General features: G+C 39.3%; 2 protein-coding genes and 1 long non-coding RNA gene across 5 annotated transcripts; 2 read left to right on the forward strand and 1 right to left on the reverse strand.

Moving 5' to 3' along the window:
• Window positions 1-11350: 11350 nt before the first annotated feature.
• Window positions 11351-74135, forward strand: LOC147576682 (interferon-induced very large GTPase 1-like). Of its 3 annotated transcripts, none has more exons than XR_015241035.1 (3): window positions 11351-11413; window positions 27660-27756; window positions 73842-74135. XR_015241035.1 is itself a non-coding variant. In XM_086678085.1 (3 exons), exon 3 carries the CDS (start codon window positions 60742-60744, stop codon window positions 68035-68037), a length of 7296 nt encoding a protein of 2431 aa, XP_086534211.1. In that variant the 5' UTR covers window positions 11351-11413; window positions 27660-27756; window positions 60740-60741; the 3' UTR covers window positions 68038-69816. The 3 variants fall into 3 exon arrangements, 2 of the variants coding, with proteins under 2 accessions (XP_086534211.1, XP_086534212.1); XM_086678085.1 differs by lacking the exon at window positions 73842-74135 and adding an exon at window positions 60740-69816; XM_086678086.1 differs by lacking the exons at window positions 27660-27756; window positions 73842-74135 and adding an exon at window positions 60740-69816 and having other exon boundaries at window positions 11364-11413.
• A 34816-nt stretch (window positions 74136-108951) lies between these two features.
• On the reverse strand, window positions 108952-110117 carry LOC147576683 (uncharacterized). Its single transcript, XR_015241036.1, has 2 exons — window positions 109846-110117; window positions 108952-109706 (listed from the first exon to the last, which is right to left on the reverse strand). It is a non-coding gene; the product is annotated as an uncharacterized LOC147576683 (long non-coding RNA).
• A 6-nt stretch (window positions 110118-110123) lies between these two features.
• Window positions 110124-111543, forward strand: LOC112865972 (large ribosomal subunit protein bL17m). Its single transcript, XM_086678087.1, has 3 exons — window positions 110124-110382; window positions 110682-110750; window positions 111102-111543. The coding sequence occupies exons 1-3, from the start codon at window positions 110209-110211 to the stop codon at window positions 111375-111377; spliced, it is 519 nt and encodes a 172-aa protein (XP_086534213.1). The 5' UTR covers window positions 110124-110208; the 3' UTR covers window positions 111378-111543.
• The last annotated feature ends 32636 nt before the right edge of the window (window positions 111544-144179 follow it).

Here is a 144179-nt window from a genome sequence, read left to right on the forward strand (position 1 = left end):
TTAAAAATACCTTTGATGGAATTAATAGCAGAAAATATGAAGAAAGGGAATGAATTAATGACTTGGAAGACAGAATAATGGAAAGTAACCAGGCTAAACAAAGGAGATGAAAGAGAAGTAAGCAAATTCAGAATAGTCTTAAGGAACTCAGTGACTCCATCAAGTATAATAACATTCGGATTATAGGGATATCAGAAGAGGGAGAAAAGGGGGCCGAAAATTTGTTTGAGGAAATAATAGCTGAAAACTTCCTGAATCTGTGAAAGGAAACAAATATTCAGATGTAGGAGGCAGAGATCCCCCTCCCAAATTCAACCCAAGGAGGTCCACACCAAGACACATAGTAATTAAAATGGCAGAAAGTAGTGGTTAAAAAATTTTTAAAGCAGCAAGAGAAAAGAAAGGAAATCCCATCAGACTATCAGTGGATTTTCCAGCAGAAACTTGATGACCAGAAGGGAGTGGCATGATATATTCAAAGTGCTGAATGGAAAAAATCTGCAGTCAAGAATACTTTATCCAACAAGGCTATCATACAGAATAGAAAGACAGATAAAGATTTTCTCAGAAAAACAAAATCTAAGAGTTCTTGACCACAAAATCAAAAAATGCTACGTGAAATAAGGCAGTCAGAGAAAGACAAATACCATATGATCTCACTCATATGTAGAATTTAAGCAACAAAAACAAACAATCAAAGAGAGAGAGAGAGAGAAATCCAGAAACAGACCTTAACTGTAAGGAAAAAACTGATGGTTACCAGAGGAAGGGTAATTGGGAAGATGGCTGAAATAAGTTATAAAGATTAAAGAGTACACTTATCATGATAAAAATAAATAAAATAAACATTAAAATTATATTCTTCATTATTGTAGTTTTATAGTGAGTCTTAAATTCAAATAATTAAATTTCTCTAATTTTATTTTCCTTTTTCAAATCATCTTTCCTATTCTAAGTCCTTTGCATTTCCATATAAATTTTAAAATCTTCTTGCCAATTTCTTTTAAAAAAAAAAAACCTTTTAGGGTTTCTCCCATTAACGAAAAGTACACTTCATGGGAAGACATTGGAGTAGGAGGATCCTAAACTCAACTCCTCCCACAGATAAAACTAGATAACACCCACATCAGTGTGAATGAGCCAGAACACAATCCATACACTGGTAGGCCAGACTTGCCACGTTTAAATGTACAGAATAATTCACACTGAAGAGGGTAGGAAGGGCAAAGACACAGTACAGAGCTAAATCAGACTGTCCACAAGATGGAGGGACAGCACGGCCATGGAGAAGGAAAAAACCAAACCCTCACTCCAAGCACTCGGGCACAGGCAAACTGGATGAGGATGAACCCACATAACATCTGACTTTGAAAACCAGAGAGGCATAATTTTATGAATTCCTACAATGAGTTGGACTTAACACCTGAAACTCGTTTCTCTTTTTCCCCCCAAATTTTTATTTAAATTCCACCTAGTTAACAAACAGTGCAATATTAGTTTCAAGTGTAAAAATTAGTGATTCATCACTTACATACAACACGCAGTGCTTTTCTAAAGTGCACTTAATACTCATAACTGGTTTAACCCATCCTCCCACCCAAATCCCCTCCAGAAACCATCTGTTTGTTCTCTATAGTTAAGACTCTGTTTCCTGGTTTGCTTCCCTTTTTTTCCATGTTCATCTCTTTTGTTTCTTAAAGTCAACATATCATTGAAATCATAGGGTTTTTGTCTTTCTCTGACTGACCTAGTTTCCTTAGCATAACACTTTCTAGCTCCATTCACATTATTTCAAATGGCAAGATTTCATTCTTTTTCATGGCTGAGTAATATTCCATGATATATATTCAATTTTGGATGTTGAGTTTATATATATACACACACTCCATCTTCGTTATCTACTCATTAGTCAATGGATATTTGGGCTCTTTCCATATTTGGCTATTGTTGATAATGTAGCTATAAACATCGAGGTGTGTGTATCCCTTTGAATCAGTATTTTTTTATCCTTGGGTAAATACCTAGTAGTGCAATTGCTAGGGTGTAGGGTAATTCTATTTTTAATATCTTGAGGAACCTCAATACTGTTCTCTAGAGTAGCTGCACCAGTTTGCATTCCCACCAACATTACAAAAATATTCCCCTTTCACCACATCCTTGCCAACACCTGTTGTTTCCTGTGTTGTTGATTTTAGCCACTATGACAGACGTGAGGTGATATTGTAATTTGGATTTGTAATTCCCTGATGATGAGTGATGTTGAGCACCTTTCCATGTGTCTGTTGGTCATCTGTGTGCCTTCTTTGGAAAAACGCCAATTCATGTCTTCTGCCCATTTTTTAATTGGATTATTCAATATTGGGTGTGAATTTGATAAACTCTATAGATTTTGGATATTAATCCTTTATCAGATACGTCATTTGTAAATATCTTCTTCCATTCTGTAGGTTGAGTGTTTTCTTCACTATGCAGAAGAGGCTTTTTATTTTATGTAGTCCCAACAGTTTATTTGATATTTTGTTCCGTTTGTCTCAGGAGAAACATCTAGAAAGAATTTGCTACTGATGATGTCAAAAAGATTACTGCCTATGTTCTCTTCTAGAACTTTTATTGTTTCAGATCTCACATTTAGGTCTTCAATCAATTTGAAATTGATTTTTGCGTATGGTGTAAGAAAGCGGTCTAGTTCTTTCTTTTGCATGTTGCTGTCCAGTTTTCCCAATACCATTTGTTGAAGAGACTATCCTTTTCCCATTGCATATTCTTTCCTGCTTAATCAAAGATTAGTTGACCATATGGTTGTGGGTTCATTTCTGGGGTTTCTATTCCGTTCTGTTGATTTATGTGTCTATTTTGTGCCAGTACCACACTATTTTGATTACTACAGATTTGTAATATAACTTAAAGTCTATAATTGTGATGCTCCCAGCTTTGCTTTTATTTTTCAAGGTTTCTTTGGCTATTTTCAGTACCATACCAATTTTACGATTGTTTGTTCTACCTCTGTGAAAAATGCCGGTGGTATTTTGATAAGGATTGCATTAAATGTGTAGATTGCTTTGGGTAGTATAGACATTTTAACAACATTTGTTCTTTCAGTACATGAGCATAAAATATCTTTCCATTTCTTTGTGTCCACTTCAATTTCTGTCATCAGTATTTTATAGTTTTCAGAGTACAGGCCTTTCACCTCTTTGGTTAGGTTTATTCCTAACTATCTTATGGATTTTAGTGCCACTGTAAAATGGGATTGATTCCTTGATTTCTCTTTCTGCTTCATCATTATTGGTGTATAGAAATGCAACAGATTTATGTACACTGACTTTGTATCCTGTGACTTTACTAAATTCGTGTATCAGTTCTAGCAATTTTTTGGTGGAATCTCTGGGGTTTTCTATATAGAGTGTCATGTCATCTGCAAATAGTGAAAGTTTGACTTCTACCTTGCTTGTTTGGATGTCTTTCACTTCTTTATGTTTCCTTATTTCTGTGATTAGAATGTCTAATACTATGTTGAATAAAAGGGTAAGAGTGGACACCCTGTCTTGTTCCTGATGGTAGAGGAAAATTCTCAGTTTTTGTCAATTAAGGATGATATTCGCTGTGGGTTTTTCACATATGGCCTTTATTATGTTGAGGTATGCTCCCCCTAAACCTACTTTATTGAGGGTTTTTATCATGAATGGATGTTCCACTTTGTCAAATGCTTTTTTAGCATCTACTGAAATGATTACATGGTTCTTATCCTTTCTCTTAATTCTTTTATTGATTGATTTGAGAATATTAAACCACCCTGACAACCCAGGAATAAATCCCAGTTGATCATGGTGAATGGTTTTTTTTAACATATTTTTGGATTTGGTTTGCTAGTATTTTATTGAGACTGCATCTATGTTCATCAGGAGTATTAACCTGTAGTTCTCTCTTTTAGTGAGGTCTTTATCTGCTTTTGGTATCAGGGTAATGCTGGCCTCATAGAATGAATCTGGAAATTTTCCCTCATTTTCTATTTTTTGGAATAGTTTCAGAAGAATGGGTATTACCTCTTTCTTAAGCTTTGGTAGAATTCCCCTGTAAAGCCATCTGGTTCTGGAGTCTTGTTTGTTGGGATATATTTGGTTTGGTTACTGTTTCAGTTTCTTTCCTATTATCAGTCTGGTCAAGTCTTCTTCTTCCTGTTTCAATTTTGGTAGTTTATCTGTTCCTAGGAATTTATCCATTTCTTCTAGTTTTTCATAATATGCTCTTATAATTATTTGTTATTTCTGTGGTGTTGATTGTTATTTCTCCTCTCTCATTTGTGATTTGTTTATTTGAGTCCTTTCTCTTTTCTTTTTGATAAGACTGGCTAGACATTTGTCAATTTTATTAATTTTTTTAATTTTCTCAAAGAACCATCTCCTGGTTTCATTAATTTGTTCTATTGTTTGTTTAGTTTCTATATCATTTATTTCTCTCTAATCTTTATTATTTCTTTCCTTTTGCTGGAAAGAATTCCTTCTTTTCTTTTTCTAGCTCCATTAAGTGTAAGGTTATGCTGTTTATTTGGGATTTTACTTGCATCTTGAGATAGGACTGTATTGTTATGTACTTCCTTCTTAGACCGCTTTTGCTGCTTCCCAAAAGTTTTGGCCTGTTGTGTTTTCATTTTGATTTCTGTCCATGTAATTTTTCATATCTTATTCAATTTCCTGGTTGACCCATTCATTGTTTAGTAGCATGTTGTTTCACCCCCATGTATGTGTGATCTTTCCAGATTTCTTCTTATAGCTGACTTCTAGCTTCATAGTGCTGTAGTCAGAAAACATGCATGGTATGACTTTAAAATTTTGTATTTGTTGAGGCCTGTTTTATGACCCAATATGTGATCTATTCTGGAGAGTGACCTATTCTCACTTGAAAAAATTGTGTATTCTGCTGTTTTGGGATGGAATGTTCTGAATATATCTGTTAAGTCCATCTGGTCCAGTGTGGCATTCAAAGCCATTATTTCCTTATTGATTTTCTGTTTAGATGATATGTCCAGTGATATAAGTGAGATGTTAAAGTCCCTTACTATTATGGCATTATTGTGGATTAATTACTTTATGTTTATTATTATTTTATATATTTGGGTGCTTCCATGTTGGAGGCATAAATACAATTGTATATAATATAATATAATATAATATAATATAATATAATATAATATAATACAATTATTATATCTTCTTGTTGGATTGTCCCCTTAATTATAATATAGTGTCTTTCTCTGTCTCTTATAATGGGCTTTGTTTTAAAGTTTAGTTTGTCCAATATAAGTATTGCTGCTCCAGCTTACTTTCGACACCCATTTGCAAGTTAAATGGTTCTGCATCCCCCTCACCTTCAGTCTGCAGGTGACTTTAGCTATAAATGAGTTTCTTCTAGATAGCATATAGATGGTTCTTGCTTTTTTTATCCATTGTGACACCCTATGTCTTTTTATTGGAGCATTTAGTCCAATTACATTCAGAGTAATTATTGATATATATATATATATTTATTTCCATTTTATTACTTCTTTGGTGGTGGTGTCTGGAGATTTTCTCTGAACCTTACAGTCTTTCATGTTTTGCTGATTTTCTTTAGTGATATATTTGGATTTCTTTCTCTATTCTTTGTAAGTTTATTTTTGGTTTTTACCACATAGTTACCATTAGGTCTATATAAAACCTCCTTTGCAAATTAACAGTCTATATTAAGTTGATGGTCACTGAAGTTTGAGTCCATTCTTTTCTCCTCTCCCTCTCCATGGCCCCACATTTTAGGTACACATTCTATTTTATATCTCTTTTTGTGTGTGAGTTCCTTGACTCATTTTTACAGAAAGATTCATTTTTACTGCTTTTGTGTTTCCTGCCTTTACATTGTCCCTTTTGGTCTCTCTTTTTGACTCAAAGAGTATCCTCTAATATTTCTTACAGAGCCGATTTGTGGTCACAACTCCTTTAGTTTTTGTTTCATTCTGAATGATAGCGTTCCTGGATGCAATATTCTGGCTGCAGAATTTTCTTATTCAGCACTTTGAATATACCATACCACTGCCTTCTGGCTTGCCACATTTCTGTTGAGAAATCTCCAGCTAGCTTTATTGGCCTTCCCTTCTAAGTCAATGACTTCTTCTGTGTTGCTGCCTTTAAGATACATTTTTGTACTCTTTTTTGAAAATTTAATTATAATATGCCTTGGTGTTGCTCTTCACTTGTTGATTTTGATGGGAGTCTCTGTGCCTCCTGGATCTGGATGTCTGTTTCCTTCCCCAGATTAGGGAAGTTTTCAGCTATTATTTTTTCAAATAAATTTTCTGCCCTTTTTCCTCTCTCTTCTTCTGCTGTATAACACTAATGTTATTACATTTCATGCAGTCACTGAGTTCCATAGGTCTATTCTCACTCTGCATAATTCTTCTTTCTCTCTTTTTTTCACCTTCCTTGCTTTCTATTGCTTTGTGTTCTAGGTCATTAATTCATTTCTCTGTTTCTGCTGTTGATTGCATCAAACACGCTTCCAATCTTGTTTATTGCACTCTTCATCTCTGATTATTTCTTTTTCAATCCTTTATCTCTGTGGTAAGGGTCTCACTGATGTCTTCCATTCTTTTTTCAGGTCCAGTGAGTATCCTTATGATCATTGCTTTAAATTCTCCATCAGGTATGATACTTATATCTGTTTAGCTTAGATCTCTGGCCATGGCCTTATCTTTTTCTTTCATTTGGAATAGATTCCTGTGTCTTCTCATATGCCTAAGTATCTGGCTGCTTCTGTTATTAGAAAAGCCAGTTGTGTCTTTTGCTCCTGAAAGTAATGGCCTTATGAAGAAGAGATCATGGAATGCCTAGGGCCTGGCAGTTCAGGGACTGTCTTCAGTGTGTGCTCCATGCACTGTGCTTTTCTTTTCTGGCTGTTCTATCTTTCAGGCCAGTCCTCTGCAGAGGTTCTCCTATCCTGCTGTTGGCAGTGTTTCATCCCTAGTCTGAAAGTGGTGAATTTTAACTAGGCGTGCTGCTTATAAAATGAGACCTGTCACCACCTCTTCTAGAACTGGGGCCCTGCAGAACTCTCTGGTCAGGAAATGGACTGTGGGCAGGGGCCTGTGCTGGTCTTCTGGGGAGGCACTCACACACACACACTGGGACTGAGGCAAGCATGACTAGGTAGTGGGGTTCTACCAGAGCACATGGGGGTGGGACTTGGTATATGCAAGTTAGGCAGCCATTGTCCTCCTACTGTGTGCTCCTTCCTGCAGGTGGCTCTGTGTTTGTGCTGAGGGGAAGGAGAGGAGAATGGTGCAGGCCACCTCCTTTTTTCTCAGAGAAGTGTCTCCATAAACACTGCCTCTCAGGGACAAGCTCCAAGAAGAGCAAATATTCTCCTCACTGTGTGTCCAGGTGCTATTCATCACACTGTTCCCATGCTATCCACTGATGGGTTGTTTGCCTGCCTTCTCTCCAGAAGCAGGGCAGTACCCTCCAGGCTCTATCCCAGCCAAACCCTCTGACCCTTAAAACTCCAGGCTTTAAGTCTCGCTGGTTGCAAGAACTCAGGAAATTCGGCGTCTTCTCCTTTCCAAGTCAATGGCTATGGGGAAATGTTCCTCTTGTGCCTTCCACCCCACCCCACCACCCCCAACACACACCATGTTCTCCTCTCTCTCTCACCCTCAGCTGTATCTAAGGCTCCCTCACCTCCAAGCTGCCATAATTTATTTCTGCCCTAAACCTCATCTCCACACTTCCTACCTTGTTTGATGGGGTCTCTTCTCTCCCTTCAGTTATGGAGTTTGTTCCATCAGTCTTCATGTTATTTCTGGAGTATTTAGGATGATTTGACAGTCATCTAGTTATATTCATGGGACAAGGTGAACCTAGGGCCCTCCTACTCCTCCCCCATCTTCCCAATCAATGAACATTTTATATGTCTTCATTTATTCTTCAATTTCTTTGGAATTTTTTTTATCATAGAAGAGAGAGTTCATAAATAGACTAACACTTACATAATTAGTTTTTTTTATAGCTACTCACTGAACTAATATGGAAAAGATGTCTTCAAGAAATCGTGCCAGAACAACTAGATATTTGTATAGTGGGGGCAATGAACCTTCATCCTTGTTTCCCACCATTAACAAATGTTAACAGAAAATGGGTCACAGAAGTCAATATAAGAGCTAAAACAATTAATTTTGGGGAAGGAAACAAGAAAATCTTCATAACATTGGGTTAGGCTAGGCAAGACTTCCTTAAACAGGACACACAAAACACAACACAAGAAAAATAGATAAAAGAGCATTCATTGAGGTTAAAATAGTTTTACCCTCTGAAAGACATAGTTAACAAAAGAAAATATCAGAGGCACATGGGTAGCTCAGTCAGTTAAGTATCCAACTCTTGATATCAGTTCAGGTCGTGATCTCACAGTGGTGAAATCAAGCCCCACATCAGGTTTTGTGCTGAGTGTAGAGTCAAATTAGGATTCTCTCTCTCCCTCTCCCTGCCCTCCCCCACTCTTGCTTTCTCTCTCTCCCTCTCTCAAAATAAATATATAAACATTGAAAACAATATCAAGCCACAGAATGGGAGAAAACTTTGCAAGATATATTGGACAAAAATCTTGTATCCAGAATATATAAAGAACATTTAAGAGTCAAAAAGAAAAAAAAAAGACAAAACTGGGAGAATATTTGAACAGACATTTCACAAAAGAAGATATACAAATGATCAATAAGTACATAAAAATGTTCAAAATAATTCATTACTAGTGAAATGCAAATTAAAGCCATAATGAGATAGCACTGCACACCACACTCAAATGACTAACAATACTAGTGTTGACAAAAATATGGCCAACTGGAATTCACAAACACTGCTGGTAAGAATGCAAATGTAAAATTATACAGTCACTTTAGAAAATGTAGTTAACCAGGGGCACCTGGGTGGCTCACTCATTAAGGGTCTGACTTTGGCTGGGGTCTTGATCTCACAGTTTGTGTGTTCGAGCCCCGCTTCGGGCTCTGTGGTGACACCTAGGAGAATGAAGCCTGCTTCAGATTCTGTGTCTCCCTCTATCTCTGTCCCTCCACTGTTTTTGCTCTGTCTCTCTCTCTCTCAAATATAAATAAACATTAAAAATTTTTAAAAAAAGAAAGAAAATGTAGCTAACTGGAACAAATTTGTTTTCCAATTCTCCATCCCTGAAAGACTCCAGACTCATTTTTACAGCACAACTATATACTCAGAAACAAATGCCTATCTCATAAAATAGTTTGGAGAAGGGAGAAAAGAGAGAGCAATCAATTTCCTTTATAAGGGTATTTCATCGAGCCACCAAGTTGGACAAGGACCCTGCAAGGAAAGAAAAGTATAACCCAAACTTATTCATGAAGATGCAAAAATTCTTTATGATAATGTTTGCAAATCACATCCAACTATGCCTAAAATGGAACGGACACAGCTCTTGTTCACAAGCAGCTCACAATCCAGGAGGGAGCAACAATACAATGAGTTAAGTGACACTGAAGATATGAAATGTGACAGTTGGTCAACTGGTCAAATAGAGAATGCAACTAGTTGTTCATCCAAGAACTCTTTACAAGGAGGTAGCCTTTCAACTAGCCTTGGAAGAACAAGTTAGGCAAAGTTAGAAGCTCTTTTCTCAGTGTAAGACTTGGGGTGACATTCCTCATCTCTTGTGATTAGCATCTTTTAACTTCATTATTTACTTGCATATCTGTTTCCTACCCCTGCCTCATAAAACATGTTCACACATATTTCTGTAATATTAGCATAAGACCTCACACTTAGTATATGTTCAGTAAAGATTTACTGAAGTCTTAGGAAAAAGAATTATTAATCTTATTATTCCCTATCTGTGTATGGAAGAGTCTTTTGAAGAGAAAGCAGGAAGGAAGAAGCCAGAAGACCTTGGAGCAAGGAAGATTAGAATACATCAGTTATCTCCCCATTGTAGGCCTGAAAATCCAGAGACAAACAAGATGCTGAGATGGAATGAATGTCCAGACAGTGGTAAGAAAAAAATACAGAGGGAATTACTTTAAGGGAAGAGAAAGTTTGTTTCCACAAGCCTGACCTCCATTCATGCCTCTAAAGAGAGCATGGCTAAAGTATTCCTTTGTCCTTTCTCTTTCTTCTAGATGACTAGATTAGAGGCTGGAGGAAAGACATAGTGGGGGGATGTAGAAGAAATGTCCCAAGGAAAGACAATCTTGTCACTGAACTCTAAGACTTAAGTGATTCCCATTTCTTAACTCCATCCCAAACTCATCATCATCCAATCTCCTAGTCAGTTTCACAGAAAAAATCCAAAGGTAGTTATTTCAGGCAGAGGTTAACCATAGCCCATCTTGCCCATAGGACTATATATAAACCAAACATATAAAACAAACATAAAAGGAAAAAATCCTAGGACCTGTAATGCAAATGCAAGTGAGGTGATGTTGATTTATTTATAGTACAGATGTCAGGAAAATATCATAGATTATAGTGTAGCAAATTGTTCAGATATCTGAACCTAGATTGTGTGGTTTGCTGAGCCCCAGAATTACTGTTTTTCCATTATCAGGAAGTTGTTTCAGGGAGTGGATGGGTCAAAGGTTGCTGAGTGCCATAGATAAACTTTACACCGTTTCTTGGGTACAATTTATACCTGGTGAATTCCTCACCTGACCACCAGTCATCCTTACCACATTGAACACATTTCCTATAAGAAACCTAAGGGGAATGTCAAGCAGCCTAATAAACTCAAATATATCTATTATCTCTGCAATTCTCTTAGTCATCCTTTGAATGATTTATAAATCCTATGAGTAACGTGTTGGGATGAGCACTGGGTGTTGTATGGAAACCAAGTTGACAATAAATTATATTTCATATAAAAATAAAGTAAATAAATAAAGAAATAAATAAACAATAAATCCTGTGAGTAGAGCTGACTGTGAGCTTCATTTTTGCCAGTTCTCATAGATGTACTCCTTAAGACATGATTTCTAAAGTTTCAGATAGGAAAGCCTGTGCTCTTTCTACTATGCTGCACTAACTCTAGGCTGGAAAGGAAAAACGACATTGGAATAAAGCACTATAATGAGGAGTACAACTCCTTTTTTGGGTGGTTGATATTTGACTGCTAACAACTTTTTAAACTCCTCTTTCACTCTTCCCCTTGCATCCACATCTGGGTAAACTAATGAGAAAGCCCTGATGTTCCCATATTTAGCATCAGCACAAATGCAAACCACACACACCCTTCCCAAAGTACATGAAGTTTTACCCAGCCCCACCCCTCACCACAATAAAAACCCAGGCCACTTCTTTTCCTTGCTCTTCAGACATTTCAGACGTCCTCGAAGGTCTTCCCTATTCTCCACAGAGACCTCAATTATGTAAGTAATGAACCTTTTCATTCAATGTGTGTGTGTGTGTGTGAGAGAGAGAGAGAGAGAGAGAGAGAGAGAGAGAGAGAGAGATGGAGAGGGAGGGAGGGAAGGAGAGAGGGAGAAACATGTTATCAGTCATAACATCCAAACCAAATTTTGGAGGGGAAGTTCATCTGTGTGTGCTGATAGCCATACCAAGCATCCTAGGAAAATCTATTTATTCTAGCCTCTAGGACTCATAGAAGCATCCTTACCTCTTTCCAAACTTCCTTCTTTGTCATTTGGGGGGAAAAGATCACAGAATCTTAATTGTGCCGATTTATTCCACAAACATTGACAGACTTCACATTACAGGAGAGTAGTTAACAGCACAGGTGGGGGTCTAGGATTTCCTAAGCTGAATCTTGGCTATGTGGTCAGGACAAGTCACTTAACTTCTCTGTGTCTGATCTTTTCTTCCATTTCCAAAATAACACTATCTAGGAGTGGTGTTCAAAATGGTAAATGAAAAGGCAGAAGCACTGAACATTCTGGGTGGAGTCTGGCTCTCTATAGCACCCAGAATTAGCCTTTTAGCTGCTGTTGGATTGTGGGGAAGGGTATGCAGTCTGGATGACCAGGACATCAAAGACACCCTGAAGCAGCAGCTGTTTACCACTCAGTATGGAAGTATTTCAACATTTTCATAACCAGCAAGCTGAATGTGCACCAGTTTAGTTGATGATAATAACAACAATAACAGCAACAGCAGCACTTACTTCAAAGGATTGTTGTAGAAATTACAATTAAGAACATTAATCCCAATGCTTAGTATCCCACAGTTAGCAAGGGATTAAAAATATATGAACTATTATTACTATATTACTGGGCTCTCCTCTAGGTATAACACAGCACACACAGACAGAAATAAACCTCTGTAAGGGAGAATATGATTTAAAAAAATCTGATTTAGCTAGTTTTGTCAATGATTGAGAACAAAGTCATATTTCTCATAATCAAGTAAGGTCTGCCATAACCAGCTATTTTTATTTAATAACAGATCAAATATCCATGAAAGTTTTCATAGATATCCAAATTCTTTGACATTCTTCACATCAAGAAGTAGGGTCTCTGTCCTCTCCTCCTGAAACTGAGCAGGTTTTGTGATTACCTCAACCAAAGAGCACTGCAGAAGTGACACTATACAGTCCATTGCTAGGTCATAAAAATGCCATATGTTTTCCACCTTGTTTGCTAGGAACACTATCTTATGGGGTCTTTAACCACCATATAAGAAGCCCAACTACAATGAAGTTACCATCTAGGAGACAACATGAAGAGATCACACAGAGAAAGGGGGCAAAAAGAAATAGAACAAAGTCTATATTACACAACTATTTATATAAATTAATAATATATACTCATGTAAAAAAAAGATTATACGTTTTACCAGTATACTTACATGGCCACGCACATTACCATACATATCAAACCCATTAAAGTGGGTGTCTATGAAGGAAATGAGAATAAAAGTGGAGATGGAAATAAAAGGGAATAAACAAATAAGAGGATGTGGTAAAACTGAAATCTCCACTACATGGCTGGTAAAAATGTAAAACAGTGCAATGGCTGTGAAAAACAGGAAGCTCTTCAAAAACTTAAACACAGAATTACCATATGACCCAGCATTTCCACTTCTAGATTTCAATTCCAAGAGACGTTCACATAAAAACTTGTAAACAAATTGATAATGGCAGCATTATTCATAATAGCCAAAAAGCAAAAATAACCCAAATGCCCATCAACTGATGAATGGATAAACAAATGTGGTAGACCCATACAATAGAATGTCATTCAGCCATAAAACAGAATGAAGTACTGATGCATGCTACAACATGGATGAACCCTGGAAAAAACATGCTAAATGAAAGAAGGTAGACACAAAAGGCCACATACCGTATGATTCTACTTATATGAAATGTTCAGAATGGGCAAATTCATAGAGATAGAAAGTATATTAGTGATATCTACAATAGTGAGGAGGGGAAATGAGGAGGTACTGTTGAATGGGGATGAAGTTTCTTTGGGGTGATAAAAATGTTCTGGATTTAGATAGATGATTGACAGATAGATAATAGATAGATGGGTAGATAGACAAAAGAAAGGAAGAAAGAAAGAAAGAAAGAAAGAAAGAAAGAAAGAAAGAAAGAAAGAAAGAAAGGAAGGAAGGAAGAAAGAAAAAATTGTCTCCTATTCATTGGATTGTGTCTTCACTCTTCTGGTAGTGTCCTTTGATGTACAACATTGTGAACATAGTAAAAACCTTTGAATTATACACTTTAAAATAGATAAAAAATGGTGAATGTTATGTTATGTGAATTTATCTCAATACATTTATTAGGATTTATCAGTACATATACTAAAATTGTAATGATACAGAGATTAGTGTGGCCTCTGGGCAAATTCATGAAGTGTTTTACATTTTTCTGTTTCTGGTCAAGAGCCATATTCACTAGTTGGCCCAATATTGTAAAATCATATGAGTCCTCCTCTCCAACTAGAAATATGAGTCATCCACAGCTTCTGCCCTGATTACATACATTTGTCTAAGTTCTCAAGCAACAAAATCATTGTTTAACTAAAAAAAAAATTCAGCACAGATTCATAATAAAGTTAGCACACTGACAATACAATGAAAGTTGTTTAATCGGGAACATCTCCCACAAATATATAGGAAACATCATATTTAATGGTGAAATGTTAAAAATATTCTCTTTAAAGTCAAGAACATTAAAATATATCCTGTATCAAAGTTCTTGTTCCACATTTAATTACAGCTCCACTGATCACAGTCAGATAACAATTACAACACTAAGGATTAAAAGATAAGAAATAAAATGTCTAGGGGCACCTGGGTGGCTCAGTCAGTTAAGCGTCTGACTCTGGCTCAGGTCATGATCTCACAGTTCGTGGGTTCGAGCCTCATGTCAGGCTCTGTGCTGATAGCTCAGAGCCTAGAACCTGCTTCAGATTCTGGGTTTCCCTCTCTCTCTGCCCCTCCCCCACTCATTCATTTTCTCTCTCTCAAAAATAAATAAACATTAAAAAAATAAAGTTTTTAAAAGAACTAAAATGTCTATTATTTGCGGATAGTATGACTACCTGTCTAAAGAATTCCATAACATCTATAACCACATTGTTATGATTAACAGAAGGGTCAACAAGTTTGTTAGGAGAAAATCCTGATGAAAAAGTATAAACCTAGCCTTAGAAATTGGTGTTAACAGAATGACATGGAAGACACTTGTCACAAATACTCATAATTAAATTCACAGGGTTTTCAGAGAATCCATAAATCATTTTGAAGATTCCAGCCAGTCTGCTCAAGGTCAGGCTGTCTAGATTTACCTCTTTGCTGGCTAAAAGTTAATTTGCTTATCAATGAAAAAAAGAGCAAGACTTAAGTGATCCCAGACTTTTACAAATCTGTTTTTGCAGTTTGTTCACTGACAACAGTCTACTCGTTGTAGCTATCCCATGAGTACATTTGCATGTGAATATATAACTGTCACCTATATTATTCTTTCATGTCTGTATAGAAGCTAAATTTACAAAATTGTATGCCTGCAAGAAACCATACAGAACGTAATTTTTATTTTTATTTTTAATATGAAATTTATTGTCAAATTGGTTTCCATACAACACCCAGTGCTCATCCCAACAGGTGCCCTCCTCAATGCCCATCACCCACTTTCCCCTCCCCCCTAACACCCCCCCCCCCATCAACCTTCAGTTTGTTGTCAGTATTTAAGAGTCACTTATGGTTTGCCTCCTTCCCTGTCTATAACTTTTTCCTCCCTTCCCCTCCCCCCTGGTCTTCTGTTGAGTTTCTCATGATCCACATATGAGTGAAAACATACGGTATCTGTCTTTCTCTGCCTGACTTATCTCACTTAGCATAACACTCTCCAGTTCCATCCACGTTGCTACAAATGGCCAGATTTCAAGAATGTAGTTTTTTAAAAAAGAGAAGCAAACCAAGAAACAGACTCTTAACTATAGAGAACAAACTGATATTACTGGAGGGGAGGTAGGTGGGGTGGATGAGTTAAATAGGGGATGGGGTTAAGGAGGGCACTTGTGGTGGTGGGCACTGGGTGTTTCATGTAAATAATGAATCACTAAATTCTACACCTGAAACTAATATTACACTATATGTTAACTAATTGGAATTTACATAAAAATTTGCAGAAAAAATAAATATATATGTAGAAGCATTAAAAAAAGAATGTAATTTTAAAACCATGTCATTAACACTAACAATAGAATAATAAAGAATCTAAGTAAATCTACTGAAAGTGTATAAGAACTTTACGAAAGAAAGTTATGGAACTTTATTGAAGCACATAAAAAAACACCTAAATAATAGAGAAACAAACCATATTTGTAAAGACAAGTCTCAATAATGATGGCATTTCCCCCCCCAAAAAAATTCTCAAACTCAATGTAATTATAGACAAAAGCTTAACAAGGTTAAAAGTTTACATTAAAATAATATGAGAATCTATTTAAAAGTCAAAAGTAACCAACACTACTAGAAGAAAAAAAATAAAGGGGAGGTACTTGCCGAAGCAGATAATAAAGTATTTTACAAGTCAATACCATTTAGAATAATCTCTAATAATGACAGAGGATAAACAAATATGGCAAAGGCAGAGAATAAGAGCCTAGAAAACAAAAACCTTCCATACACAAGCTCTGTTTGTTAGAGAGACGGTGATACAAATCAGAAGAGGAACATTATTAGATTAATGAGGGTAGGAAAATCATCTATCTGTATGGAAAATATTTAAGATTCCTACTCACATAGATTAATGATTTCTTTTTTTTTTTTTAACGTTTATTTACTTTTGAGACAGAGAGAGACAGAGCATGAACGGGGGAGGGTCAGAGAGAGAGAGAGACACAGAATCTGAAACAGGCTCCAGGCTCTGAGCTGTCAGCACAGAGCCCGATGCGCGGCTCGAACTCATGAACCGTGAGATCATGACCTGAGCCTAAGTCGGACGCTTAAGCGACTGAGCCACCCAGGCGCCCCTAATGATTTCTGATAATAAGGGAATTCCACTCATATGAGTACATCTCTTAGAAAAATTTCAAACATCTTCAAATAGGAACTTGCACAAAAATTGACCAGTCTTTATGTTGCAGTATGCTCCCCCTAAACATACTTTATTCAGGGTTTTTATCATGAATAGATGTTGTACTTTGTCATATCTTTTTTCAGCATCTATTCAAATGATATGTTAAAAATATCATCTATGGAAAGGATCATTCTTATCCTTTCTTCTATTAATGTCACGTATCACATTGATTGATTTGTGAATATTAAACCACCCTTGCAACCCAGGAATAAATCCCCCTTGTCCATGGTGACTTTTTGAATGTATTGTTGGATTTGGTTTGCTAGTTTTTATTGAGAAGTTTTGCATCTACATTCATCAGAAATACTGGCCCACAGTTCTCTTTTTAGTGCAATTCTTATCTGGTTTCCTATCAGGGTAATCCTGGCCTCATAAAATGAATTTGTAAGTTTCCCTCTCTTTTCTATTTTTTGGAATAGTTTGAAAAGAATAGGTACTAATTCTTTAAACATTTGGTAGAATTCCCCTGTGAAGCCATCTGGTCCTGGACTTTTGTTTGTTGGGAGATATTTGATTACCGATTCAATTTCTTTGCTGACTACCGGTCTGTTCAAGTTTTCTGCTTCTTCCTGTTTCAGTTTGGGTAATTTATATGTTTCTAGGGATTTATCCATTTCTTCTAGGTTGTCCAATTTGTTGGCATATGATTTTTCATAATATGCTCTTATAATTGTTTGTATTTCTGTGGTGTTGGCTCTTATGTCTCCACTCTCATTTGCAATGTTGTTTATTCTGGTCCTTTCTCTTCTATAAATTTTGATAAGTCTGGCTAAAGATTTATCCATTTTATTAATGTTTTCAAAGAACCACCTCCTGGTTTCATTGATCTGCTCTACTGGGTTTTTTAGTCTCTGTATCATTTATTTCTGCTCTAATGATTCTTATTTCCTTCCTTTTGCTGGCATTAGGCTTCATTGGTTGGTCTTTTTCTAACTTCTTTAAGTATAAGGTTAGATTGTTTATTTGAGGTTTTTCTTGTAGACCTACACTGCTATATACTTCCCTCTTAGGACTACTTTTATAGTATCTCAAAGGGTTTGGAGCAAGTGTTTTCATTTTCACTTGTTTCCATGTAGTATTTTTTAAATTTTTCTTTGATTTCCTGCTTTATCCATTCATTGTTTAGTAGCATGTTGTTTAGCCTCCACGTATTTCTGGGATTCCCAAATTCTTTCTTGTGGTTGACTTCTAGCTACATAGTGCTATAAAAAGGTGCATGGTATGACTTCAATCTTCTTGTGTTTGCTGATACCTGTTGTGTGACCTAATATGTCATCTATTCTGCAGAATATTCCATGTGCACTTGAAAAGAATGTGTTTTCAGGATGTCTTAGGATGGAGTGTTCTGAATATATCTGTTAGGTCCATCTGGCCCACTTTGTCATTAAAGGCCATTATTTCCTTGTTTATTTTCTGTTTAGATAATCTGTCCATCGATGTAAGTTAGGCGTTAAAATCTCCTACTATTATTGCATTGTTATCAATTAATTCCTTTATGTTTGTAATTATTTTATGTATTTAGATGCTCTCATGTTGTGTACATAAATATTTACAATTGTCTAACTTCTTGTTGGACTGTCCTATTACTTATAACATAGTGCCCTTTTTTGTCTCTTATCACAATCTTTAAAGTCTAGTTTGTCTGATACAAGTATTGCTACTCCACCTTTCATTTGACATCCATTGGCATCATAAATGTTTCTCCATCCCCTCACTTTCAATCTGCAGGTGTTTTTAGGTCTAAAATGAGTCTCTGTTAGGTAGGATATAGATGAGTCTTGAGGGTTTTTTTTTAATCCATTCTGATACCCTATGTCTTTGATTGGAGCATTTAGTCCATTTACATTCAGAGTAATTATTGATAGATATGTATTTATTGCCATTTTATTACATGTTTTGTGGTTGTTTCTAGAGATTTTCTCTGTTCCTTTCTGTCTTTCTCTCTTTTATATTTGCTGATTTTCTTTGGTGATATATTTGGATTTATTTCCCCTTATTCTTTGCAAGTTTATTTTTGGGGTTTGATATATGGTTACCATTAGGTTTGTTTATAAACTGTTCTCCAATTACCTATATCAGATTAGTCTATAGTAAGTTGAGGGTTGTTCCAGTTTGAACCCATTCTTTTCTCCTTTCCATCCTCCATGCTCACATTTTAGGTATATGTTATTGTATTTTATATCCTTTTTATGTATGTGAGTTCCTTGACTGATTTTTAAAGAAATATTCATTTTTATTGCTATTGTGTTTCCTGCCTTTACACTGTCGCTTTTGGTCTCTCTTTTACACTCAAAGATTCTTCTTTAATATTTATTGCAGGGCTGGTTTAGGGGTAACGAACTTTAGTTTTTGTTTGTCTGTAAAACTCTTTATCTCTCCTTCTTCTGAATGACAGCCTTACTGGAAGAGTATTCTTAGGTATAGATTTTTCCCACTCAGCACTCTGAATATATCATGCCACTCCCTTCTGGCTTGACATGGTTTCTGCTGAGATATCTCCAGTCAGCCTTATGGGTTTTCTGCTGTAAATTAAGGACTTCTTTTGCCTTGCTGCTTTTAAGGTTTTTCTTTGGCACTTCTTTTTTTCAAACTTAATTACAATATATCTTAGTGTGGGCCTGCTTTTGTTGATTTTGATGGGAGTTCACCGGGCCTCCTAGATCTAGATATCTATTTCCTTCTCCAAATTAGGGAAATTTTCAGCTATTATTTTTTCAAATAAACTCGGTGTCTCCTTTACTCTCTCTTTTTTTGTGGGACTCCTATAATACAAATGTTATCATGTTTGATGGAGTCACTGAGTTCCCTAAGTCTATTCTTGTTTTGCACAATTCCTCCTTCTCTCTTTTGTTCAGCTTCATTTTTCTCCATTGCTTTGTCTTCTAGGTCATCAATTCAATCTCTGCTTATTCCAGTCTGCTATTCATTATTGCATCTAGCATGTTTCTAATCCATCAATGCACTCTTCATATCTGATTGATTCTTTTTTAACTCTTTTATCTCTGTGGTAAGGTTTCACCGATGTCTTCCATTCTTTTCTCAAGTCCAGTGAGATTACTGCTTCAAATTCTCCATCAGATATGTTACTCACATTTGTTTCACTTAGCTCTCTGTCTGTGACCTTATCTTGGTCTTTCATTTGTGATAAAACCCTTTGTTGTTTTTGTGTTTTATCTAAGCTAGTTATATCTCCTGCTCCTGAAAGTAACGGCTTTATGAAGAAGAGGTCATGCAGTGCCCAGGACCTGATGCTTTAGGGAGTGTCTCCAGTATGTGCTGCATGCTCTGTGCTGCTGTGTTTCTCTGCTCTATCCTTCAGGCCAGTCCTCTGCAGAGGCTCTGCTTGTCTGCTGTGGGCAATGTTTCACCTCTGGTCTGAAAGTGGTGAGTTTTAACTAGGTGTCTGGTCTGCTTATGAAATGAGACCTGTCACCACCTCTTCTGGAACTGAACTCCTGCAAAACTCTGGTTGAGAGATGTAGTCTGCACAGGGGTCTGTGCTGCTCTTCTAGTGGAAGGGCTAATCATGCTGCGATTGAGGCAACATGAATGAGAAGGGCAGTTCTACTGGAGCACAGAGGATGGGGCTTGGTGTATAGAGTTAGGCAGCCAGTGTCCATGCTCTGTGTACTGCTTCCTGTAGGTGGCTCTGTATTTATGCTGATGGACAGGGGAGGGAAATGATGCCAGGCAGCTCCTTTTTTCTTAGAGAAATGTCTCCATGAAAGCTGTCTTTCAGGAAAATACTTCAAGTAGAGTAAATAATCTCCCCACCGTGTGCTCCAGGTGCTGTTCACGTCACTCCTTCCTCTCTATCTGTCCCTGGGTAGTTTGCCTGCCTTCTCTCCAGGAGCAGCACAATGCCCTTCACACTCTACCCCAGCCAAGCCCCCTGACTTTTAAAACTCCAGGCTTTAAGCCTTACTTGTTGCAAGAACTCACAAAATCCAGCCCCTCTCACTTTCCAAGCCAATGGCCATGGGGAAATGTTCTCCTTGTGCATTCCCCACTGCGTGCTCCTCTCTCTCTCTCTCTCTCTCTCTCTCTCTCTCTCTCTCTCTCCACCCCCTCCACCCCCACCTTCTCTGTGACCATGTCTCCCTCCACTCTGCAACAGCCAGGGCCCATTTCTCCTCTAAACCACATCTCCATACTTCCTACCTTCTTCAGTGTGGTCTTTTCTCTTCCTTTCATTGTGGAGTTTATTCTGTCAGTCTTCGTGTCAATTTCTGGGGTATTTAGGATAACTTGATAGTCATCTAGTTGTGTTCATGGGCAAGGCAAGCCTAGAGTCCTTCTATTCTGCCATCTTGTTTCCCCTAGCTGGTACTTTCTTATACTTTTTATCTCCTTGTTGAAGTTCTCACTGTGTTCATCCATTTTTCTCCTCAGTCTGATGAGCATATGTATGACCATTACTTTGAACTTTTTACCAGGTAAATTATGTATCTGTCTCAGTAAAGTTTTTTCCAGAGGTTTTATCTTATTCCTTCTTTGAACTTATTCATTTATTTCTTCATTTTTCTTGATTCTCTATGTTGGTTTCTATATAGTAGATGAATCAACTCTCTCTCCCAGTTTTGAAGGAATGGCCTCAGGTTAGAGGTGAGCCTTGTTGTTCAACCCTTCCTCAGGCCTTTGGTGTCTCTCAACCTTTGTGCTTGTCCAAGTAACCCATTATATTTTTAATAGTTTCCAGTAGTTGAAGATGTGCCAAGACCTGTCACTGTTCCTAAAGGGATGATCTAAACACCTAAATTCAGGCTTTTTAGAAGCCAAACCTTCATACAGCAGATTTTAAAAGAATGCAAATATATACAGTTCTGTAGAATCACAAATATAAGCCCCACTTGCCAGATAATCTAGTGGTGTCCCCAGGTGCCAGTCTGAACAATTGGGGCTCCAGGGGAGTATGTAACATTTTTTCTTGGAAATACCAGCAAGCTGGAGCAAGGCAGAGGGAGAGCCCCAATATGGCATCCACAACCTATATTCCTTGAGAGAAGCTCCACAGTTCACTAAATGTGTGCCAAACCTGAAGCCTGCCCCTCAGGCCAAACTTAAGGACAAGTAAAAAGCCTCCTTCACAGAAATATTGGGGAGTGGGTGGAGTACACCTCAGGCTGCTATCTGAATACAGTACTGGGGTGGTAGCCTATCAAGAATCACCTTTCTGATTGCCACAGTCCCAGGGATATCCTGGCCACCAGAGCAAGGTAATCAAGGGGCCCTGTGGAGCATGGCAGGAGAGCACAGCATAGCTCCTGACCTCCATGTTTTTTGGAAAGGATTACAGCCAGCTCTTAGGTGCATGTTTAATTAGAAGTCTGATCCTCAGGCTACAGCCATGATGTTAGCTAATAGGCCTCCTTCACAGAAAGACTGAGCTCCTAGGTCTGTGGCCTCTTGCTGTGCCCTAGGGGTAACAGGGGTCTAAAAACTCTTTCTCCTTTGATTATAGTCTTTTGGGACCAATAAGCATAAGCCCCACTGGCTTCCAGAGCCAGGTGATGTAAAGCTGTCCTCCGGCAACAGCCACAAAAATCAGGGTGCTGGCTAGGGGTATGAGCTCCCTTCTGGGTGACATTGATTACTACAATCCCATGAGACCAGGGCCTGAAGCTCCCCTTGACTCCAGACACAGGTAGTCAAGAGGCAACCCCTGAGAAAAACTGCCACAAAGATTGGGGGACCAGAAATATATAAAATCCCCCTTTCAGGAGATACTGGTGCTCTGGAACACAGTAAAGGGAGAGTGTAAAGATGGTGCCCACCAGTCTCCATCCCCTGAAGGTGTTCCAGCAGGTTCCCAACTATGTGTGTTAAACTAGATGCCCACCCCTTAAGCCAATGCTTTAATATGAGCAGGTGAGTCTCCTTCACTTTAAGCCTGGACATGGTCAGCTACTTCTGAGCAGGACCCTAGGGCAGGTAACTCTGAGTGTGTGGGCCTTTTATTAGTTGTGTCCCAGATCACTACAATTTTGTGGGTCTCAGCTCACAAGTCTAATTGGTTTTCAAAGTTAGATATATTTAGGGGTTCATTTCTCAAGGGCAGGTCTAAAAGTTGAGGTGCCTGTGATGGGTTCAACCACTTCACTCTTCAAGGGAAGCTCTGGTTTTGAGGTTTTTCTTTTCCCATTTCTGGTTTCTCACAAAAGGGGTAGAGATTATGGCAAAACTGTGTCCCAGCCTTTCCTCCACACTTCAATGTGGTTTTCCTCTTCTTTGCCCATTGTGTAGTCATCACTCAGCCAACCTTGGTTTTTTTAAGAGGAAGTTATTCCATATGTAGCCATAAAACTCAGTGTGTCCATGGAAGGAGGTAAGTTCAGGCTCTTCCTATGCTGTCATCTTGAAGTGGAGATGAGTGTATAAGCTCTTTTCTGGGAGATACCAGTGAGCTGGAACAAGGCAGAGGGAGAGTGCCAAGATGGTGTCCACAGCCTACATTCCACAAAAGCAGCTCCATAGTCCACTAGATATATGCCAAACCTAAAGGGTGACCCTCAGCCTTGCTCAAGACAAACAGACTGGTATCCTTCAACTGAGAGTTGACATGAGGTTGAGAAATGAAACCCAGTCCTTTCTCAGTATTGGGGGTTGACCTATGTAACAGGAGCCAGCTGTATGGTGGAATGAATTTGCTTGTAAATCTGATTTTGAGGTCATGGGATTTCTTCACCCTCTTCACTAGTTTATACAACATTTACTGAGATCTCACCATATACAGAAAATGTGCTCATACCATGAAAGAATCTGAAGTGGATCAAACACACTCTGTCATCCATCTATATACTCATAGCATAGCAAGAGAGAAGACATGAGCACTGAAACAAGACTCAGCAGAAGAGTGCAAAAAAAATCCGCTAAGAACTGTAACATGGTAGCACTCATATAGAAATTCTCAGAGATTCAAATTAAACACAAGGGAACACTGCACCTAGAGACATTTCCCTTGATGCCCCTTGTTCTCATAGAGTTGATCTTAAAACCAATTATGTGCTGGGGATAAAATAACTCCTATTTGAATGTTTCTTCAGGCCAAGAAACTTATAATATAACCTATATCATTCTATTGTCATTAATGTAATGTGAGCTAGTACTACCAGAACAACTTCTTTCCATTACTCAGCTCCTTCTCACTGCTTAGGTCACCCTCCTCTCACCCAAGACTTGAGTAAATGTACCTAGTTACTGTTGGTTCTTGGACCCAAATTTGTCTGTAACTGATATCAAAACTCTTGCTTGTTAGAAAACAAAACATTTTCCATGGGATTTACATTTGAGGGAAAACTGTCAGCAATAATGTTACTAAAAAGTTCTAATATAAAAGATAGAGAACAGTGAAATTCTCTCCTTCTCACCATAAACACACAATATGCGTTTAACAGTTTACTTTAGTGTTGAATCATCCAAATGAGCCAACACAATGTTGGGAATGTTGTTAATTTTCAACTGAACAACTGTAGAAAAACAACTTTAGCAAAAAAAAAAGTCTTTTACAGGAAATAAAAACTAAATCTAACATAAAGGTCTTTCACAGAAAATGAAAGCTAACAAGTTTTATTACAACTGCTTCTCTCTCTGTCCTTGAGTGACTTGTGAACTGGAACAGTAAAGCAGTTAAAGCACTTTTCCTGAGGAAGAAACTCTAATGTGCCCATGTCTTTTCTCCCTAATTCTTTACCTATCCTGTTTCTGCTATGTTTATTATCATGCGTTCACCGCCCCCCACCACTGGTACACATACACATACACATCAACTTTAGTCTTCTATTTACAGTAATTTTAAATTCTTTTAATGTTTATTTATTTTTGAGAGAGACAGAGTCTGAATGGGAGAGGGGCAAAGAGAAAGGGAGACAAAAATCTGAAGCAGACTCCAGGTTCCCAGCTGTCATCAAAGATCCTGACACAGGGCTCAAACTCACAAACCGCAAGATCATGACCCTAGCCAAAGTCGGATACTTAACCAACTGAGCCACCCAGGTGCCCCTATTTGCAGTAATTTTTAAACCCAGGATCTCTTTCTCTCTGTCTCTCTGTCTCTGTCTCTGTCTCTCTCTCTCTCTCTCTCTCTCACACACACACACACACACACACACACACACACAGACACCAGGCATCACAATATAAACAAATAAATAAACAGGATTCCTTTTAATCAGCTGGATTTTTTATTTTATAAACTTGATATGTTACATTTTGTAAATTTAAGGTGTACAGTGTATTACTTGATTCATTTATATATTGTAATATGATTGCCATTCAATATGATGTATAAATACATTTATACATCATTGTATCACAATATTATTATCTATATTCATTATACTATGCATTAGATCTCTATGGCTTATTTATCAGTCATTACAAGTTTGTATTCTTAAATAGCATCAGTTTTATTCCCCCATGCCAGCTATCACCAGATAACCATTTTACTCTGTTTTTTTGGTAGGTTTGACTTTTTTTGATTCAACATATAAGCGATATCATAAATACTAGTCTTTCTCTGACTTATCTCACTTAGCATAATGTGCTCAAGGTCCATTCATGTTGTTGCAAATGGCAGGATAACCTCCTTTCTTGTGACTTAATAATATTCCGTTACAAATACACACCACAGCTTTTGTATCTATCATTCATTGATGGACATTTGAGCTGTTTGCATATCTTGACCAGTGGGAATAATGTTGCGATAAACATGAGTGTGCCTATATCTCATCAAATCTTGTTTTCATTTCCTTTGGGTACATACCCAAAAGTGGAATTGCTGGATCGTATAGGTCTATTTACAGTTTTTTGAAAAACCTCCATATTGTTTTCCACAATAGTAAGACTAATTCCCAGCAGTAGTGTATAGGGATTCCCTTTTAACCCTATCCTTGCTAGCAATTATCATGCCTTCTTGAAGATAGCCATTCCAATAACTGGAAGTGATATTTCACGATGGCTTTTATTTGCATCTCCTTCATGATCAGTGTTGCTGAACATCTTTTCATGTGCCCATTTGCCATTTTGATGTTCTCTTTGAAAAAATATCTAGTTCTTCTGCCCATTTTTTATCTGGATTGTTTGTTCTTTTGTTGTGTTAGTTCTTTACACATTTTGGATATTAACCCCTTATCCAACCTATGGTTTGCAAAATTTCTCTCATTCTGCAAGCTGCGATTTCATTTTGTTAATTGTTTCTTTCATTGCATAGAATTTTTGCTATTGTTGGTGCTTTTGGCCTCATTGCCACAAAAACCATTCCCAAGACCAATTTCAATGAGTTTCTTCTCTATACTTTCTTCTAGGGGGTTTAAGGTATCAGAGCTTATGTTTAAGTAATCCATTTCAAGTTAATTTTTGTCAGTGGTGTGAGATAGGAGACCAATTCCATCATTCTACATGCGTTTCTCCAGTTTTCTCAGGAGCATTTGTTGAAGAAACTATCCTTCCCACCACTGAATGTTCTTGGCTCCATTGCCAAATATTATTTGAGTATATATGCCATGATATAATTCTAGGATCTCTATTCTGTTCCTTTGGTCTATTTATTTTAACACTAGAGCTACACTGTTTTTTATTGCTATGACTTTGTAGTATAGTTAAAATCACGAAGTGTGATACCTCAAGATTTGTTCTTTTTTTTCTTGAGGATTTCTTGAGCTATTCAGGGTCTTTTGTGGTTCCACCACAAATTTTAGGATTATTTCCTCTTATTCTGTAAAGAATACCTTTGGCATTTTGATAAGGATTACATTAAATCTGTAGGTAGCTTTGAATAGATTGGCCATTTTAACCATATTTATTCTTAGGATTCATGAGCATGAGATGTCTTTCCATTTGTTTTATGTCTCTTTCAGTTTCTTTCAGCCAAGCCTTCTAGTTTCCATTATACAGATCTTTCACATCCTTAATTTATGCCTAAGTATTGTATTGTTTTTGAAGTTATTGTGATTGGGATAATTTTCTTTATTTCTTTTTTGAAGTTTTTATTTAAATTCCAGTTAGTTAACATACAAGTGTAGAATTTAGTGATTCATCACTTACATACAACACCCAGTGCTCATTACAACTGCCCTCAAAACCTATCCCCCACCTACCTCCCTACAGTAACCCTCAGTTTGTTCTCTACAAATAGTTAAGAATCAGTTTCCTGGTTTGCCTCTTTTTCCCCTATGTTCACTTGTTATGTTCCTTAAATTCCACATATGAGTAAAATCATATGGTATTAGCTTTAATTGACTTACTTATTTTGCTTAGCATAATATTCCCTAGCTCTACCCATGTCGTTGCAAATGGCAAGATCTCATTCTTTTTTACAGCTAATTGGCTAATATCGTGTGTGTGGTGTGTGTGTGTGTGTGTGTGTGTGTGTGTGTGTGGTGTGTGTGTACTCACCACATCTTCCTTATTCATCCATCAGTCAATGGACATTTGAACTGTTTCCATAATTTGGCTAGTGTTGACAATGCTGCTATAAACATCGAGGTGCATGTATCTGTTCAAATCAGTATTTTTGTATCCTGTGGGTAAATATCTAGTAGTGCGATTGCTAGATCATAGGGTAGTTCTATTTTTAACTTTTTGAGGAATTTCCATGCTGTTTTCCAGAGTGGCTGCACCAGTTTGGGTTCCCACCAACAGTGTAAGAGGGTTCCCTTTTCTCCCCATCTTCACCAACACCTGTTGTATCCCATGCTGTTAATTTTAGCCATTGTGACAGGTGTGAGGTGATAGCTTACTGTAGTTTTGATCTGCATTTCCCTGATAATGAATGATGTTGGGCATCTTCTCACGTGTCTGTTGGCCATCTGTTTGTCTTCTTTGGAAAAATGTCTATTCGTGTCTTCTGCCCATTTTTTAAACTGGATTATTTGGTTTATGGGTGTTGAGTTTTATAACTTCTTTATATATTTTGGATACCAACCCTTTATCAGATATGTCATTTGCAAATATCTTACCCCAGTCCATAGGTTGCCTTTTAGTGTTGTTGCTTGTTTCCCTCATTGTGAAGAAGCTCTTTATCTAGATGAAGTTCCAATAGTTCATTTTTGCTTTTTTTTCCTTGGCCTCAGGAGACATATCCAGAAAGAAGTTGCTATGGCCGATGTCAAAGAGATTGCTGCCTGTGTTCTCCTCTAGGAATTTGATGGCTTTCTGTCTCACATTTAGGTATTTAATCCATTTTGAATTTATTTTTATGTATTGTGTAACAAGTGGTCCAGTTTCATTCTTTTGCATGTTGTTTTCTAGTTTTCCCAACACCATTTGTTGAAGATTTTCCCCTTGTATATTTATTCCTCCTTTGTTAAAGATAATTTTCGGTTTACATCTGGGTTTCCTATTCTCTTGCATTGATGTATGTGTCTTTTTTTGTGCCAGCACCATACTATCTTGATCACTGTAGCTTTGTAATATGAATTGAAGTCCAGAATTGTGATGCTACCAGCTTTGCTTTTCTCTTTCAAGACTGCTTTGACTGTTTGGGGTTTTTTGTTGCTTCATACAAATTTTAGGATAGTTTGTTCTACCTCTGTGAAATATGCTTGTGGTATATTGATAAGGATTGCATTAAATGTGTAGATTGTTTTGGGTAGTACAGACAATTTACCAGTATTTGTTCTTCCAATCCATGAGCTTGGAATGTTTTTCCATTTCTTTCTGTCTTCTTCAATTTCTTTTTTGTTTGTTTGATGTTTGCTGTTGTTTGTTGTTTTTTAAGTAGGCTCCATGCTCAGCATGGAGTCCGAAGTGAGGCTTGAGCTCATGACCCTGAGATCAAGACCTGAGCTAAGATCAAGAGCCACACACTTAACTAACTGAGCCACCCAGGAGGCCCCTCTTCAATTTCTTTCATCAGTGTTTTATAATTTTCAGAGTATAGATCTTTTACCACTTTGGTTAGGTTTATTTGTAGGTATCTTACAGGTTTTGGTGCAATTGTAAGTGGAAATGATTCCTTGATTTCTCTTCCTGCTGCTTCATTATTGGTGTATAGAAATGCAACCGATTTCTGTACGTTGATTTTGTACCCTGAAACTTTACTGAATTTGTGTGGGTATTTTTTGGTGGAGTCTTAAGAGTTTTCTATATCATATCATCTATAAATATCATATCATCTATAAATACTGAAAGTTTTACTTTTTCCTTGTCAATTTAGATACAATATTATTACTTCTTGTTGTCTAATTGCTGAGGCTGGGACCTCTAGTACTATGTTTAACAACAGTGGTGAGAGTGAACAACCCTGTCTTATTCATAACCATAAGGAAAAGCTCCACTTTTTCCTCACTGAGGATAATAATAGCTGTGAGTTTTTCACAAGGCCTTTATTATGTTGAGGTATGTTCCCTCCACCACTACTTTGTTGAAGGTTTTTATCATGAATGGATGTTGTACTTTCTGAAATGCTTTTTCTGCATCTATTGAGAGGATCATATGGTTCTTATTAATGTACTGTATCACGTTAATTGATTTGTAAATATTAAACAACCTTGGAGCCCAGGAATAAATCCCACTTGATCGTGGTGAATGATTCTTTTAATATACTATTGAATTTGATTTGCTAGTACTTGTTGACAATTTTTGCATCCATGTTCATCAGGAATATTGGCCTGTAATTCTCTTTTATACTGGAGTCCTTGTCAACATAATCCTGGCTTCCTAGAATGAGTTTGATAGTTTTCCTCCCATTCTCTTTTTTCGAACAGCTTAAGAAGAATAGATATTAACTCTTGTTTAAATGGTTGGGACAATTTCCCTGTGAGGCCATCTGGCCCTGGAATTCTGTTCCTTGGGAGATTTTTAATTACTGATTTAATTTCTTTGGTGGTTATCAGTCTGTTCAAGTCTTCTATATCTTCCTGTTTCAGTTTTGGTAGTTAATATGTGTCTGGAAATTAATCCATTCCTTCCAGATTGTCCAATATGAGGGCATATGATTTTTAATACATTCTCTTATAATTGTTTATATTTCTGTGGTATTGTTTGTTATTTCTCCTCTCTCATTTGTGATTTTATTTGTTTGGTTCCTTTCTCTTTTCTTTTGCATAAGTCTGATAGACGTTCATCAATTTTATTATTTCTTTTTTTCTTGTATTTATTTTTGAGAGAGAGAGAGAGAGAGTGTGCGAGTGAGTGCAAGCGGGGAAGGGGCAGAGAGAGGGAGACACAATATGAAGCAGGCTCCAGGCTCTGAGCTGTCAGCACAGAGCCTGATGCAGGGCTCGAACTCACAAACCACGAGATCATGACCTGAGCTGAAGTCGAAGGCTTAACTGACTGAGCCACCCAGGCACCCCCAACTGCATCCTCATTAGTTGGTTAGTTGGTTAGTTAGTTCGTTCATTAGTTAGACTTTTTGGCAATTTGACACTCCTCTTTATCACAACTCTTCTCCATTTGATTCTTTTAAGTCTAATTTCCTGAACCTAAAGTCAGTTAATATTTGATTTTGTCTCACCTATATGCCAGTCACTAGGTTAAACTACAGAATAATCACAACAAATGCAAAAGTTTCTTATTACAGCCAGTGTTTCCACAAACCTTGGCACCCTTCTTTACTATTTCCTTGTGTCTTTCCAATACCCCTTCCATAGCTGGGGGAACAGAATTCTTTCCTAGTCCCCACCCTAACCCAACCGGTTCCATCTCATCACTCTCAGGACTCTGTCTTTTTTGACCATATCACAGAGAAATTAAAAGCCTCAACGTAAATAAATTAAACCACTCACCTCTCTGACCACACATACCTACAAACCTGTAGCAATCCATCCTTTCCTCACAGGGAAGAGTTGTCTTTAAAAAAAAAATTGCCTTAGCTACAATAAGGGTATTCCCTGTGCTCAAAACTTCACATACTTCTTCTCTGGCTATTTCTCTAACAATTACAACCTCTTTTCTCCCTTTATCTTCCCTATCTCCTATGCTATTGGTTTTCCTTCTAATAAAAGAATAAATATATTTATCATCTTACCCTTCACTCTAAGCTTCTCCATGTAGTGTGCTTTTCATCTCTTCGATGAATCTGTTCTGCACAATTCAAAGACACCTTTCAATGGCCAAACATACTGATTTTGCTTTTGGTTATCTTGCTTGATCTCTCAGTCATAATTAAAACTATGGATACTCTTGAAGACGCATTCTCCCTTGCTTTCTCTTATTCCTTTTTTTCTCTAGTGACATCCTTTCCTTTATCATCTTTTTCCTTCTGCTCATCATTTAATATTGACATTTCCTTCATTTCTTACTTTCTGAGTCTACACTCTCTGAATGACCTCATTTCTTCTGACTTTGGCTATCATTTAATTGTTAATGACTTCTAAATCTCCATAAGCAACTGAGGCTTTTTTTTTTCAGAGTTCTGATTTACACATCAAACATCTTACAGGACCTCACTGACAATTTCCTTACATATATAATAGAAATAATGATGATGATGGTAGTATAAGTTTTCAGAACAACTTGGTTTGAATCTGAGTTCTATGAATTAATATATAGATCATCTTGAGTAAGTAATCTCAGTTACACAAACCTCAGTTTCCACATCTATAAAATGAGGATATTAGTATCTAATTTCTCCATTTGCTGTAAGAATTAAATGTAATAAATTATATAAACAGTTATTATTTGGTATATGACAAGTATTAATTATCTGTCATAATAACAAATATATATTACTTAATGCACAAATATGAACCAGTCACTCTACACACATTTTCTCATTTAACTTTCAATTTAGGACAACAAAAATTGAAACTATTATACTCCTCTATTTTTTCCATAATTTATTTTCTACATAAATACTCCCTTTCTTTCTTATATGGACACAAATACTGAGACAGTCTCTCAGGCTGAAAAGGGGAGACATTTCTCTCCCTTCCTTTCCTTTCTACCTACTAGACAGGTGAAATAGTCACTAGATTGTATCTCATATCTCAAATTTCTCTCCCCCTCTCTATTCCCAGTTATCATCAACCTATTTTCTGACCCTATACTTTCTATCTGTTATACTTCTATGATCTCTCTGCCTCCTGTATTGCTCTTTCAAAAAATAGAATAGAAGAGGGGTGCCTGCGTGGCTCTGTTGGTTAAGTGCCCAACTCTTGATTTTGTCTCAGGTCATGATCTCACAGTTCATTAGTTTGGGTTCTGTGCTGGCAGTGCAGAGGCTGTTTGGGATTCTCTCTCTCTTCCTCTTTCTCTGCCCCTCCCCTGCGCATGCTCTCTCTCTCATTCTCTCTTATTCTCTCTCTCTCTCTCAAGATAAATTTTTAAAAAGAGAATAGAATAATCTTTAGAAAGTGACAATTGTATCATTTTCAATTCCCCCATTAAATCAATTCAGTGATTCTCCATTGCTTATAGACTGAAGTCCAAATGCCTGATCAAATCCTACAGCATCTCTACCTGACTGCGGCTGTCTGAAAGGCCATCCTTCCATCCTTCCCCACTTCCTAACTGCTAATTCATGTCCCTGCTATACCCAAAGGTACAGGAATCTGGGTCTTTGCCTGTGCCATTTCCTCTATCGAAGTTCACTTCTGCCTTATCAACTAGATGAACTGCTAGTCATCCTTCAGTATTCTCCTCTGACACTTCTTCACCCAATCTTTCTAGAAGTCTACTAAGCTGAGCTGTTATTTTCCATCTCTCTGTTTCTCTAGGTTTTATACTTACCACTATTAACACATATTTTCTGTCATACAATATATATTTACTTTCAAGTCGCTGTTTTTTTCTAGTTTATGAATTCTTAAGACAAAGATTCTCAGTGACTTTATCCCCATCTCTTGACACAGATAACTTTTTCAATAAAAATCTATGTAACAAATCAATAAGTGTATATCCCATGCACATGTTACCACACATTTTATACATATTTTTATTTATATTCCCAAACACAAACACTTATACAACCAGGAACCATAAAGCATGAAAGTAGGAAAAATAAGGCATGTTCACCTGGGCTTAGAGTAGGTAAGGTTGCACAAATAATGGGTTTTTTTCTTCCTACCTTGAACTCAAGAAGAAAATTACAAATTGGCCACTTTACCTTCTGCATGAGATCAGGGTAAAGTATGTACACTGTGACAGAGATGATAGAGCAAAGTATTGGGTCTTTTGGTAACAAAAGTCCTCAAAAGCTGTCATATTCATCTCAGTTTCTAGATCCAGAGATTTTCAAAATCAAAATACCAGGTTTCCATGTAGGCTTCTGCCTGTGGCAATGGGAAAAGTACAAGGGGATGGAAGCAGAGTCAGCAAAGGGCAGAGAAGTATCGGCCAGGGTCCAGTTGTTACAAAATGAGGTCAATGTAGAAGGTTATTACCCTAGAGATTTTAGTGTAAAAGCCCTATTTTTTTCTACTGTACAGAATCTGATCCCTGCACGTGCATGCTTTATACCTCACATCAGTCATTTCTAAGAGGCTTACCTTGCTTGCAATGGGCAGTGTTTGGACCTTAGCCAGAGTGTGGTGAGTTTTAACTAGGCATGCTCTGGTTAGATTATTAAATGAGATCTGATGCCACTTCCACTATAACTGAAGCCTTGCAGAACGGGGTGCAGGCGGGGGTTTCTGCTGACTCTGCAGAAGGGGCCCATTGCACCGGTGTTAGGCACACTTGCCCAAGAAAGGCAGAACCAGCAGGGTGCAGGGCGGTGGGACATGTTGTAAGCAAGTTAGGCAGTCAGTGGTGGCTGTGCTGTTATTGAAGCTTATTTATGCTGGGGGTGGGGAGGGACATGGTGCCAGCCAGCTCCTTTGTCCCCAAAGAGGGGTCTCTGTGCTATCTTCTCTCAAAGAACTTCCAGAAGAGTGAAAAATTTCCCCTCATGTGTCCCCTAATGTTTTTCAAATCATGTTTCATGCTGTCTGTCTCCAGGTTTCTTGACTGCCTGGACCAGCACAGTGTACTTTGGGCTCTATCCTAAGCCAAGCCTTCTGACTTTTAAAACTCTAAACTTTAGGAATGTGCTGTGGTGGGGGCCTGCCTTGGTCTTCTGGGGGAGTGTCTCTCTGTGCTGGGACATAGGCAGTTTTGACCAAGAACAACAGATGCACCTGAGCGCAAAGGTGTAGGATTTGTAATAAAACCTTCTAAGGAGCCAGTGTCTGGGTTAACCACCCTCAGCAGGCATCTCTGCTTCTATGCTGAAGGTAGGGAAGGGAAATGGTGCTCACTGGCTCTGTTTTCCCTAAAGAGGCATCTCTGCAAATGCCACCTCTCACAGATGCGCTCCAAGAAGATCCAACAGTCTCTCCTGGTGTGCCTTAGGTGATCCTCAGATTGCATCATCTACCCCCAAGGTTGCTTGCCTGCCTTCTCTCCCGGAGTAGGGCAATGCCCTCAGGTCTCTCTTCCAGTCACGCATGCCAACCTCTAAAGCTCCAGTCTTTGAGCCCCACTGGTTGCAAAAGTACAAAAATCAGCTCCTCTCTTTTTCCCAGCCAATGGCTTTGGGGAAGTTTTCTCGGGCATATCTCTGTGCACCCCACTCTCTCTGGTCTCTCTGCAATCAGGGCTCTTTCCCCTCTGCAGTACCCACAATCCATTTCTCCCCCAAGTCACATCTCTGCACTTCCTACCTTCCTCAGTGTTGCCTCTTCTCTCCCTCTAGTTATGGAGTTTGTTCTGTCAATCCTCAGGTTGATTTCTTGGATATTCAGAATGATTTGATAGTTATCTAGCTGTGTTCAAGGGACAAGACAAGCCAAGGATCCTCCTACTACACTGCCATCTTAACTCCCCTGAAACTATTTCTTTTTCTAATGCTTAATCATTAGTGCAAAGGAATACCACTGATTTCTGTAAACTGATTTTGTAACCTGCCACTTTACTAAAATCAATCATTAGTTCCAATACTTTTTTGACTGACTCATTGGGATTTCTACATACAAGATCATATTACCAGCAAACAGCAACTATGTCACTTCCTCCTTCTTGATTTGGATGCCTTTTATTTCTTGTTTTGCCCAACTGCTGTAGCTAGGACTTCCAGTACTATATTGAATAGGAGTACTGAGAGTAGGCAATCTTGTCTCCAGAGCTGAAAAAAACATTGCAATTTTTTTCCATTGATTATGTTAACAGTGGATTTATTGTATATGGCTTTTATTATGTTGAGGTATGTTACTTTGATACCATATCTGTTAAGGATTTTCACTATGAAAAGATATTGTATTTTATCAAATGCTTTTCTGCATCTATTGAGATAAATGTGAGTCACATAAATGTGAGATTTTTACTTCTCATTTTATTGATGTGATTCATGTGATTAGTTATTGATGTGATTAATTATTTACATATGTTGGACCATCCTCACATCCCAGGGATAAGTCCCACTTGTTCATGGTGTATAATCCTTTAATGTGTTAAGTTTCGTTCGCTAATATTGAATTGAGAATTTTTTCATCTATATCAGAAATACTGGTCTATAGTTTTCTTGTGATATGCTCATCTGGTTTTGGTATCAAGGTAATGTTGGTTTTGTAGAATAAGTTTAGAAGTGTTCCCTCTTCCTCAATATTTGAAAGAGTTTGAGAATTGGTGTCAATTCTATAAATGTTCAGAATGCTCTAGGGAAACTGGTCCAGGAGTTTTAGTGTGGGGAGGGTTTTTTTGATTACTATCTCAATCTCTTGACTGGTATGGATGGGTCTTTTCAAATTTTACATTTCTGGGGTGCCTAGTGGCTCAGTCAGTTAGGTGTCTGACTTTGGCTCAGGTCAGGATCTCAGGGTTCATGGGTTCGAACCCCACATCAGGCTCTGTGCTGACAGCTCAGAGCCTGGAGCTTGCTTCAGATTCTGTGTCACCCTCTCTCTCTGCCCCTCCCCAACTCGTGTTCAGAGATGAATAAACATTAAATTTTTTTTAAATTTTCTATTTCTTCCTGATTCAGTCTTGGAAGGTTGTGTGTTTCTAGAAATGTATTCATGTTTTCTAGGTTATGTAATTTGTTGGTATGTAATTTTCACAGTAGTCTAATTATTCTCTATATTTCTATAGTATCAATTGTAATGTCTCCTCTTTCATTTCTAACTTTATTTATTTGGGTCTTCTTTTGTTCTTAGTCTAGTTGAAGGTTTGCCAATTTTATCTTTTTGAAGAACCAGTTTTTAGTTTCATTCATCTTTTCTATTATTTTCTGGTATCTATTTCATGTACTTCCACTGATTTTTATTATTTCCTTCCTTCTGCTAAATTTGGGCTTAATTTGCTTCTCTTTTTCTAGTTCCTTGAGGTGTAATGTTAGGTGTTTATTTGAGATCTTTATAATAATGTCTTAATATATTCATTTATTACTGTAAACTTGCCTTTCATAACTACTTTTGTTGCATTCCACTGATTTTTTTTAAGTAAAACAACCAACAAAAAGAGAAGTGAAACAGTTTTTCATAAATTCAGGCCCCCTGACACAGAGGGAGACAGAGTCTGGGCTGGAGGTTAATCACCATCCTACCAGACTCAAGGAAGGGACCTACTAAGAACATACTAATACGTACTAAGAACACAAATATGAAGATGGCATTGTCACTGTTCTGATAAGCAGCTACAGAGGCAGAATATTATCTAAACAAACAAGTAACTTAGGTTAAAAAAATACTTTGTTTGAAAGTATTATTGCTATAAGGAGAAGGAGACCTGCAATAAGGAAAACAATCTAACCACAGAGGTGCAAGCATCTCAAAGGTCAGGCAGAAAGGAATTTTCTCTATGGGGAAATGTCAACAAGGCTAGAAAGAACAGGCTATAGAGGGAGTGGAATAATCCAGTAATGTTTTTCCCTGATTAAGTAGCTGTGTGCTGAGTCAAGTTAAGAGTTGATCAAAGTTCAGAGCCCTGGAGAAAGGAGAGAAGCTTAACTAATGTTTAGTTAAATTACAAACACTTTACTTAGATTGATCAGTGTGGACAAACAGCTCAGCGAATCTTTTATGAGACAAAAATGGGAATTTAAAGGGTCCATGTCTGTCCTCATTATTAGTAAGTTAAAAAGGGAGACCTCCATCCATGAGTCTTAACTAAGTCATACAGAGAAGAGTGGTTTTTTGCAGCAAGCCTTTACCAGAACACATTTCCAGAAGGACTCAGAAAAAATTTAATATTGTTATTATGATTCATGTAAGCATCAGATGCTATTGTAAACTCAGCCTAGGTATTAACTCAACCTAGAAGTATAATGGAAGTCTTCACAAATAAGGAGAACCTTGAACTGGGTCAGGAGTATAGAGTCCTGGGCAGAGAAGATGGGGAAGGGTTCATGTAAATGATGATGTAGGGGAGGGAAAATTTTCTCTTCTTTCCTTCCAGTTTTAGATTTGTTGGCTGGTCTAATCATTAAATTGGCACAAGACAGATTAACAGAGGAAAACCAAATTTAATTATGTATATACAGGAGTTCCACAAAGACATGAAGACTCAAAGCAATCAGGAAATTAAAGCTATTGAGCTAATGAGAAGGAATTAGGGGCCTAGGGTTTCAAAGGGAAGGAAGACAACTCAAGGGAATATGACAACAAATGTTTGGTAAACAAATGTTTGCCATGCAATGCAGATAAGTCTTTCTGATATAAAAAGTTATTTCTGATAATAGCTCTCTTTCTGGGACAAATCCCCTATTTAAATTCTCTAAGCAATTAAGAAACAGGTAAAAAGCTTTTTCTGAAATCTACTGGTTCTTAATTGCCTTCAGCTCAAAACAATCCACATGCCAAAGTGGCACATTTTGGGGTGGCATATTCTACTCCCCTTCAGTCCTGCCTTTGAAACTTCCCCAAGAAGTCTCACAGTCCAGAAATTGAATTGGTAGGTTGCTCCATTTCCCTGAACCAGTCTCTTAGTTCTGACAATGGATCACTTTCATTAAACCCATTTCAGGAGACAGTAGCCTCCCAAAATTAGGCTTATATTGCATAAGCAATCCAATATTTAATGAGGCATTTCTGTGGAAACAAAATGGAAACAATGGTTGATTCGAATCGACTATAATTCCAGTTTCTGAGGTGTGAAGGTAGCCAGTGAAGAACATTTCTAGATGTCAGGCTCAAAACATCTTCAAATGGAGTGAGGGCAGGCTGTGGCAGTCTGCCAGGTTTTCCTGGTTTACAATTTGAATGTCTCTGATGGTCTTTCTGAATGGCCCACACAGCAACCAGAATGGAATTACCTATACATGAGTCATTGGGGTGATTTCTTAGAAGTTTATATCAAGTTGTCCGACTTAACCTTGCAGAGCCTCTAGAAAAGGGTAGTTTCTCAATGATTCCAAGGCAGGAAGGTGAGAGAAAATTGGAAATGTTAGTTTAGACTGCTGTAGCCAAATATTGAAGGAAACTAGAAGAATTCAGACTCCAGTCCAGTTTATACGTAGAAAACAGAACCTCAAAGACAACTAACAGAACTAGAATCTGATACCCACCAGGGTGCACTATGGTTTTTGCTAAAACATAATTTCTCTCTCTCCAGGCACCCCTGTTTCTATCAGAAATAACCAAACTAAAACTAATTTGTTTGCACAATAAGTCTAGTCTCATTAAGTTAACCTGACTACTTACGTAAATGCAGCAAGAATACTAATTAACCATATAGGCTCTTCTAAGTCTGCTTTGCTAGAAATTTTCATAAAGAATCTCAGACTAGACTTTTAAAAACCTCTCAAGGCTAGGAAGCCAAGCCAAGTGCTAGCCATTAGACTTTACCTGTAATACCTATAGATTTGGGTGAATTCCTCTCTTGTCAAACTATCTTAAATAACCTGAGGTTCCTGGGACTGCCAGCAAGTGAATTTCCTTACTCACCTGCTAAAGCTTCTGGGACCATGTAAGCAGGTACTAGACCAATGTTTATTGGTTCCATAAAGTCAACCTTAGTTCCTTAAAGCTGTGTGGTCATATCTGGGTCTATTACATATCTGAGTATTACATCTCTCCCAAAGATGACATTCCAATCAAAGCCTTGGTAATATAACTAATGTTTCCAATTGTGTCCTGTTATAAGAAGAACAGATTCTTTTTTTTTTAAGTTTTAGATTTTAATTCCAGTGTAGTTTACACACAGTGTTATATTAGCTTCAAGTGTACGATATAGTGATTCAACAGTTCTATATATTACTCAGTGCTCATCATGTTCAGTGTATTCTTTAATCCCCATCACCTCTTTTACTCATCCTCCTACCCACTTCCCCTCTGATAAACATCAGTTTCAAGGACAATAGATTCTTATTAAACTTGAGCATAACTATATTGTCATGAAATAAGAATACTTAAGAGTATACCTAACACCATATTGAAAGCTTCTAAATTCTGAAGGTATCAGAAAGAGAGAAAAAGATAAATGTTTCACCTTTGTTCACAAAGGTGTATTTTACCAAACTGCTGGTAGCTTGGGAGAAAAGAGAAAACGGTGTCCTTAAATCTGGGAAAACAAAACACAAAGAACCAATGTTTCCAACCAAAAAAAAAAAAATCATATAAAGTTATAACTATCCTCATCAGTTCTTCAGTTCCATGTAATTATTTCTTATTGATCTTGATCTTTTGTTAGCAGTTTCATAAGTCATTAGTTTCTGCATTAGAGCTCTACAAATTCACACCCAATTTACTGGTATGATCTGAAAGGTTTCAGAGACCTGTACTTGTTAGAGTCGTTTCCATTAGTCTCCTTGAAGATGAACCACTTTTACAGGAACATGTTGCAAAGCATTAGAATAAAACAATAAGTGTCTGTAAATGACAAAAGATTAAGAATGGCTAAGGTTAGGGATGCCTGGGTGGCTCAGTCAGATGAGTGTCCAACAGTTCGTGGGTTCAAGCCCTGCAGTGCAGAGCCTGCTTGGGATTCTCACTCTCCCTCTCTCTCCACCCCTACTGCGCTCTCTCTCTCTCTCTCTCAAAATAAATAAATAAACTTAAAAAGAAAAAAAAATAATGGCTATGGTTAAAGATCTGATGAGAGTTCATTATAATGCAATTGAAAAGGAAACCTGGTTATTTCTGTGGCATACACCTTAAGATGATAACTGGGAAAGGAAGACAGAAAAGATAGCCAACTAGGAGAATCCTGGGTTCACTCCTCCTAAAGACACAACAAGGCAACAACTATAGTATTGCAACTCACTCTGAAAATGATCTGAAGACTGGCGAACAGATCTTCCATAGCTAGGCATAGAGAGAAGGCCCCTTTGGCCTTCTTTGGGATAGAGATGCAATCAGGAACCAAACTCTGAGTGGGACTACCTGCAAACAGGAGCAGTATCATAAGCATGGAGGAGCAAGGTGATAAAATCCCATACCGGGCACCCCAGCCCTGGAGACCCTCACTTGGCAGGTGTGTCCCCATAACAACTGACTTTGAAAAATAGTGGGGATCAACTCCAGGAGGGCCAGGGGGTGAAAGAAAATTGAAGAGGAGGCTCCTGGGTTGCCCAGTCAAACATCTGACCCTTGATTTCAGCTCAGGTTTGTTTTTTTTTTTTTTAGTGTTTATTTATTTTTGAAGAAAAGAGAGACAGAGCGTGAGTGGGGGAGGGGTAGAGAGAGAGGGAGATACAGAATCTAAAATGGGCTCCAGGGTCGGAGCGGTCAGCGCAGAGCCCGATGTCGGGCTGGAACTCACAAGACGCAAGATCATGACCTGAGCTGAAGTTGGTCACTCAACCAACTGAGCTACCCAGGCACCCCAATCTCAGCTCAGGTCTTGATCTCAAGGTCATGAGTTCAAGCCCTGGATTGGGCTCCATGCTGGATGTGAAGCCTACTTTTAAAAAAATTACTTTAAATATAAATGGACTAAATGCTCCCATTAAAATATATAGGGTAGCAAATGGATAAAAAAATAAGATGCATCTAATGTTGCTTAAAGACTCATTTCAGACCTAAAGATACATACAGGGATGGAAAAAGGCATTCCATGCAAATGGAAATGAAAAAGGTGGGGTGGCAATAGTCAGATTACATACACATTAAAACAAAGACCATAACAAGAGACAAAAAAAGGTAACTACATGTGATAAAGGGATACAACAATTATAAATATCTATACACCCAACATAGGAGTACCTAAATATATAAAGCAAATGTTAACAATCATAAAGAGAGAAATTTACAATAACACAGTAATAGTAGGGGCCTTTAACAACCACTTACATTAAAGGGGATAGATCATCCAGATACAAAATCAGTAAAAAAAAAAAAAAAAAAAAATTGTGGCCTTGAACAACACCTTAGACCAGATGGACTTAACAGATACATAGAGAACATTCCACCCAAAAATAGCAGAATGCACATTCTTTTCAAGTGCACATGGAATGTTCTCCAAAATAGATCACATGATATGTCACAAGACAAGTCTCAATAAATTTAAAATTAAAATCATATCAAACATCTGTTCTCAACACAGTGGTTTGAAACTAAAAATCAAGTACAAGGAAAAAACCTAGAAGAAACATAAAGTGGAGGCTAAATAACCTGTTACTACACAATCAATGGATTAATGAAGAAATCAAAGAGAAAATTTATAAAATCGTTGGAGATAAATGAAAATGAAAACACTATCATTCAAAATCTTTGGGATACAGCAAAAGCAGTTCTAAGAGGAAAGTTTATAGCAATAAAGGCCCACTTCAAGAAATGAAGAAAACTCAATCTATCCATTCACATAGAGGAACTAAAAAAGAATGACAAACAAGCCTAAATTTAGTAGAAGGAAGGAAATAACAAAGGTTAGAAAGGAAATAAATGAGAATTTTTTTAAAAAATTAGAAAAGATCAAAAGCTGATTTTTCAAAAGAGTTAATTCTTTGAAAAGATAAACCAAGAGCTGATTCTTTGAAAGATAAACAACATGTATAAACCTTTAGCCAGACTAATCAAGAAATAAAGAGAACTCAAATAAACAGTATCAGAAATAAAAAAGGAGACGTTACAACGAACACCATACAAATACAAAAAATTGTAAGAGATTACCATGAAAAAGTATATAACAACAAATTGGATAATCTAGAAAAAATAAATTCAGGGAAACATACATCTTCCAAGACTGAACCAGGAAGAAACAGAAAATATGAACAGACCCATTACTAGTAGCAAATTTGAACTGATAATAAACAAATAAAACAAACAAACAAACAGATGTCAGCACAAACTAAAGTCAGGATCAGATGGTTTCACAGGTGAATTCTACCAAACATGTAAAGAAGAGTTAATACAAACAAAAAAAACAAAAAAAAAAAAGAAGAGTTAATACATAACCTTTCTCAAAACTATTCTAAAATAGAAGAGAAAGGAATGCTACAAAATTCATTCTATGAGGCCACCATGATCTTGATACCAAGAGAAACAAAAGCATTATGGAAGGAAGGAAGGAAGGAAGGAAGGAAGGAAGGAAGGAAGGAAGGAAGGAAGGAAAAATGAAAAAGAAAGAAAAGAAAAGAAAAGAAAAGAAAAGAAAAGAAAAGAAAGAAAGAAAAAGAAAATTACAGACCATTATCCCTGATGAACATGGATGCAAAAATCCTCAACAAAATATTAGCAAACCGGGGCGCCTGGGTGGCTTAGTCAGTTAAGTGTCTGACTTCAGTTTAGGTCTCGATCTCACAGCTCGTGGGTTCAAGCCCCACGTTGGGCTCTGTGCTGACAGCTTAGAGCCTGGAGCCTGCTTTGGATTCTGTGTCTCCCTCTCTCTCTCTACTCCTTCCCCATTCACGTTTTGTCTGTCTGTCTGTCTCTCTCTCAAAAACAAATAAACATTTAAAAAAAATTTTTGTAATATTAGCAAACCAAATTCAACAATCATTAAAGAAATAGTTCACCACAATCAAGTGGGATTTATTCCAGAAATGCAAGCATGGCTCAATATACACAAATCAATCAGTGTGATACTCCACATTAACAAAATGAAGAATAAAAATCATATGATCTTCTCAATAGATGCAGAAAAAGCACTTGGTAAAATTCAGCATCTATTCATGAGAAAAATTCTGAACAAAGTGGGTATAGAGAGAACATATCTCAAAAACACAATAAAGGCCATATATAAGAAAACACAGCTTAACATCATACTCAATGATGAAAAGCTGGAAGTTCTTTCTCCTTAGATCAGGAACAAGACAAGGATGTCCACTCACCACGTTTATTCATTATAGTACTGGAAGGCCTAGCCGTAGCAATCAGAAGAAAAAATGAAAGGCATCCAAATTAGTAAGGAAAAAGTAATACTGTCACTACTTGCAGATGACATGATACTATATGTAGAAAATCCTAAAGGCTCCGCCAAAAAACTATTAGAACTAATAAATGAATTCAATGAAGTTGTAGAAAACAAAATCAACATAGAGAAATCTGCTGTAATACAACTACCGAAAGAGCAGAGAGGGAAATTAAGAAAACAATCCCATTTACAATTGTATCAAAAAGAATAAAATACAGTACTTAGAAATAAATTATCCAAAGAGGTAAAATACCTACTCTGAAAAATATAAGACATTGATTAAAGAAATCAAAGACAACACAAATGGAAATACATACCATGCTCACAGATTGAAAGAGTTAATATTGTTAAAATGTTCATACCACCCAAAGCAACCTACAGATTCAATGACATCTCTTTCAAAATACCACAAGTATCTTTCACAGAACTAGAACCAAAAAAAATCCTAAAATTTGTATGGAACCACAAACAGACGCCAAGTAATCAAAGCAATATTAAGGGAAAAAAAAAAAAACAAAGCTAAAAGTATCACACTCCCAGATTTAAAAAATTGAGATATAATTGACATATAACATTATATTCGTATCAGTTGCATATGATTCAATATATGTATGTATTAAAACATGATCACAACCATAAGTCTAGTTTACATTGCATCACCATATATAGTTATAATTTTTTTCTTGCAATGAAAACTTTTAAGGTATACTCTCTTAACAACTTTCAAATAAATAATACAGCATTATCAACTATAATCACCATATTATACATACTTTGCATACCCAGGACTCATTCATTTTATAACTGGAAGATTGTACCTCTTGGCCCCCTTCACCCTTTTGTCCATCCCCCACCCCACCCCCACCTTTGGCAACCACCAATCTGTTCTTTGTATCTATGAGTTCAGTTCTTTGTTTTTTAATTTCCACATATAAGTGAGATCATAAATACCTGTCTTTCTCTATCTTAATTCATTTAACCTAATGCCCTCAGGGTCCATCCATGTTGCTGCATATGGCAGGATTTCCTTCTTTTTTATAGCTGAATAATATTCTATTATGTATATACCAGACATTCTTTATCCACCCATCCATCACTGGATACTTGGTCATTTCCATATTTTGGCTACTATATTGCTGCAATGAACATAATGGCATAGATCTTTTGGAGTTAGTATTTTCCCTTGGATAAACACACAGAAGCGGGATTGCTGGATCATTAAATTTTATAGAACCTGGAATAGGATGGACACTGCAAAAAGAGCCTAAAGCAACTCATAATGAGCACTAGGGACACAATTCCTGAAATACATATTCTCTAACCACATGATTGAATGTAGCCTCAAGTTACTTTCCCTCCTATTACCTGCTTATTTCTTTCTTAGGACTTAAAATCTGAAGTTATTTTGCCTATTCAAGCATTTACAAATTTGTGGTCTGCTTCCTTCACCTAGAATGTAAACTCCACAAAGGAGTCTTATTCATCCATCAACCCACAGCACCAGAACATTTCCAGGCATACTGAAAAACCTCAATAAATATTTGTGGAATAGATGCTGGGATTTTAAACATATCTTTGCTAAGCCTCTGATCCATGGTACTTATATGATCTAGTTCACTTAAAGGCACATTATCATGATGGGTAGGAGAGGAGAGATAGTCAACAAAGAGAAGGTCCCTAGACAGGACTGAGCAGGATGAATACACTGGAGATACACCCTAGACTGGGTAATTGGAATGTATCAATACGGCTTAAGAAGAATTTTTCCATAAAATTGTGAGGGCAGAAGTGAGACTAAATAATAAGTGCATGGGATGCACTCATCAGTTTATGTCATCAACAAATATTTATTGAGCCAGAAGTGCTAAATTTCAAGTTTCCTTCCTATTTTTCTTTAAGAAATCTATCATTAAAAAGAAAATGAGGAAGCTAAAAGCTTGTGGAAGAGGCAGGATCCAATTTTCATTTAAATGGAATGGGAAGAATGGTTTTCTTGTCCAAAGCAAAGCAACCATGAATGTAAGATACTCAAGATATTGTACACTCCAGATATAAAAATCAAGACCGAAACAGAGATAAGTATGAGCAGGATTTAGAGGACAGAAATTTTTTATGTCAACTTTATTGAGAAATAATTTGTGCACAATAAAATGCATCCTTCCATATTGTGATGAATTTTACCAGCTTGAAACCACTGAAACCTTGAAACCATTCCTACAATCAATGCACAAAACATTTTCATCCTCCTAAAAGATTCTCAGTGCTCCTTTGCAGTCCATCCCTCCCTCTGTCCCACCCCTAGGAAACCACTGATTTTAGTTACTATAAATTATTTCGATATATATATATATATTATATATTTTTATATTTATGTATAATACATTATGTATTATATATATATACGGAATAATACATTATGTATTATTTTGTTGATGGCTTCTTTTGCCCAGCCTGACTTTTTTTTTTACGTTTTCAAGTTTATTTATTTATTTATGTTTAAGGTGTTTTTTTTCTGAGAGAGAGAGAGAAAGAGAGACAGAGCACACAAGCAGGGCAGGGACAGAGAGACAGAGAGAGAGAGAGAATCCCAAGCAGGCTCTATGATACCAGTATAGAGCCCGATGTGGGGCTTGAACCCACTAACCATAAGATCATGACCTGAGCCAAAGTCGAGAGCTGGATACTTAATCAACTGAGCCACTCAGGCAACCCTATTTATTTATCTTGAGAGAGAGAGAGAAAACAAACGAGTGGGGGAGGGGCAGAAAAAGAGGGAGAGAGAAATTTAAGTAGGCTCTGCACTGACTGAATGGAGCACAACACAGGGCTTGATCTTATGAACTATGAGATCAGGACATGAGCCAGAATCAAGAGTCAGGCACGTAACAGACTGAGCAACCCAGGCACCCCCCCACCAGCATAATTTTTAAATTCAATCATGTTGTTGCAAGTGTAAGTAATTATTCAATTGTATTGTTGAGTAGCATTTCATTGCATATCACATTGTGTTTCTCTATTTACCTACTGACTGACATTTTAGGGTATTTCCAGTTTGGGGCTATTATGAAAAAAGCTGCTATGAACTCTATACAAAAATCTTTGTATGAACATAGATTTTTACTTCTCTTAAATGCATACCTATGAAATTTCATTGTTGTGTGGCAGGTGCATATGTAACCTCTTATGAAATTTCCAAACAATTTTCTAAAATAGTTACCACCAACAGTAATGAGGATTCTAGTTGCTCTATATTCTCCTTGACACTTGATATTGTCAGTCTTTTTAATTTTAACCATTCTAATGCGGAGTACTCTTATTGCGGTTTTAGTTTGCCTTTCCTTGATGACTGATGTTGAGCAATTTTTCATTTACTTATTGAACATTAAATATATTATTTTGTTAACTGTTCAAGCTTTTTGCCCATCTTAATTACATTCTCTTACATACTGTTGAGCTAAAAGAGTCTTTATATAATCTGGATACCAGTCCATTGTCATACATATACATTGCAAACATTTTCTTCCATTCTTTGGTTTGCTTTTTTTCCATTTTTAAATTGAGGTATAATTGACATGACATTATAGCCTTTTAATTTTCTTTTAATCTTTAATTTTTCTTGATCCTTTTAATGTGTTCTGAAATTCAGTTTGCTAATATCTTGTTGAGAATTTTTGCATCTATATTCATCAAAGATATTGGTCTATAGTATTCTTGTAGTGCCTTTATCTGGCTTTGGTATCAGAATAATGCTGACCTGATAAAATCAGTTTGAGAGTATTCCTTCCTTTTCATTTTTTTTGGAAGAGTCTGAAAAGGTGTTAATTCTTCTTTAAATGTATGGTAGAATTTACCAGTCAAGACATTTGGTCCTGGGGTGTACTGTGTCTAGAGAGTTTGGTTATCAATACAATCTCTGTACTCATTATTTGTGTGTTCAGAATTTTCTATTTCTCATTTATTTAGTCTTGGTGGTTGGTATGTTTTTAAGAATATATTCATTTCTTCTCAAGTATCCAATTCATTGGCATATAAGTGTTCATCATAATCTCTTATGGTTCTTTGCATTACTGTGGTGTTAGGTTTAATGACTCCTTTTTTATTTCTGATTTTATTTACTTGAGTCTTTTTTTTCTTAGTTTAACTAAAGGCTTGTCGATTTTGTCTTTTTCATAAAACCAGCTGTTCATTTGATTGATTCTTCTACTATTTTTCTGCTATTTCATTTATTTCCACTCTGATCTTGTTATTTCCCTGCTTCTACTAATTTGGGGCTTTGTTTATTCTTTTTCTAGTCCTTGAGGGGTAAAGGCAGGGTTTTTATTTGAGATTTTTATATTTCCTTAATATACCTATTTATAGCTATAAACCTTCCTCTCATAACTACTTTTGAAGCATTCCATAGGTTATGGTATGTTGTGTTCCTCTTCGATTCATTTTTGAGATACTTCTCTGTTTCCCTTTCAATTTTTCTTTGACTCATCAGTTGTTCAGGAGTGGGTTGGTTGATTTCCATATATGGAAATTTCCAACTCTCGTCTTATTGATTTCTAGTACCATACCATTGTGGTCAGAAAAGATACTGGATATAATTTTAATCTTAAATTTCCCAAGACTTGTTTTGTGTCCTATCATATGATGTATCCTGTTCCATGTGCTCGTGAAAGGAATATGTTCTGCTGCTGTTGCATAGAATGTTCTGTAAATGTTTGTTTGGTCCATTTGGTCTAATGTGTATTTCAAACCCACTGTTTCCTGGTGGATTTTCTGTCTGGATAATCTACCCATTGCTGAAAGTGGGGTACTGATGTCCCATTATTATTGCATTATTGTCTATTTCTGCCTTCAGATATGTTAGTATTGGCTTAATATATTTAGGTGCTCTGAGGTTGGGTGCTTATCTTTTTATGACTGTTATATATTCTTGATGAACAGACACTTTTATCATTATATATTGACCTTCTTTGTCTCTTGTTACCATTTTTTGTTTAAAGTCTATTTTGTCTGATATTAGTAAAGCTACCCCCACGTTCTTTTGGTTTCCACTTGCATGGAGTATCTTTTTCCATCTCTTCACTTTGAACCTATGTGTCTCCTTAAAGCTGAAGTGAATCTCTTGTAGGCATCATATAGTTGGGTCTTGTTTTTTAATCCATCTAGCCAATCTGTGCCTTTTGATTGGTGAGTTCAATGCATTTACATTAGGAATGTTACTGATATGTAAGGATCTACTAATGCCATCTTATTAATTGCTTTTTGTTTGCCTTATATTTCTATTGTTTCTTTTTCCTTCTGTTTCCGAGTACTTTGTAAATTTGTTGTTTTCTGTTGTTTCCCCTTTAATCTTTTGCGAATCTACCCTATGTTTCTGATTTGTGGTTATCATGAGGCTTATACATCTCATAAATAAAAGTCTTTTATGTTGGTTGCAATTTAGTTTTCATTGCCTACAAAGGGTCCCCCCTTTTGCTTCCTCCTTTTACATTTTTAATACCATAATTTACCTCTGTTTATATTATATATTATTATAATAGCTATAGTTATTTTTAATATTCTTTTAACTCTTATAGCATTCAGAGGTAAACACATTATGTTAGAGAATTAGAGTTTTCTAAATATTTATCTTTACCAGTATGTTGTATTTTTTATAAGTTTTCATGCCACTAATTAACATTTTGTTTCAGCTTGAGGAACTCCTTTCAGTATTTCTTGCAAGGCAGGGCTAGTGGTGATGAATTCCCTCATTGCTGTTTGTCTGGGAAAGCCTTTATTTCTCCTTCATATAGAAAGGTTAACTGCGAGATAAAGTATTCTGTTTTATTTTTTTAATATTTTTAATATTTATTTATATTTTGGAAGACCACAAGTGGGGGAGAGACAGAAAGAGGGAGACAGAAGATCTGAAGCAGGCTCTGTGCTGACAGGCTGACAGCAGTAAGCCTGATATGGGGATCGATTTCATGAACCACGAGATCATGACCTGGGCCAAAGTTGGACACTCAACTTTGAGCCACTAGGTGCCCCAAGCATTCTTTTTTTTTTTAATTTATTTATTTAAATTAAAGTTAGTTAACATACAGTGTAGTATTGGTTTCAGAAGTAGAATCCAGTGATTCTTCTCTTACATAGAACACCTAGAGCACATCCCAACTAGTGCCCTGCTTAATGCCCATCACCCACTTAGCCCATTCCCCCCACCCATCTCCCTTCCAGCAACCCTCAGTTTGTTCTCTGCATTTAAGACTCTCTTATGGTTTGCCTCCCTCTCTGTTTTTATCTTATATTTCCTTCCCTTCCCCTATGTTCATCTGTTTTCTTTCTTAAATTCTACATGAGGGAAATCATACAATATTTGTCTTTCTCTGACTTATTTTGATCAACATAATGCACTCTAATTCCATGCATGATGTCGCAGATGACAAGATTTCATTCTTTTTGATCGTCAAGGAAAATTCCATTGTGTGTGTGTGTATATGTATATATATGTACACACACACACATATATGTATATATATCTCATATCTTCTTTACCCATTCATCAGTTGATGGACATTTGGACTCTTTCCATAATTTGCTATAATTGATAGCACTGCTATAAACATTGGGGTGCATGTGTCCCTTCAAATCAGCACATTTGTATCCTTTTGATAAATACCTAGCAGTGCAATCACTTGGTTGTAAGGTAGTTCCACTTTTAATTTTTTGAGGAAGCTCCATAATGTTTTCCAGAGTGGCTGCACCACTTTGCATTCCCACCAATAGTGCAAAAGTGTTCCCTTTTCTCCACATCCTCGCCAACATCTGTTGTTTCCTGAGTTGTTAATCTAGCCATTCTGGCAGGTGTGAGGTGGTATCTCATTGTAGTCTTAATTTGTATTTCCCTGATGATGAGTGATGTTGAGCATCTTTTCATGCGTCTGTTAGCCATTTGGATGTCTTCTTTGGCAAAGTGTCTATTCATTTCTTCTGCCCATTTCTCCACTAGATCATTTGTTTTTTGGGTGTTCAGTTTGACAAGTTCTTTATACATTTGAATACTAACCCTTTATCCGATATGTCATTTGCAAGTATTTTCTCCCATTCCATTGGTTGCCTTTTAGTTTTGTTGATTGTTTCCTTCGTTATACAGAAGTCTGTGTCTTGATGAGGTTCCGATAGTTCATTTTTTCTTTTCTTTCTCTTGCCTCCAGAGACATGTCTAGTAAGAAGTTGCTGCAGCTGAGGTCAAAGAGGTTGCTGCCTGTTTTCTCCTCTAAGATTTTGGTGGTTTCCTATCTCATATTTAGGTCTTTCATCCATTTTGAGTTTATTTTTGTGCATGGTATAAGAAAGTGATCCTGTTTCACTCTTCTGCATGGTGCTGTCCAGTTTTCCCAGCACCATTTGCCGAAGAGACTTTTCCATTGGCTATTCTTTCCCGCTCTGTTGAAGATTAGTTGGCCATACATTTGTGGGTCCATTTCTGGGTTCTCTATTTTGCTCCACTGCTCTATGTGTCTATTTTTGTGCCAATACCATACTGCCACTCTTGATGATTACAGCTGAACTGTAATGCCTCCAGCTTTGGTTTTCTTTTTTGACATTACTTTGGCTAATGAGGGTCTTTTCTGGTTCCATACAAAGTTCAGAATTGTTTGTTCTAGTCCTGTGAAGAATGCTGGTGTTGTTCTGATAGGGATTGCATTGAATGTGTACATTGCTTTGGGTAATATATACATTTTAACAATATTTGTTCTTCTACTACTGCAAGAGCATGGAATGTTTTTCCACTTCTTTTTGTCTTCTTCAAGTTCTTTCATATGCTTTCTATAGTTTTCAGTGTACAGATCTCTTACCTCTCTGATTACGTTTATTCCTAGGTATTTAATGGGTCTTGGTGCAACTGTAAATGGGATTGAATCCTTAACTTCTCTTTCTGCTGCTTCATTATTGGCATATAGAAACGTAACCAATTTCTGTATTTTAATTTTATGTTCTGCCACTAGCTGAATTCATGTATCAGCTCCAGCAGTTTTCTGATGGAGTATTTTGGGTTTTCCACACAGAGTAGAGTGTGGAAGAGTGAAAGTTTGACTTCTTCCTTGCCAATTTGGATGCCTTTTATTTCTTTTTGTTGTCTCATTGCTGAGGCTAGGACTTCTAGTACTATGTTAAACAACAGTGGTGAGAGTGGACATTCCTGACCTTAGGAGGAAAGCTCAGTTTTTCCCCAATGAAGATGATATTAGCTGTGGGTCTTTTGTATATGGCCTTTATGATCTCGAGGTATGATCCTTCTATCCCGAATTTCTTGAGGATTTTTACCAAGAAAGGATGCTGTATTTTTGTCAAATGCTTTTTCTGCATCTATTGAAAGGATCATATGGTTCTTATCCTTTCTTTTATTTATGTGTATCATGTTGATTAATTTGCAAATATTGAACCAGTCCTGCATCCCAGAGTAAATCCCACTTAATCATGGTGAAGAACTCTTTTAATGCACTGTTGAATTCAATTTGCTAGTATCTTGATGAGGATTTTTGCATCCAGGTTCATCAGGGATTTGGCCTGTAATTCTCTTTTTTAGTGAGGTCTTTGGTTTTGGAATCAAGGTAAGGCTGGCTTCACAGAACGAGTTTGGAAGCTTTCCTTCCATTTCTTTTTTTTTTTTTTTTGGAACACTTTGAGAAGAATAGGTATTAAACTGTTCTTTAAATGTCTGGTAGGATTTCCCTGGGAAGCCATCTGGTCCATAACTCTTATTTTGGGGGCCACTTAGAGTATTCTTGATTAACAATTTTTTTCTTCCAACACTCACATAGGTCATTCCAGTCTCTCCTGGCCAGTAGGGTTTCTTCTGAGAAATGCACTAATAGCCTAATGGGGGTTCCTTTGTAGACTACCATCATTTTTTCACTGGATTTTAGGAGTTGCTCTTTATCTTTGATTTTTGACAGTTTCATTATAATGTGTCTTGGAGGTCTTTTTGCACTGAGATAATAGAGTGATCTCTTGGCTTCATAAACTTGGATGTCCAATTCTCTCCTCAGGTGTGGAAAGTTCTTGGCTATTATTCATTTAAATAAACTTTCTGCAACTTTCCCTCTTCTCCTTCTGGAATCCTTATTATTCTGATTTTTTTTTTCTTTTTATAAAATCCTATGCATCATGCAGATTTCACTCTTTTCTCAATCTTTTTTCTTTAATCTCCACTAATCGGGTTATTTAATTTTCTTGTCCCCTAACTCACTTATTCTGTCTTTCACTTGTTCTACTATTGTGTACATGCTCTCTATTGCATTTTCCATTTCATTCATTAAGTTCCTCAGCTCTACTCTCTAGTCTGCTGAGGATGTATCACCAGACCATCTCATCCACCAGGGAAGTAAAGCACGAGCACACGTATTAGGACCTGAAAGATGGTGAACTATGTCTTGGAACGGTGAAGCCAAAGGAAACTTGGTGAAGGTCTGTAAAGGTCCTGATGTGCAAATTGGTTACCTGACCTGTATATACGGGCAAAAGACTAATCGAACCATTTAGTAACTGGTTTCCTCCAAAGTTTCCCTCAGGATAGCTGGCATGCTCACACACAAAACTACAAGTTTTATCTAGTAAAGTGAATGACTAGGGTCTTCAACCACAACTATTTCAACCTATTCTCAAACTTCAAATGGCTAAGAAGCCTGCCTTGATAGCATGGAGCCAGGAGTGGAATGCAAGTGCCTAGTGGACTACTTTTGGTAAGCAGAAGTAGTGCTACAAGATGAATCAAATGCTTGGTTAAGGTATCCAATGCAAACCTCATTAGACCCCAGAAAAGATATTGGTTGATATAAACAGGATAATGTCAATGGAAGTTGGAACCCACTAAGAAGTATGTAAACACCCACTTGCTGAATGACCTAGCCCTGAAAATGTTGGGAGTGATAGGCCCATACACAGCCATGGCTGGCATTTGGTGATGCATGCAAGAAGGATGGAAGCAAGTGGGGGGCAGGGAACATGGGTTCCCCCCAGGGGCCACCACAGCCACTATGCCACAATGAGTAGGAAGGCCACTGTGGTGAGACTTGCAGCCTTGGGCATGGGCCCAGGTGGAGCTGCCACTGGTGCAGATCTTGGTGATAGTAGCAAATATTCAAATGAGAACTCTGAGGGCTGGGGGCACCTGCATGACTCATTGGTTGAGCTTCCAGCTCTTGATCTCAGCTCAGGTCATGATTTCATGGTTCGTGGGATCAAGCCCCATGTTGGGCTCTGAGCTGACAGTATGGAGCCTGCTTGTAATTCTCTCTCTCTGCCCCTCCTCTGCTCTCAGGTATGCACATGCAAGCAGGCTCTCTCCCTCTCTTTCAAAATAAATAAATTTTTTTAAAACTTAAAAAAAAAACTTTGAAGGCTGAAGTGGAGAAAGGTTCCATGTGAACAGCAATTGAGCATGGGTCTGTTGGTCCTGAGAGATGGGCAAGCGCCATTGTGAAAGAACAGGCAATTGCCTCCATTGTCTTCGGCCAATCAAAAGGGAGTCAATTCATATTTTAAAAAGCCTCTACAGGGACAAAGTTGCTGGCTGGCACCATTTCCCTCCTCCACCCCTCAGCATAAGCACAGAGCCACCTGCTGGCAGCACAGCACAGACACTGGGGCCTAACTTTCTTACACCAAGCCCCAAACACCTGTGCTCTGGCATGACTGACCTTCTTGGTCAAGCTTGCCTCAGTCCCAGTGCAGCAGGCCCCTCCCCAAGAAGACTAGTACAAACCCCTGTCCATGCCACTCCCTAAAGCCTGAAATTTTAAAAGTTATCAGGCTGGGCTAGAGCTCAGAGGGCACTGTCCTGCTCCTGGAGAGAAGGCAGGTAAACAACATAGGGGCACACAGTGTGGAAACAGTGATTTGAAAAATGCACACGGGGAATTATTCCTTCTTCTCAGAGTGCTTCCCTAAGAGGCAGCATTCATGGAGAAGCCTCTAAGAGGACAAAGAAACTGGCTGGAACCATTTCCCTTCCCCACCCCTCAGCACAAACAAAAAGCTACCCTGGGTAGCAGCCCAGCACTGACACTAGCTGCCTAACTTGCTTACATCTCGTCCCACACAACTGTGGTCTGGCGGGACTGCCCTTCTCAATCAAGCTTGACTCAGTCCCAGCACAGTGGGTCCCTACCCCAGAAGACCAGCAGAAACCCCTACCAACACATCTCCTGACCACAGAGTTCTGCAGGGTCTCAGTTCTAGTGGAAGTAGTATCAGGTCTCATTTAACAAGCAGACCAGACCCCACCTAGTTAAAACTCGCCACATTCTGACCAAGGAGCAAACATTTTCCTAATCGGGGTAAGGAAACAGACATCCACATCCAGGAGACACAGGGAACTCCTTAAAATCAACAAAACTGGCCAACATCAAGACATATCGTAATTAAATTTGAAAAATAGAGTGATAAAGAAAAAAATCCTAAACGCAGCAAGACAAAAGAAGTCCTTAATTTACAAGGGGAAATCCATAAGGCTAGCTGCAGATTTCTCAACAGAAACTTAACAAGCCAAAAGGTAGTGGTATGATATATTCAAAGTGCTGAATGGTAAAAATCTTCAGCCAAGAATACACTATCCAGCAAGGCTATCATCAAAACAGAAGAAGAGATAAAGAGTTTCCCAGACCAACAAACACTAAATGAATTCATGACCACTAAACCAGCCCTACAAGAAATATTAAAAAGGACTCTTTAGTGCAAAGGAGAGACAAAAACTGACAAAGACAGGAAAGGAACAGAGAAAATACCCAGAAACAATTACAAAGCAAGTAATAAAACTGCACTAAATGCATATCTATCAATAATTACTCTAAATGAAAATGGACTAAACTCTCTAATCAAAAGATATAGGATGTCAAAATGGAAATAAATAAATAAATAAATAAATAATAAAGAAGACTCATCTATACGCTGCCTACAAGAGACTCATTTTAGACCTAAAGACACCTGCAGCTTGTACATAAAGGGATGAAGAAACATTCATAACGCAAATGGATGTCAAAAAAAAAGAAAAGAAAAAGCCAGAGTAGCAATACTTACTTATATAAGGAAAACTAGTTTTAAAACAAAGACTATAACAAGAGATAAAGAAAGGCACTTTATTATGACTAAGAAAACAATTCAACAAGAAGGTATAACAATTGTATGTTTATGCCCCCAACATGAAGCACACAAATACATCAAAAAATTAATAATACACATAAAGAAACTCATTGACAATAATACAACATTAGGGGACTTTAACACCCCACTTACATCAATGGATATATCATCTAAGCAGAAAAACACTAAGGAAACAATGGCTTTGAATGACACACTGGACCAGAAGGACTTAACAGATATATTCAGAACATTCTATCTTCAAACAGCAGAATACACATTCTTTTCAAGTGCACACAGGACATTCCCCAGAATACATCACATACTAGGTCACAAATCAGGTCTCAACACATACAAAAAGACTGAAATCATACCATACCAAAACCAGATAAAGACTCCATTAAGAAAGACACCAGGCCAATATCCTTGATGAACATGGATGTGAACACTGTCAATAAAATACTAGCAAAACATATCCAACAGTACATTAAAAGAATAATTCACCATGATCAACTGGGACTTATTCCTGGGTTGCAAGAGTAGTTCAACATTCACAAATCAATCAATGTGATACACCATGTTAATTCAAGGAATGACAAGAACCATATGGTCCTTCCAATAGATGCAGAAAAAGCATTTGACAAAATACAACATCCATTCATGATAAAAATTGTCAACAAAGTAGGGTTACAAGAAGCATACCTCAACATAGTAAAGTCTATACATGAAAAACCCACAGCTAATATCATCCTTAATTGGGAAAAACTGAGAGCTTTTTCCTAGCATCAAGAATAAGACAGGGATATCAACTGTCACCACTTTCATTCAACATAGTACTAGAAGTCCCAGCCTCAGCAATCAGAAAAAAAAAAAATCAAAAACATCAAAACTGGCAAGGAAGAAGTAAAACTTTCACTGTTTGCAGATGGCATGATACGCTATACAGAAAACCTGAAAGACCCCACCAAAAAGTTACTAGAATTGATACATGAATTCAATAAACTTGCAGACGACAAAATCAGTGTAAAGAAATCTGTTGCATTTCTATACACCAATAATGAGGCAGCAGAAAGAGAAATTAAGGAATCAACCCTATTTACAACTGGACCATAAACCATAAGATACCTAGGAATAAGCCTAACTAAAGAGGTAGAAGATCTGTACTCTGAAAACTGTAAGACACACTGATGAAAGAAACTGAAGAGGTCACAAAGATATGGAAAACCGTTCCATGTTCATATGGATTGAAAGAACAAATACTGTTAAAATGTCTGTGTTACCCAAAGCAATGTACACATTTAATGCAATCTCTATCAAAATACCACTAGCATTTTTCAAAGAGCTAGAACAAACAATCCTACAATTTGTATGGAACCATGAAAGACTCTGAATGGCCAAAGCAACCTTGAAAAAGAAAAGCAAGGCTGGAGGCATCACAATTCCAGACTTCAAGTCATATTACAAAATGCAGTTTTCAAGACTGGTACCAAAATAGACACATAGACCAATAGAACAGAATAGAATACTCAGAAATGAACCCACACTCTATAGTCAATTAATCTTCGACAAAGCAGGAAAGAATATCCAATGGGAAAAGGACAGTCTCTTCAACAAGTGGTGTTGGGAAAACTGGACAGCAACTTGCAAAAGAATGAAATTGGACCACTTTCTTACACCATACACAAAAATAAATTCAAAATGGATGAAACACCCTGATGTGACACATGAAACCATTCAAAGCCTAAAGGAGAACACAGGCAGTAATCTCTTTGACATTGGCCATAGCAACTTCCTACTAGATATGTCTCCTTAGGCAAGGGAAACAAAAGCAAAAATAAACTATTGAGCCTTCACTAAGATAAAAAGCGTCTGCACAGCAAAGGAAATAAATCTAAAAGACAACCTACGGAATGGGGGAAGATATATTTGCAAATGATTTATCTGACAAAGGGTTAGTATCCAAAATATATGAAGAACCTATAAAACTCAACACTCAACAAATGAATGATCAAATTTAGGGTCGCATGGCTGTATCAGTCGGTAGAGCCTGTGATGCTTGATCTCGGGGTTGTGAGCTTGAGCTCCATGTTGGATGCAGATCACTTTAAAAAATAAAACAATATTTTAAAAATGAATAATCAAATTTAAAAATGGGCAGAAGACATGAAGACATTTTTCCAAAGAAGACACACAGACAGCCAACAGACACATGAAAAGATGCTCAACATAACTCATCATCAGGGAAATACAAATCAAAACCACAATGAGATACCACCTCATACCTGTCAGAATGGCTAAAATCAAAAACACAAGAAATAACAAGTATTGACGAGGATGTGGAGAAAGGGGAACCCTCTTGTACTATCCGTAGAAATGTGAATGGTACAGCCACTCTGGAGAACAGTACGGAGTTTCCTCAAAAAGGTAAAAATAGAACTATCCTATGATCTAGCAATTGCACTAGGTATTTACACAAAAGATACAAAACGCTAATTCAAAGGGATAAAAGCACCCCTATGTGTATCGCAGCATTATCTTCAACAGGCAAATTATGGAAGGAGCTCAAATGTCCATTGACTGACAAATGGATAAAGAAAATGTGGTATATATATACAACGGAATATTACTCAAGCATAAAAACGAATGAAATCTTGCCAATTGCAAGGATGGTGATGTAACTAGAGAGTATAATGCTAAGTAAAATAAGCCAGAGAAAGACAAATACCATATGATTTCATTCATATGTGGAATTTAAGAAACAAAACAAAGGAGCATAGAGCAAAAAGGAGAGAGGCAAACAAAGAAACAGATTCTTAATTATAGAGAACAAACTGATGGCCATCAGAGGAGATGGGTGTGGGGATGGGTTAAATAGTTGATGCGGATTAAGTAGTTCACTTGTTGGGACGAGCACCAGGTGATGTATGTAAGTGTTGAATCACTAAATTGTACATCTGAAACTAATATTACGCTGTATATTAACTGAAATTTAAATAAAAATTTTAAAAATAAAATTGAGGGGAAAATAAATAAAAATAATATTGAATGTTTATTACTCATCTGTTTCTTAATCTTATAAATTACAGTTTATAACTTTATTAATTTCAGTAATTTGTAGATTCTTTTGGCTTTTCTATATAAACAATTATATCATTTTTCAAATAAACACAGTATTTTATTTGAAAAATTATAATAAGATAAAAATTGCTCAGCTCCAGAATTTCTGCTTGTTTCTTTTTTATGATCTAGTATCTTTGGTAAGTGTCATTTTATTTACATATCTCCCCCTGATTTCCTTAAATAGTCTTTCTGAGTTTTTGTAGCTCACTGATTTTCTTCAAAACAGGTATTTCAAATTCTTTATGAGGAAGGTCACAAAATTCCATGCCTCTGAACTAGGTTATTGAGAATTATTATCTTTTGTTAATGACATGTTAATGACATTTTTCATGTCCTTGTAGTTTTGCTGCTTTGCATCTGAAGTTGGAAGACGCCTCCTTAAATCTTTACTAGTTCCCTTCAGTCAGAGGATTCTGTGTATTGGTACTATTATATCTGGGGTTTTCTCTACCTTTGTATGAATACAACTGCTCCATTATTCTTGCTCTCTCTTGTGGCAGAATTCTTAACCTTTTAGGTCTTGTCTGGTTGTTACAATTCAGCAGATTGGCTACTGGAAACTTCTCTTTTGTTTTCCAGAAGGTGGTGCTATGGGCTCAACTGTATGGTTTCTCTCTTCCTCACAAATCCTGATCTGTTTTGCTAACAGCACTCTAACAGACTAGCTCTCACCACTGAACTCAGGAGCACGCACAGGAAGTCAGCCACAATGGGAGGTGGGGTGTATTTGTCAGCTTAGCACTTGGTCATTGAGGGTGCCCTTGGACCTGGTGGGGAAATCCTTGGGTGAGGTTCTCCCAAGAGGCTCAAGGTGGGGGGGGGGGGGGGGAATTCCTGCTGAATTCTTGAGTGTAATCAACAGGGACCATGTCCCTTTAAAGTCCTTTGATATTCTTCTTTCCCAATCTCTTCTCCCTTCTCCCAGTCCTGACTTGATACTCTGGGATGAATACCCAAAAATGGATTTCTCCAGCCATGTCCCACACAATTGGGAGTAGATGGGCAATCCACTATCCTTTAGCCCCACGGGAGAGGTCACTGCCAATGGACAGTTCCAGTCCACCAATGTCAGCAAATTTGTGCAGGAATCTCCCATCAAGAGGGCTGGATTTCTGCAAATTCTTTCATCTGTGTGTATCTGCCCAGGACAGCACACTCCAGGTTTTTTTCTGAATGTGGCCAGGGGGCTGGGGCAGACTTGCTGGTTTTGCTGGTTCCATGGCCCATACTGAGGTCTTCTGCCTATTACCAGATTCACAGGAGGATGAGACTACTCCCATGTCCCTTGGCCTATGGTGCTGTATCTCACAACTCCCACTGAGGCACTTTTGGACCCACAGATGGATGTCTAATAAGTTGTTTTAAAAGGGAGCCAAAAGGGGCGCCTGGGTGGCGCAGTCGGTTAAGCGTCCGACTTCAGCCAGGTCACGATCTCGCACTCCGTGAGTTCGAGCCCCGCGTCGGGCTCTGGGCTGATGGCTCAGAGCCTGGAGCCTGTTTCCGATTCTGTGTCTCCCTCTCTCTCTGCCCCTCCCCCGTTCATGCTCTGTCTCTCTCTGTCCCAAAAATAAATAAACGTTGAAAAAAAAAATTTAAAAAAATAAATAAATAAATAAATAAATAAATAAATAAATAAAAGGGAGCCAAAAAAGAGGAACATCTTATACCACCATGATGCTGATATCTGCAAGTGAGTTAAAGGACAGGACAGTAAATAAATATCATAAAATGGCCTAAGAAGAAGTGACAGAAAGACAGGAAAGAAACCACTCAACACAGGTTTGACAGAAACTTAAGAGGGGAAATATAACTGGTGGTGCAACTCTTGTTTTTTGTTTGCTATTGAATAATTTGTTTTAATTTTTTTCTTTTTGTTTTCAAGTTTTTATTTAAATTCAAGTTAGGTAAGATACAGTGTAATATTAGTTTCAGGTATAGAATTTAGTGATTCATCACTTACATACAACACCCAGTGCTCATCACAGCAAGTGGTCTCCTTAATCTCCATCACCCATTTTCCCCTTCCCTCTACCCACCTCCCCTCCAGTAATTCTGTTTGTTCTCTGTAGTTAAGAGTCTGTTTCGTGGTTTGCCTGTCTTTTTTTCCCCTACGTCCATCTGTTTTGTTTCTTAAATTCCCATATGAATGAAATCATATGGTATTTGTCCTTCTCTAACTTATTTCACTTAGCATAATACTCTAACTCCAACCACATCATTGCAAATGGCAAGATTCCATCTTTTTTCTTTTTCTTTTCTTTTTTTTCTTTTTCTTTTTTCTTTTTTTCTTTTTTTTGTGGCCATTCTTGGTTTTAAAACAAACATCAGGCTATCAACCTCATGTATATTTCCAAACTCCAACCCTCAGCTTAATGCTTTCCATGCAATCAATTCTGTGTAATAGGAAATGCCAAAAGCCAGGCTTCAAGGTGCAACTCACCCTGGTAACTAAAAGGCAATCCATGTTGAGAACACCCACAAGGATGTCTTGCCAAAGGAAGAAGAGGAAGAAGAAGAAGAAGAAGAAGAAGAAGAAGAAGAAGAAGACGACGAAGAAGAAGTAGTTTTAACAAAATATATTCATTGGAACAATGAAAGGAGGAAATGAGAAAGCCTTGGAGACTTGCATCTTTAGTACATTCACCCTTTGGCTATGTGACTTCTAAGGTCATAACACAGGCTAACTGAGTGTCTTTTCCTCCCACAGCCATGGCCACAGCAAGGTCCACCCCTGATGAGCCCCTGCTCAGAGGCAAAAGAACACATGATCTCCAGGAGATGTTGACAGAAGTAGGACTGGCACTCGAGTACTGGTTGCCCAAGTTGCAGGAACACCTGGGTGTGACTTGTGCCCAGGCCTTACAACACCTGGAAGAAAAAGACCTCCAGAAGCTGAAATCTCAAGCACGACATTCCTGGGAGAAAAAAGCCCTGGAGATGCTTCTTAACATGTCACACTCAAATAGTCTTTCAGAGTTACAGGAGTCTCGGCTGGAGATGATAAAGAAAATGCAGAAGCATGCAGAGCAGACACTGCAAGAGCTAAGAGACTTGCTGTCAGAAGGGAGGCAGCAAGAGGAAGAAGCAGTGAGGAAAAAACAGGCAGAGCTGAGGCAGGCAATGGGGATCCCTGAAGAATACTGGCCACCTCCCCAAAAGTCCCTACAAGAAGTCATGGAAAACATTCAGAAACAACTCAACCTCATGGAGGAGACATTGTCTCACAGGCAGAACCTCCCAGATGGAGATCTGGTGAGATGGGCATCTGGAGGGTTGGCTCTGCAGGGAATTTACAAAACTAGCAATGAAAGGGGTTTGATAGAGAAGAGAGAGGAGCTACTCAGTGTCCCAAAGAACTTCTCACTCTTTGGCCCTGAGCAGGGCACACGGATGGAAACAAGAGAATTTACATCTTCTCAAGCAGAATCCACATTCACCCAGACGATAGAGAAGCTGGGCTTCAGTGCAACTGCCTCAGCCAAAGGTGAAGGTTGGGGATTTAGCCTGAAAGCTAGTGTACATCACAGCATACATTCAGAATCTAAGAAAACCCAACAATCACATTCTGAGCACTCTTATTTTTGCTCAACCAAGTTCAGCTACATCCCGCTGGCTTCCTGCCACTTTCCCACTGATCAGCTCCAGTTATCCAAGGCTGCTCTCCACGAATTAAAATGCATTGAAGACCTTCTGGGTCAGTCTGCAGGCTCAGACAGACTCCCTTTGCTAAAGTCCAGGAGTGAAGCCTTCTTCCACAGGTTTGGCTCTCATGCTAACCAGGGCCCTCTGCACTTGGGAGGAATCTACTGGTGGAAAGCTATTTCAGAAGGTTTCCAAAGTGAACAGCTGGCAGAAGTGAAACAGCAGTCAGCCAAGGCCCTGGATAGTTACATAAGGGGCAGCTACAGTGGCTTTGGAATTCAAGTTGCTACACACGTGGCTGTGACAGACTCTCATTCGAAAGAAGACTCTCAGAGCACAAGCTCCCAAAATCTCCAAACCAAAATCCAATTATCTGCGGCCCAGACAGGTGGCCCACCAGAAGCAAATGACCTTTTCCAGTGGAAAGCTGGCCTAGTTGCCAGTAATCGAACCTGGTGTGTCATTGACCGGGGAATTCAACTGGTGCCCGTCTGGGACATCATCCTCTCCAGCCACAGAAGTGATTTTAAAGATCCTCTTCAGGTAGCTATGTGCCTGAAAGACAGCTACACTGCTCTGACTGGCCTCACCACCCAGATCCAGAGTGGAGAAGAATTACTCAGTGTTGTGAAGAAGGCCAGGGTTTTCCTAGAAGATGTGAAATCCTGGGAGGTATCTGACCCTGAAGAGCAGCTTAAAAAACTGATAAGTTTCATGCAAATGTTGAGTCAAAAACTAAAAAGTTATGACACTTGGATTAACATATGCCTGACAGATAGGGATCTGCAGAATTTTCTGGTAAACACTGTCAACTTTTGCAAAAGGTATTCCATTTATGAAACCAAATTTATTAAATCTCAGTTGCGCAGCCTTTTGGATCCTCACATCTATAGCGTGACAAACTTTCCTCAGGCTCATTCCATCATGCAGTGGATCTTCAGGTCAGAGTCAGAGCAGGAGTATATCAAAATCTCCCAATTTTCTGAATTAATTAAAATCTTTCAAAAAACCAAAAATGACTTCATGGAAGTGAAGATTAAGTCCGAGTCCCCAGAAATAGTGGAGGAAGCACAAAGAAAGGCCACGTATGAGGTCAGCCTGTCTCTTCGCTGCTTCTTGAATTACCTCCAAGAGACAGAGCAGCCAGACATACAGCTTTTGCTACTTTCCATTGCAACTGGCGCAGGTTACCACATGGTAAACAAGACTTTTCAGTATCTCCTGGGGTGTGATGAGCTAGACTTTCTAGTGCATGAAATGCAAACTGCCCAAGATAAATACCAGGAGCTCAAAAATATTTGCAGCCACAGGGCTCAGGCATTCCTGGTGCTCACAGGTCTGACAGCCACTGTTGGAGTTACAGCTGTTTCTCCAAAGGAGAAAACACAACGTTTGACATTTATAAGACAGTACATGGGACAATCATTGACTAAAGAAGTTGTAGATGTCCTCACCAAACCTGGAGCAGATCATGATTGGGTAAACCTACAGAAAGACTTGAGTCTGCTCATTGATGGGAGTAATAAAGCCACCACCCCTTCATTGCAAATGGATGAAGTGAGAAAACATTTGCAAAGTATCTTCCATGAAAAGGAACTGCCTCATGAACCACATGATAATGAAAACAACAAATGGGAGGCCACAGAAAATGGAGCTTTCTTAGAATTGCTCCAGCGTCTAGGCCTAGAACACTACTACCCAAAGAGGATGAGCAGAGCTAATTTCCATCTGATCTACAAGACTTCTGTGTACAACACCCAGCCCAGCTCTGAACGGGAGCTTCCCTTCTACTTCCTACAGAAGCTACTCATGTTGGATTATGGGCTGAGATATCTGGTCTTCAAAGATGATGGAAACACAGAGAATCAAGTCTATCTAAGTGCCTCAAAACAGAAAAATGAGGTTTTTGATCCATATGATGATTTTTTTGAAGACAATGATAGTCCCACTAATCCTTCAGATCCTAATTCCAGACCCCATATTCACCCTATGGATATTCAGATGGCAATTCTTCACTGTGCTGATGATTTTGCTAGACAATATATTCTGGCCAAACTTTCCATTTGCCAGTTTGCCCTCCCTCTTCTTATACCTAATCCTTGCAATTCTCAAATTGAATTCTCTCTTTGGTCTCTCAGTCAAATTAGGAGAAGCTGGCAGCAAGCAAGGAAATCAACAAAAGACTCAGCAAAGAACAATTACAAGAATCAGCAAATGTGTCGTGTCTCTACCCCCATTGTGTCCTTTGTTAGGGTTGGAAATGGCTTCTCCGCTTCCAAATCTCAGATTATGAACTGTATTCTCAGTAAACGTAAACATGATATCTTTTTTCATCGCCATTGCAGAGGGAGTAGCAAAGACTGTCTCTTGATGGGGGGTGTAGTGGAAATCTGCTGGTTCTGTCCTGGGGGTGAAGATGAGGACAGATTTGACAACTGTCTGACCTTCATCAATCTGCATGGAGATGCCAAGGAACATGAGAAGCAACTCACCTTCCTGCAGGAGATCTCTTCTCTCATTGTAGTCCTCATGGCAACTTCTGATGGCAATCAAGAAAACCGAAACATTATCCGTGGCCTGTGTGAGCTATCCAAACCTTTGATCTGTCTGCTTGATGACAAAGAAAAAACCACAGCCAATAATTCTAGCCAAAAAGTGAGGATTGGGATCAGGAACAGAAATGAGGCAGAATTAACAGAGGAGCTCAAAACTACAATCAGACATTTGCTAGAGCTCTCTGACACTACTTTTAGCTTAGAGGACTGTGCCCAGATTGCTCGTAAGCAAGGATTCCTTATTGATGAAGACCAGAGAGACTGCAAGGAAGCCAAAGAAAAGGCAGAGGTTCTCATGGCCCTATTAGGAGAAATGCAGATATCTCAGATGAAGGAAAACTTACTACCCCTTCAGGGACACCTGTGGCATCTTTGGTGTAAAAAGGACAAAGAACTCTATCATCTGAGAGAAAAGGGAAATCGGAGCATTGAACAACACAAGAGTGAGATTGAGGCAGAAAAACAAATAATACGGCAGCAACAATTGACCAGAGCCTTTCCTCTCAATGAGTTAATGCAATCTGTCCTTGAAATTATCCAAAACCATTCAGAAACTCATACCAAACTCTACTTCTTACAATGGCTGAGTGTGTCTTTGGACAACCTGACTGCAGGACACTTGGAAAAACTGAATGAAAAGAAAAAGGCTTTGTGGTCACTGGTACAAACAGAAAAGAAAAAAGCACCAAAGAACACCTCCCTGAAACACTGGCAAAATGAGATAGAAGCTATTTCTACAGAGATTACTGACTGCACCTTGGGAATTGAACAACTTCTCAGAGAAATAGGCCAGATCTATGAAGTTCTGGAAGAAACTTTCTCCACAAAAGATAACCTTTTTCTCTCCCTTCCCCAGATTGCTGCAGATCTAATGATATCTGGTCTTCCCATTGAGCTGATGGATGGGGATGCTTCATATGTGCCTCTAAAGTGGGTAGCAGCTATTTTTGACAAGGTCTCTGAGAAACTTGGAGACAAACGACTGTTTGTTCTCTCTATCCTTGGCCTGCAGAGCTCAGGGAAGTCCACCCTGCTGAATGCCCTTTTTGGGCTGCAGTTCACTGTCAGTGCTGGGAGGTGTACCCGGGGCGCCTACATGCAGCTCCTGAAGGTGGAGGAGACATTCACAGAGGAACTGGGCTTTGACTTTGTGCTTGTTGTGGACACAGAAGGACTTCGGGCCCCAGAACTCAGCAGCAAATCCCAGAATCGTGACAATGAGTTGGCAACCTTTGTTATTGGACTTGGAAACTTGACTCTGATTAACATTTTTGGGGAAAATCCATCAGAAATGCAAGATATTCTACAAATAGTTGTCCAAGCCTTTCTGAGGATGAAACAAGTAAAAATCTCCCCTAGCTGCCTTTTTGTCCATCAGAATGTGGGGGAAGTTACAGCTAAAGACCAAACTATGGAAGGACGAAGGCGGCTAGAGCAGAGATTAGATGAAATGGCAGCAAAAGCAGCTGAACAAGAACAGTATTCAGATGTAACCCGATTTAGTGATGTCATTAAGTTTGATGTCAATACTCATGTCTACTACTTTGCTCACCTCTGGGATGGCAATCCTCCGATGGCCCCTCCCAATCCTCGCTACAGCCACAATGTCCAGGAACTGAAAAGTAGAATTCTTCTCACAGCCAAACAGGAATCTAGGGGAGGCATCATGAAGATATCAGATGTAAAATTCCGAGTCCAAGATTTGTGGAGAGCCCTGGTGAATGAGAACTTTATTTTCAGTTTCAGGAACACACGAGAAGTCATGGCCATGAGCAAATTGGAAACAATGTATAACTACTGGACCTGGGAGCTGAGGAGTCATGTGCTGGGTTTGCAGAACCAGCTAATCAACCAGATTCAGAATGGGAAAATCCAGACATTCAGAAAAAGCACTTTTAAGGCGCCAGTCACAGAAAAATATGAAGCCATCAAGCAAGAACTTGAAAAATATTTTAATGAAGATCCAGATAGCGAAATACTGGTTCAGTGGAAAGCAAATTTTGAAAATAAGCTAATGATCCTTACAGAAGCACTTATTTTAGAAAGCCAAAAAAAAGCTGATGAACTTATTAGTTTTAAGAAAAGTCAAGAAAAACTGGACAGCAAAAAGTCAGGTTATGAAAAGGAATTATTAGAAAAAAGCCGAAGTTTGGCTTTAACTGTCAAAGGCACAGAATTGAGTGAGGAAGAGCTACATGAGAAGTTCAATCAACTTTGGGAAAAATGGGTCTATGCTGTGTCCTCAACTCTCCCTCCAGTCACAGAGCCTAACATTGATGTGGATTCTGAAAACATCCTTTTGGAGTATTTCAAAAAGGAGAGAAATATTGTAGACACACTGAAGGAAAATCCTGGAGAAAAGTTTCAAATCAAATATGACAAACATGTCAAAATGAACACGAAATATTACATAATTACAAGGACATTAGAGGGCTATGATAAAATGTCCATAGATAAGACTACTGACCACATTATTTCAAGATATACTGAAACTATTAAGAATATTTGGACACAACAGCGTGATTACAATCCAAATTATTTCCATGAAATCCTGAGAATAATAGATGAGGAAGTGAAATCTGCAAACACTGAGGGAAGATACACATTTACAAGTAAATATGAAATTGATTTATCTTTGTGTTTATTCCAAAAAGCATCAGAGACTTTTAAGAAGATGCACAGGGCATTCAAGAGAGCAAATGATCCTGTAAACTATCTGGAAAGTAAGAAAGAGGATTTCTTCATGAGTTTTAAGATATCTTGTCAAGGAGCAACTTCAGTCAAAACATTTGTTGATTTTCTGTGGCACAAACTCACTCCTGCTGTCTCTACCACCATATGGGAACAAATGGTCCTCAAAATTGCTGGGGACATGCGAGCTAACTGCCCAGCATTCAACGGAAACAAGTCTAACCTGGAGAAACATATTCTCATCTCTCTGGCAGAAGAAGAAAATGTTGATAATTACTGGGATTACCTTCATAATTCAGAATCATTTTTTAGGAATTACATTCAAAACCATATTAAAACATATTGTTCAGACAAAGGAAGTGAAAAAATAAAGACTTTTTTAAAAACAACTTTAGATGATATCAAGACTGCCATCCTCTCAGCTATTCATAAATCCACAGTAATAGCCAAAGATAAAAGCAGCACTGTGTCTGGGTGGTTGGATTTGTTCTGTGACCACCTGGGGAGTAATGTGATCTTTCCAAGAAAAGACTTGATAAGCATTGAACACCAAGAGATAAAAGATATTGAGTTTCTCAAAGAAGCTATGAGTGAAGCTTTGGATCCCACAATGAAGAGAGTAGAAGAGAACTATTTGAATATGTCTGAACAAGAAATGGTTCTGGCAGTTCAGAAAATGCTCTCTGAACATCTCTCTGGCTGCTGGAAACAGTGTCCCTGCTGTGGAGCAATTTGTACAAACACAATCCCTGGACATGAAGGAGACCACAGTGTTCCCTTCCACCGTCCTCAGGCTGTTAGTGGAGGGTATTTTTACAAAACAGACAATTTTGTCATTGATTGCTGTACTAATTTGGTAGCAAGCGATCTTCTCTTGGTTTTGAGAGATGACTGGAAAGTCCCATATAAGAACTATCGACAGGCAGGAGGGGAGTATGCCATGTGGAGCATCACCCCAGACTCATCTACCCAGCCATACTGGAAATGGTTTGTCTCTCACTTCAGAGTAAAGCTAGAAGAAAAATATCAGAAAAAATTTATAAATAAAGGTAAAATCCCTGATGCTTGGGACAAAATAAAAAAGCAGGATGTGCTCGATGACTTGAAAAAACAGTAAAACTCAATGAACCCCAATACTCAGACAATCCTAAAATACCTCCTCCTCACAGTAAGAATCCTCATTATTACCTTTTTTCAAATGAAAAATCTAAAAATCAATCAATTAACATTTCAAGAGTTGAAGATTTCTTGTGAAAAGACTTCATTTTTCATTGCTTCAATTCCTTCTGGCTCAAAAACATATTTCTAAAATATATGAACATATGATAAAATCAAATAAAATCCATTTAAAATATCTACTGTACATTTTAAACTATTATTCAGAATGTTTTTATTTTGAAATATATAATGTTATATAAAGTCTCAGAGAAAGTCATTTTCATAGGAGGAAAACAAAATCACTGCAGACTACTACAAATTTACAAATTTCTATAGAATAAATATATGGATATTTCATACAATATTGACTGGAAGCTACCAATAGCCTTTTTTTCTTTAATCCTCTGAAACTGTGAGAAAAAGTTACTAATCCTCAAATGGAAAAACATTCATGGAAAATTCATGATCCCCAAGCACAGCAATATTTAGGCATATTCTGTTCTGGAGAGGAATAAAACAGAGACTTTACCAGAATAAAGTGTGCATCAATTCAAGAAATGTTATCAAGCAAATATAGAAAACAGAAATCAAATAACTGTTCTTCTCATTTAATCCTCACCCTCTTCTTCCCTGGCATCTTGCCTATATATGTTAAAAAAAGGGGGGGGGGGTCACAAGAGCTTAGGTATTCAAAGCTTGGTGCTATATACAAGTCTGAAATAAACTGGCTTTTGGAACATAATTTATGACCAGCTAACATAATTTATGACCAGCTAAAAAGGGCCATTTTAATCGAAGCTGTGGATAAGGTCAAATCTGATTAAGCCATTGATGATTTAAAAAAAAACAACTATTTCTTTAACAATAAAATATCAACTATTCCTTTAAGAATAAAATATCAAAAACTATACAATTTTTTAGGTTCTAATATTTTAATAAGCAATTCTTTTTATACATTCAAGTATAAGGAAATACTTATCTCCACATTAGGTGATAAGTAACTTTTCATACTGTTTAAGTCATAGGGTCATGATCAGAATAAAAATGACAATGACTCTGAAGCTAATCAAGGACGTGAGAGGGGAAAGAAATAGCCATTCTACAAACCTACACCTTCTAAAACAATGACTTACACTAGGTTCTCAAAGCTGATGATCTAAAGGAATCCTGATACAAAGAAGAAAATTTATGTCGGACATAAGGGCATCCATTGGCTTCTATTTAAGACACACTATCAACCCCTCCATAGCCAGTAAAAACAAACAGGACAGGGAACCATAGTCAAAGGACTGGAATCTTTAAAGTTAGGAGATAGGAGTAATGACTCTGCTGTTTTATTACTCGAAAAGTTTTCCAGAATACTATCAGTTTCAGGTAAAATGACCCATGTCTCCAAAAGAAGTCCTGGAACAGAAAAATTATAAAGGATAAAGGAAACAGGTATTCTTGAACAGCACAATTTTCCTTTTGTTCTCTGGAAAATAATCTCATTAAGAATTGGAAGGACCTACCAATATGATTAAGCTGAAACAGTGATGGAAACAGAACCCCTGCATGGTTCCTGTCTTGCAAATCACTGCATCCTCAAAAATTGCAATGTTCAGTTAACATTTGCTGAATGCTTTTTGTATTTGTTTAATGAATCCAAAATCACCTTTAAGAAGTATTACATATCATGTATTAACTTTGATTTTCAAGCCAAAATTGTGTATAAATAAAGAAGATCTTTGACAAATTCCTCAGGCATTTAAGCAGTATGATTATTCAATGAGATTCAGACACTATGCTCAAGAGATCCCAAATAAACTGGCAAGAAGTAAATTGGGATAGAGAAAAGATGACTGTATAGGAATGGAGTTTTCTAGGATAGTAATGGAGAGTGTAAAGCTGCCATGAAGGTGGAGTCAAGATTAAAGAGATTATAGTGAGAGATTCTTCCTTGGGAGATTATTAGAGTAAAATAACTTATTGAGAGCAAGGCCCTCATGACAGGATTAGTGCCCTTAGAAGAAGAGACACCAGACAGACCTCTCTCTCCCCATGCCATGAACCAAGGAAAGTCTATGTAAGCCCACAGTGAGAAGGCAGCCATCTGCAAGCCAGGAAGATTGCTTACCACAAATCTAACCAGGTAGCACGCTGATCTTAGGTGCTCCAGAACTGAGAAATAAATTTCTGTTTTCTAAGATACACAGTCTATGATTATTTTGTTTCAGCAGCCCAAACCAAGACAGTGTGTGTCTAAAAATTCACCCCCTAAAGTTCTGGCAGATTCTTCCCTTGGACTATAAGAAAAGACACATGAATCATACAAATTTTATTTTTTCCCTTGCCTCAAAATAATTCCCTTGAATCATTTTAACCCTTTAGTAAGGTGTGGGAGTGTTGTGGTACATGAGTGAACATGGAAGGGAAGGAAAGTGTGTGTATCACCATTGATATTATCATGATAATTACTAATACTGCTATCTTTGTAGCAGTGGTACCTGCGAGGCTTTGGGCATGTAATTTAACTTCTCTGTGCTCAAGTGCCCTATCTGTAAAATAGTACATTTCTCATGCAGTTGTTGAGAGAAATAAATGAATTGCTGTATATAAAGCATTTAGGACATGGCATATACATAGTAAGTACCCTATAAGTAATTATTATGTTATACTCCCTCTCTCAGGTTCCTTCTTCCTTTGCTTTTGCGTAACATTTTGTTAGAATCACATTGATAGGTTAAGATAGCCTCATGTGACTAAGGTTCATTGGCAGGAATATTTAACAAGGACTCCTTGGGAAATCATAATTAGAACATAGTAAGTTCTCAATAAATGTGATTATCACTTATAGCTCAAAATGCATCTCAAGATATCAATGTCCTTTGATACTTTATGAGTAGTTACAATGATTTCAAATACTAATCAACCAATCAAAAACTTAGAGGAGTCACTGCCAAAATTGTTTAGCAATGTGAAAATAATATGTCTTAAATTCCTCAGAAGCAGGCCTAACACATAGACTGACATAAAAGTGACTAATTACAAAACTTATCCCAGTAAAAATGAGTAAGGGGAAGCAATGAGGGAAAGGCAATTTAAGGTGAGGGAATAAATAAGTAGGTTTAAGTCAAGTTTTAAGAGTTAGGGAGTGTCAGCTTGCAGTTGTAGTTAAGAACACAAAATCAGAAGTTAGATTGCTTTTACATAGGGCCTCCACAATTTCCTGGCTGTGTGATCTTGAATGAGTTCCTCAACCTGTCTCTGCTTTATTTTCTTCACCTATAAAAGGGTGCCAGCTCACAGAGGTGCGAGATTACTTGAGACAATGTACATGCCTGGCACAGAGTACATGTTCTAATGACGTTCGGTGGCAGTAGTAGTAGCATTAGCAGCAGCAGCAGCAACAGCAGCATAAGTCACATTAATAGAATTACAGGAATTAACATTATTGTTATCATTGCTATTCTACTAAAATGTAGTTATGCCTGTAACTTGTTCTGAACTCTAAGTTCCTGAAAAAAGAGGGTCCATGTCTTGCTCATTTCCATATGCTCAGTATCTTGAATGGTACTTGCCACAAGTGTGGGTGATAAATAATGACTCTTAAATATAATGGACAAGTTTTCTACCTATTGGAGGTGAAGGTGATGACAGGTGGAAGGAAAAGAAAGAAACTGAAGATGGTTCTAATATTTCACACAGTGATAATGCAGCTAAATTAACTAAACAAAGGTCACCAATGGCGTCTGCTTTGTTAAATCCACTTTTTTTTTTTTACTTTCAATGATCTTACTTGATCTACCAACATCATTTTATCACTCTCACCTCCCTGAAACACTTTCTCCACTAGGATTTGAGAATACTGCACCCTTGCTTTTCCTCCTCCAGTCACTCTGCTTTACTGGTTCTTCCTCTACTATTAGAACCCTCAATGCTAGCATACTCTGAGGGCTCAATCTTTGGTCTTCCTTCTATATCTAGACTCTCTCCCTCTTAATGTGTCACCTGTCCCCAAGGCATTAAAGAGCACCATTCATTGACCACTCCTAATACATATGTCTCACCAATACCTCTTTCCAAATGTCAAACACTTGCCTATTCAACACCTGCACTTGGAAGTCTTAAAGACATCTCAAGTGTAACACGCTCAAAACTGGACTTTAAATCTCCCCTCACCTGAAACCTGCTCTACCCACAGCCTTCCTCATCTCATTTAAAGGGAAATTCATTGTGTCAGTCCCCCAGGCCAAAAAATACTCTGATTCATCCATAATTCATCTCACCCCTCTCATTCATTGGTAAATCCTGTGGGATCTACTTTCAAAATATATCAAGATCTAACCACTTATCACCACTCCACTGCAAGCACTGAGCCTCAACGGCCTGCTAACAGATTGCCGTATCTATAGCCTATTCTCCAGAAGGCAGTCAGAAAGCTCTCTTAAGAATTTATGCTAGATCATTTCAATCCTTTGCTCAAAACCCTGAAATAGCTCCATTTCTCATTCAGTGTGAAAGCCAAAGTCACAAGAGTCATCAAGGCCTCTGGTTACTGGTCTGATCTACTCTCCTACTTCTATCCTCTTTGGTCACTCACTCCAACCATACTACTTGCTATTCCAAAACATTCATTGTTCCGACCTTAGCTGTAGGTCTTACCTCTACCTGAAGGAATAGTCTTCCCCCAGATATCCAATGTGAAAACTCCCTTATGCTCCCAAATACTTCTAAGTCTTTGCTCGTACTTCATCTTATGAATGAGACCTTTCCTAGACCACCCTAATTAATAAAACAGTCTGCACCCCTACCTTACCTCTGGCATCCAGGTCCTTATGTATGACTTTTTTGTTTTTAAACTTACCATCTTCTGGACTCTATCATATACTCATTTGATATTTCATTTTATTGTCTAGAATATAAGGTCCATAAGAGCAAGAGATCTCTTTTGTTAACTGTGACACCCTTGGCACCTAGCACAATGTATACTTAGTTCAATAAAGGTACACAATAAATATTGCTGAATGGATAAATAAATGAATCAATCTGTTTTAAAATGAACAGAGTTGGGGGGGTGCCTGGGTGGCGCAGTCGGTTAAGTGTCCGACTTCAGCCAGGTCACGATCTCGCGGTCCGTGAGTTCGAGCCCCACGTCGGGCTCTGAGCTGATGGCTCAGAGCCTGGAGCCTGTTTCCGATTCTGTGTCTCCCTCTCTCTCTGCCCCTCCCCCGTTCATGCTCTGTCTCTCTCTGTCCCAAAAATAAATAAACGTTCAAAAAAATAAAAAAATAAAAAAATAAAATAAAATAAAATGAACAGAGTTGGGGTGCCTGGGTGGCTCAATCAGTTAAGCTTCTGACTCTTCATTTCGGTTCAGGTCATGATTTTATGGTTTGTGAGTTTGAGCCCCACGTCGGCCTCTGCACTCACAGGGTGGAGCCTGTTTGGGATTCTTGCTCTCCTTCTCTCAGTGCCTCTCTCTCTCTCTCTCTGTCTCTGTCTCTGTCTCTCTCTCTCTCTCTCTCTCTCCTCTCTCTCTCTCAAAATTATAAATAAAACAAAAAAAAATGAACAGATTTGTTTTTTCATGTGATTTCAAATTACTCTCTCAGGCTCTTTGCTTTCAACCTAAAGAACTTCCTTTAGTATTTCTTTAAGATGTGTCTTCTAGCAACAGATTCTCTCATGTTTGTTTACCTGGAAATGTAGTTTGCCTTCATTTATTTAAAGACAGTTTTTCTGGAATAAGATTCTTGATTAATACCTTTTTTTTTCTTCTAGCACTTTGAACATACCATCCCACTGCCTCCTGGCCTCCACCTCCACTGGTGAGAAGTTGACTATTAATCTTATTAGGGTTCCCTTATACAAGATAAGTCCATTTCCTCTTGCTGCCTTCAAAATTTTCTCCTCCTTTTTAGTTTTCAGCATTTGGACATGTAAATTAATATTTATAAATAAATTTGAAAAGTTTTTAGCCATATTTCTTCAAATATTTTTTTGCACACCTCTCTCTCTCTCTCTCCTTTCCTTCTGGTACTGACATTATGTATGTGTTGGCATGCTTAATGTGTCCCACATTTTCCTGAGTTTCGGTTCACATTTCTTCATTCTTTTATTCTCTGTTCTCAGATTATACATACTTGCATAATCTCTATCAGTCTACCTTTAAGTTTGCTAGTTCTTTCTTCTGCTGGCTCATATCTACTGTGGAGCTCCTCTAGTGAATTTTTCATTTCAGCTATATTTGTCCCCCACCTTATCCACAGGGGAAACATTCCAAGCCCTCCAGTGGATGCCTGATACCACAAATAGTCCAAATTCTATATATACTATGTTTTCTCAGATACATACACACCTATGATAGCTTAATTTATACATTAGGCACAGTAAGAAATTACCAACAATAACTAATAATAAAATAGAACAATTATAATATGTTGTAGTAAAAGTTATGTGAATGTGGTCTCTCTCTCAATATCTTATTATACTGCACTTACCTCCTTCTTCTTCTGATAACGTGAGATGATAAAATGCCAGTGTGATGAGATGTAGTAAGGTGAATGACATAGACATTGTAATGTAGCACTAGGCTACTACTGACCTTCTTTTGATGTATCAGAAAGAGGATCATCTGCTGCCAGACACAGTTGACCATGGGTAACTGAAACCACAGAAAGCAAAAGCATGGATGGAGGGGAGGGGGTGGACTGTTCTACTGTACTTTTTAAACTCCAGAATTTCCATGGGTTTTTATAATTTCTTTTTATTGATATTCTTTATTTGATGTGACATTGTCATCATACTTTACTTCTCTAATCCTACTTTTATTTAGTTCTTTGAACATTTTATAATGGCTACTTTGAAGTCCTTACTCTAATTCTAATATCTGATTGCTCTCATAGGCAGTTTCTGTTGTCTGCTTTTTTTTTTTTTCTGTTGTATGAGTCATAGCTTCCTATTTCTTTTAACATCTTGTAATGTTTTGTTGCCAAGTAGACATTTTAGGTAATATATTATAGCAAGGTGGATATTGGTCCCCTTTATGGGTCTTGTCATTATTTGTGTGCTTAGTGACTGGCTGGACTGTTTTAATGAAGTGGATTCTCTATTCTCCTCCCCCCATTCTGCCTCTTTTGCAGTCTTATGCCTCTGATGTTCTTCCTCAGAGAATGCAGCCAGTGATAAACACAATCACCCTGGGGTGACTGGTTTTAGCAGGATTCCATTTGTCTCTTTCTCTGATCTGTTCAGTTTACCACCACCTTCAATATGACACCCAGCTGGACTCCACTAATTCCTCTCTGAAGGTTCCATTCTTTTCAACAGTGCCCTGGGGCATAAGAGGTTTCACAGTCTGCTCCAATAAACTGTGAGCAGGGTTAGTTTTTAAGACCAATCTTTGAGGGTTTTCTCCTGAACCCAGGGTGCGTCTTCCTGTCTCTTTCCCTAATTCTCTTTGTCAAACTACCTGACCTATAGTTTAGCATGTTACTGTCACAGAGTTATTAGCCTCCCCTTAACTCTTACCACAAAAATCTCCATTGTTTTCAGAAGCACCCTTAGGTCTTAACTTCCCCTCACACTCTTTTAAATAAAGTCAATTCTTTAGGGGAGAGCTTCAGGGCTCTCTGTTCTTATGAACTGCCTATTCACCTAAAAATCTCTGAGCTACTCCATAGGCACTGAGTAAGGGCAGCAGTCTTCAGTCTTCTTGGCTTGCCCTTCCCAGCATAGAACACGTTCCCTACAAGTGAGCTGAGGTCCCAATATTTTCAGCCTGCCATCCCTGTGGTAGAAACCCCACACCTTTGGGTGGGGCTAGGTGGAAGAAGGGAGCCCCAATTTCTCAGCAGCAGTCTCTTACAAATTAGCCTCTACAACTCGAAATTGGAGGGGATGAAAAATGCTGGCCACCTGCCCCTCCCAGTAAAATACCCTACACCTCTTCACTGGGAGCTGAGGGAAGAGGGAACCCCATCTTCTCATCCACATCTGCTTACAGGGGAAGGAAGGAGTGGGTCATGGATCATGCCACAGACTCTTTTGCTGTTCTTGCCAACTTTTAATAGAGTTTCCTGAATAAAATTTCCTTCATTTGCTGTATGGCCTTAACATAATTCCCAGAAACTTATCATTGGTTGATTTTTTAAATAAATTTCACCAGCTATACTATTTCACTGAGAAATGGATCCATGAAGTTCCTCACACTGCCATTTTAGAAGCAGACCTCTTCGAACACAGGCAGCAACCTCTTTCACCTCACACACAGCAACTTCTTACTAGACACATTGCCAGAGGCAAGGGAAACAAAGCAAACATGAACTATTGGGACTTCATCAAGATAAAGTTTCAGCACAGTGAAGGAAACAATCTACAAAATTAAAAAGCAACCTACAGAATGGAATGGGAGAAGATATTTGCAATGACATATCTGATAAAGGGTTAGTCTCCAAAATCTATAAAGAACTTATCAAACTCAACACTCAAAAAAACACAAAATATCCAGTTAAGAAATGGACAGAAGACATCAATAGACATTTTTCAAAAAAAAATCATACAGGTGGCTAGCAGGCACATGAAAAGATGCCCAACATCACTCATCATCAGGGAAATACAAATGAAAATCATGATGAGACACCACCTCACACCTGTCAGAATGGCTAAAATTAACAACACAGAAAACAACAGGTGTTGGTTAGGATGTGGAGAAGGGGGAACCCTCTTAACACTGTTGGTGGGAATGCAAACTGGTGCGGCCTCTCTGGAAAACAGTATGGAGGTCCCTCAATAAGTTAAAAATAGAACTACCCTACAATCCAGCAATTACACTACTAGGTATGCAAAAGGACAGGATACAAAACTACAGATTCGAAGGGGTACATGCACCCCAATGTTTACAGCAGCATTATCAACAATAGCCAAACTATGGAAAGAGCCCAAATATCCATTGACTGATGAATGGATAAAGAAGATATGGTATATTGGGGCATCTGGGTGGCTCAGTCGGTTAAGCATCAGATTTTTTATTTCAGTTTAGGTCATGATCCCACTGTCATGAGATCAAGCCCTGTGTTGGGCCTCTGCACTGAACATGGAGTCTGCTTGATATTCTTTCTCTCCCTGTCTCTCTCTCTCTCTGCCCCTCCCCACACTTGCAAATTCTTTCTCAAAAAAAAAAAAAAAAAGGTTAAAAAATGTGGAATATATATACAGTGAAATATTATTCAGTCATCAAAAACAATGAAATCTTGCCATTTGCAATGATGTGGTTGGAGCTAGAGTATATTATGCTAAGCGAAATACGTCAATAAGAGAAAGACAAATACCTTATGATTTCACTCATATGTGGAATTTAAGAAACAAAACAGATGAACATATGGGAAGTGGGGGGAAAGGAGAGAAGGAAACAAACCATAAGAGACTCTTAACAATAGAGAACAAACTGAGGGTTGATGGAGGGAGGTAAGTGGGGATGGGCTAAATGGGTGATGGGTACTAAGGAGAGCACCCGTTATGATGAGCACTGGTATTATACGTAATGTTGAATCACTAAACTCTACTCCTGAAGGACAGGGCTCCTGGGTGACTCAGTCAGTTAAGCGACTCTTGATTTCAGCTCAGGTTATGATCTCACAGTCTGTGAGTTGGAGCCCCATATCAGGCTCCGTGCTGGCAGTGGGGAGCCTGCTTGGGATTCTCTCCTTCTCTCTCTCTCTCTCTCTCTCTCTCTCTGCCTCTTCCCCACTCATGCACTCTCTCTCTCTTTCAAAAGAAATAAATAAACTGTAAAAAAAAAAATCTATTCCTGAAACCAATATTACACTATATGTTAACGAACTAGAATTTAAATAAAAATTTGAAAAAGAAAAAAACGTAGAACTCCCCTAAAATGGAACAGATTTGTAGAATCTTTAAGGAACAGATTTAAGAATGCCATTTAGGAGTACATGAGGAGCTCAGTCGGTTAAGCATCCAACTTTGGCTCAGGTCATGGGCTTGTGAGTTCGAAACCCCCATCACCCAGGTCAGGTTCTGTGCTGACAGCTGAGAGCCTGAATCCTGCTTCGGATTCTGTGTCTTCCTCTCTTTCTGCTTGTATCCTCTCTCTCTCTCTCTCTCTCTCTCTGTCTCTCTCTGTCTCTCAAAAATAAATAAATGTTAAAAAAAAAGGAATGGGGGTGCCTGTGTGGCGCAGTCGGTTAAGCGTCCGACTTCAGCCAGGTCACGATCTCGCACTCCGTGAGTTCCAGCCCCGCGTCGGGCTCTGGGCTGATGGCTCGGAGCCTGGAGCCTGTTTCCGACTCTGTGTCTCCCTCTCTCTCTGCCCCTCCCCCGTTCATGCTCTGTCTCTCTCTGTCCCAAAAATAAATAAACGTTGAAAAAAAAATTAAAAAAAAAAAAAAAAAAAGAATGCCATTTTTTAAATATTTATTTTTGAGAGAGAGAGAGAGAGAGAGAGAGAACACATGCAAGCGGGGGAGGGGCAGAGAAAGAGGGAGAGAGAAACTCCTAAGCAGTCTCCTCACCCAGCACAGAGCCCATGCCTGGCTCCATCTCAACACTTCAAAATCATGACCACGAGATCACAATCTGAGCCAATATCAAGAGTTGGACACTTAACTCACTGAGCCACCTAGGCACCCCTAAAGAATGCCATTTAGAATATGCTGAGTTTGATCCCAACCTGTTAAAGAATTTATGAGTTTTCTATTGATTAACCTGCCTGGTCACCTCCCTGAGCTTCCTCCTTTATTCTCATAAGCTCTCTAGTAATTAATTTTGCTTTCATTTCTGCTCCCGTTATCTTCCATTTGTATTTCCTCTCACCCAATGCCTGACTGCAAAAACAGAAACAAAACAAAACACATATATACCTGCTTCATATCCAATGTTGCATCCTACTGCTGCCATAGAGGTACATCACTTAGTTCTCCTTCAAAAGAACCTGCTAAAGGACAGCTTCAAGGTGCTACCCTTTTGGATCCACTATAGTGTTCATACCAAAGTCACAAATGGTGTTCAGATGTGGGCTACCCCCAGCCAATGGCTGAGCATGATGGGACTATTAGAGCCGGACTGTTCCCACCCACTGCAAAGCTCCTCCAGCAAGCGATCTTTGCTCAGGACCCGAGAGTTTGCCAGAAGTGGGTTGTAATCTGAAACTTTTCCTACCTTATCCTTCTTCCCCCTCTCCTTTACTGATGTTAGACTAGCATTATGATCTCAAGGTGCTCACTGATAGACTACTTGCTCCCACCACTTTATCCTTCATATGCATGTCTCTCATTAAATCTCTGATATGTCTAATCTTATTTTAGTGTATGTTTCTTGAATAGCTCAAAGTTACAGAGATGGTACTGAAATGGTCCCAGAAATGGGAAATAAAATAGAGTTTAGAAACTGGCTCACCTACCACCAAGCTGACAAGGAGGACCCAACTTGAGTAGAATGTAAAGCACAGTCCCTCACATAAGATGGCAACCAAATTGCTAAATAATTTACCAGTGGCAATTTCATAACATTGTTATCAGTGTGATGATTCAGATATTTGAAAAATATGGAGAGAACACTCCCTATAGGAAAGTGAGGTTGATTGGTTATTAGAAAGTTGTACTTCCACTGTGCAGATAAATAATGAGAAATCAGGGGTAGTTAACAAATAATTAAAGGCTGTGTATAAGAGTCTAAGGGACTCTTATGCAGCTTACAAAGAAGCCATTGTCCCCTGCAGTGGAAGAATGAGCACATTTAAGAAGCAGACTCAGGACTTAACAGTTAAAGTCATAGATATCCAGAGATGTTCAGCCAGGGCAAGTCTGTTTTGCTAAGGTCAGGGCCCTGACTGGGAAAGTCTAGAACCTGGAACCTGGAACCTGGAACATGGGATGGGCTATCTCAGTGGATACCTGCAAGGATTACTGAGATTACCTCCCAAGAGAGCCACAAGAATTAGTTAGTAGGTATTAGCACCATATGATCCTCTCAATAGATGCAGAGAAAGCATTTGACAAAATACAGCATCCTTTCCTGATAAAAACCCTCAAGAAAGTAGGCATAGAAGGATCATACCTCGAGATCATATAAGCCATATATGTAAGACCCAACCCTAATATCATCCTCAATGGGGAAAAAACAGAGAACTTTCCCCCTAAGGTCAGGAACAAGATAGGGAGGTCCACTCTTGCCACTGTTATTCAACATAGTATTGGAAGTTTTAACCTCAGCAATCGACACACAAAGAAATAAAAGGCATCCAGATCACCCAGGAGAAAGTCAAACTTTCATTCTTCTCAGATGACATGATACTCTATATGGAAAACCCAAAAAATTCCACCAGAAAACTGCTAGAACTGATCCATTAATTCAGCAAAGTTTCAGGATATAAAATCAATGCACAGAAATCAGTTGTATTCCCACACACCAACAACGAAGCAACAGAAAGAGAAATCAAGGAATCAGTCCCATTTACAATTGCACCAAAAACCATTGGATAGGAATAAATCTAACCAAAGAGGTGAAAAATCTAGACACTGAAAACTATAGAAAGCTTATGAAAGAAATTGAAGAAGACACAAAAACATGGAAAAATATTCCATGCTCCTGGATTGGAAGAACAAATACTGCCCAAAGCAATCAATACTACCCAAAGCAATCTACATATTCAATGCAATACCTATCAAAATAACACCAGTATTCTTCACGGAGCTAGAACAAACAATCCTAAAATTTGTATTTGTATGTATTTTTTTTTAATTAAAAAAAAAACCATTACAATCAACACAGGGGATGGCAAAGATTAACACCCTCATTAAAGACCTAAAGAGGTGGTGGTCCCTATCATATCTCCATTTAATTTGCCAGTTGGCCCCTCTAGTAACAGATGGATCCTGAAAATTATCGTAAACTCCTGCAAGCTCAGGTGGTAGCCCTACTGCAGATTTTGTCCTAGACATGGTAACATTGCTAGGGCAGATTAATAAGGCTTCAGTTGCATAGTATGTATCATTGATTTGGCAGATGAACTCATTTCTATTTCAGTAATAAAAGACTTCCAGAAATCGTTCACATTCACATGGAATGGACAAAATATTCATTTAAAGTTTTGCCCCAGCACTATTAATTTTCCCACTTTTTGTCATAACAAAATCCAGGAAGACAGGGGAGCATCCCATTGAACATCAAATTGATCCATTCTATGGATGACATCGTATTAATCAAGCAGGAAAAGCAAGAGGTGACTAATGAATTGGTGGCCTTGTTAAGACATATGCCCCAGAGGGTAGGAGATAAACCCTACAAAGAATCAGGGAACTGCCTCACAACAAAAGAATGTAGGGGTCCAATGGTCAAATTATCCCCTCCAAAATAAAAGGCAAATAACTGCATCTTGCATCCCCTAACATAAAGAACAAAGCACAGAACCCGATAGGCCTCTGATATATTCCGTACATAGGAATACTTCTCTGGCCCAGATACTAGGTGACAAAGAATGCTGCCAACTCTGAATGGAGTCCAGAAGTGGAAAGGACTCTGCAGTAGGTTCAGGTTGTGGTACAAGTTGACCAACTGCTGTGCTATATGATCCAGCAGACCACACAGTATTGGAGGTGTCAATGTTGGTAAAAGAATCACTGTGGAGTTTGTGGCAGGGCTCAGCAAACAATGGCCCATGGGCTAAACTGGTATGCCACCTTTTTTGGTACAAAATGTTTTATATTAATACAATCATGTAAATTCATTTGCATATTATCTATAGATGCTTTCATACTACAACGCAGAGTTAACTAGATGAAGGAAAGAACATATGGCCACTAAAGCCTAAAATATTTACTATCTGGGCCATTACAGAAAAAGGTTGCTTACGCTTGGTTTATGGTAAACCCCAGTGAGAGAATCATAATATAGGGGTTCTGGAGTAAAGCCATGCCATCAGTGGCAAAGAATTATATGCCTTTTGAGAAGCAGCTCCTAGTCTGCTACTGATCTCTGGTAGTTATGGGATGTTTGATCTTGAGGCACAAAGAGATGATGCAACTGGAATTGCCCATTATAAGTTGGGTTATTTTGGACCCACCAAAGCATAGAGTCAGAAATGCCCAGCGGCAATCCATTATAACATAGAAATAGTATATCCAAGATCAAGTTTGAGTAGAACAGGAGGCATGAGTAAGTATGACCAGGTAGCCCAGAATGCCAAGTCACCCACCCTCGTTGAATCAGGACCCCACACTCAGTTCACATCTATGGCTTTATGAGGATCACAAACAAACAGCTAAAAGAAATGAGAAAAGCTCCCTAAGAGACAGCCGCATCTGGGAGTCGGAATGCTCATGGGTAGAAATTAACTAAAGAGCTACAGAAAAGCTGTATCAGTCCCAGGGATAAGAGCTGTGATATTTGATTCTAGGATAAAGCTACAAGAAAAATTTATTTCACTGGGGAGAGAGAGACAGAGTTATATGAAAAACTCCAGAGGCAGCATCAAGGACAGAAACAGAAACAGATGAATGGTTTCAATGTCCAGCCTTCACAATGGCCATTGAGTCCACACACAGAGAATCTAAGCACCTGGCTAGGCAGTAGAGCAGCCACCTGAGTATACTTGCCTTCTCATAATTAGCCTATGTGTTTGCTATCAGAAGAATCATAATTTTCATATTCTGTGGGGAAATTCATTCCATTTACCAACACAGGTCAGTCCAACTAAAAAATCACAAAAACAATGGGAAAAAAAAACAGAAAGAGAGAAACTAAGCTGGACACAGAACTATCCCCAAGAAAACAGTTAATGCTGGAAAAAAAAAATTTTTTTAACAAGCAAAATTAATGTACTATTCCCAGAAAAATGTGAGAGACTATCCAAACACAAGATGCTTCCATAGTCATCTTTGACAGCCTCCTCTCATTATTCATATCTAATCTATAACCGTGATCTGTCAACTTTACCTCACAAATATCTTTCAAATCTACTCACACCTGTCTACCACCAACATTCTGATACAAACTGCCACCATCTCTCTTAGTCCCCTACCAGTTGGTCTTTCCTCATTCGTTGTTGCCCATCCAATCCAGTTTCCAAATTTTAGTCAAACAGTGGTTTTTAAAATTTAAATATGATCATATCATATATTACCACCCTCCCTTGAAATCTTTTTTATGATTTCCCAAGCCTCTATGAAGAAAGGCCAAAATTGTTAACAAAGTAGACAAACTCCTCCCCAGAGTGGATCCTGTTTATCTTTCCGGCCTCATCTTCCACCACTCTCCCACTTAAACATTATTATGGAGCCCCAATGGCCTTTTTAAAAATTTATTTACTTGAGTGCCCCATGTCTCCTCACTTACCACGGGGCCTTTGTGTACATTTCTTTGGTCTATAATGTTTTTCTCCACACTTCTTCCTTTTCTAGTTTTTTGACAGTTCAGCTGGAGTCACTTTTCCAAGGAAGGCTGCTCTGACCTCCCAGCATTAAGTCAGCATCCTCACCCATTTGGATACTCTACTAACCCTCTGTAGCTTTCTCACATGTTCTCTAACTACCATGGAATTGAATTAGAAGTCAGTAACAGAAAGAAATTTAAGGGGTGGGGGGGAAGCCTGAATGACATAAGAAAACCAGGAAAAGATGATGGAGAATGGTGGTGATGATGATATGAGGCTTGTGTCTTGTAAGCCAAAATGAAGAGACTGTTTCAAGTAGTAGTGGCTTGTCAACCCTGTCAAATCCTACTGAGAGGTCAAATAAGGTAACACTGAACATTTTCCATGGACTTGGCAAAATAGAAGATTTTACTGACCTTGGTAATTGTTGTCTCATCGGAGCTGTGGGAGAATAGGTCAGATTAAATCGGGCAGAGAAGTGAGTGAAAGGTAAGTAAATTCTCTACGTTTGCTGTGACAGCAAAAGTAGACAATTCTTCCGATAAATTTGTTGTGAAGGGAAAGAAACAGAGTAGAGTACAGGGGTATATGGGATATAACAGATTAATTGTATGATTTTAAATTTCCCTTATCTTTCCTTATTTTTGCCTGTTGGATCTGTTTCTGTAAGATATGTTTAACTGCCATTATGAATGTTCGTTATTTTTCCCTCCCTGTATATTTAAAATAACTTTTTCACTGTATTACTATTAGTTCTTCTTGCTGGATTTTATCTTTTATTAATTGGATTTGCCCCTGATAGTCTATGGCTTTTATCAGTTCCCTTTATTGTCAGCACTGATAAGCTTGGCCTTATTTTGACAATCTTATTTTAGGGTTTATTTTTTTGTGTATTATTTCTGACTGTTTCTTTTTCCTTTTCTGGCCTACTGGATCAGTCAAACTTTATCTTTTTTTCCTTATGATATGCATTTTCCACCTTTATTCTACCATATGAATTTTTTTAAGTATAACAAATATACCTGGTTTATTGAATGAGTTGGGATCAGTAGGTACAAGCAAAAAGCAATTTTATTTTTCTCATGACTGCCTCATTTAGTCTGTGCAGTGGACTCAGTTCTCATCAACCATGGAGGAAATATCAAGTGAATCACCTAGTTTTCTCAGTGAATCTTAGTCTTTAAAAAGTTTAATATAGTCTAATACAATCTTATTCAATTGAAAACTTATCTCTTTCACCAACTCCAGACCTGCCTCATGGCAACAGGAAAAGAAACTGAGGTTACCTTCTTAACTATTTTCCCGACTTGTTCCTTTAATCTTCCTTCATTTCTGTGCTCTCACTACTCTACAGTTGAAAATGGGAAGATATATAAATGACTAATAAGCATACAAAAAGATGCTCAACATCATTAGTCATCTGAGAAATGCAAATCAAAAGCACAGTGAGATACCGCCTCACACCCACTAGAACAGCTATAATCGAAAAGATAAAAATAAAAAAAAAAAAAAAGAGACAATGACAAGTGTTGGTGAGTTTGTGGAGAAATTGGAACCCCTATGGGAATGTGAAAAGTTAACAGCTACTTTGGAAAAGTTTGTCCGTTTCTTAAACTGTTAAATAAAGAGCTACACTATTACCCAGGAATTTCACTCCTACACATACACCCAAGAGAAAGGAAACATATGCCCACACAAAAAATTATGCACAGCAGCTTCTTCATAACAGCCAAAAAGTAGAAACAACTCAAATGTTCATCAACTGATGAATGGTAACAAAATATGGTAGATTCATACAATGGAATATTACTCAGCAATAAAAAGGAATGAAGTTCTGATATGTACTATAACATAGATGAACCCCCAAAACATTATACTAACTGAAAGAAGCCAGACATAAAGACCAAATACTGCATGAAACTATTTATGTGAAATATTCAGAATAGGTAAATCTATAGAGACAGGAAGTATATATACCGGCGGTTGCCTAAGGCTGAGAAGGAGAGGTAGGGGGAGGGGAGGAATGAATACTAATGAGTTCAAGCTTTGTTTTGGAAGTGATGACAACAAGCTAAAAATAGATTATGGTGATAGTTACACAACTCCATAAATAAAATAAAAACTACTCAATTGTGCATTATAAATAAGTAAAGCTTATAGTATGTTATATCTCAATAAGGCTATTTACAGAAAAAGTAATTAACAACAGGCCATCAAAATGTCAGTATGCCCCCAAATATAGAAACTACAGAGGTTACATTATCTAAAATTAAGAACAAATACCCCCAAACCATTAACAACTTGGAAATTTTTAAATATCTCTCTATATAAAGTAGAAATCAAAGCCAAAATCACAGACTATTTATAAATGATTGACAACTATAACATTGTACAGTGTATTACAAATATATGGGTTATAGGAAAAGGAAAGCTCTGAGGAAATTTTGGTCCTGTAGATACATAAAATACTTAAAGTAATAATAAAAGTTAATAAAATTTTCAAGTAAACAATGATTATAATATATTTATTATTAAAAAACATAAAGTAAGTAGAATTAAAGGTGGATCACTGAAATGAACTAAACACAGAAAAAATCTTTTGAAAAGTCTGAACAAGACGAAAGGGAAATATATATAAATAAGAGAAATAAAAAAACAGAATAGAATACTACATTAGTATATTATATATAGAATATAATACTATAATACTACGTTTCTTTCTGAAATATGTATTTCAAGGAAAATATAAATGATGAAATATGGCTTTAAAATTGGTTTCGGGTGCGCCTGGGGGACTCCGTCGGTTAAGTGTCCGACTTCGGCTCAAGTCCTGACCTCACAGTTTGTGGGTTCGAGCCCCGCAATGGGCTCTGTGCTGAACACTTGCTCAGAGCCTGGAGCCTGCTTCAGTTTCTGCGTCTCCTTCTCTCTCTGCCCCTCCTCTGTTTCTGCCCTGTCTCACTCTGTCTCTCAAAAATAAATGTTTAAATATATATATATATATATATATATATATATATATTTTTTTTTTTTTTTTTTTTAATTGGTTTAGGGATGGGGAGCCTGAGTGACTCAGTTGGTTAAGCGTCTGACTCCTGATTGCGGCTCAGGCCATGATGTCACAGTTTGTGAGATATTTTTTAAAAAATGAAAAGTAAAGAGGGATGGTGAGGGGAGGTATGGCAATGTATGGAATTCTCCCTTTTTTGGTAACTGTGCCTGATTGTAAGTAGCCCATTTGTCAGTTAGGGATATTTTGAGGTGATTAGCCTGATGGCCTTGTCTGTATTCAGCCAGCTGTCACTGTGGGCCGTTTCCACATTCCATTGTTCAACCCTGTTTTCCTAGAAGCCACCTCTACACAGATGAAGAAAGAAAAGTAAAAAGAGGGACAAGAGGGAGGTAATGACAACACAGATGAATACCCTCTGGAAATAGGAGGGGGCATTTGAGGTGTCTTACAGGCTGCTCCCAGAAATTTCCAATTATTTCTGATTATTAACTAGTGAGATATTGTGACATAATAATAAATATGTATTCAGTGTTTGTCCAGGTTCCTGGCACAGTGCTCCTAAAAGTCTTGTAATTTCACGAGTGATGGGGTAAGAGCAGTATCCTTTGTTATTCTTAATAAGTCCTTTTCAAACACAGCTGAGTTTATGCTAATGAGGTAACTCTGGATGGGCCTCTAGATAGCTTTAGAATAGGGGCTGGTTGCTAGAGAAACTAATCATGGAATTAAAGGGCTGAAACCTTCAGCCCACTGGCCCCTCTCCACCTCCAGGCAGAGAATGACTGGAGACAGAGTTAATCACCAATGGCCAATGATTTAATCAGTTGTGCCTATGTCATGGACCCTCCATAAAAAAAAAAAAAACACTTAAATGAAGGCATTCAAAGACCTTCTGGCGTGCTAAACATATCCACAGGCTAGGAAGGGGATGTACCCCAAACTCCACAAAGATAGAAGCTCCTGTATTTGGGACTCTAACAAACCTCACCCTATATGCCTCTTCACTGGTTGCTCATTTGTATCCTTTCTAATATCCTTTATAAATTAACTGGTAAGTGAAACCCCTGAGTTCTGTGAGCCATTATAATAGCAAATCATCAAACCTGAAGATGGGGTTACCCAATTTGAAGCCAAGTTGGAGAAGTGTGGGTAACCAGGGACCTACGACTGGTGATTGGCAACTGAAATGGGAGGCAGTCTGATGGGACTGAGTCCTTCAACACTGGGGTCTGCACGAACTCAAGTACTTACTGTCAGAATAAAATTAAATTACAGGACATCTAGTTGGTATCCACAAAAACTAGAGAATATCTTGGTATGGAAAAATCCACACATTTGGGGTCAGAGTGTTTTGTGGGTAGAAGCAGATCTTAATAATAATAATGATCATTAGTAGTCCTTCTAATCAAAATAAAATTATGAGTAAGTGTCCTCATGATGTATGATAAGGGTAATGTGAATTAAAAGTGATTTCAGAGGTGCCTAGGTGGGTCAGTCAGTTAAGTATCCAACTCCGTTTCAGTTCAGGTCATGATTTCATGGTTGGAGAGTTCAAGACTTGCGTTGGGCTCTATGCTGACAGCAAAGGGCCTGCTTGGGATTCTCTCTTTCCCAGTCTCTCTGCCCCTCCCCCATTCATTCTCTCTTGTCTCTCTCTCTCAAAATAAATAAACTGTTTTTAAAAAGTGATTTCAAGAGAATGAAATAAAAGTAAAACGCCTATTCCAGTACCTGGCATTTATTCAGTCAACATTAATTAAGAAAAAGCAGCAGCATGGTAGTGGTTAAAAGCAGAGAATCTGGTATCAGGTTGTCTGGGATTGAATTCTGGCTCCTCCACTTACCAGTCTTGTGATACGAACAAGTTGTATCTCTGACTCTGTATGTCCTCAACTATAAAATGGGGATTATAATAGTAAGTTGTTAGGAAAACTTGTTAGTGTTGTGACTGAAGAATGTGAAATGGTTTCCAGACTAACAGGGGCAGTTAGGGAGGGTCATAAAGCAGCCAGATAGTTACAGGTCAGGAATGACAAAGAAGTCAGTGTCACAAGAACAGCAACGGTGAGGAGCAGCAGGAAGAAAGATAAGGCTGCAGAGACAGGCAAGAGATCACTAAGAGAAAAGGTTGAGATGCCAAGATTTGGGCCTCTGTGCAGGAGCTCATCCAGGGGCCTGAAGCTTATACAATTTAGAAGGCTCTCTTCAAGAAAAAGAAAACATGATTATAAATCCAAAGGTAGGTACAAAAAGAATTTTTAAAAAATGAATACTTGTAGAAGAAAAGGAATGTAACAAATGACAAATGTTAAAAAGTGACAACTATAGGGACGCCTGGGTGGCTCAATCGGTTAAGCATCTGACTTCAGCTCAGGTCATGATCTTGCAGTTCGTGAATGAGTTTGAGCTCCACGAAGGGCAGGCTGCTGTCAGTGTAGAGTCTGCTTTAGATCCTCTGTCCCCCTCTCTCTCTGCCCCTCCCCCACTTGTGCACACACTCTCTCTCAAAGATAATAACTACACATTTTTTTAAGTTGACAACTATAAACCACAAAATCCAAAACCAACATATTTGTATTAATTAACTGATTGATATACCTCTAAAACCTTTTCCTTCATTTTTGGCGGTATACTTTTCATATGTCGACAACTTTGTATTGTTTTCTGTAGTAAGGATAGAAAACTAGTTCAGTCTTTCTTCTAACATGTTATCTAAATTTCTTATTATGACAGTTGGAATGTGTAAAAGCATACAGCTTCACACCGTTGTACAATTTGTAGTGTTTACATATGTGTGCCCTACGAACACAGAAATTCTAAAGAATTCTCTTTCACATGATTCCCACCAAAAAAGGAGGGGGGAGTTTAATGCATTTTAAATGGTAATGCTACTTAAATAAATCAAGTGTATTTAGGAATACAGAACTTGCATTTTGACCAAGTATCAATGAAAACCAAATCCTTGCTTACAAATCTTAAACACTGGAAGAATTCTCCAGAGATCAGCTTCTGGCTCCATATATTTCAATTCTTGTTTTTCTTTCTTTTTTTTAAAGTTTTATTAATCAACTTACTTATTTTGAGAGAGAAAGAGAGAGAGTTAGTTTGCACACAAGGTGGGGAGGAGCAGAAAGGGAGAAAGAGAATCCTAAGCAGGCTCCACACACAGCGCACAGCCCGATGCAGGGCTCAATCTCACAACACTGAAATCATGACCTGAGCTAAAATCAAGAGTTGGACACTTAACCAGCTGAGCCACCCAGGCACCCCTCTCTTTCACTAATACATTTTTCTAGTGCTAGCACCATAACACAGGTTCACAATGCATAGTACCTGGACTGTGGTCTTGTAATATGAACTTCCACGAAAACATACGAGGGCTTTTTCAAGAAATATCTGATTCCAAGTCTGGAGCATAAAATGTACAGAAGGGTCTAGAAATTATTTGCATACCAGATAGAAAAGAAGCTATCAAAAACAACTAAGGTCATGACAAAAGGACTCAGGAGCCAACTTGAAAGGCCTCTCGCTAAAAAAGATTAGACAATCTGAGCTTCAAAAGAATAAAAATTATAATTTATTGAAATCTATCAAATATGTTTAACATTGATCGCTTTCAGAAAATATCAAGGAACCAATAATTCATTGTTTTGAAGACATCACAATAAACTAATAATTAAATTACTAATCAATAAGTTAAAGAAAAAGAATCAACCATATATCCTTCCTTTCCCATTTGATCTCTACCCCTGGGCTACAAAGTAGTAGAGAAGGGGAAGTATTTCTCTATGAAAGGATTCTCACCTATAATTCAATGAAAATTAGAATTTCACCATTTTGCATCCTCCACTGAATTACTGCATCCAAGCTTTGAGCACCAACAGCCACTACCACAAAAAGAGTGACGACTATGTGCCTCCTAACTGAAAGAACGTAAAACACCAAAAGGAGCAAACATAAGTCTAATCCAGTCTCTGGATCAAGCTGCCAATTTACACAAAATACAGAAGACTGAAGCAAATTGAACTGCACCAACAGTATGCAGCCAGAAAAATGCAGGGTGGAGGAATAGGTCGAGTAGCATGCATTCGTAAGGAAACCTGTGAAGAAAAGAAAGGAAAAGAGGGGAAATCTTGTAGAATAATAGAAAATAGAAGAGATATCACATTGTTTTTTAATAGGTAGGATTAAATCATAGTGACTAGGGATAAGCCCTTGGGAGATAAAACTATAAGTAAAAGCAAGTAAGCAATTAATATAAAATTAAATCAATTAATATAAAAGTCAGAAGAGTAATTACTACCGAGGGAAGGAAGATTAAGCATTGAAATTGAAAAGGGGCACTTAAGAGAAGCACAGAGAGGTAGTGAGTTCTATATTTTGACCTAGCAGTGGTTACAAATGTGTTTGCCTTATTGTCTCCTGTATTTGTATTTTATTTTCTCTAAATAAGATTTTTAAAAACACAGTAGAATTAAAGATATAAACCTCAAAAAGGGGATGAGTTTGGGAGGTGGGGAGGTCAAAGTGGCTAGGCAAGGACAGAATTAGAGCACTGCAGGTTCCTTGGCAATAGCTCCCTAATAGGGCCCAATGCCATTGTTATTGCTAATGCAATCTACGGGATTTGCATTTATTCAAAGTTGGAAAAGCTGTGAACCAGGGCATATTCTCTGGGAACAACCTGCCTAGTAGTTTAATTATCTTTAACGCCTTTCCTTTGAACCAGGAGAACAATACTATTCATCTTGTAATTTACATTGTGATTCCCACCAATTCTGCTGTGGTAAACACAGTAATGTGCCACCCAGATCTTCCTTCAAGGAAACACTTGCTGCCCAGCTGAGGGGAATAGAACAGAGTAAGCAGCTATTCTTCGGCCGTCAGATCCTTCAAATCTGCCTCAACCACAGAGAGCCCCTTCACCTGAAGTCATAATCTTCTTGGGGCAGCCTACATGCAGTGACTAAGCGAGACAGAATATAAAAAAAACATCTGACCAGTGTCGCCTGACAGAGGATGCTATGATGGGCTACATTAGTTCCAGAGCTCCCCACCTGGCTGATGATGGTTTGTGGGATTCTCCTCACAATTTAACTTCTTCTGCCTCCTTTCTAGGTGTTCGTCCCTTATTAATAAACACGCTGCTTCAGCATTTGCTTCTGGAGAAACCAATCTGTAACATCCTTTAAGGCCTGGTGAGAAGACTGCTACATCTAAGTGGATTTGAACAATGAGGTTGTGGAAAATAAAGCAACCGTGCAGAAAAGAAATACGGGCTGCATAATATTCCTACAGAATGCCGCTGTCAGAAGAGAGCGGCATACTTTAAAGGGTGAGAGAATGCAGGCCTTCCAGCAGTGAACAGCAGGCAGGGAAGTAAACAGTGGCCCACAGCTCTGTTGAGAGCAGTGGAGAGGAGCATGAGATGTAGCTGCCAGGTGCGCAACTCATCAGTAAATGATAATTAGAAAACAAAAAACTGGAGGGTAAAAAAAGAGAGAGAGAGAAAGGTAAAATTGATGAGCAGAGCAAGAATAGATATTTTTTCTAAATGGTCTTGGAGGTGCAAGTGAAAAAGGCAGGATCAAATAAAGAAGCCTAGGCCTTGAAAATGGATTCTTGAGGAGGAAAGAGGTAGGGATAATAGTTAAATTGAGCCAAAACAAGGAGCCCTACCCTGGTTTCATGTGCTCTGGGCTAGAATTATTCGTGAAGAACAGACTCAGCATCCTGTGTACTGGGGAGGCACCTATGTGTCCAATTGCAGATCCCCACCATCACCCCAGCTCCCTTCTACCTGCCAAGTTAAATAAATCTGTAAAGATTACCCAATGCCTTTCTTGCTTTAGCACCTAGTTATTCAGGGTCTCTGGAGTCACAATGAAACTGGGAATCTTAATGTGGGGTTCATAAATAAACAATACCCACCTCATAAGAAACTACTGGTCTTAATAAAAACATCACAGACACTCTAAACCACGAATATTTCTTGCTTTTCTCTTGCCTCCCATTCTAACTATAACTATCCTTATAGCCGCCCCATCTTATTTCTGAAGCCCTACTTCATCCATTTGAATTTCTGCTGAAGCTACATAGAAGTTGTAGACCCACCACTTACCACAAGATGGTGGTAAAGAGCCTCATCAGGATAATTCTGATCTTTTTCTCAACTTCTGCACTGTTGACATTGGGGCCACCTAATTCTTTGTTGGAGGGGGCTGTTCTGTGTATTGTAGAATGTTTAGTAGCATCCCTGGCCTTTACCCATTAGATGCTAGTAGCACTCCCTGCAGTCATGACAACCAAATATTTGTGCAGACATTGCTAAGTGTCCCTGGAATATTTGGGTTCTTTGGTTGAGAACCACTATGCAATAGGACCCTGAAGGGTTTTGAATAGGAGAAAGAGAATCAGATTTTGATGAAATTTTTTAAAAGCTTTGTTGTTTTTTTTTAAAATAACATTTATTAATTGAAAAAAAATTACAAAAATGTGAAAAAACATTTAACAAGGAATTTTGGGGGCACCTGGGTGACTCAGTCAGTTGGGTGTCCGACTTTGGGTCAGGTCATGATCTTGCAGTTCATGAGTTCAAGCCCTACATCAGGCTCGCTGCTTTAGGGCAGAGCACACTTCACATCCTCTGTCCCCCTCTCTCTGCCCCTCCCCTGCTTGCACTCTCTCCAAAAAATAAATAAAACACTTAAAAAATGAAAAATACAGGCACCTGGGTGGCTCAGTCAGTTAAGCGTCCAACTCTTGACTTTGGCGCAGGTCATGATCCCATGGTACATGGGTTTGAGCCCCATATCGGGTTCTGCGCTGACAGCACAGAGCCTGGAGCCTGCTTTGGATTCCATGTCTCCCTCCCTCTCTGCTCCTCCCCCACTCATGCTCTCTCTATCTCTCTCTTTCAAAAATAATCATTAAAAAAAATTTTAGTTAAATAAAAAATAAAAAGGGAAGTCTAAGACACACAAAATCCAGCCACTCAGATTAACTTCTGTGAACATTTAAATGACCATCCTTCAAAGCATATGGAGACATGTTAAATACGTACAATTTGTCATGCATGGTAATAATAGTACACATACTCTCCTATAATCTTCTTTTCCATTCAAAATCTACTATAAACACCTTTCAAGATCGACAATATGGCCTATTTTCATGCCTGCATAATATCCTTTTGCATGTAATCAACCAAGTTTCTACTGGTAGGCAGAAATTCCTAAATTTTCACTATTATAAATACCATTGCAATTTAATATCCTGGAACATGCACATCTTTGCACAGCCTGAGATTGACAGTTTATACTCAATGTTTCTATATAGCTAGAATTTTGCCAGGGTACAGAGCTTTACAAAGCGAATTACACATGGATCTTTTTTTCTCTTAATGTCATTTATTTTGAGAGAGAGAGAAAGTGTGTCTGCACATGGGTGCAAGCAGGAGGAGGGGCAGAGAAAGAGGAAAGAGACGGAGAATCCCACGCAGGCTCTGCGTTGTCAGCATGGAGCCCGACGTGGAGATCGATCTCACAAACTGTGAGATCATGACCTGAGCTGAAATCAAGATCTGGATGCTTAACCTACTGAGCCACCCAAGCATCCCTACACATAGATCCTATTCCAAAGGTGTATACAGACTGGTAGTGAAAAATGAACACAGGGCAAAATAAAATGTGATAAATGGCATGGCGGAAATGTTGGCAGAAATGAAGAGAATATAACTAAGTATGCACCTGGGATAGTTTCACAGACATGGGCCTAGAAAGTCAGTATAAAAGTTAGTATCAGCTTCTCAATACTATGTTGAAATAGAAAACCCTAAAAGACTCAACCAAAAAACTGTTAGAACTGATAAGTGAATTCAGTAAAGTTGCAGGATACAAAATCATTGTGGAGAAATCTGTTGCATTCCTACACACTAATAATGAAAAAACAGTAAGTGAAATTAGAAAACAATCCCATTTAACTGAACCCAAAATAACAAATTATCTAGAAATAAACTTAACCAAAGAGGTGAAAGACCTGTACTCTGAAAACTGTAAAGCACTGATGAAAGAAATTCAAGATGACACAAAGAAATGGAAAGATGGAACACATGGGTGGCTCAGCTGGTTAAGCATCCAACTCTTGATTTGGTTCAGGTCATGATCTCCCAGGTTCACGAGCTGGAGCATTGCATTGGGCCCCGTGCTGATGGCATAGAGTCAGCTTAGAATTCTCTCTCTCCTCTCTCTTGTCTGCCCCTCTCCTGCACATTTGTGCTCTCTCTCTCTCTCTCTCTCTCTCTCAAAATAAATAACTTAAAAAAAAAAAGAAATAGAAAGACATTCCATGCTCATAGGTTGGAGAAGCAATTAATGTTAGAAAGTGTATACTACCCAAAACAATCTATACATTTAATGCAATCCCTATCAAAATACCAACAGCACTGTTCACAGAACTAGAACAAACAATCCTGAAATTTGTATGAAACCACAAAAGACCCTGAATAGACAAAACAACCTTGAAAAAAACAAAAACAAAAAAAAAGCAGAGCTGGAGGCATCACAATTCTGAACTCCAAGTTACATTACAAAGTTGTAGTGATCATGACAGTATGGTACTGGCACAAAAACAGACACATAGATCACTGGAACAGAACAGAAAACCCAGAAATAAACCCACAATTATATGGTCAATTAATCTTCAACAAAGGAGGAATAAATATTAATGGAAAAATCTTCAACAAATGGTGTTGGGAAAACTGGACAGCAACGTGCAAAAGAATGACACTGGACCACTTTCCTACAGCATACACAAAAATAAACTACATCAAAATAAAAAGCTTCTGCAGAGCAAAGGAAACAATGAACAAAACTAAAAGACAACCTACCCACTGAATAGGAGAAGATAGTTGCAAATGATATATCTGATAAAGCATTAGTATCTAAAATATATTAAAAAACTTATCAAACTCAACACCAATAAAACAAATAATCCAGTTAAAAATTGGCAGAAGACATGAACAGACATTCCTCCAAAGAAAACATCCAGATGGTGAACAGACACATGAAAAGATACTCAACATCACTCATAATCAGTGTTATGCAAATCAAAACTACAATGAGATATCACCTCACACTTGTCAAAATGGCTAAAATCAACAACACAAGAAACAGGTGTTGGCGAGGATGTGCAGAAACAGGAACATTTAGGCACTGCTGGTGGGAATGCAAACTGTTGCAGCCACTGTGGAAACAGCATGGAGTTTCCTCAAAAAGTTAAAAATAAAACTACCCTACTGATTCAGTAATCACACTACCAACCATTTACCCAAAAAATACAAAAACACTAATTCAAAGGGACACATGCATCCTGATGTTTATAGCAGCATTATTTACAATAACCAAACTATGGAAGCAACCCAAGTATCCACCAACAGACGAATGGATAAAGGAGATATGGCATATACATAACGGCATAATATTCAGCCATAAAAAAAAAGAATGAAATCTCGCCTTTTGCAACAACATGGATGGCGCTAGAAAGTATAATGTTAAGTGAAATAAGTCAGAAATACAAATACCATATGATTTCACTCATGCAGAATTTAAGAAACAAAGCAAATGAGCAACGGGGAAAAATAGAGAGAGAAACCAAGAAATAGACTCTTAACGATAGAGAACTGATGGTTATCAAAGGGGAGGTGGGTGGGTCAAAGAGGTGATGGGAATTAAAGAGTAAACTAACAGGGATGAGCACTGAGTAATATATAGAATTGCTGAATCACTGAATTGTACATGGGAAACTAATATAACATTGTATGTTAACTATACTGGAATTAAAATTTTAAACTTAATTTTAAAAAGTCAGTCTCAGCTTGTTTTTCTTCAAGGGCTTGTTTGTAACAACCATTTGTTTAAATGTCTATTTCCCTGTTTCCCCTGCTCCCTGTGTGCAGGCAAAGAGTCAACTGTTTCTTCCACATATACACTGTATTTATCACAGAGCCTCATACTTACTGAATCTTCAGGAAACGTTTGTTGAATGGGGGGTATATTTTGAAAACTTGCCTGCCTAGAGAGCATTCTTCTGAAGAGAGGAAAGGAAGAATCACATAGGAGCAAGTGGACTATGGATATAAATTTAAATTCCCTCCAAACTTCCCAAACTCAAGGACAGACCAGAAAAGAGGGATGGGAAAGAGAAGGGAAAAGAAGACAGAAAGATAAGTTAATGTGTACTTCTATGGTGTTCTCTTTCCTCTTCTGAAAAGCTTATCCAAGGGGCGCCTGGGTGGCTCAGTTGGTTAAGCATCCAACTCCTGATTTCAGCTTGGGACATGATCTCAAGGTTTGTGAGTTCACGTCCACATCAGCATCTGTGCTGACAGTGCAGATCCCGCTTGGGATTGTCTCTCGCGTGTGCTATGTCTCTCTCTCTCTCTCTCTCTCTCTCTCTCTCTCTCTGCCCCTCCCCCAATTGGGCTGTCTCTCTCTCAAATACACAAACTTAAAAAAAAAAAAAAAGCTTATCCAAGAAGAAAGCTGAATGGCCTTTACAGAAGGGCAACGTGGGATGCATCCTAAGTCTTACACTGCAACTCAGATGATATAGAAAAATACTTTCCTTTCCTTATTTTAGTCTTATAATCTAATATCGCTCCCAAATCTCCATTCACTGGTGACAAGGAGAAAAAAATTAATTAGTTTCAATCTCATTTAAACTTAATCCAATCTGACATTTTAAATATACTCTTAGGAAGTATCTGGTCTCTATTGGATAAAAAAATGCTTGATCACTAGGAGAGCCTCTCCATCCCCTGCTTCTGTCCCCAAAAATACGGTGGTGAGAATGTATGCTCCTATAATCTTCTGGCATTGATAGAGACTCTAGCCTCATACTGCTTTTCCTTGTTGTGGTGGCTGCCACGTGCTGGTCTCTGGAGCACTGCCCTTTGTGCACCCAATTGCTGAACATTCTGCAGGATACTGCTACTGAAATGACTAGTTAATATGGAGTCTAGACTTTTGGCAGGAACAATGTTCCTGAGCTACTGATGATGTACCAAGAATTCTTCTGGCTGCAGAACACTGAGCTTCCTATCACATCTTCCACCTCAAAAGTTGGCCCAGCAGTCCAGTTCAGAGTTGAGTCAACTCACTCTGCTATTGTAGGCATACGGCAGCCCCCTGGGCTTCAACTCAGCATCCACAGCAAATAAAAACTCAGAGCATCTTTGTAAAGGTAAACCCCTGAGTCTCCCTCTACCTGACCATGTGACTGCATACTACATTTCTGTGAATGAGTCCCAAAGTTAATATGTGGCAAAACCCATTTTGGACATCAAAAACTAATTATTACGTCAGTCTTACTTCTTTCTACATTTCTTGGTAAAAAAATCCTAATCTCCCTCCTGACAAATGAGTGCCTCCGATTGACTAAAGAAAAGCCCTAATCACGCCACCTTCATCCACATCCTTATCCCCAATTTTGTTGTGTCTGATGACTACAAAGCCTGTGCTCTTTTCACTTCATCTCTAGACCTTTAGCCTGGAGAGGTTAAGGAGGTTTGAAAATCAGAAGGAGACGGACTGGAAGAAAACTGCCTGGTCACATCACATCATACTGGTCTTGGATTCTCACAGAAGCATCCTTAGTTATTGTTAAAATCCGTTACTGTAATTAAAAATCTGGCATTTTGGAACCTTGACCATTCATTCAATACACACTCACAGAGCACCTATTATGTGCAACATACTCTGACAACGTAACCCACTGTAACTTTCCTATCGCTGCTGTGACAAATTACCACAAACGTGGTGGCTTAAAACAAGAGATTAATTCTCTTGTTTAATGAAACCTCTCTTGGGGGTTTAATGTTCAAAACTGAGTCTTATGGGGCTCATTGACTGGGGATGACTTAGTGGCAGGGCCACATTCCGTTTGAAGGCTCTAAGGGAAAGTCCATTTTCTTGCATTTTCCACATTCCAGAGGCTGCCCACATTCCTAGGCTTTTTACCCACGTCCATCATCAAAGCTAGCAACAGCCAGCCAAGACTTTCTCATGCTACATCACTCTATCTTTGACCCTCTCACCTACCTCTGATAAGGACTCTGTGATTACATTGGGCCCACCTGGAAAAATCCACCTCAAAATTTTTAATCATATCTCCAAAGTTCTTTCTGTCACATAAGGCAATATGTTTGCAGGTTCTGAGGATTAAGGCATGGACATGTTTGGGGGGGGGTGCGGGGGGGCTTTATTCATCAATACCACACCTATCAGAGAGAAATAACCCTTAGTGAGCCAGAGGGCTATAAAAGAATATAGCTTTTCTGCCTTTTTCTTTTTATTTCCTGCTTTCTTTCTTTTTTACTTTTTATAACTAAAATATAACAGTTATACTAAAAAAATACACAGGTTGTATGTGTACAGTTCAATGAATTATCACAAAATAAACACACTCAGATAACTACCATCCTGATCAAGTTATGGAACACTACCAATATCCCAGAATCCATCCCCACCCACCCAATCATGCCCAATCATGCCCTCTTCTAATCACTATACCCTCTCTACTCCAGAGGCTCACCATAGATTAGTCCTATTTCGAATAGGAAATTGGAATGCTACAATGTATATGTTTTGTGTCTGACTTCCTTCACTCAACATGCTGAGATTTATCTATGCTGCTAAATGGAGCTGTAGTTAGTTCATTTTCATCATTGCATAATATCCCACTTGTGACAATATTGTAATGTATTTATCCATTATACTACTGATGGACATTTGGGTTGTTTCCAGCTTGGGCATATTTTTAATAGTAATGCTACAAGCATTCTTGCATATGTCTTTTGTTGTATCTCTATACACATCTACATTAGGTATATACTAGGAGAATTGCTAGGTCATAGTAGAAATCTACCTATCTATATATCTATATATAGCTTCAACGTCAGTAGAGAATACCAACCAATTTTTTGAATGGCTGTGCCAATTTATATCCGTACTAGCAATGTTTGAGAGAGCCCCAGTTGCTTTTCATATTCACCAACACTTAGTATCATCAGTCTTTTAATTTTAGACATTCTGGATATGCAATAGTATCTTATTCTAATTTTGATGTGCATTTCATGGATTACTATGAGGTTGCTCATAGTAATGAGTTTTTCATGCTTTATTGACTATTTGCATATTCACTTTTATAAAGTTCCTGCTCAAGTCTTTTTACTGTCTTTATTTTGTAAGAATTTTATAGGATGTTTGCTTTTGTTTTTGTTTTGTTTTGTTTTTTACATATTTTGCATGCAAGTCCTTTGTCAGTTATATGTGTTGTATACATGGCTTCTGTAGGGTCAAGGGCAAGCTGCTCCAATATGGGCCACTTAGGCATACTGATCATTTTAAACAAAAGTTACTTCAGAGCCTGTGCAAGAGAAACACTCAGACTCTTCTCTGTCCCACTGAAAGCAGGAAATAAATCTCCCATGTGAAGGGTGCCCTCCCTGTACCAGGAGGTAAAGAGACATCCTTATGACTAGAGATGGGAAATTTGGAGCTGAGAAGGTTGTATAACCCACCCGCCTCCTACTTTGTTACTCTTTACTAGTTTACTACTTTAGCCCAAATTCTGTTTAGAATTCCTTTAACTGGGTGGTGCCTGGGTGGCTTAGTCTGTTAAGTGTCTCACTCTTGATTTCAGCTCAGGTCATGATCTCGACGTGGGTGATATCAAGCCCCATGTATGGCCCTGTGCTGAGCATAAAGCCTGTTTGGGATTCTCTCTATCCCTCTCTCTCTCTCTCTCTCTCTCTCTCTCTCTGTCCCTTCCCCACTTACAGTCTCTCTCCCTCTCTGCCTCAAAATAAACATTAAAAAAAATTCCTTTAATTGAAGCTCCTGAAGTTTTCTTTGTCCTGTCAATATCTCACAGATTTATTGTCTCTTTGTCTTAAAAATTATACAGACTGCCTGCCTTGGTCATTTCTTTAGATTTCAGTTGCATTATTGGGCCTTCATGCACATGTAATTAAACTTTGGATTTTTGTCCTGTTGATCTGTCACATGTAAATTTAATTCTTAGTCCATCTGGAAGACTTTGAAAGGATAGAGAAGAATTTGTCCTTCCCTTCACTTCTCTGCCACAAATATATGAAATTTAAATGTGAATTGATTTCTTATGGATTCAGTTATCATTCTCATTTTTGTTAGTATACAACAAAACAAAATATAAAAATCTGCGTTAAATAAGTCTTACACATAAACAGTAAATTGTTATTGAAAATACATCACCTAAATAAATGGATGGGCAGGTTTTTTTAATTAGTTCATGTATCCTTAGATGGATAATACCCACTGCTAAAGTGAGACTGGGTTCAGTGGAGATTAATAGCAAAAAAAAAAAAAAAAAGAGAGAGAGAGAAAGAAAGAAAGACAAAGAAGATATTGGACCACTTGGAAGTGCAGGGTTTAAAAAGGTACATTAATTATTGTTGTTTAAGGCATTATTTACAGGAGAACTAACAGCACATTCAAATAAATCTAAATCTCTTAAATACAAGTAGATGGTAGGAATGAATAAATGACCAGAGAATTGGTTGAAAAATAACAGCAATTGAAAGATGTTAGCCAGGTGGCGCCTGGGTGGCTCAGTCAGTTGAGCATCAGACTCTTGATTTCAGCTCAGGTCATGAATCCATGGTTGTGGGATTGAGTTCCACATTGGGCTCCATGTTGAACATGGAGCCTGGTTGAGATTTCCCTCTCTCTCTCTCTCTCTCTCTGTCTGCCCCTCTCCCTCACTCAAGCATGTGCACTTGCTCTCTCTCTCTCACTCTCTCTCTCTCAAAAAAAAAAAAAAAGTATTAGCCAGAACAAAAATGATATGCATTCACAGTACCCAAACTTTAGTCAAAAGCTAATGAAAGAACTTTTAATGGTATGTACATTTTACCTCAATAAAGCTATTTTTTTTAAAAGCCAATTAAAACATTTCTTCCACCAGCCTGAATAAATGTCCATGACTAACTTACCTTCAGTATATACTGCTTTTCCTTTTGGATGCAACATTAAACTGTCAGAAATAAACAATTTTCATCTCCTAATTCCTGAAATTATATGAAATATGCAACCATCTGGGAGCAAGAATTCCTGTCCCGCAAAGGTTCTTCTAGCTGGACTAAGAATCAAATAACATGAAACAGATTAACAGAAGAAAATCAAATTTAATAGCGTACATATAGGGAATCCACACACACACGGAAATTCCAAAGACAGTCACATAAAATGAGGTGTGTGTGTGTGTGTGTGTGTGTGTGTGTATTTTCTATACACCTCATGCATACATACTTCACATATATTTCATATATGTATTTAATATATACACACATATATATATCATTCTGAACTAAAGAGAAGGGGTGTAGGGATCTGGAATTTCAGAGGAAAGGAATGCACTTCACAGGGTGATAAGAGCAAATGGGTAGCTGGGAAGATGGCGGCAGAGTAGGAGGACCCTAGACTCTAACATCCTAAATACCCCCAAAATTGACCTGAAGATTGGCAGAACAAACTCAACAACTAAAGGTGGAGAAGAGGCTACACTGAAGAAGGTAGGAAGTGCAAAGATATGGTTTGGGAGAGAAATGGACAGTGGCTGCTGCCATGGGAAGAGAGCCTCAGGCTCAGAGAAGGATAAGAGACCGACTAACACATAGGGGAACACGTGGGGAAAATGAATCCCCATAGCAATCAGCTTGGAAAGTGATGGGCTGAGTGTTATGACTTCTGGCAACCAGTGGGTTTAAAGCTTGGAATTGTAAAGGTTAGCAGGTTTGGCTTGGGGAGAGCCTGGAGGCATTTGCTCTTAGGAAGAAGGCAGGGCAAATAGCCCACAGACATACATCATGCAAACAGCAGAAACAACAATCTAAAGAACGCCTAGGGCACACAGTGGGGAGATTATTTGCTCTTCTCCAAGTGTGTCCCAGAGAAGCAGTGTTTATTGAGAGACCCCCTCTGGAAACAAAGGAACTGGCAGGTGCCATTTCTCTCCCACCCCCTCAGCATAGGCACAGGGCCACTAATAGGAAGCAGCGCCTTACTTGCTTACACCAAGCCCCAACCCCTGGCACTCCAGAGGAACTACCCTCCCAGTCATGCTTGCCTCAGTACTAGGGGAGGTTGGAGGCGGGGGGGGGGGGGCTCCCCCGAAGACTGGCTCAACCCCTGCCAATACTTCATCTCCCAACCCTGGAGTTTTGTGAAGCCTTGGTTCTGGTGGCAGCAGCAGACCTGTCACAGGTTTCATTTCACAAGCAGACCAGAGCACACCTAATTACAACTCACAGCATTCAGGCCAGGGACCAAACACTGCCCCCCAGCAGGCAAGGAGAGCTTCTGCAGATGACTGGCCTGAAGGACAGAGCATCCAGAACATAACAACAGGGTACATGCAGCACACATTGAAGACACTCCTGGAAGCATCAGGCCCTGGGGAACAGGGGACACTACACTGCAGGGCACTACAACACTTCATCTTCATAAAGCCATTACCATCAAGAACAGGAGATGTAGCTGACTTTCCTAATACACAGAAACAGGCACAGAGACTTAGAGATCCCAAATGAAAGAACAGCATAAGGCCATAGCCAGAGATCTAAGTGAAACAGATGTAATTAACATGCCTGATGGAGAATTTAAAGCAATGGTCATAAGGATACTCACTGGATTTGACAAAAGAGTGGAAGACATCAGTGAGACCATTAACACAGAGATACTGAATAACATAGCAGGGATAAAGGCTCAATAAAGGAAATGAGAAACACACTTGATGGAATGAATAGCAGGATGGACGAAGCAGAGGAACGAATTAATGACCCAGAAGACAAAAGTAATGGACAGTAATCAAGCTGAATAAAAGAGAGAAAAACAAAGTATGCAAAATGGGAATAGACTTAGAGACCTCTGTGATTCCATCAAATGTAATAACATTCCTATTATAGGAATCCCAGGAGAAGAAGAGAGAGAAAAGGGGGCAGAAAGTTTATTTGAAAGATAATAGCTGAAAAATTCCCTAATCTGGGGAAGGAAACAGATATCCAGATCCAAGAGGCACAGAGAACCCCCAACAAAATCAACAAAAGTAGATCCACACCCAGAAATATCGTAATCAAAATGCCAAAATGTAATGATACAGAAAAAAATTTTTAAAGCAGCCAAACAAAGGTCAGTTACATACAAGGGAAACCCCATAAGGCTATCAGCTGATTTTTCAGCAGATGGAATTACTGAATCACTATATTGTACACCTGAAACTAATATAACACTGTATGTTAGCTATACTGGAATTAAAATAAAATAAAATAAAATAAAATAAAATAAGCAGATGTTTGGTAATGAGATGTATGCCCTACCATACAGATGGGTCACTCAGATAAAATTTATGTCTGTTAATAATTCTTACTCGGGGAAAGACCCCCAATTTAGATTCTTCTGCATGGTTAAGGGAGGAACAAATCTTTCTCTTGAGCCCACAGGATCTCCAGTGCATTCAGCTGAAAATAATCCACATACCAAAGTGGCACATGGTGGGGCATGGGGGGTTGCAGAACAGGACACTGTCCTGAACACCTTCACAACTAAGATATAAGTGAATGAAGATATTCATTAAGCTTTTTCTCATTACTGAAATTAAGGAAAACACATAATACATTTTGTAGAAGGTTATTTCCCAGAATGATTTTTATAAATCTTGAATATTCTAAGATAGATTAGATAGACAGATTTTTTTACTTGGGGAACAGTGTACCATAATAAGATTCAAGATGGGCAAAAGGAATGACTTTATCTCTAGAAAACGAGGGAAGAGTCAATGTGAAAAGTGAGGTGTGAAAAAAGAACCAAAACACTATTTCTACCACAGACACATTCCTAGGCAGATCAATTTTAGAAGAGACATGTAGAGGTTGAGGACTTGGTAGACATTGCCTTAAAATTGTCAATACATGTGTATCTCCTGCAAAGTCATTGTGTACCCCCAGGGGTGTATATATTCCTTTTAAAGATAGCTTTCCTAGAATATAAATGCTATGAATGCAGGAACTTGGTATAATTGTTTTTTCACTGCTTGTGTTGGATATTTTGTTTGCCTCCCTAGATACACTTTCCATCCTTCTCTGTCCCAGTGTGTACCCTGACACTGGGCTTCTTGCTTGAAATCTACTTTTTAAACTTTCTTGTCTCATTTTCCTTCTGTCTGTAAAAAACCTTCCATTTTCTACAACTCTTCAGGGCTCCTATCTACTTGCTAGATGGGATCCTGCCAAATTCATGAATTCTTGAATAAAGCCAATTACATCTTCAAATTGACTCAACTGAAATGTGTTTTTTAACACAAGCAATGTACCTAGCCACAGAGTAAATCCTCAATAAATATCTATTAAATGAAAGACAGGGGGAGGGCATAAATAATTGTTCGAAATAAAGGTGAATCAAGGGACACAAAGTTCTCTCTCTCTCTTTTTTTACAAACATATCAAAAAGACTTAAAAAAGAAAAAAAAAAAAAAGCACAGCACTAGGTTGGAGGTAGAGAAGCAGGAGTAGGAGAGGAGATGTCTGAGTCAGAGTCCTTCTTTGACCTAGAAGGACCTTCTAATCCCAGCAGCAGGCAGTTTATTTCACTAATAATACAAGGAAATGAAGCAGGGAGGGGAATGAACACCACATGAAAAGAGTAAGCCAAGCTGGAAACAGCTAGTCATCATTTCCAAAGGGAAACACACCATAGACAGTTATGCTGATTTCTGTCCAAACTCCATGTCCCTCTATAGCCCTGGACCACCTCAACATTAGATGCATATATATCAGTAACTTATTTTTCTAACTTCAACTGCTTACAAAGTTTCTTGTTTCCTTTTGGGATGTGTTTGATTTACAGTTATTCTCAATATCCTAATGACTCTAATTGTGGGAAACTCACTTTAACTTATTCTAGTAGGATCACAATTCTATTTGATACCAGACGCTGACTCTGTCTTTACCTAATCCTTCCTGGAACACTGAATCCAGAGAGGTGTTAAGACCCTGACTTGAAAGTAAGACAAATATCAGGAGCCAGGACCTATGATACTTCTAGGATAGAACCACAAGTTGGCTTAGGGTCCAAATGACAATTGCTTCCCACCATCATCACCACATCTCTTGCTGGGCTCCTGTACTGGCTCCCAGGACATTCTTCATGGAAGCTTCAGCAGAATACAATGCAATCCTTCAGAGTACAGGAAAAAGCTTGTTTGTCTACTTAAAACATCTCTGACACTAAATATGTGGGTTTTCCACATCAAGCAATTCTCTAATTCTCTATGGACACCGACTAGGGGTCCAACCAGTCAATTCTGATACTAACTACCTGGAATTAGCATAGACCTCACAGGTTAAGGGCTCAGTTCCCCACTTCAAATGCCAATTGCAAGTCCCAGGTTGTAACCTATACTTCTAACCAATCAGCTATAAAATGGGAGTTCCCATGATCCCCTCCTCAAATTTGATAATTTGCTAGAATGGCAGGAAAGCACTCTACTTACAATTGCTGGTTTATATAAAGGATACAACTCAGGAAAAGCCAAATGGAAGAGATGCATAGGGCAACGCATGTAGGAAGGGGTGCAGAGCTTCCATGCCCCTCTGGGCATGCTAAACCCCCCAGCACTTCTGTGTGCTCACCAACCTGGAAGCTCCCCAAACCCCATTATTTAGGGGTCTTATGGAGGCACAACTGACTAAATCACTGGGCATGGGTGATTATGTCAATCTCCAACCTCCCAGGAGGTGGGGAAAACACAACCCTCTAATCACTCTCATCACATAGCTAAGTTCCTCTATTAACCAACCCCCCTTCTCCAAGAGTCACCTCATTAGCACAAACTCAGTATGGCTGAAAGGACATTTATGAATAACAAAAAATACTCTTTCATTCCTATCACTCAGAAAATTCCAAGGGTTTTTGCTCTGTGACAAGAAGCTGGACAAAGACCACCCCCCGCCCCACACACACACGCATCTCATATCACAACATCACACAGGGGTTCTATGCAGTAATGTGGCAGGTCCAACCCCCTTCTCCCAGAAGAAGCTATGAAATTTCATGTATAACAATTTTCTCTGGACTAGGGTCTTTCTTCTTCAGCTGCCTCCCAGAACACTACTTGAGATCACTTTCCTCACCTCGGCCAGACTAACTACAGTCACTACCAACACCACCTCAGGGGCTCAACTTGGATTCTCAACAGAGCTACTCCACCTCCCGGCTCACCCAGGAAACTCACATTCATCTGAGCACCTGAGGCTCAGCTGGACACTCAGAGCCATTTGGTATCTAGTGGGGAGTTAGGAGCAATCTGCCTTTCCACAAGCACAAGGAGATGAACTATCTGTAAAGGATTTTAAAATAGTAATAAAACCAACCAAAAATTAGCCTGACACAACAATGCTAAACAGTGTTAGTGCTAAAATAACACTTGCACAACAATATTTGTTGGTCGAAATTCTAAACAGTTGTTATGGTTACTGTTGAGTTATAATGATATATATGGAGGCTTCAATGTTTATTTATTTTTGGGACAGAGAGAGACAGAGCATGAACGGGGGAGGGGCAGAGAGAGAGGGAGACACAGAATCGGAAACAGGCTCCAGGCTCTGAGCCATCAGCCCAGAGCCCGACGCGGGGCTCGAACTCACAGACCGCGAGATCGTGACCTGGCTGAAGTCGGACGCTTAACCGACTGCGCCACCCAGGCGCCCCTATATGGAGGCTTCAAATGATCACTTTTTAAAACCAATTCAGTAACAATTTTATTCTACATGAAAATTAATTTGGGGGACTATCAGTTACACAGTCAAATTCAGCCACATATGCTACTTTTCACAGTTAACTCATAAGAATTTATGAACTTCCAAACTCACTTCCGGTGCTTTTTGGACTCCAACCCTTCTAGTAGAACATAGCCCTGCTTCGAAAACGGTAAACTTAAAATAAACAATCTTAGGGGTGCCTGGGCAGCTCAGCCAGTTAAGTGTCTGACTTTTGGTTTCAGCTCAGGTCATGATCTCACAGTTCATGAGATCAGGTTCCCAATCAGGGCTCCTCACTGACAGCACAGAGCCTGATTGGGATTCTCTCTCCCTCTCTCTCTGCCCCTCTAGGCCCTGCTCACACAAGCACTCTCTCTCCCTCTCTCTCTCAAAATAAATAACAAAGAACCCTTTAAACAATTTTAGTTGCACAAAATTTTCCTTTACCAAGTTAATTTTTTAAGGTAACGTTTCAGACGAGGCCAATCAGACACAAAAATATCTGCAAACCACCAGGATAAGTCTTGAACAACATACAGTAAAACACCAAGGTTTAAAATTGTTCCATGGGGGCGCCTGGGTGGCGCAGTCGGTTAAGCGTCCGACTTCAGCCAGGTCACGATCTCGCGGTCCGTGAGTTCAAGCCCCGCATCAGGCTCTGGGCTGATGGCTCAGAGCCTGGAGGCTGTTTCTGAGTCTGTGTCTCCCTCTCTCTCTGCCCCTCCCCCGTTCATGCTCTGTCTCTCTCTGTCCCAAAAATAAATAAACGTTGAAAAAAAAAATTTTTTTTAAATAAAATTGTTCCATGAATACCAGCCCACAAAGCTATTAACTATGCAACCACAAAATGTAAGGAAGTTGACATACAAAAACGAATCAAATTTTTGAGGACTGCCAGAAGAGACAAGAGATGAAGGCTTTCACATCCAAAAATAATAAAGGACAATGTTTGATACTGTATATCTTCACAAGGTGGACAGTCCTTTTAAAGCCATGATCAAATAATGTCAGTTGCAGTTCATTTTCTCTTAACTTTTGCAGAAGAAAATCTTCACAAGATTTTACCAATAGAAATTTACGATGAATTTTCAATCATGGAAATCCTGAAAGCTGCAAGAATTGATCCCAAAGAAATAAGACACAGGCAGTATTGTAATTCCTGGAATTTATTGTGAAACATGATTTGTATAAATCTACGCCAATGTATCCATGTGTTTAAGACTTTTCCTAAAGGGGCACCCGGGTGGCTCAGTCAGGTAAGTGTTGGACTTCAGCTCAGGTCATGATCTCCTGTCTACTGAGTTCAAGCCCCACCTGGGGCTGCTGACAGCTCAGAGCCTGGATCCTGCTTCAGATTCTGTGTCTCCCTTTGTTTCTGCCCCTCCCCTGCTCATGCTCTGTCTCTCTCAAGAATACATTTTTTTAAACATTTTAAAAATTAAAAAAAAAAAAGACTTTTCCTAACTACTTGTATATCTGTTGCTTCAGACGAAAGAAACTTTTCAAAACTAAAATTAACAAGAAGTGTTCTCTGGTCACTAATGAGAAAAGAGACAAATCTAAGTGTGCTGTCCACTGAACATGAGTATGTGAAGACCGGTGTGTTGGTCTCCTAGTGCTTCTATAACAAAGTGTCACGAATTGGGCACCTTAAAACAAATTTATTGGCTCATAATCTTGAAGGCTGGAAGTCCAAAATCAATGTAACAGTTGGGCCATGAATTCTTTTAAGGATCTAGGGAAATTTTTGTTCCATGCCCTTCTTTTAGTTTCAGGTGTTTGTCAGAAATCCTTGGCAATCCTTGGCTTGCAACTGCCCAACTGGGATCGCTGACTTCTTGGTCACGTAGCATTCTCCCTGCGCGTGTCTCTAGTCTGCACAACGTTGTCTTCACTCTGTGCCTGTCTCTGCACTTGTGTTCTATGAAGACGCCAGTCGTTTGGATTAGATGCCCACCCTACTCCAGTATGACTTCATCTTAATTAATTGCAACTGCAATAATCCCCTTCCCAAATAAGGTCATATTCTGAGGGTGGAGGTTGGGAAGGGTTAGGGTTTAATATATCTTTCTTGGAGGGTGGGGGAACACACAATTCAACCCACAACGAGGAGCAATTTTGACAAAGTGATTGCAAATTTGCAGACATTAAGGCTTAAAAACAGAACACCAGACCATTACTGCACTTTAACACAAATGCATAGGTATGTTTCTTACGTTTTAAAAAAATACACTGATGCAAGTGAAAAGTATTAACCCATTAGTTTTCCTTAGAGTGCTGTCGTTTTTTAATTGGGATCGTTACTGTGTACTTTAACAAAAGAAAATTTTCACTAGCTGCGCTTCTTTTCTGAGCATCATTGTTATTCGTTTCATTTCACCATTAGAACGAAAAATAATTCTGTGGAAAGGAAAGTCACGCTTAGGGAGTCAGACACGCTGGCTCGCCAACGCTGGGGACGGGCAGGACCGCCGGCTACAGCGCCGCGACCCCGCGGGGGAAGGTGGGGGGATGGGGGGGCTTCACCTCAGATACTCACTTTCCCAGCAGGCTCCGCGGCGGAGCTTCCCGTCGCCCTAGAGGCCACAAGACGACTGACTTAGCCCAAAAGGAACTGGACGGCACGCACCGTCCCACACTAGGTGGCGCCTGGTTCCCCTGCCCGACGCTGAGAGCTCGGAGCGCCTTGAGGCCCGCCCCCCTCGCCTCCTCTGGAAGGAACTAGCACCTCTTCTCCGCCCTCCCCCAGGTTGCCAACGAGGCAGGCTGTGATACTCATGCGCAAACACGTCCACCACGCACCTAGGTACAGCGCATGCGTCCTCTCAAACCCTTCTCTCCGCAGCTTCTCCCTTCGAATTTCCAGTTCCGGCCTCCCAAGGGCGGAGACAAGCTAGGAATTATGCGGCTATCGGTCGCCGCCGCCATCTCCCATGGCCGCGTATTCCGCCGACTGGGCCTTGGTCCCGAGTCCCGCATCCACCTGTTGCGGAACTTGCTTACGGGACTTGTGCGACACGAACGCATCGAGGCGCCATGGGCGCGCGTGGACGAGATGAGGGGCTACGCCGAGAAGGTGAGGGGCGGGGTCCTCTAGTCCACCGCGCGCGTCTGGCCTGAGATCCGGCTGGACTTGGGAGAGAAGTGGCATAGCCCTGGTATCCCCCGCCCAAAGGCTGGATCCCTTATTACCCTGAGTTGAGTCCACTCCTCCGGCCCCCAAATGGGCCACTGGTGAGAGCTGCGGAGTTAGGGGTGGCCTGAATTAGCGGGATGCCTTGCTAGGGGAATGAATGAGTTGTGGCCCGGCACTAAAGGAGTAAGATTTGCGCCTCCTTTCTTGCTCGGGTTGAATCAGTGATGTTGTCTTCTCAGCTCATCGACTATGGGAAGCTGGGAGATACCAACGAACAAGCCATGCGCATGGCTGACTTCTGGCTCACGGTGAGTGCATCCATCCTGTCTGCCTCCCATATCTTATCCTTTGCTCCCTGTGGGGAAGGGGATTGTTAGAGGAAGGACGACTGGGCAGAATTAAGCTAAGATACTCACTTTTACGCACACATATTGTAAACTAAGTTAGACACGTGTGCCTTAAGTTAGTTGAATGCTATGTGAATCAACCTGCACAACTGCCTGTAACCCCTCTGTGTTAACTTTGACACTACCACTTTAGGGGGTGGGAGAGTTCAGTGTGTACATGTTTGGACCCTGCTTTGGGGAGTGCTGAAAGTTCAGTGTGTCACTGCAGTGGTGCCTGACTGTCCTCTCTCCCGAATAACTCTCCCCCTCTAGGAGAAAGACTTGATCCCCAAGCTGTTTCAAGTACTGGCCCCTCGGTACCAAGGTCAGAATGGGGGCTACACGAGAATGCTGCAGATCCCAAATCGGAGTAAGCAGGATCGGGCCAAGATGGCAGTGATCGAGTATAAAGGGAACTGCCTCCCACCCCTGCCCCTGCCTCGCAGAGACAGCAACCTTACACTTCTAAACCAGCTGCTTCAGGGCTTGCGGCAGGACCAGAAAGCAAGCATCCACAGCTCCCACACAGCTCAAACACCAGGGATTTAACTGGAGCCAAAGGGTGTATAGCACCCTCATCAGTGCCCATGCTCACAGTAATCTCTAAGAAAAACTGGAGCTAGAGTCCTTAACGGACAGTCTTCATGGAAAAGTTTCTGGGGAACCAGATAAATCATCTCTTTGCACAGTAGATAAAATTCATTATATGAATGTATGTATGTATATATTTTTTTTCCTCTCGTTGGGATTTCTGGAGAATGAGAACTATCCAAATGCTCAGTCTCCTTGGGTTAGTGAATTCACTGCTTATGTTTCTGGCTCTTCATTTGGGTTGTTTGGTTAGCACAGTTTTGTTTTTCTTAATGCCAGTTTATATGGGGCACGTATCCTATAGTTCCAAACTGGCCTCCAAAGGTGATTGAGTTTTGACATCTCGCATAGAGATTGAGCCCCTAGGATTTCTTAGAGAAAGATTACTCCCTGACAGGGACCTAGAATTGAACACCTAGAATTGAACCTTCCATAATAATCTGATACTTTGGGAAACTTCAAGAAACACTACAACTATTCCTGTTTCTAGGCAGGATCACATATTACCCCCATGTGTTCCCCTCAGCCCTGAATAGACCTTAGAGGACAGGACCTGAGAACTCGGATGTACTACCGTCCTGGTCAGCGTCAGTGGAAGCATTCAGTAAAGGATAAGCCCCTTCCCCTTGGAGTTGGGGGTGGGGGAATAAAGGAGATAGTTGAAGTAGGAGAAGGATTAGGAAGTTAAATGGGATGGGAATTTCCTGGAAGCTTTTATTGTTGTCAAATCTGGGCTTCTCTGGGAATTCAGAAAAGGGAAATCCGGCTTCCGAATGGCCACGGCATAGGAGAAGTGGGAAGCTCCTTCATATCCACTAATTATTGTGAACCCAGACTTAGCCCAGCCAGGCTCCCCATTCCTCAGGCTCAAAGGTTTGACCAGGGTAGTAGTCATGGGAAGACCTGTAACTATCATTCCTGCCTGAACACTTGACAGCAAGGCCTGACAATTCCTGTTTCTCTAGCACAGTGAAAAGAAGAAATTTCATCTTAGGCTGGACCTTCAGAGTGTAATGGGCTTGCTGAACCTAACCATTGTCAGAAAATAAGGTGAGGGTCGAGGGGGTCACTGATCTAGTGACAGAGCTCTATGCTATGTCACTGCAGCCGCTCTAGGCTTAAAATTCATCTGCTCCCAACAGGGTTCTTCCATCTCTTTCCCTCTAATTTGTCCTTCACACTATTGCCAGAAAGCTCTTTCTGACATGTTTTTAGTGGCATATCATAGATACACAAAGCATTTTTTCAATAAACCTACAATTCTGAATGCTTCCCCCAAATTCACCCCCTTCCTATCCTCTTGGCATGAACATTCACCTCACCTAGATATCTTGGAGTAATCCCCAACTCCTAGAGAAAGTACTTTCTTTAGAATTAAAACCGCATCTGTTAAGTATTATCACAGGTGGGTTATGGCTGGACTCTACTAGCTTTTCCTCTCAGTGCCCAGAAACAGACCTCCCCTTGGGGCTTTCAACAGTTCCTGAGCATCTAAGCATCTGCTACTATCCAGCATCATTTTAGTCCCTAGGGATACAATCTTGATCAACTGTTTGGTATATGTCAGGCCCTAGGCTAGGTACTAAGGATATAGAGGTGAGAAGAAACAACCTTTGCCGTCAAGGAACTCACAATCTGAAGTGCCACTTCTGCTGCCACGATGGCCTCAGGGAGAGTGCATCTTTAATATTTTGGCCCATAAAAGAATACGTGAGTCCTAGAACACTTACTAAAGGCTCAGGGATAACACAAGGGAAATAAACAACAACACATCCGTTTTCTAATCTGGCCTGTAAATAACTTTTTTCACCTCGGTGGAATATGCCCTCAAAATCCATCTAAGTACCTCTTTAATAAATTCCAAACCCTCAAGAGAGGGGCCCAGATAAACTGGAGTTCCCTCTTTACTTTCACAGGTTCTCTGTCTTGGGCCCCAGTTCTTTATGGCAAGGTTGACAGCTATGCCCACTCCTTTCAAAAAATGACAAGGGTACTCCAGCTTCACCAAACCAGTGACGTAATGTAGTACAGCCCAGTATCCAAAGGAGACACTACAAAAGCCAGGCACTGCTTACTTACACATATTCTATAGTCAAATGAGCAAGTCTCGTTGCTTTTATTTCCATAATGTTTCTAAAATCTGCAGTCATCTCTCCCTAGTCTGAAATCTAAGACATCTCTATCTCGGATTACTGCCAAAGCCTCCTTCCTAACTTGCCTCCCTCCACACTGCAGATGAAGTAAGAGAAATGTGATGTTTTAATTCTCTGATGATCTACAGTGCCTCCTCCTTTCCTATGGGGAAAGAATCCAGGTTCCTTACCATGGTCCCCTTGGTGACCAGGCATCTGTTCACTGCTCCATTTCCCTCCCTTGCCTCCAATTTTATGTTCAGGAAGCATGGAAGTCCTTATTTTGACTTTCCCTGTGCAGAGCTCCCCTTATTACCTTTTGTTCATGCAGTCTCTACCACCCAGAGAACTCTCCCCCTTTTACCTGCCTAACTTGTACATGGACTTTTGGCATTGGGGTGGCTCCTCTGACCATCCCCACACCTAAGTTCCTTGCTTTGTGAACCTAGGTGTTGCTACAATATTTCTGTAATGCCCTGAATTTACCACGTTGCACTCTAGTTCCCTACAGCTACAGCAGTTGGTTCCCAAACATTCATTAGTCAAAGGTAGTCCTAGTATTTCCATTCCCTTGCTGTTAATGGGCTCAGCGATGGACAGGCCTAAACTAATTTGAAGCAGTACGAATCCGGTCTCTACAGTGCTTGATAAGAATAAGGTAGCATGTTATTGTGAGTGCCATAACTGGCTTTAGTCTGAAGATAACACGGAATGGTAGGTCAGAACAACTAAGAGAAACTATATAGTAATAATCTTTCGTGATTCTTCCCACTTGCCCTGGGTTTTCTGTTAATTGCTACCAAAACTAACCTGATATATTGATTTGTACCACTGAGCCTTTAGTGTTTCTCAAAAATGCTTTACTATGCCCCACAGATCAAAAAATATTTTACATCAGAGTACTATTCACATATATGTAATTGAAGCAAAAGCATCACAAAATATTATTTACCTTAACAAATATGATGCACACTGATATTGTCAACTCTTTTCTTGTTACTTTTTTAAAATGCTGGTGCCAGTTCACTAAAATAACTTTTACAACTAACGGTTTATAACCTGTGTTTTGAAAAACACTGATCTGAACCAATATTACAGTGACTCACCATTGCCTTTGCTGGATAAAATCCAGACCTCTCGTGACACAAAGGCATTCGATGGCCTGGCCCAGCCGCCTCTCAGCCTCTTCTACCACTATTTGCTATCCTTCCTAGGAAATTACTTCTTCTCTGAATATATCATACCTTTGTGCACGAGGCTTCTACTATAGCTTGCCTCCTTTCACGTTACTTCCTACTAATCATGTGATTCTCTCCTCAGAAGTCACTTTTTTGAGGCTACCTCCAAACTTCACACAACCCTCCAAACAGAACTAGGTTCCTCCTTGTGTGCAGTTACAGTCTTCTGGGCATATGCTTATCAAAGTGCCTGTCTGCTTCACTGACTCCACTCAGCGGAGCTCCCAAAGCCGGTAACTAGGACTCAAATCTGCTGGATAACTCTTCCTACCATAGGACCTGATTCATAATATGCTTATTAAGTGAGGAGGAGTGAGCCATATGTTATCCATGACATTCAACTCGATAGCTGAGCTTGACAAAACCAATAAACATGGTACTATGCAGGCACAGTGCTAAGCTACACTGCTGGAAATACCAAGACTAAAGAAATGGGGTCCTTCCTCTCCAGGGATTTACATGCTCATAATGACTGTCAAGAGTGTGTGTGTCTTGCACATGTGCTCACTCTCTTGCTCTCTCTCTCTCTGTCTCTCTCAAAATAAATAAACATTAAAGAAAAAAAAAAAAGAATGTGTGTGTTTAATTCATTTCCCACACATTTCATATTCCAACTTCCTGAAATATTTCTAACCAACCTATAGGCAGAAGACACCTATACTTTTCCCAAGTTTTAACCAGAAGCTGAAATGATGTCTCTTGTGACTTACTGAATTCCCCCAAGCAAAACTGGACATATTCCCGGTATTTCCAGTAGTCCAGTTTCATGTTGCACATCCTTCATTATAGCAATGACACAATTACATTGTTCAGCACCCATCACTAGATTGCAAACTCCTTGGGGGTAGAGGGACATATCTAATTTACTATCATGCCACCCAACAGAGAACTTGGGACAAAGTGGGCATCTATAAACGTCTATTGACCGAATCAGTGCATTGTGCTAAGTGTCAGCCTAGGTCTGCATTTTGGTTGGGCTCGGTAATTCCTCCCTTCCCTGGTTTCCTCCCATTTCATCTGAAAAAGGACTTCCTGCAAAGCTGATTGCCCATTGTTCACTGCAGGGTAATGTTTGTACCCTTAGGCTTTCCTCTCCCTGCCCTTAAATGCAGGGGCATATTATAGCTCTCCTCTGACCCTGGGACTTGAATTTGGTAGTTAAATTTCAGATGCCCTAATAATAGAAATGGTCTGTGTGTTATATTTCAAGGGAAGAAGTTTAAACTTTTCTGAACAGAATTTTAAATTCTGTTCCATAATACATGTTTAATATAAAAACTGGTTTTCCTCTTACAAATTAAATATTGTAAATTAGACACACAAGTTTCCTGTCAAAATTGATGCTATAGGAAGATGAGCCTGTTTACACTGGCTTCACATTTACCCTGACACACTACTGTGTAGCCCAGCACAAGAAGCACAATGTTGGAGTTTTACTGCTACTCACTTTCAAGGAGATGAAAATACAAAAAAAAAAAAAAAATGTTCCTAGAGATATCACTGAAAATTTTCTGCCATTGTTCTGACTTAATTTGTAATTGCTTTTGCTTAAAATGATCTCAGAATCTTTCTTACAAGTATTTTTTTCTTTTGTCCCAGAAGGAAAAATGGTTTCATTTTTGTATGTGCTGAGTTTGAGATGCCTGAGAGCATCTGGAGCTTAGGAAAGAGTTCTTCACTGGGAGAACATTTTGGGAGTTGTTGGCAATTAAAGCTAAGGAAATGGATGGGGTGACTCAGTGTATATATAGAAGGAAAGGAGGCTGAGATCAGACATTATGGGGCAGACAGGATATAGAAGCTATGAAGAAGACTGAGAAATTGCCTTTAAGATAGGCAAGAGAACCTGCAAAATTCACAATTTCTAGTACAATGCACATAGGCACTCAAAAAAATAATTATCAAATCTATTTAGCAAGCGTATTCCTTCTACATTCAAAGCACTATGGAAATACAGAAAATACAGAGACCCAGCTGGCCATTTGGAGGGAGAAGAGCATATAGTAAGACAGATACTATGAAAGTGGTGCACACAGGCATACTGAGTACCAAGAAAGAAGGTGAGCGTGGAATTTTTCAGAGGAAACAATACAAGGGCTAAATCCTAAAGAATGAATAGGTATTCATTAAGCATGGGGGAAAGAAGTCAGCTTGGAGGACATTACAGGCAGGAAGATCTGCAGGTATAAATGCACTGAATTATGAAACAGCATGGAGTGGTTGAGAAATTCCAAGTAAGTAATTTGGTACAGCTGGGATTTAGTATTTGAGGAAGAAGTGGAGGAAATGAAGCAGGAAAGCCAAGCAAGATCAGGTTACAAAGGGCCCTGTAAGACATGATAAAGTGCTTAGTTTTTATACTGAAGACCAGGGAAAGCCACTGAAGGATTTTTAAATGGGGAGAAAAGGGATCAGATTTACATTTCAGAAAGATTATTCGTGCATGGGTCAGAGGGGCAAGACTAGAAGCAAGGAAACCAAATAGGAGGCTAGTTAATGAATCCAGAGGGAGTTGGTAGAAGACTAGATGAGGCCAGAGGCAGGGGAGATGGAGAGAAGCTGACCAGACAGCTACAGAGGAGACAAGAGACTAGACATTGTATGTAGTTACATGAGGGAGAGGAAGAACACAAGAGTCGAGGATGACACCAGGTTTCTACCTGGGCAGTTGGGTGGAGTAATTACATTCACAGAGAACAAGGATAGCAGAGGAAAAGCAGATTTGAGATCACTGTGCTGAACTTTGTTGTAGGCATATTTGTGTTAAGGAGCTGTCTCGTGAACAGTTATTCTGGAGGTCAGAGGATATGCGTAAGCTAACAATGCAGATGTGAGAGTCACACACACAGGGGAGCTGAAGCAATTATACTAGATGAGATTTCCTACTCAAAAAATACACAGTAAGAGAAAAAGAAGGCCTAGGAGATAGCAACATTCAAAGGCCAGACAGAGAAAGAAATTCCCTGAGGAGGATGAAAAGAAGGACCACAACTAGAACATTGGTGTGTCAAAATCCAGAGAAAGAGGGTGTCAAAAATATCCATTTGTGTCTATCTCCCTCAATAGATTGAGTTCTTGGGGGCAGACACTAGATAATTTTGTATTCTCAGAACCTTAATGTTGGCCAGGCTCCAGAGTAGTGGATTAGTGAGTATCTTTAGCCATTGAACTTGGAAATGAGGATGTTCACTGCTGACCTCTGATAGAGCAGTCTCTTGAGAGAGGCAAAATCAACAATCCTAAAGACAACTTGAGAAGTATGACAATGAACGGGGGGGGGGGGGGGGGGGGCGGGGAGAAGGGGCACCTGGAGAAAAGTAAAAAATCTTGGGTTGAGGGCAAAGCGGGAGGAGGAAAACGTTCTTTCTCTTTTTGGACTCGAAGCACTGGTTATACCACCTTCTCCTGATGGTCTTCTGATGGTCTTGGCCTAAGCTGCTGAGGCATGCCTAGAGCACCTGCTGACCCAACAACCTACAGGAAGTCAGTTGGCAAAGCTTGCAGTTTGACATGTCTGCCTTTGATGAAAAACCATGTTAGTACAAATGAGGGGCGCCTGGGTGGCTCAGTTGGTTAAGCGTCCTACTTTGGCTCAGGTCATGATCTCCCAGTTCATGGATTCGAGCCCTGTGTCAGGCTCTGTGCTGACAGCTCAGAGACTGGAGCCTGCTTCGGATTCTGTGTCTCCCTCTCTCTCTGCTCCTCCCCAACTCATGCTCTGTCTCTCCCTCTCAAAAATAAATAAACATTAAAAGTATTTTTTTTAAATGAATGGTTAAGTTCAGTCAGTCAGAGATCTAACACGATGGGCTACAGCAGACAGAGAATAGAATATCATGAATTCACAATATGACTCAGAGGTCAACATGGAACTAGCAGAGATAGAAGTAAAACAGAAAGGTCAAAGGCATCTCTGGAGGAGTTTTACAAACACTGAGAATCAGCTCCCCCCTCTACCCTTTTTATAACAGGCTGTGTCATTCATGCTGGGCTGATTGGGGATAAAGATGGGGGAACATAGCTTCTGATCACTCACACATTCAGTAAAGTCTTAGGTCCAGAGTCTTGCTCAGCATCCCAAGACCTACTACCATTCTATCAATGTGGATGCCCCATCCAAGACCCCACAGCTCTTTATTGTTCTTTCCTGAAACGCATTCATCCACCCCAGTCTCTTTAGTAGGACTCTGACCTTCCATGACCAGATCTACTTCACCCCTGATACTTTATCCTCCAGAAGCTCATTCTCTACATCCAGCTTCTTGCCTCTGGTTCTCTCATCCCCTTGCACACATACCAAACTTTCAACTTCTTGTAAATCTAGTTGTTTGAACTCTCTCTCCCTTTGTGTACCAGGCCTTTCTTCCTTTTCAACACAGCCTGGATGTCATGATCCAATACTTCATCTGTTCTCATGGCAGTTCCTATTCAATCCCATGCCTTTCTCTCCCACCTACCTACTAATCCCAGATTCCTCTTCTCTTGTGCCCTCATCACTGAGAGCTCTTAGGAAAAAATATTATACGACCATTGGAACTGGCATCAATAGAGCTGGACCCTGAGCACAACTCAACAAACCTGGATTGCTCAATCCTGTCATCTCTGTGACTCCTGCACACTTTCTCTGCTTTTCGTAAACTCTTTGATTCACCTTCATCTCTTACTTAACCTCACCTCATACTTTAAAAAAAAAAAAAAATGGAGACTGTAGGCATCATCTTCTCAATTTCCTATTCTTCTGACCCTTATCTGCATCCAGGAACTAGGCAATTAGTTGAAAATCTATTACTGAAGACAATTCATCCAATGACCATGCTACTCAAAAGTCACTCAGCAATTTTTTCAAATTTATCAAACTTGCAGTTTGACACCAAAATCCAATCTGATAAAATTATCAAGTCACCAAAAATGTTTCTGTCAATAACTTATCAAATTTACAGAAATTGTGTTACATGGGAAGGTTTAATAGCTTTGTGTCACAGTTTCAATTCATTTCAGTTTGACTTACTTTACTTTTAGTTTTAGTTTTATCAGTCTTTTCATTAGATCTGTTGTGTACCAGATTTCAGTCAAACTCTGTTGAATGTCACTTTTGTGTGGTGCTCATATCAGACACTTAGAATTCAGAGGCCTAAAATAAATAGATAATACTCACTCGATCAAGCTGATAAGTCAATCTATGAATTAAGAACAGCTAAAAACAGCACTTTCTAATTCATTCTGTGAGGCAAGTATTACCCTATACTAAAACAAGAAAAACACCTCACAAGAACACACTTTCTCTCTCTCTCTCTCTCTCTCTCTCTCTCTCTCACACACACACACACACACACACACACACACACACACACACACCAATATCACTTAAGAATTTAGATGCAAAATTCCTCCACAAAATACTAGCAAACTGTATCCAACAACATAGAAACAATTATATGCTCTTAACAAGTGGTGTTTATCCCAAGAATATAAGGTTGGTTTACCATTCTAAAAGCAAGTAATGTAATACAACATATCATGTCAATAGAATAAAAAACAAAACCACATGGTTATCTAAGTAGACACACAAAAAGCATTATACAAACTCTTGACACATTTTCATTAGGAAACATTCAATAAACTAGGAAAAAAGAGAGTTTTCTCAACATAAAAAAGGACATGTATGAAAAACGCACAGCTTACATCATACTTAATATTAAAAGACTGGGTATTTCGTCTCTAAAACCAGTAACAGGACAAGAATGTCTATTCCTACTACTTCTATTCAACATTGCATTGGAGGCACCACCAGGGTAACTGGACAAGAAAAAGAAATAAAAGACATATGTATTGGAAAGGAAGAAGTAAAATTATTACTATTTGCAGTAACATGATCTTATATGTAGAAATTACCAAAGAATACACAAAACAATAATAATAATAATAATAATAATAATAATAATAATAATAATAAATGAGTTCAGCAAGGTTACAAGATACAAGATTGGTATACAAAAATTAATTGTATGCAAAAATCAGTTGTATTTCTACACACCAGCAAAGAACGATCCAAAAAAGAAATTATAAAAACAAAATTCTGTTTGTAATAGCATTGAAAAGAATAAAATGCTTAGGAATAAATTTAACAAAAGAAATATAAGATTTATACACTGAAAACTACAAAACATTATTGAAATAAATCTAAAAATGCCTAAATAAATGGAAAAATACACATTCATGGATTTGAAGCATTAATATTGGTAAGATGAAAATACTCCTCTAATTGATTTAAGAAACTCAGCATAGCCAAAATAATCCTGAAGAAAAAAAAAAAAAAAGAATAAAGCTGGAGGACTTTACTTCTTGATTTAAAAAAATTCTACCATATAACCAAGTCTGTGTGGTACTGGCCTAAGAAATAGTTCAATGAATAGAATTAAGAGGCCAGAAATAAACCTAAATTTAGGGTCAACTTATTTTTTGATAAGGATGGAAAAAAATTAAATGAGGAAAGATGTCTTTTCAACAAATGATGCTAGGACTAAATATCTATATAAAAAAGAGTAAAGTTGTATCCCTATCTAATACTACATATGAAAATTAGCTCAAATGGATTGTAGACCTAAAACTATAAAACCATTAGAAGAAAACATAGCAGTAAATTTGTCCTTGGATTAGACAATGGTTTCTTAGTTAGACATGATGCCAAAAGAATATGCAACAAAAGGGAAATTAGACTTTATCAAATTTTAAAATTGTCATAATCCAAAGCACACCATTAAGAAAATGAAAACAATTCACAGAATGGAAGAAAATATTTGCAAATCATATATCTGATAAGGAACTTGTACCAGGAATATATCAAGAATCCTCACCTCTCAAAAACAAAAAAGACAAATAACCCAATTTTAAAAAGGTTTTGAATAGGTATTTCTCCAAACAACGTATAGAGCCACTTTCTCATTTGACAAGAATTGGGAGCCCCACCAGGTTCTCACTGTGAAGATCTGGAGAAAATTTCCTCATGCTTCCTGAAGGAGGACAGAATATGAATGATGCACAGAGCGGTCTGTCTGTTCTCTTTAGCAAGTCTTGCCCTCCAGGGAAACTATTTTACTAGAGCCTAAGCAACATGGGTTTACCAGAGTCTAACTGACATGGAGGAAGGAACATACCCAATTTCAGCTACTTCTAGCCTTCCTGTCGTAAGGTGGGAAGGCTAAGGTGAGAAGTGGGGGAGAAAAGCTCAGAGACATTTGTGAAAGTCCTAGCCCAAGGATACAAGCTCATTAAAAGGACTATAGAATAGTTCTTCCCCCACACCTTATCATCACATCAACAGCGCTCCTGTATAATAACAGGAATCAGGGCTAAAAGAACCGCAAGCCTCAGACGCTATTTAGTAAGGAGTCTCTAGGGAAACCCAGCACAACAGGGAGGACAAAAACAAGGGTACTAGAGGAAAATTTAACCTCCAATACCACAGTTGCAGCACACAGTAAAAACTACCTAACTCCCAGCCAATAATCATAAAATCTCAAGCTAAAGACATCTACCTCAGTTCCTTTTACCTGATCAATCATGTTCAGTTTCAACCAAAAAATTACAAGGCATGGTAAAAGACAACAACGTTTGAAAAGACAAAGCAAGCATCAGCACCACACTCAATATGGCACAGATTTTGGGACTATGGGAAATTTTAAATAACTATGGTTATGTGCTAAGGGTGCTAATGGAAAAAGTGAGCAGCATGCAAGAAGAAATGGATGATGTAAGCAGAGAGAAGAAAACTCTAAGAGAGAATTGAAAGGAAATGCTAGAAATTTAAAACATTGTAATGAAAATGAAGAATGCCTTTGATGGACTTATCAGTAGACTGGACACAGCCAAGGGAAGAATCAATAAGCTTGAAGGTACATTTAATACAAACTTCCCAAGCTGAAAAGCAAAGAGAAAAAAGCAGGGGGCGGGGGGCGGGGAAGAACAGAATATTCAAGAACCATGGGACAATAAAACAAATACCAAAAACTGGAACAATAAGAAAGTATATATAATAGGGGCACCTGGGTGGCTCAGTTGGTTAAGCGTCAGACTTCAGCTCAGGTCATGATCTCATGGTCTGTGAGTTCAAGCCTTTTGTTGGGCTCTGTGCTGACAGCTCAGAGCCTGGACTCAACTTTGGATTCTGCATCTCACTCTCTCTCTGCCCCTTTTCCACTCATACTCTCTCCTTCTCTCCCAAAACTAAATAAACATTTAAAAAAGTATATTATAATGGGTATACCAGAGAAAAAGAAAGAGAAAAAAAGAACAGAGGAAATATCTGAAGTAATAATGGCTGAGAACTTTCTGGAATTAATGGCAGACACCAAACCACCAGATCCAGAAAGCTCAGAGAACACCAAGTATGATAAATACTGGGGAAAAAATTTACACCTAAGTGTAGAAAACTACAGAATATTCAAACTACAGAAAATATTCAAACCACAGAAAATTAAAGACAAGAGGAAATCTTGAAAGAATCCACAGAAGAAGATATACAAATAGCCAATAAGCATATAAAAAGATGCTGAGGGGTGCCCAGGTGGCTCAGTCCCTTAAGCATCTGACTCTTGATTTTGTCTCAGGTCATGATCTCACAGATCATGAGTTCGAGCCCCACGTGGGGCTCTGCACTGACAGAGCAGAGCCTGCTTAGGATTCTCTGTCTCCCTCTCTCTCTGCCCCTCCCCTGCTTGCTCTCTTTCTCCCTCTGTCTCTCTTTCTCTCTCTCTCTCTCTCTCTCTCTCACACACACACACACACACACAAATATATAAATAAATATTTTTTTAAAAAAGATGTTAAACATTAGTCATTAGAGAAAGGCAAATCAAAACCTCAGTGAGATACCACTTCACACCCAATAGGATGATTATAATAAAAAAAGATGAATAATAAGTGTTGGAGAGGATGTAGAGAAATTAGAACCTTCATACACTCCTAGAAGAAATGTAAAATGGTGCAGCTTCTGTAGAAAAGTTTGGCAACATTTTCTCAAAATTTCCTCAAAATGTGAACCACAGTTTACAATATATGACATACCAGCAGTTCATTCCTAGGTATATACCCGAAGGAACTAAAAAGATATGTACACACTAAAACTTGTATCTAAATGTTCATGGTATTATTCCTAACAGCCAAAAAGTGAGAAAAAATCCAAATGTCTATCAACTGATGAATGAATAAACAAAATGTGATCTATCCATCTGGTGGGATATTAGTCAGTCATAAAAGGGAATGAAGTACTGATACATGCTAAAACATGGATGAACAGGGGCACCTGGGTGCTCAGTCGGTTAAGTGTCAGACTCTTGATTTTGGCTCCGGTCATGATCTCATGGTTCGTGAAATCAAACCCCTCATCAAGCTCTGTGCTAACAGTGTGAAGCCTGCTTATGATTCTCTCCCCCTCTCTCTGCCCCTACCCCTCTCAAAATAAATAAATAAACATTTGAAAGATTGTAAAGTAAAACATGGATGAACCTTGAAAAGATGCTAAGTGAAAGAGGCCAAGTCCTTGCCCGGCTAGCTCAGTCGGTAGAGCATAAGACTCTTAAGCGAAAGAAGCCAAACACAAAAGACTACATACTGTATAGTTCCACTTATATGAACTATGCAGAAAAGGCTAACCCACAGATACAGAAAATAAATTATTGGTTGCAAGGGGCTGAGGGGAGGAAAGAATGGGGAGTAATTGCTAGAGGGTATGGGGTTTCGTTTGGTTCAATGAAAATACTCTGGAATATGTGGTGATGGATACACAACTCTGAATACACTAAAAACCACTGTGAATTGTACACTTTATAAAGATGAATTTCAGGGTATATAAATTGTATTGCAATAAAACTAAAACATAAAAAACAAAATCAAAGTAAAAACTATTTAGAAGTAATAACTACATACTCAAGGATAAGAATAAGTAAGATCTTTCTAAAGTACAGTCTTCCTATTATGATATGAATGGAACTGGCAGAAATTCTACAAATGCTTCCTAGATGTCACTATGGCACAAGGCTCATTTACCAATCGTCCTCATGATATCTTAGAATAATTATCTTGAATTAATGAGTTTATATTAGAATTTATATAGTTAACTTTATCACTTATTATAGTAACTATTAATATCATCTACCACCCAGTATAAAAATAACAGTATGGTCATAATCATCCCACAACTATACATTTATTAAAATTGCAATGGACAAAAAGAAGTTTTTAAAAAGGCAAATTATTGGAAAAAAATAAAAAGGAAAATTATTGGATTGAAAATCTTTTAGAAAAGGGGCACCTGGGTGGCTCAGTCAGTTAAGTGACTGACCCTTGATTTTGGCTCAGGTCATGATCTCACAGTTCATCAGATCGAGCCCCAAGTTGGGCTCTGCACTGATGTCAAGGAGCCTGCTTGGCTCTGACTCTCCCTCTCTCTCTCTCTGCCCCTCTCCCTCCCTCTTTCTCCCTCAAAATAAATTAAAAAACATTTAAAAAAAAACAGGAAAAGAAAATCTTTTAGAAGATAGAACCCCCCACCATGATTGTTTACCAAAATTTTTTTACATTTGAGTCATCGCATAACACTTGTAGAGCAAACTACACAAGAAGTTCTCATTCCCAAAAGTCATAGATTCGAAGGAAAAACTTAGAATACACTGAACTTTCGCCAGACATGCCAAAATGACTTCAGTGAAACAGCTCAAATAAATTAAAACTAAAAGTAAGCTAAGCTAAACTTCAAATGAGTGAACTGATACTTTGTAGAAATCTTCCAAAAGTACTTAAAATCTGCCCAACCATGCAAGTTGTTGTAAACTATACATACAATTAAAAGAAATAAAATTTTGTTAAATTGACAAAATTGGTAACTTCAGCAAACTGATCACTGTGAATTGAAATTGAAAGAACCGGCCTTCGCGGAGCACCTGGGTGGCTCAGTCAGCTGAGCATCCGACTTCAGCTCAGGTCATAATCTCATGGTCCGTCCATGAGTTCGAGCCCCGGGACGGGCTCTGTGCTGACAGCTCAGAGCCCAGAGCCTGCTTCAGATTCTGTGTCTCCCTCTCTCTCTGACCCTCCTCTGTTCATGCTCTGTCTCTCTCTGTCTCAAAGATAAATAAACATTTTTAAAAATTAAATTAAAAAAAACTGGCTTTCTTTACTTCCCATTCCAGAGGATAGGAGTCCTTCCTCCTCTCCATGTTTAATCCCTCCACCTATGTTCTAGATCCTATCCTCTTCTGTTTCCTCTGGCTCTTGCTCTGCGGAGAGAATCAAAGTTTCCTTTTTTCTGTCCTAGAATGTCTATGGGGAACTGAAGTCCTTCAGAGGCTGGAAAATATACTTGGTCCTGGAAGATCCCAATTCAGACCATGCCAGACTCTGGCCATTTTTTAATACTCCTGCTCAGTTTCTCCAGGGCTGGGCTGGACCAAAGAGTTTTGATGACTGCAGCTTCTCATGAGCATTTGAACAGGGGGCTAAGGCGTGGAGCAGTCTGAAACCGAGCTCTGATGCTACCCAGTGCCTCTTCTGGCACTAAGAAGAAACAAATGAGTAACAGAGCCAGCGAGACCTGTCAGCCCTTATTCTGTCATTCAGGATCATTGTTCACAAGTCAGGCCTTCTGGGTCATCTTTCCTTTCTCATTTGGTCATCCCCACACTGATCTTGCCCATAGTTAAGTTTTCCTTCGGCTGCTTCCCTGCTGTTTAATCCTTTCCAGGGTGGACGTACCTCCCAAGTTTTTCTGTTCTGAAACCCCCATTTCATGGTGACAACCCCCTAAATTCTCATTCCCTTTTTATATCTCTGAGCCCCCACTTCCTCTGCTAGAGACTGACTTTGCTTAAGCACGTCTTCACTTCTGCACATCCTTCCACATGGCAGGGGAGAAGAGGGATGGAGTCTCCAGTCTCAGGGCTCCCCAAGGTCCAAATACAGACAACCACTTCACACATGCACCAACCTTTGAGAATCACACCATGTTGTCATACAAGCCTCCACCCTCCTCAGCGCTGTCATGAAATGACCTCCCTTCCTTATCATCAAGGACTTTAGTGTGGCTATGGCTGTGTCCTCTGTCCTCTCACAGCATCCTCAACTGGCCATCAGTCTCCTTACCAGTGTCTCCATTCCTTTAACACTCACCTGAAGTTCCCTAACGTATTGCCTCTCTCCCCAACGCCCCTCCAGAGAGAAGGAGATCGATCATTTGATGGCCTCAAATCCCTGTCCTGTCCACCCTCCTCCCCCACTGCCATCATACCCTCACACATGAACTTTCTGCATCCTCCCCACCTTCCCTTCCTATCTCTTCTGCTAAAAAACAATTGTTTCTTGTACTCATGACGACTTCTCCAGTCCCTCTTCTCTCCTCTGGGACCTGCTCCACCAGTCATTGCCTCTCTGTGAGCTCCTGACCCACGGTGTCAAACATGGTCCTGCTGCTTTCTTCCAAGCAGCTGTCCATTAGTCCTTCCCTTCCCCACTCTTCCTCCCAGCCTCCTGCTACCTGCCTCTCTCTCCTCACTGCACTCACTGAGTAGTGGTCCTTGATTCTGCTACCTCAGTAATATCCTTTCTTCAACTGTGGAATAGCAGCCCGCTTCATGTCAGTCATACCCTTAACAAATATTGCCTGAACACCACCTATGTGCACGCAAGCAAGTCTGTGCCACAAAGGAGAACACACCAGATAGACTGTTTAGTGGCGTATTTAGGTATTTAATCAAATATTCACACAGCAGAAACTTGCAATTGTGATAACTACCACAAAGGAGGAGTACCAGGCACCATGAGAATCCATCAAATGTACTGATCTAGTTGGAGAAGTCAGGAAGGTGGTCTGTGACTAAGTGATGCTTCAGCTGAGGTCTGAAGGTTAAGTGAGAGGTCACTTAACCAAGGAAAGAACCAAAGCATACCCTAGTCAAAAGGACAAGTTCATGCCAAAGCATTTTTAACAATCATTCTAAATAGGAGCTGCCATCCTCTTAATTGTTCTTGACTCTGCTCCCAAGGTTGATCTAAATGGGCAGGTGAGTCAGCCCAGACCATCTGGAGTCTTTCTCCAGGATTTCTGATTTTTTTTTTTTTTTGGTGTTTAATAAAACCTACTTACCTATTTTTTAGACTAATCACATATGTAATATTAATTTTAAAATTAGTGTAAAACATCAGGAAGGATAAGAGATGAATCTTCCAAACAGAGTAATTCCAAATAATATGCTATATAATATAATGTAGATCATATGTGCCCCCCCTCCAGGAGGTGGAGCTTAATTTCCTCCTCCCTCACTATGGGACTTAGAAACTCACTTTCAAAGAACAGAATATGGAAAGAGAAAAAAAAAGTAGCTTTACAGTAGAAAGATCTGGCAGACACAACCTTAATGAAGCGATCAAAGTCAACATCACCAGTGATAATTCATGTTGCTATCATGTACACCCAATATAATGGAATTAGAAGGTCACTGTACCTCCCTGGCACCTCTTTCCAGGTTAATCATAAGAAAAGCATCTGAGAAACCTGAACTGAGGGATGTTTCCCAAAATGACTGGCCAGTACTCTTCAAAATTGTCAAAGTCATGAAAAAAACAAAAACAAACACAAAAAACAAAGAGAAACTGTCACAGACCAGAGGAGACTAACTAATCATGAAGATTAAATGCAATGTGCTTTCCTGAGTTGAACCCTGGGATTGAAAAAGAACATTAGTGGAAAAAAAAACTGGTGAAATCAGAATAAAGTCTGGAGTTCAGTGGACAGTGATGTACCAGCGTTAACCTCTTGTTTTTGACAAATGTATCATAATTATTTAGGATGTTATCATTAGAGGAAACCGGGTAAAGGGTACGTGGGAACTCTCAATACTATCTTGGCAACTTTGCAATCTAAAATTCACTCCAAAATAAAATAAAAAATTTAAATAAGTAGGAGAAGATGAAGCAAAATAAAATAAAATGAAAAACAGAAACTAGAGACACAGAGGAAGTCTTGGTGGTATTTGAGTTTCTGTTCCATTTGCCAGTCAACTCCCAGGTTTGGTACCCTGGGCCAATAAATATACCCTTCTTTCCTCAGGGAATTCAATTGGGTTTCTTTCACAGACCATGAAGTTTTCACTCTTACACAGTCACTACCATTTTACCTCCACTCCCTCCTTCTCCCTCTGTGGTCTGGTTTCTTTCCCATTTTCTCTCTCTCTCTCTCTCTCTCTCTCTCTCTCTCTCTTAGCAAATTTTATTTATAAAATACAGTATTATCAACTATAGTCACCATGCCATACATTAGATCCTCAGACCTTATTTGTCTTCTAACTGAAAGTTTGCACCCTTTTACCAATCTCTTCCCGTTTTTCCCATCCCCCACCTATCCCCTGGTAACCATCATCCTGTAAGCTTCTGTGAGTTCAGTTTTGTTTTTTTTTTTTTTAAAGATTCTACATGCAAGTGATACAGTGCAGTATTTGTCTTTCTCTTTCTGGCCTATTTCACTTAGAATTATGGCCTCCAGTTTCAGCTATGTGGTCATGAATAGCAGGGTTCCCTTCATTTTTAAAGCTAAATAATATTGTTTTATTATCTGTCTATCCATACCACATTTTATTTATCCATTCATCCATTGACAGACACTTACTTAGGCTGTTTCCATGTCTTTGCTTCTGTCAATATTGCTATAATGAACATGCGGTGCAGATATCTATTTGAAATGATTTCATTTCCTTCAGATATATACTCAGAAGTAAGACTGCTGGATAATGTGGCAGTTCTATTTTTAATTTTTTGGGAAACCTCCATACGTTTTTCATAGTGGTCATACTAGTTTACATTCCCACCAACATTGTACAGGGGGTTGTTTCTTCACATCCTCACCAGCATTTGTTATCTCTTGATTTTGTTGTTTATTTTGTGCTTTTGGAATAGACATCCTAACAGGTATGAAGTGATATTTCATTGTGATTTTGATTTGCATTTCCCTGATGACCAGTGACGTTAAACATCTTTTTCTGTACTTAGTGGTCATTTGGATGTCTTCTTTGGGAAAATATCCATTAAGGCCCTTTGCCCTTTTTTAAATTAGGCTATGGGCTTTTTGCTACTGAGTTGTATGAATTTCTTACAACTCCAATTTCTTACAACATTGGATACAACAATATCCAATGTTTTGGATATTAACCCCTTAGAGGATATGTGGTTTGGAAATACTTTTTCCCATTCCACAGGCTGCCTTTTCATTTTGTTGATGATTTCCTTTGCTGTTTGTTTGTACTTTTGTTGCCTTTGCTTTTGGTGTCAAAGCCAGAAGATCATTGCCAAGACCAATGTCAAGGAGCTTACCCTCTATGTGAAGTGCTGCTAGGAGTTTATAGTTTCAGCTCTTACATTCAAGTCCTTAGTCCATTTTGAGTTGATTTTTATGTATGGTATAAGATAGTGGTCTAGTTTCATTCTCTTGTGTGTGTATAGCCACTTTCCCCAATACCCTTTATTGAATATGGTATCCTTTCCTCTTTGTGTATTCTAGGCAGCTTTGTCAAAAATTAATTGACAATACATGCATAGGTTTATTTCTGGGCTCCCTATTCTGTTCCATTGATCTATGTGTCTGTTTTTATGTCAATATCATACTGTTTTGATTACTAAGCTTTGTAGTATAGTTTGAATTCAGGAAGTGTGGTGCCTCTAGATTTGTTCTTCACCTCCTCTCTTTTGATCACTGAGATCATCAGCTCCACCCTAATTCCAAAATCTAATGGAAACCTGCCATACCTCATCTTATTGTGGTATTTTTACTCTGTTGACAATTCTCATTTTGTCGCGGTTTCTTTCCTTGTCTTCTGTGAGAACACATTGGGCACTGCTCTCTTGTTCAATTCTTACCTTGTCAGTTGCTTCTTCCCAATCTCATGCATGAATCTTCTTTTGTTATCCACCCCTTAAAAGCTGCCCACAACCTGTTTTCACTACATATTCTCCACAAGTGACCACATCCATTCTCATGGTTCTACATAACCACCTTTAGTCTGGTGGCTCTCAAATATTTATCCTCTGAAAATACTCAACTGTCTCTTCTGAGTTCCAAATTTTATATTTAACCACCTACTAGACATCTTCATTTGGCTATTTCACATATGCCTTAAACTCATCATTTCCAAAACCAGATTCATTATCTTATCTCTCTCTTCACAAACCTGCTTTTCCTTTGTTTCCCCAACTTTACGAGCAACATCACTAATATATGACCCAGGAACATGGAAAGCATCTTAGAATCCTCCTCTCACTACTTCTTCTAGTCAGTCTATAATTTCTCTCATAGTCTACTCCTCTTTTCTAATCTTACTATCACTAACTTAGGTTAGACCCTCACTACAGTATAAGCTGGGCAACTGAAACTAACTCCTACCTCGTCTCCTGTGATCCTCAATATTGCAGCTATAATGATGTTAATGTCACATAACCTACTCATTTTATTTCCTGCATTAAATAAAACTTTCAATGGCTGCTCAGAGCCTCAACCCTTTGTATGACGTATAATATCCTCCATGATTTGGTCCCATTTACTTTTTCTGGTTTCTCCTTTCATACTAGGCAATATTCCCTACACTCCAGCTAACTCAATCTACTCAGAACCACCACCACTACCACTTATACACCAATCTCCATGGCCAGAAACTATTTTCTTTAATGCTGTTGTGCTTTGGAACATGGTGCTGCTGTTTATTCTGCCTGAAAGTTGTTTCTCCAACTTCTTCATTTGCTATGCTTCTACTCATCCTACAAGATCCAGTTCCAATGTCCTCTTTGTGACACCATTGGCTGACATCCCAACCCTGAGCTGGATGAGGAATCCCCTCTATGTGCACAATCCCATATTTTCCTCTATCATTATACTCCCCAGTACCAATTTGCAGATATGTCTTCACAGTTTACTCTTTAGTCATATCTTAAATATGTATCTTAAGTATAGAGCTGGCACATAGTGGGCACTTACATGTGTCTTCAGTAAATGAAGGAAGCAAGAAAATACATTTAGGTCCTCCCATTTGAAAAACTCTGGCCTCCTAAAATACCTGTCTACCCCCCCCCCCCCTTGCTATTGATCTCTCTTCTTGCCTGCAGTCAAGCCTCTTTAAGGAGCAAGCAGGCTGTACTCAAAGTCTTCAGGCCCTCACCTTCCGCTCATTCATTTACTGAGTGCTGACTAGTTTCCACTGCTACAACTCCACCAACCCCATCGTCCCCAAGGTCACCAGCAGCCTACCTCTGGCTAAATCCAGTGGATACTCTTCAGTCCTTACCTCTGGCCTCTTCTGTGCCATTCAACCTTGATGACCACTCCCTGCTTTTGTGACTTCTTTCTTGGCCTTTCCCTTGGCTTTAGTGGTACCACTCGCTTCCCTTTCTTTTCTCTCCCTCTCTGGCCACTCCTCACTTTTCTTTGAGGGCTGCTCCTCCTCTCTTCAACCTTTAAATATTGGAGCTTCTCAGGATCTGTCCTAAACACCTTCTCTTCCCAATGTACATGCTGCCCCTGAGCAACCTTAGTCACTCCCTTAACTTCTCTTGCCATTTGTCACATTTACAACACAAGCAACCCAAAGCTAAGGTGATACCTCATTTTCCCAGTGAGAAAATCCAAAGAGCTTTTGACCAACCCAAAAACTTATACCTTTAGGGATGAGTATGAAATAATCAAAAGTCTACTTCTATTAGTTAATTTACTACACATATACTATACATACTACAATAGTTAATTTACTATACACATATTTAAATTCAGGTATTGATTTATAAAATAATAAACTATATATATATTAATATATTGGCTTATATATAATATAATAATATATTGCCTTATAGATCTGCTTTTTTTCCATTCTCATAATTCAGTAAACAATTTTATTCATACTCTTGGCATGCATCTCCAAAGCAGTGTCTTTCTTACTATTAGGGTCACTTTTAGTCATCTTACCCATTTTCCCAGAACGGATGATCTTCTCTCCAGTCTAAGTGAAGAGTTGGGGACAGGACACAGCACAATTTGAATCCACATATGATTCAGTCACTGGAAACTTTATCCCAAGTCACAAGGGCCATTTACATCACACTAGGGCAGTTGGTTTTTGGCCTGTATCCTGCAACAGTATGTTCTTGACCTCTAAAAACCAGTTAGTGTATTATTGCCTTTTAAAAATAATTTCAGTTGTTAATTTCTCTTACTGAAGTAACATTCATACAGCAAAAGCATAAATCATAAGTGTTCCACTCAATAAATTGTCACAAAGCGAAACACAACATCACTGAAGTCAAGAAATAGAACACTTCCAGCACCCCAGAAGCCCCTCCCAAGTACTACTGTATTATTTTTTAAAGCAATCTTTTAAAAGCATATTTAGAGACATCCAACACATGCAGTTGTGAGGTCACACCACCAGGAATAGTTACCAAAGCTGTGTTAAACTTCTTTGACAATGGACTCTGTGACAAGTGATCTATACAAGCATCCAAAATAGCATTGTTGAGGACATTTCAGGTTAATGAGTCTTGCCACAAGAGTAAAAATAGCACTTATTGAGCACTTACTATGTGCCAGGTGCATAGTCCTCTCTGTATATTAAATCATTTAATCCAGGGGCGCCTGGGTGGCTCAGTGGATTAAGCGATGAACTCTTGATTTCAGCTCAGGTCATGATCTGAGGGTCATGAGATGGGGCTCCTCGCTGAGCATGGAGCCCACTCAGGATTTCCTCTCTCCTTCTCTCTCTGCTCTTCCCTGCTCTCACTCTCGCTTTCATATTCATGCTCTCTCTCTGTCTCTCTCAAAATAAATAAATAAATAAATAAACAAACAAACGTAAAAAAATAATTTAATCCTTAGACCCACTGTATAGATGAGAAAACTGAGGCAAAGGCAAGTTAAGCAACTTTTCAAAAGCCACAAAGCTTGTAAATGGCAGAGTCTGGACCCCAAACCAGGCAGTCTGGCTCCAGAGTCCACAAGCTTAGTCACCATACCATACTGCCCTATCCAGTGGTTTGTTGTTCAAAATAAATGAGAGCAAACCCTGTAATATGAGAGACTTTGTAAGGACTCAAATATAAGGTTACTCCCTCTTTCCTGAGGGAAGATTTTGGAAAAACAAAAAAGGCAAAACCTCACCCTGTATTCAAGCTTATACGGTATTTGCAGATGACTCCCAAATATTTATGCCCATCCAGGCCATTGTTCTAAGCTACAAAACCTACCTACCCAGCAGGCACTTCAAAGTCAGCAGCCCAAATGTAAAGTCATCATCTTTCTATGTCAACCTGCAAGCTACTGCTGCTCCTTTTGTCTCGCACAGTGAATGTCATTGCCATCCACTCAGCTTGCAAACCAGAAATCTGGATGTTACCAAGGTCTCCAGCCTCTCCTTCACTCCTCTCTTTCCAAATCGCACCCCCTTCTGCTTTAACTGAAACACTGTTTTCTTTTCTCAGAAGTTCCCAGTCTCTCTGTACCACTTTTACACCTCTCAAGCACAGAATACTTTTGGACTCAGCCTACTCAGTCATCAGGAAAGACAGAAGGGGAAGGGTCAAAACTCTTCCACTTCTTTGATCCTCTCCACCTCTGTCTGATTTCACTCCTTCCCATATTCTCTTCCAAGTTGTCCCTCGAGCCCCTCCCCAGCTCCCTGCCCAGTTCCTATCTCATTTTCCTTTTCTGGGGACTATCTCCCGAGTTAAACCATCAGCCGCAAATCTCTTCTTTCCAAACCTTCCAATCTGTAGCCTCAAATTGGGGATGAAAGAAGAGGGGAGTGAAAGAGAGCCGAGCCATGAAGAAGGGAAAAGGGACAGTGCGTGGGACTAACAGAAGTGACTAGGAGGGAATGGAAAGACGAAGATGGAAGAGGAGGATGGAGAAAGGGATGGCAGAAGGGAATGGGGAGAAGGTGAGTGGAAGGGGGCAAGAGGAGACAGGGAGAATGGGAAGGCAGAATGGGTTGGTGATAAAGGGGAAGAGAAGAGAAGGACAGAAGGGGATGGGGAGACGGGGAAGGAAGCCGGGTACAAGAGAAGGGTTGAGGAAGGAGATGGGGAGAATTTGATAGACAAGAGGCTAGGGAGAGAGAGGACTGAGCGGAGGGGATGGGAAGGGAAGAAACGGGTGGAGAGAAAAGGCTGAGGGAAGGGGTGACAAGCAGGGGACGGGGAGAAAGGGAGAGGAGATGGAGAAAAAAGGGTGGGAGGCAGAAGGGCTGGGCGAGAGAGAGCGGGAGAACGGGACAGCGAGGGGGAAGAGGGACGTCCGGGCAATAGGGGCTGGGAAAGAAGATGGAAGAAGAGGACGAGGCAGAGGATGTCGAGATCGGGATGGGAGGAGGGGGCCGGGCGCAGTGACCGGGAGCAGGGACGAGAACGGGGACGTGAGGACCACGCGGCGCTGGGGCTGGATCCGGCGCCGGGGACTGGGGCCGGGAAGTGGAGGGGCGGAGGGAGGACGGGCGGGCGCTGGGGGGGCCGCGGCGCGGAGCGCGGGTGGGGGCGGGGGCGGGGGCTCCGCGGGCGGAGGGGCGGGGGCTCGGGTTACCGCGCGGAGGGCGGGGGAGGGGAGGGGAGGGGAGGGGGCGCGGGGCCGCGGCGGCGAATCTCGCATCCTCCGCGGAGCGGCTGTGGAGGAGGCGGCGCCCCGGCGGCGGCGGCGGCGGCGGCGAAGGGAAGGACGGACCGACGGCCAGGGGCGCACGGACCGACGGCTGGCTGCCCGGAGCTGATCGCGGGCCCGGAGACAGCGGCGGGGGACGATGCGCGGCCCCAGGCCCCGCGCGGGCGGGCGCTGCCCGGGGGGCTGACCGCGGCCGGACGGCGCCCCAGGACCGGGCGAGGGAGCCCGCGCCGCGCGGAGGTCAGTGCCCGCGCCCGCCCGGCCCGTCCGGCCGCGCCCGCCCGGCCCTCCGGCCTCTCCCGGGCGGCGGCGGCGGCGGTGCAGCCGGGGGCTTTGTTCTGAGCCGGAGACAATGGGGGAGGGGGGGCCTGGGCCTGCGGGACGAGGGCGAGCGTGAACGTGAGCGTGGGGGCAGGGCCTGGGGGTCTTTGTGTGTGTGACATCGAGTCGGGTGTGCGGCGTGAGAGTGTGAGGGGGTGTGGGTGCGGGGTGCGAGCAGGGTGTGTGTGTGCTCCTCCGAGTGTGAGTGCATCAGCAGTGTGAGTCAGTGCGTGTCACTGGGAGGTTGTGTGTCCGTGTGTGTCTGTCTGGTTGTGTGTGTATGTGCGTGTCACTCCGAGGATGTGTGGGTCAGAATGAGTGTGTGTCATGGTGAGCAAGCCCCAGTCAGGGTGGGGGTGTGTGTGTGTGTGTGTGTGTGTGTGTGTGTGTGTGTGTGTGTGTGTGTTGCCTGCCTCTTTGGAAGCCATGTGTCAGAATGTGGAGGATGGGTGTGTGACAGAGACAAACTGAGACAGAGACAAAGAAACTAAGGGGGAGAAGTAAAGAGAAACAGGAGAAACAGGCAAAGCCTGGAGTGGAAGTGGGGCATCCAGCCTGGTGCTCTGAGTTTGTGCCCAGGATGCTTAGATGAGAATCTTGTTCAGGAGACAGAGGGAGGTCACCACAGGCCTGGTCCCACGTGGAGGGGGTGGGGAGAGGGAGGTCTAGAAGCACAATGAAGTCAGTGTGGTGTGGGTTGGGCCTGCAGCCATGGGGTCATAGGCCAGAAAAATATTGTTACTTATGTCAACTCCCCAAATACCCACAGGGGACACGGTCATAGCCCTACTCAACCCACAAGGGACACAATCGTAGGCAACACACACCCACAAGAGATACCTTCACAGCCATCACATACCCCCAGGAAGTACTGTCAGAGCCAACACACACGCAGATGATGCTCTCAGGACAACACACACCCACAAGAGAATTGGTGCAGCCAACACATCCCACAAGATCATTGTCAAGGCCAACACGTACCATGGGAGACACACTATTACTGCCAACATCTCCTTGTACACACTGTCACAGCCATGCACATCCACTGGAAACAGTCACAGCCGACCCATCATCTAGGTTATACTTCATCAGAGCTGCCTGTACATAGCAGGTGTTCCAGATCCTGACACTGACAGGACGCTGTGTTGCAATGTCCCTTACCACACACCCAATGGAACAACCCCTGCTTTTTTGGTGACATGAATATACCAGGAGTGAGCTGTCCCAATTGCTAAACAAGCTCCCATTAACTTACGATGCTCTCACTCCTCCTCCATAGACCCCTAGGCTCAACGTCTTGTTCCCTGAAAACTGGGGACCTGGATCAGTCTTCCCTTCATCCTATAGCCTGCCTTGATTTGAAGTGTCCTTCTAATACCCCAGCCTCACAGCTTCTTGAGCTCCTTAGCTCCTGTTATCTCCTTCTTCCCTCGCAGGACCACTTTGTAGAACTGGTCCATCTCTAAAATTGTAAACCCCTCCTTTCCACTCTCTGCGCACAGCCTCCTGTGTCCTTCCAGCTCTCAGATGCCCTCACTCCCATTATACTTACTCTTCAACCTCATAATGGCCTCTTGCCCTTGACCTCTTTGCTTTTTCCTCATCTGCCCCTTTCTGGCTTTGTGCTTTCCTTCCAGTATACACACCCGGGACTATCCCTTCAGACACTCCTTGGCCACTCTTTGTCTCATTGTCCTTGAACCCACCCACCCCACCCCACAAAGTCTCAACCCAAATTCTCAACCACACCAAGTAATGCTTCTATAAATTCATGCTTCTATAAATTCCACCCTCAACTGGCCCTCCATAAATAAGTAGAGGAAATTTTTTCTGTTTTCTTCATACCCCTTAACCTCACATCCCTCAGCCCATTGTTTTCAGCAGATTAGTCAATCCACTGGTATATTCATTCAGCAAACCCATATTAAGTACCTGCCCTGTGCCAGGCAGCGTGGTAGGTGTGGCATTACAAGGGTGAATGAAATGGACATGGTCGTTGCCCTCACGGAGCTTACAGGCTATCTGGTGAGTGCTGTGCCACGGTAGCACACAGCAAGGAAAGCTAAGAGAATGTAGGGATGTCAGAAGAGGCTTTCTGGAGGAAATGACGTTTAAGCTTAAGCTCAATGGATAAATAGGGAGTCAGCCAAGCAAAGGAGAGGTGGAGATGAGGTAGCCTGGGTGGAAAATATTCAAAACCATGGGAGCTGTTGAATTCAATTTGCTAGTATCTTATTGAGAATTTTTGCATCCATATTCTTCAGGGATATTGGCCTGTAGTTCTCTTTTTTTACTGGGTCTCTATCTGGTTTAGGAATCAAAGTAATACTGGCTTCATAGAATGAGTCTGGAAGTTTTCCTTCCCTTTCTATTTCTTGGAATAGCTTGAGAAGGATAGGTATTATCTCTGCTTTAAACGTCTGGTAGAACTCCCCTGGGAAGCCATCTGGTCCTGGACTCTTATTTGTTGGGAGATTTTTGATAACCGATTCAATTTCTTCGCTGGTTATGGGTCTGTTCAAGCTTTCTATTTCCTCCTGATTGAGTTTTGGAATTCAACAGCATATAAAAAGAATTATTCACCATGATCAAGTGGGATTCATTCCTGGGATGCAGGGCTGGTTCAACATTCGCAAATCAATCAACGTGATACATCACATTAAGAAAAGAAAAGATAAGAACCATATGATCCTGTCAATCGATGCAGAAAAGGCCTTTGACAAAATCCAGCACCCTTTCTTAATAAAAACCCTTGAGAAAATCGGGATAGAGGGAACATACTTAAACATCATAAAAGCCATTTATGAAAAGCCCACAGCTAACATCATCCTCAATGGGGAAAAACTGAGAGCTTTTTCCCTGAGGTCAGGAACACGACAGGGATGCCCACTCTCACCGCTGTTGTTTAACATAGTGTTGGAAGTTCTAGCATCAGCAATCAGACAACAAAAGGAAATCAAAGGCATCCAAATTGGCAAAGATGAAGTCAAGCTTTCCCTTTTTGCAGATGACATGATATTATACATGGAAAATCTGATAGACTCCACCAAAAGTCTGCTAGAACTGATACATGAATTCAGCAAAGTTGCAGGATACAAAATCAATGTACAGAAATCAGTTGCATTCTTATACACTAACAATGAAGCAACAGAAAGACAAATAAAGAAACTGATCCCATTCACAATTGCACCAAGAAGCATAAAATACCTAGGAATAAATCTAACCAAAGATGTAAAAGATCTGTATGCTGAAAACTATAGAAAGCTTATGAAGGAAATTGAAGAAGATATAAAGAAATGGAAAGACATTCCCTGCTCATGGATTGGAAGAATAAATATTGTCAAAATGTCAATACTACCCAAAGCTATGTACACATTCAATGCAATCCCAATCAAAATTGCACCAGCATTCTTCTCGAAACTAGAACAAGCAATCCTAAAATTCATATGGAACCACAAAAGGCCCCGAATAGCCAAAGTAATTTTGAAGAAGAAGACCAAAGCGGGAGGCATCACAATCCCAGACTTTAGCCTCTACTACAAAGCTGTCATCATGAAGACAGCATGGTAGTGGCACAAAAACAGACAGATAGACCAATGGAATAGAATAGAAACCCCAGAACTAGACCCACAAACGTATGGCCAACTAATCTTTGACAAAGCAGGAAAGAATATCCAATGGAAAAAAGACAGTCTCTTTAACAAATGGTGCTGGGAGAACTGGACAGCAACATGCAGAAGGTTGAAACTAGACCACTTTCTCACACCATTCACAAAAATAAACTCAAAATGGATAAAGGACCTGAATGTGAGACAGGAAACCATCAAAACCCTAGAGGAGAAAGCAGGAAAAGACCTCTCTGACCTCAGCCGTAGCAATCTCTTACTCGACACATCCCCAAAGGCAAGGGAATTAAAAGCAAAAGTGAATTACTGGGACCTTATGAAGATAAAAAGCTTCTGCACAGCAAAGGAAACAACCAACAAAACTAAAAGGCAACCAACGGAATGGGAAAAGATATTTGCAAATGACATATCGGACAAAGGGCTAGGATCCAAAATCTATAAAGAACTCACCAAACTCCACACCCGAAAAACAAATAACCCAGTGAAGAAATGGGCAGAAAACATGAATAGACACTTCTCTAAAGAAGACATCCGGATGGTCAACAGGCACATGAAAAGATGCTCAATGTCGCTCCTTATCAGGGAAATACAAATCAAAACCACACTCAGATATCACCTCACGCCAGTCAGAGTGGCCAAAATGAACAAATCAGGAGACTGTAGATGCTGGAGAGGTTGTGGAGAAACGGGAACCCTCTTGCACTGTTGGTGGGAATGCAACTTGGTGCAGCCGCTCTGGAAAGCAGTGTGGAGGTTCCTCAGAAAATTAAAAATAGACCTACCCTATGACCCAGCAATAGCACTGCTAGGAATCTACCCAAGGGACACAGGAGTACTGATGCATAGGGGCACTTGTACCCCAATGTTTATAGCAGCACTCTCAACAATAGCCAAATTATGGAAAGAGCCTAAATGTCCATCAACTCATGAATGGATAAAGAAATTGTGGTTTATAAAAACAATGGAGTACTATGTGGCAATGAGAAAGAACGAAATATGGCCCTTTGTAGCAACGTGGATGGAACTGGAGAGTGTGATGCTAAGTGAAATAAGCCATACAGAGAAAGACAGATACCATATGTTTTCACTCTTATGTGGATCCTGAGAAACTTAACAGAAACCCATGGAGGAGGGGAAGGAAAAAACAAAAAAAAAAAAGAGGTTAGAGTGGGAGAGAGCCAAAGCATAAGAGACTGTTAAAAACTGAGATCAAACTGAGGGTTGATGGGGGGTGGGAGGGAGGGGAGGGTGGGTGATGGGTATTGAGGAGGGCACCTTTTGGGATGAGCACTGGGTGTTGTATGGAAACCAATTTGACAATAAATTTCATATATTGAAAAAAAAAAAAAAACATGGGAGCAAACATGGAAAAGCCCACTTGCAAGAAGTATTTTATGTCCAAGAGGTAAAGCAATCCAGTGAGCCTGGCACTAATAGTATGTTGTGAGGAGAGGTGAGAAAGTCTGGGAGAGGTGGAGAGACAGCTAGTCAGAATATGTGGTTCTTGTAGATCACAGGAAAAAGATTATGTAACCCCACAATAATGGAAAGTCTCCTAATGTTTTGAAGCTACAGTGTGATATGATCAGATCTGGTTTAGAACTACCAAGTCTGACAGCATGGAGACTGAAGGGAGGGATCTGTAAAGGAGGATCGTTGGCTGTTGCAGGAAGCAGGAGAGGAGGACACTGGCCTCAACTGGAATGGTAGCAGCAGAGAGGGAGAAAGTAGATGGTTTCAAGAGTTGTGTAGGCAGCAGGGTCAGCAGGGCTCAGCGGTGGGATGGATGTAGAGGTGAAGGGGAGGGAAGCAGTAAGATTACTACATTCCAGGCATTGCTCTATACCCTGAGAAAGAGAAATGAACAAAACACAGTCCCTGTGCTCATAAAGCTTACATTTGAATGGGGGAAGCCAGGCATCGAACAAATAAACAATTAAGCTTGTAAGACCAAGAGAGAAGAAATAGGAAACTGCTGAAAGGATTCAGTCAAGTAGACTTCCTTTATTTCTTTTAATTACTTTTTTTTAAGTTTACTTTCCTTATTTTGAGAGAGAGCGAGAGCGAGAGAAAGAGTGAGACAGAGTGACAGTGAGTGGAAAGAGAGAAGAGAGGGACAGAGAGAGAATCCCAAGTAGGCTCCATACTGACAGTGCGGAGCTCTTGATGTGGGGCTCATATCCATGAACCATGAGATCATGACCTGAACTGAAATCAAAAGTCGGATGCTTAACAGACTGAGCCACCAAGGCACCCCTATTTCTCTTTTTAGACTTCCTATATAATATAGGATCTTTTTTGTTGTTGTTAATACTAGGCTTGTCAAGGAAGATGCATAAATGGAAGATGTAATCCCTTGCCCAAAGGTTGATCAAGTAAATTGAGGCTATCTGCTTTTGAAAAGGCTGGTGAGCAGTATAAGATAGAGACAGTCTACAATTTCAGGCACACGAAAGATTATAACTATTTTATTGTAGCACAATTTTTAACAGTAAAATAATGGAAAATTATCTTAATTCCATCAATAGGGGACTGATTAAAAATTACAGATTTTCCATTGGAATACTATGTAACAGTGAAAATATTATACTAACATGGAATAAACTCCCAGATAAGATTTTATTTGAAAAAGAAAGGTGAAAAATATTACACACACATTATACAAATTTTATACATATATTTTATAGAAATAGATACACAGACATATAAAACATGTAAATAGTAAATTTCTGATAAGCTACACAGAGGTTGATCATTTCATTGCCTTTGAGGCAGAAATGTGGGGAAGCACATTGGTCAGTATTGAAGGGGAAATCTTTTTTTTTTTTTTTTTAACTTTTTTTTTCAACGTTTATTTATTTTTGGGACAGAGAGAGACAGAGCATGAACGGGGGAGGGGCAGAGAGAGAGGGAGACACAGAATCGGAAACAGGCTCCAGGCTCTGAGCCATCAGCCCAGAGCGTGACGCGGGGCTCGAACTCATGGACCACGAGATCGTGACCTGGCTGAAGTCGGACGCTTAACCGACTGCGCCACCCAGGCGCCCCGAAAGGGAAATCTTTTGATTGTATGTTATTTTATACTTAACTAATTTTGTCATGTACATTTCTTAAATTTTTAATAAAAATGAAAGAGATGGAAACAAAATAACACTTTCATTCTGGTTCCTTCCCTATGAATTTCTAGCATTATGACCTAGAGGAAGATATTAAAATTACTCTATGTCCCAATACCTGTTGTGAGAAGGAAATGAAATATAGAAAACATGCCAAACCCTGGTGAATGTCATATAAGGCAAGCTTTTATCAAAATACTATTTAATGCAAGACTTGAAGGTTTCCAGCGAAGAGGGGAAGAGGCATTCCAGCTGCCTTTATAAGACCAACATCACTGCTGTTACTGCTATCCACACTATCTCTGCAATAAAACCTAATTTTTGCAAATTGACTACTTTTTTTTTTCATGCACGAAATACACCAAATTCCTTCCTGCATTAGGATCTTTGCATGGATTAATCCATTTGTTTCTAATGTTTTCCTCCTAATCTTCACCTAGTTAATTCCTACTCAATTTTCTGATACCACTTTTCTGATATCCTGTTGTTACTTCCTCTAAAAGGAGTTCCCTGTCTTGTATTATTCCTCAAAGAATTTTGTTCTTTTACTTCACAGTAATAGTAGCATTATATAATTATACATTTATATATTTATCTATGAATTCTTTGTTAATTCCCATGTAAAGGGACTGTAGTGTCCTTGAAGGTATGGGCTCTATAAATCCAGTACTTAGTAGTGAGTATAAAAGGGACTATTGGTAAGTAAGCGTGGAAGCTGTGAGAACAGTGAGAAGACTTACATAATTCAGGGATAAGGGTCTGGCCAGGACAACGGCAGTGGCAAATGGCAAAATGGGAATCGAAACAAAGAATGAGGAAGAATTTTGCCAAATAAGACTTAGCACTTAGAGACGGGTTGAATACTTCTGTGATAGCAGAATTAAATGTAGAATTATAACAGAGTAAAGCACTTTGGCACTTTTTGTTCTGTAGCTGTTTAATTACTTGTCTGTCTCCTTAAGGAGCTAAGCACTCCTAGAAAGGCAGTATCTTGTTCATTGTTGTATGATCAGAATTCGGTACGTAAATGTTCACTGATTAAGTGAAAGAATATGTCAATGAAAGTGGAGTCAAAAAGAGGAATGAGTCATAAGGCCAATGGCAATGGAAATGGAAATTAACACTACGGGATTAATAAAAAGTGCATTGCCAAGAAAGAATGTAAGGAGTTGAAGGCTGGTTGAATACTTCTATGACAGCAATTATTAAGTTGCAGCGCATTAAATAACATTTTAGTTTTATACTTATTTCTCTTACTGAAAGAGCACCAACTAAATAGCAACATCTCGTTCACCATAGTACTCTCAGAATTCAGTATATAACCTTTCCTTGGTGGAATATAAAAATAAATAAATGAAGAGTTGAATCAAAAAGAGGAGTAAACTGGGGTGCCTGGGTGGCTCAGTGGGTTAAGCGTCTGACTTTAGCTCAGGTCATGATCTCATGGTTGGTGAGTTCGAGCCCTTCATGGGGCTCTGTGCTGATAGCTCAGAGCCTGGAGCTTGTTTTGGATTCTGCACCTCCCTCTCTCTTTGTTCGTCTCCCACTCACACTCTGCCTCTCTCTCTCTTTCTCAAAAAGAAATAACCATTAAAAAAAGAGAGAGAGGAGTAAATAGGGCCACCTGGGTAGCTCAGTTGGCTAAGCACCCAACTCTTG

This window comes from Puma concolor, chromosome D1 (assembly GCF_028749965.1).
Source record: "Puma concolor isolate L17-30 chromosome D1, mPumCon1.1.hap2, whole genome shotgun sequence".
Lineage (NCBI taxonomy): Eukaryota > Metazoa > Chordata > Mammalia > Carnivora > Felidae > Puma > Puma concolor.

Coding starts and splice junctions, on each gene's coding strand:
- LOC147576682 (XM_086678085.1), top strand. CDS start 60,742: ATGGCCACAGCAAGGTCCACCCCTGATGAGCCCCTGCTCAGAGGCAAA.
- LOC112865972 (XM_086678087.1), top strand. CDS start 110,209: ATGCGGCTATCGGTCGCCGCCGCCATCTCCCATGGCCGCGTATTCCGC. Junction 110,383..110,681: donor TGAGGGGCTACGCCGAGAAG/GTGAGGGGCGGG, acceptor TTGTCTTCTCAG/CTCATCGACTATGGGAAGCT. Junction 110,751..111,101: donor TGGCTGACTTCTGGCTCACG/GTGAGTGCATCC, acceptor CTCCCCCTCTAG/GAGAAAGACTTGATCCCCAA.